The sequence below is a fragment of the Salvelinus sp. IW2-2015 genome, linkage group LG33, assembly GCF_002910315.2.
Source record: "Salvelinus sp. IW2-2015 linkage group LG33, ASM291031v2, whole genome shotgun sequence".
NCBI lineage: Eukaryota > Metazoa > Chordata > Actinopteri > Salmoniformes > Salmonidae > Salvelinus > Salvelinus sp. IW2-2015.
Genome location: NC_036872.1, coordinates 16,688,388 through 16,832,566, shown reverse-complemented (window position 1 = coordinate 16,832,566; position 144,179 = coordinate 16,688,388). Strand labels below are relative to the sequence as shown.

Here is a 144,179-nt window from a genome sequence, read left to right as displayed (position 1 = left end):
GGTGTTTAGCTAACGCCTATACCAGAGAATATAGCATTGTTTAGATACAACTACATATGTTCTGTCCTGAAACACTCAGTTCACAATAAGTATGTACCAGCAGTGTAACTTATGAGTAGGTGACCCCCTGAGATTGATAGAGGTCACCCCCTTGGACTGATGAACAACATTCTCCCTGGTGAATATGACACGGAGGGGTTGGATCATACACACTGACTTCCAGTGTTGATAATGACTATTTAAAAGCCTTGTTGGTATAATATTGATATTTATTTTCCTACTATATTATTTAAGTTGTTATTTTATGATGTTGCTGTAGTTTTAGTTACAGATATACAATTTTAAAGTGCAGTTTGGTCATGGCTCCTATTTCAATGGGGGCTCATGATCAAATACTATAGTATCTGCCACTCTCCACACTTTCCGCTCTGTTGACTGAATAGGACCCATGGTATGACTCTGTGCTGGACATAGGGGAACAACATTGTCACTTATGTACTGTTGCAAGGGGACTTTGTGTTTATTTTCCAAACCCAGTTAATAATGTTATAAAGGTAGAGAGAAATTGTGGTCAAGCCATTCATTGTACAGTTAACAAACAGATAAACTTGAAGACGGAACTGCAAAGCATTTGCTGAATCTATTCTTAACATCATGCAAAAGAATGTATCTCTCAGAAAGGTTACCCTAGTGACATAACTTCATAAGTGCTTCAATAGAGGGAGATTAATTCATCATGACTTTGAGCAGTGTATTCTCACAGTGCACATACCTGGCTGAGGGAGATGTACAATAGGGGAAAAGAACGTTAAAGAGATGTGATGGTTTTACAATACAAAATCATGTGAAATGTTAAGAACTCACAAACCTATGCAATAATCTCTCATYTGGAGGATTCACAYTYACACACAAKCWTGCCCTTTGTCACAAACAYWGCCAGCTGATGCTGAATYWATGTGGCAGCAGCTTATTTGCTCCCATACTTATAGTGAAGTAGCAGGCAATGCAATGTGCCCCTGGACTCCCCCTTTCTGTTGCTGAGTTTGTTGCTGTGGTCTCTGTTGTATTGTTTTTTGTTTAGTATTTTTCTTGGGATATAATATCTTGCTTTTAGTAGCAATATAGTGTATATTCAAAATAAAAAGTAAGGGAAAAAATCCCTCAGAAATGTTAAGACTGTATTACTTATGTTACATGCACACTTTGCATCTCTTATGACCACTAAAGGGCCACAGAATCGTTCAACACTTGTGATGGGTTGGGGCTACGTCCTTTCTGTACTGTTAATATCTCTGTGTCTGTAATAGCTGGACAAATCCAGAACAGTTGCTGCTAAAGAATAGCTTGCTCCCTTGTATGATGGATTATAATTTTCCCCTAAAACATTTACTTGGATATCTTTGGTAAAAACCCATTCACAGAACCTGGCATCAATCTGTATAATTGCATTTGACCATTTACATTCAGTTTGGCACTTCTTCTGGAATTTGTACATTTCTTTGAATGTTGCTTGCAGTGAATATATGCCAATGGTATTCTGTTTATTTCCTCTCCCTTGAGACTATGCTTATACATCCAAGTTCTGGGTAACTTCAGAGAATGTATCTTATATTGAATGTCTGTTCTGATGAGGATGTGCCCAAACCTAGATGGTTCATTATCGTATTTTAGAATGTGTGTTTCGTTTAAAGGTGGTGTATGAAAGTCTGAGAATTAAATTAAATTAACAGACTTACAAGACATGTTTTGTTCATTAGCCTTTTACTGCAGTGGGCTAAATCAGGGTCACACAATGTTTCTTGGTAGTCTTAAACAAATCTATTTTAGGTGTGTTCATAAATTCACTCTGAAGTACCAGTGCGCTCTGGGCGTTCGTAAATTCATAGCTTTTTCAGAGCACACACTGCACGCTCTGGACGCTCTGGCCGAGGAGTAGGGTTGATCCAAGCTTTCTGACCTCACAACTGCACTTAAGCACCCAAGCTAACTGGCTGAAGTTTGCTTGCTTTCTAGCTACTTCCAGACACAAATGACAGAACCCCTCACTCTGACCATTTTACTCGCCCTAGCAGAGGTGGTTTTCATGTTATGTAGAGCGTTGTTGACTAACTGTGCTGCTGGCAACAATTTAATTGTGTTTTTTGCCAACATTTACTGACACCGGTCATAAATTGCTCAGTTATTCTGTGCTCTTGCACACTCAGACGAGAGTGCCCGGAAATCGGCGTAGATAGCCAGAGTGGATTTACAAACGCACCCTTTGAAACTAAAGTATACACCTCACACACATGGTTATGGGCTTGATAAATGAAGACACCTGTACCGTGTCAGATATAGAGTTGAAATGTATTCCATTTTGAGTTGGCATCCCAATATTACACTTTGTATACATCACAGAATACTGAAATATAACAAAACCGTTTGCAAAGAAACACTGGATTTTATGCGTTAAAAAAATACATGTTTATGATTTATACAGTTATGAAAAATATGAATAATTCCACCCATGAGGCCACTAGAGGGCGATTTGGTCATTTGACTGCAGGAAAGAGCTACGCTATTTGTTGCAAATCAAGATTAGGGTGAATTTTGGTGATAGGCCTACTGGATTATTAGCTAGATCTATAGCTAAATCTATCCATAGTGAAATCAGCAGCAGCAGTTTCTTTTGATACACTATACGTTTAGGGCAGGCTGGGGACTGTACTCTGAAACTTCGTGGTACTCGTTCTTCTCAAGACTTGAAATCAATATAAATACAGTATACATGTTTTGCCAGAATTAAAACTACTGGGTTGATTAATAAGAATGACATCTTAATCGTAGTGACAGTTACTTTACTTTCAAATTCGTAGATAAAATTAATCAGTAAGATATTTGAGGAGATTGCTTGCTGAAGTTCCTAATACAATAGCTACTGTATGTTAAGCATGATTGATCCTTGTAAATCACTTGCACTTTAATACATACTCATCTACATATATACCCATACTGTAGATATGTATGGGGTTTTTCTCTGTGCTGAAACTTATGAAAGATACAAATGTATCATCTGTGTGTCTTTGCTGATTAGAAATAAACTATTATCATATCTGGCATATGGTATCAAATGTGTTGACTGCGTTCATTTTACTAACATGTAAACTTTGTTCTGCTAACACATACTGTACATCTAAACTTCAAATCTGAAAAAGAAGTGCAATTATTAGCAAGTGAATATCTATAAATAATTGTACTGTAATGAGTTGTTATTTGTCTGATGATATTACAAGCAGTTCCATCACTTGAGAGTAGATGTGCATATCACAATGGCCAATATTGATCTCCAGTCTGATTCAGAATAGGGAAGCTTGCTACCAATACCATAGAATATTACACAAGCAAGCCATATCTCCTCAGTGCTTTCTGGCTGTGACAAATCTGCTAGGACCCATGAAGTAGGAAACAAGGACAAATAGAGCATGTCCTTATGAAAATGAACTTTCTTAAACTTGAGCACAAACGAGCTGAAACTGCAAAGTGCCTGTACCATTGGAGTGCCCCAGGAAAAGAGAGAGCGGTACGCAAGTGGCTGCATGACCGCTATCTCAGTCAGAGACAGATATAATTTCATGCCAATTTGGAAGAGTCCTGTAGGGCTTTCTCATCAGCAGCACTCCAGTCCCAGGGATAGGTGATGCAGCTTCTCTGCACAGAGTGATTCCAACATGTTCTGCTTTTAAAGAGGCACTCACATGGAAGTCATCAGCCCATTCTCTTGCACAGTGCAGTGCACTAGCCTCTTTTACTACAAGTATAGATGTAAAGACCCAATTCAGCCATGTTTATATCAATATGAAAACAATTCTGGGCAACAATTAAGTACCTTACTGTAATAGATTTCCATTAAAATGGACAAAAAATTGCTTTTAGGAAAAAAATATTTCTCAAGCAAGAATTTTGCTAGGTGAATCTGACTGTCGATACAGACTGCCGGTAGGTACTTTTCAGAGTAGGAGGCCGTTTCTTCTATTGCTAGAGCAAAAGACTCACCTGCTGCGTACCGACCTGGTACCAATGAACCTGACGTTTCTACTTGTAGAATCGCAATGCTCCTCGTGGCCAACAACTTGACTTTGAGCCAATCAGAGAGCATTCATCTCCACATGGGGGAGCCAACAGAAGTGACAAGAAAAAGGAAAAAATAGTGGCACTTTTTACAGTCTAATCCACACCCTTTTATCAGAATTGTTCTAACTAAAGCAATACATATTTTTTTCTAGAGCAAGTCTACATCTTTCACGTCTAACTACAGAGTTTTGTGCATGAAGAATGATTTTTTTGTTAGCTTGCTAACCGAGCAAAGCAGTCACGCACACTTCATATGACACAAATGGGGTGGCAAGTGCAGCACGATACACACAACACTAAATTATCCTTAAGAGGTTAAATTAAAAAAATTAGCACAGCTAGATAGCATTGACTATACCATAAAGCAACACAGACATACATGCATTGCCAAACAACGCAACTGCCGCAACTGCCCCCGCAACTGCCGTTTTGAAACGGCAGTAAAAGTGTAGTAAATGCCGTCGACTGTGGTATTTTGAATGCAGTAATTGCAGAATCTGCAGATATACTGCACTCTAACTGCAAACTTCTGGTTTGGAGAATTTTAACAAGGCTGAGTGTCTGATGATTTCAAGGTCTTTGCTGTGTGAACAGAAAAGAGATGGACCTCCGACACTCTGTTCAGAGGTGCAGGCAAAAGTTTGACAATCCTACCGGTGTGTTTGAGCTATTATTGGCAGAGAGATTTGGAACTTTCTTTGTTATTGGTCTATTAACCAATGTACCACATGGTGATGTCACCATTGAAAGCCGAAACTACCACCCATGCAAACCTGCTGATTAGAAGGTACTGTGTAGATTGTATTTTCAACAAGCAACTATCAGAACATTTTTTCACATTTTTACAGTGTTAGTTACATCAGCTATTCTACAATATGATATAAAACTCAGGAAAATCTAGTTTTTGACTGCATTGGGCCTTTTAATATCATTAAAGGAATCCAAGTGCAAGGCAGGACCACTCCCTGGAACAAAAATGTACTTCTCTATTAGTCCTTTATGATAACACGACATGCGTTTGCGAGGAGACAATCAAAGCAGAGATTTACTAGTGGGGTTGCATCTGGCCACAGGGGGGCATTCTCTTCACTGGAGAAAATACATAGTGGACATAAAGCACATGTATTTTGTCTAGAGGTGCTCTGCACACCTTACTCAACATGTGAGATGAGTGGGCATTCTGCACTTGCTTGATAAAGCCATAAACAGAAAAGCAAGTCTTCTTAGAGGCCTATTGTACCATGCCTTTAAACAGATGATGGATGAAGGTCACAGATCATCTAGCTCAACCCTCTTGCAACCCCTCCAATTTATTCTCACGGATTTGATGTTATGAAATGTGGCAGATTAAATATAATCTATCTTGGAAGAACTACATGTAATTACTCTTCATTAACATCATTAGGCTGGCCACCATGCCTCCAGAAAATCTGTACACCGTCTGTCAACAATGTGATAAGATCATTGCACTATTATCAATGCGGTAAGCAGATCCTGCTTCTCCCTCTGTGTTAGATATTCATTATGTCTTTCTCTTCCCATAAAACTTGACATATTCATCGGCAGCGTGACAAATCAGATGTGCAGTGAAATGGAGTGTGACTGAGAAGACCAGTGGAGGATTATATCCAACAGGCAATCTCTCCACAATCCCTTCATTTGACTGGGGAAATACCCAGGGACGAGAATGAGATTGAATTTAACTAAAGATAGATGAAGAAAAAGCGGTTGGAGGACAGTGTGCTATAGTTAAGTAATCATATATGCCATACAACAAACTTGGATCCTAATTAATTCAACCACGTAATGCAACAAAATAGGAAAAATGCCAAGGGGGTGAATACTTTTGCAAGGCACTGTATATATAAAGGGTTTGAATGAATTGTGCCCTTGGCCTCTCTCTCAAAGGAATGAGGATGACGATGTAATCGAACACATCGATAAATTCCAATCAGTTTCCCTTCAAACATTGAAGTGTAATTTCACTGTCTTCATGATCTGCACAATATAGTAATTCTTATTACAATACATATTGCACATGCTAATCTATCAAACAATTTCACCCATATACCTTTTAGTTTGAAAATTAAGGTTTCAATATAATATATTAACAATAGCCTATTTTTGTACCCTCTCTGTACCTTTAACACACCAGCTGGCTCTTGAATATTCTGGGTTTCAGTAAAGCACAACCTACCTTGGTTAACAACAATGGAGTGAACTAACACTGTCTGTTACCATGGATCCATCTACATTACTATCAGCATTCCCAAGGTTATATTCAGACATAGCCCTTATCAAAATCAGCTGGCTTAGTAACTACAATATCCAGTTGATTTAAGTTGGGAAAGATCAGTTGGGAAAGATCAGGTCTTTTAGGTCTACATTCACACAAAACTTTAGAACCTGCCAGATGTCTCACCACTACCACCAGATGGGGATGTTTTCCAAGCCTTGCTTGAGACCTTGTACCAGGGCACTACCAGTGGAATAACATACTGTAAAAGGTGCTAGTATAAGTACATGCTAGAGGAGGGTGGTGGGAGGAGCTATACGAGCACGGGCTCATTGTAATGGCTTGAATGGAATACATGGAAAGGTATCAAGCACATCAAACATATGGAAACCACATGTTTGACTCTGTTCCATTACATCCATTCCAGCCATTACATTGAGCCCGCTCTCCTATAGCTCCTTTCACCAGCCTCCTCTGGTACATGCAGTTATGGAAAATCACTTTTGTGCTTACTTTAAGTATTTTCTGATATCAAATACTACCAAATACTTTAAAACTTCTTAGGGCTAGGCCCCTTTTTTCTCCACTTCCTGTCTGAATGACGTGCCCAAAGTAAACTACCTATAGCTCAGGCCCTAAAGCCAGGATATGCATATAATTGGTACCATTGGAAAGAAAACACTTTGAAGTTTGTAGAAATGTTAAAATAATGTAGGAGAATATAACACAATAGATATGGTAGGATAAAATCCAAAGAAAAACCAACCCAGAATTTTTTTGAGAGAGAGACCATCCTCTTAGAAATGCAAGGGAAAGGTCACGTTGAAAATTATCTTGCTGGATGCAATTCCTATGGCTTCCACAGGGTGTCAGCAGTTGTTGTTCAAGGTTTCAGGATTGTAACTTCAAAAACTAATAAGAAATATCAGTTTTAGTAGAGGGACTAAGTCTTGGATATTCGTTTTTGCATGCGCCATGAAGACATTATGCACCTGCTAAAATTGGTTTCCTATTGAACATACTTCTTTCCGAAATAAATATTATAGTTTGATTACATTTTAGGGTATCTGAGGAGTAAATAGAAACGTATTATGACTTGTTGAAATAAAGTTTAGGGGTAGATTTTCAGATTCCTTTCTCTGCAAGTTGAACGAGTGGATTACTCAAATCGATGGCGCAACTAAACTGACTTTTTGGGATATAAAGAAGGATTTGATCTAACAAAACGACACTACATGTTATAGCTGGGACCCTTTCGATGACAAATCAGAGGAAGATTTTCAAAAAGTAAGTGAATATTTAATCGTTATATGTGAATGTATGAAACCTGTGCCGGTGGGAAAATATTTTGATGTGGGGCGCTGTCCTCAAACAATCGCATGGCATGTTTTCGCTGTAATAGCTACTGTAAATTGGACAGTGCCGTTAGATTAACAAGAATTTAAGCTTTCAGACGATATAAGACACTTATTAGTACATAAATGTTTAAAATCCATAATATTTATGATTGTTTATTTGAATTGCTCGCCCTCCAGTTTCACCGGAAGTTGTCCTCCTAGCGGGACACCTAGCCCTAAGAAGTTTTAAGGTGTGCTTGATTTAGCTTGCCTGTACACAATTAACCATCGAATCATGTTGAAGTCCCAAATTGCAAATTGTGCCCACTCTGCACATCAGTCAAGCTAAATCAAAAAGATATTTGACATGCAGCTAACTGCCAAGATAAAGGAAGCACCAACATAAAGTGTCTTAATAGGCCGATGGGCCACCACCAGCTTCCAGAACGGATTCAATGCTCCTCTGCATAGATTATACTGGTGTCTGTAACTCAATTGGAGAGATGAGACACCATTCTTCCACGAGAAATTCCATCACATGGTGTTTTGTTGCTGGTGGTGGAAAACGCTGTCTCAGTCGCCACTCAATAATCTCCCATAAGTGTTCAATTGGGTTGAGATCTGGTGACCGAAACACACACACACACACACACGCACGCACGCACGCACGCACGCACACACACACACACACACACACACACACACACACACACACACACACACACGCACACACACACAATTTTAAACCCACTATGCTCCTTTGAGTCGCCACTTTCAAAGTCACTGAGATCTCTTCTTCTAGCCATGGTAGCCCAAATAATGGGCAACTGAACATTTTTATACACACTGCATGACTCTAAGCATGACGGGATGTTAATTGCTTAATTAACTCAGGAACCACACCTGTATCCCTCACTTTGTATCCCTCATTTACTCAAGTGTTTCCTTTATTTTGGCAGTTACCTGTAGGTACAGGACTGCTGTACTCTCAAGAGAATTTGGAGACATAGTTCATATTAGGCCAGTCTTGCAGAGACATCTAGTGGTTGCACAATTAATAATGTATCCAACTTTTTCCATTAGTGTCTAAAAGGAAATGGTTTGATAACAAATACTTTCTGTTATACTTCAAATAAATCTCCACAGCTGGTAACTACCTGGTACCAAATGGTGCCATGTGGTGCTACTATTGGGTTATTAACGTGTAATTACCATTTCACCATGTACATTCTCAATAACTACCTCGTAATTGATGTACCATAAAGATATGTTTCATAAAGTTAGTATGGAGGTTAATCAAATGAACACAACATTCTTAACACATCAATATCAAAAGAAGTACCATTGAGACACATTGAGAAGATCTGATTTTGGAGCACAGAGAAGCATGGCCATATAAATTGCACCCATTTAAGCTTCTATGGCTGCGTTTACACATGCAGCCCAATTCTGATATTTTTTCCGCTAATTGGTATTTTGACCAACCACATCAGATCTTTTTCAGAGATGATCTGATTGGTCAAAATACCAACTAGTGAAAAGAATATCAGAATTGGACTGCCTGTGTGAATGCAGCCTATGTTTGCAGACCAGATACAGATATAAATCTCCATAAGGGCTGGCTGCCAGTATAGGGGGCCAGTGACAGACGCATCTCAGGTGCAGAGCGTGTGGTATATATACAGTGCACTGAGTGCAGGAGGAACCCTACAAGGGAAAGGGATCCACGGTGAGTGACAGCACTAAAGGAGGTTTGGGGCTGGCGCCTGTTGAGACCTCTGCCTAGCAGCAATGGAGAAGAGTGGCTGTTTCCTTGACGAGAAGCAGATCCCTGTATCCTCTGTCCCCTCCCCCATCTCCCAATGCTACAATGAGATTCCTCTCCAGGGAAGTCTCAAAGCGGTCTGTGAGACACCCACACTAAAGATATACCATTTATACATATTCCAACAAATGAATCTAATCCAAACCTTCTAACTTCTTTATGAAGAAGTTGTAAAAATAATGCAGGTTAGCGTTTTCATCATGATTCTTGTTCTGGAGGCAGCTCTGCAGAGTGGTCACTAGCTCACACAGCCACAGAGTCATACAATCTGATTTTAAACCTAACCCTATCCTTAACCCTAACCTTAACCCTAACCTTAACCACACTGCTAACCCTAATGCCTAACCCTAACCATAACATTAAGACCAAAAAGCAAAACAAAATGCATGTATTTTTACAATATAGACAACTTTGCAGCTGGCCCATCTAGTGGAAATCGCTAATTCCTGCCTCCGGTACAAGACTCAACCTGAGAAAATATGGGGGGAACACAAGCGTTGTATGTAACATAACACCAGTGAGGAGCAAGAAGAGTATAGCTTGGTCTGCTACTGGCAAATTAATAATTTCCACCTCCACACCAAAAGTAGACCTTTGCACCATCTCACAGAGCAGAGGTCCATCCAGCACACCCAGACTAACCAGCCCTAAACTATCAGTCTGAGAGTCACAGCCTGTCATAGTACACGTCAGAAGCCCTACTGTAAGCTGTGCCAATAGTAATTCTTCTCACTCTCATGGATGTGAATCTCACATAACATTTTGATGAAGATCTTTGGTGACAAATTGGTCATGAGAGAGGGGATTCTGCTTAAGTCAATGGATGATGAGTCGAGCTCTCCTTTCAGCTGCTATCATCTCCCTATTTTGGAGTATGATTAATTAGGGTATTTTGTGGTAAACGTTACTTAACTGGCTTCTTATGTTACAGTGATGGGACAATTGATGGGATTAAGAGGGAAGGCTGTGCTGTAAGAGAAGAGGAGCTGCAGAGACTCAGAGAGCACTGCCTTCTGTAGGCTAATCAGCTCCAAGCGTTCACAGAACACAGGTGGGGTGTCATTAAGTCATTTAGTCATCAAACTGGACACCTTGAAATCCCCAAGGTAGCCTACTGTCTGCCTTCGAAACATTCCAAACAATTCCCAGCTGAAATGTATGCCTATAGAGTTGCTACATGAATTGCAGTATAGGAGCTTTGAAGTTTTTGCTTGCTTGTGACTAGTTACAGTGTATTATGTGAAATGTGCCAAAATGATCCAAATAAACAACTTTTGTCAAACAAACCTTTTTACCTAATGGTATTGGTTAAATAGAAAAGGGGATTTTGTTATTTGATTTATGAATGCCTCATTTTGAATTCAGCTATTTTAAATTTAAAAGGACAGTCTATAGTTCAAACAATAACAAAGCGAACACCCCACCACTGTGTTTGGTAAGCAGATGAGGGAGGGATGGGGTTGGAGAAATGTACCACTCTCAAACTCATAGACTGAACTATGGATGCAAGGACTGACAGACCATCATATCAAAATAATACTTTTGGTTACAATTACATTGTTTATAAACAATGGAGTAAAACAGGCTTATATTTTGGGTTCTGATGCGGTATGATAGTAGAACTAAGCTCATGCAGCATTTATAAGTTATCTTCTACAAGAATCAATGGGTATATATCATTAATTTAAAATGATCCACCCCCGAAAATGTGTCATCACAATAATGCCCCAGCCCTGTGCCTCATAATAAAGTTGGTTATATTTTTCATATTGTATTCTTGTTACAGAAAAATTATCCTAAAATCTGAGTGAATGACAGGTGAATTTTTTAAGTTCCCTTAAAACACATGTTGCTTCGATCACGCAGACATTTATTTCAAACATACATTGACAGGTTTATATGCCTCTTAGAAAAGACACTGACGCGTGAAACGAGGAGACAATCCTGCAAGTAAACAGGAATTGAGAGTTTTGATAAACTGGTGCAGCTGGTCAATAAATCTGATTTAAAACAGTTAAATTAATATTTTCTGACACCAAATTGTCTAAAAATATTGACTAACAAAAAAGCATTGGTCAAATATATTTCACTAAATTGACTTGGGTCGAATTCTATATTGTATTAATAAAATCGTGTTCTTATTTATTTAACCTGTATTTAACTAGGCAAGTCAGTTAAGAAAAAAATTGGATTTACAATGACGGCCTAGGAACAGAGGGTTAACTGCCTTGTTCAGGTGCACAACGACAGATTTTTACCTTGTCAGCTCGGGGATTCGATCTAGCAACCTTTCAGTTACTGGCCCAGCGCTCTAACCATTAGACTACGTGCCGCACCAGCAGGCATCACGAGTGGTTAAAACAGTAAGCCTATACATACACATAAAATATGAAGTAGTATTTTCGATTATTTGTACTAGTCATTTCCAACTTGTTTTGATAAAGGTCAGGAAGGACTACATGGAACAATTTATTACGTTTGATAAATTGTGGAGAAATAGATCGGGTATGGATTGGGGGAAAGTATGCACAAATTATAAGTAATTGTTTAGTCTGAATATACTGTAAGCATTTCGATTTTATTACTGACGATTTCGATTGTCATGACTGATAAATAAATGAAAGAAACATGTGCAGCTGTTGGCTATGCATCTTTGCTACTGCTGGTACCCTATTTGAATTCCTCTTGTTGGACTTAAACGGAAAGTTTGGTTTAAAATCATAAGATCTCATATGTGCAAGCTCTTCCTAATTTAGGAAAATTGTAGGAGGCATTACAAAGCTTCTGGACGTTGGGGTCAACTAATTTATATCCCATTCACGAATTCGGATAAAATATGTGAATGTCTTTATTATGTACTTTCCCCTTCCCTGCATTAGATGAGATGGAAATTGAATTGAGACCCTAACCTGTCTATTTCGTTGGGGCAGTGGAAGAGCTCATTAATGGTAAACCCTGGTCTCTCTTTTCTCTTCCGGCGCGTCTCAGCATTAGCCAAGCATTGCAGGCTGGCGCCGCGGCCTCTCCACTTCCACAACATTAGGTGTAATGTTACTGTTTGTTGTGGCCTAAGCATACTAATAGGTCGTTGGAAGTCAGCATCAGTGTAAACCTGAGCGACATCCACCTTGCCGGGCAAGATCACTCAACCATGAAGACCTGAACAACAATTGAGTAACCTACCCTGTCTCAACAGAAGCTCATGAATAGAGAACCACTGGTTTGGCATCATGCAGTCCATCAGGTTATGGATAGTTATCGCAGCTGCGAGTTGAATTTAGTTTGCTGCGGCTGCTATTAGAAGCACATCTGCTTCAAATTCTAAAATCCTCTTAAAACGCAATCAGCCTAAACTCCTCTGCAATAATCTCAGTTATGATGTCTATATCATACACTATTAGAAAACAATTGTTATATGCTTGTCTTGCTTCATATATGGTACCCATAAAGGCTTCATTCCGCATGCTTCCCATCCGAAACAGTTCGGGTCAGTTAATGCATATATTATGACGCCATTTTGTGACGTTTTTGTTCGTTTTGGTCTTCGGCAAGGTTTTTTTTCAGCTGTTCCTGAACAATAAATGTTTTCTCAAGGCAAGCAGAAGTTCTGGAGCTTAAGTCTACGCCCTTCGTCGGTTATTGGTCAACAGTAGAGGTTCTTCAATAAAGAGCTTGTTGTCATTCAACAATAAACCATTCCTGTTTTTTCGCTTAAAAAATACTGCACCAAACAGTTTGATGTAAAATTACGCATCTCCTTGGCAAAAGCGTCAAAATCAATGACAGATTTCTTGAGTTATCTTAGATTAATTCTGACTATTTTGAGGAAGTGCATACTGGCTATGGTGTCTTAAGATGGGACAAACAGTAGTCTACTATTGCCACTTTTTCTAATTTTTCTAGCGAAGGTCTTTTAAGGGAGTATGCAACCACACTCGTTCGGTTCGCCTAGCCAAGACACCAGCCGATCCAAAGCATGCGGAAGCCTTATAGGTTCTATATAGAGTCGACATTGCATATAGAACCGGATATGGAACCAATGTTAGTTCAGTGAAGAATCCCTAGGGTTCTGATAAAAGAACCCTACAAAAGGGTTATATATAGAACCTTTAGGGGTGCCATATATGAAGAAAGCAATTTTGATTCTATCCAGAACCATTTTATCTAAGACTGTCCAACAGCCAAACGTTCTTCTTCGTTATCATCATCATCCTCAATAGCTAGGAGAAAATGTAGGTCTAATAACTTCCCATCCTTGCACCCCACCCCCATTCTGTCCATCCTTACCCAGATAAAGTGAGATGTCTCGTGTCACCGTGTAAGATGAGATAAAGGAGTGGTTAAAGTGCATGAGACAGGCGCATCACACACTTGGCTATTGGCAGTTTGGAGACGGTTTCTTGGAGTGCTGAAAGGTATGCCCTGATGATACGACACACGATAGTGAGACCAGGTTGACTTTCAGACAGTGCTTATCAACTCACCTAGATCTAAGGAATTAATTCATCCCTATTGAAGAACATTTGGAGAGCATCGCTAATATCTGTTGTATGATTGATTTCACTTGACCACGCTGAAACTGTGCAGTTACACATTTGTCTGTCTTTAAAATAATCCTCTGTATAAACTAGTGATGCTTCCCAGTCCAGTGACTTCAACGCCATTCTCGGTAAAGGATATTCTAAAGATGGAGCAGCAACATCACCCCCACCAAGGATTCTTCTATCCAGATCAAGACGCACAGATGTCTCTGCAGCGCATGCACAGTGCACTTCGGAGCCTCGACTTACTTGACAGTCAGGATAAATCGTGCTTCTCGGGAGCAACACAGATGAAATGCACCCTGAGTTCGGAGGACATTGACATCCTGAGGGGCAGTTGTAGTTCAGCGGCTGAGGAGGAGACAAATGGGGACCAAGGTAAATTAAAACGATGTCGTTAAAACACGCAGCGCTGACATCAAATGACAGATATTTAAGAAACAAAATATTCGATTGGGCTCTGTCAATTCAAGAACTGAATTAAAATGTTTAAAAAATAATAATTAATCATTTTGAAACAGACTGAAGTACACCCTGAATTAAGCTTTATGGAATTGGTCCCAAATCCTGCCTCTTGATGCTGCATGACAGCCTCATGCCCCAACAAAATCTATTTTCATTAACAATATTATCATCATTTTTAAAGGGGCAATGAGCAGTTGCTACATTCATTTGTGTACTTATAAATTAATGATATGTACCCATTGATTATTGAAGAATATAACATATTGGTGCCTCATGAGTTTGGTTCAACTGTCGTACCCTATCAGAACCAAAAATATAAGCTTGTTTTACTCCAATGTATCTAAACAAGGTAAATGTAAGCAAACACCATATAGCCTCAAAACATTGTTAAAACTGTAATGTGTATTTCATGGATTGTCAGTCCTTACATCCATAGCTCTGTCTATGAAGTTGAGAATGTTTACATTTCTACAGCCTCATCCCGCAGCTTGTTAACCAAACAGGTGCGGGTACGATGCTTTGCTATTGTTTCTACTGCTGAATGCCATTTTAATAGGCATGCACAAAATGATTAAAAAATATATATAAACAAGCTAAACCTCCTATTTTAAAAATGTTTTCCAAATATAAGTTAATGGCAATGGCGAGGCCTACCTATAGGAGAAAATAAAGGCTAGTAAAGGGTAATGAATTGACCTTCTCACCACATTTAAATGCATCTCCGTGTGAGCTTCATATTGTGACATTGCTGATATGCATAATGCGTAATGAAGTTAATCCTACGGAGTGCATGTGACGCAGCAATTTCAATTGAAGTAGGCCTAACCCACTGTGCAAAAACTGGGTGAATCAACGTTGTTTCCACGTCATTTTAACCCCCAAAAAACAATGGGATGACGTTGAATCAACGTGGAAAACTGATTGGATTTGCAAGAAGTCATCAATGTAAGGTAATTTCCAATTTTTTTACCCAACTTTTAACCTAAATCCAATGACATGGTGAATATGTTTGTTAATTTCACGTTAGTTGACCACTCCACCAAATGTAAATCTGAACTAGAAGGTGAACTGACGTCTGTGCCCAGTGGGAAGTTTTTCACAGGACAGTTTTCCAATGAAGGAATGTGTCTAACATTGCTATTTCTAATTATTGCAGGTATGCTTCTTGACGATTCGATGGGTTGTGATGGGAAAAATGACAATACCTATTCAGGCAAGCCAAAGCAAAGATTGCGCAGAAAACCACGCGTGCTATTTTCCCAAACGCAGGTTTTTGAGCTGGAACGGCGCTTCAAACAGCAGAGGTACCTTTCTGCACCAGAGAGGGACCACCTCGCCAATATTCTAAAGCTGACTTCTACTCAAGTCAAAATCTGGTTTCAAAACAGGAGGTACAAGTGCAAGCGGCAAAGACAAGACAAGTCTCTGGAATTGGCTGGATACCCGCCTCTACCACGAAGGGTGGCAGTGCCCGTGTTGGTTCGAGATGGCAAACCGTGCATGGGAGGACCTAATTTAGCGCCATACAACATGACAATTGGCTCTTACAACACCTTATATGGATATGGTAATAACTCACATGGTTGCAGTTATCCGAGTATGCCATCCATACCAAGTGCCACGCAAATGTCCAACAACCATATAGTTGACATGAACCTCATGGAAAATGTAGAGGGGCCATTCCAACAAGGACACTTTCAGGCAACTTTACCGGGGATAAGAGCGTGGTGAGAAACTATTCCAAAACAACCACCCAACTCTCATCAAGTTTTTTTCGTTTAGGTTTTTGTTTAGGTTTGGCTATGCAGCTGCAAGGTTACTTGTTGAAAACATCAACGAATAGGCCAATAGGCAAATCCAAGTGTAGGCATATACTGTTTAACACGTTTATATTAGACTATAGGTGTTTTATTCTAACTATGTGTATTGGTCTACTATAATTTCTTGTTTAACTATTTAGTTTTGTTTAGCTTATTTAACTAAGTTGATAATATTGCTCTAACGGACTTTGTTCAAGACATGGTATTTTTGTACATGACAATAAACCTTGATTTAATATTTTATTGTGCTGTGAGATCACGCCATCCTCTCTCTGCAACACAATCATATTATATTTAGACTTGTATTAGACCTACAAGTACATCTACAACAAATAACACAAACGATTAAAACGATTAAAAACAACAATATCAACAGTCAAGGCCTAATGGGAATACTAATTGTATTATACGTGGTATTCTAAATTGCATTATAATTGTATTATTTGTCTTATAATACAATTATAGTTTTATTATTATTATTATTATACGGCCAAATTGATAATAAATGTTTAGGGTTGCTCTATGCAGGGGATAAATGGTCCAAAACAAATAGGCTATAACGTTGCTTCATCTCTATTAGAAGCATATAGTTCGTTGATCTCTTTATGAAGCCATTATAGGGTTTTCATCCTTGAGCCTGAATTTAGCTTACGAATTTGAGTATGACTTGAGTTGACGTTGACAATTAATAGCCTAAATCTATACTCGCCACAAATTGAGATTGGGCTTCTTCAAATAGCCTATTTGTAATGAGGTAGGACTAATTGCTCATCCAATTAACGACAATTGCAATCAACACGCTACTGCTGTATTTTTTCCACTTAACGAATTAAGTTATGTTTTCTTTACCCTGAAAACGAGAAGGGAAAAAAAGCTAACTTTTCCTCGCTGATTGTAGTGTAAAATAGCATTTTCATGTTTTTCAAATATTCGTTTTATATTGTTAGACCATATAAATTGTTGCTAAAGATATCTCTATATTGACATATGACCTGGCATAAGCCCAACGATTTAAATGGTTCCACAATCTTAATGCTATCAACCCAAAAGGTCATTATTGTTCCGTCGACAAAGCCGCTGAACAATGCCACACGCGATAAGGCCGAGGAGCCTGTCCTGTCATGGACCTTGGGTAAAGGTAAACAAACTCGTAGACACAGTGGCTCTTTACCTCTTAACTTTCAATCAAATAGGGAAACAGCTTCCAATCTAACCTGTCAGCCATCGATAGGAGGGAGATACTAACACCACTTGTGCTAACTGGATTGCACATTTTAGATAACTATCAGTGAATGTAGCCTAAAGTGCACCAAATTTGCACATTCACGTCAAGACTTGAAAAAAAAGATTCATGATAAAATGATATATAGCCTACTGCATTGTATCTTATGTATTCATATTCTGCTGACCTAAAATCTAATTATAGCTCTATAATTATATTTTTATCAAATTTAAAATAATTTGTTGGTCGATTTATGTGTCATCAATTTAATCATTCAGGGATCCTGAGTGGCACAGCGTCTAAGGCACTGCATCGCAGTGCCAGTGGCGTCACTACAGTCCCGGGTTTGATCCCAGGCTGTATCACAACCGGCCGAGATCGGGAGTCCCATAGGGCGGTGCACAATTGGCCCAGCGTCGTCCGGATTAGGGGAGGGTTTGGCTTGGGTTGGCCGTCATTGTAAATAAGAATTTGTTCTTAACTGACTTGCAAAGTTAAATAAATTAAAATTGTTCTTTTATTTGGTAGCCAACCTGTGAATATGGATTCCCTGTGTGGCTGCCTGCCTTAGCCCCGTGGGGCAGATATAGTGCTGAGCTGAGGCACGTCAGAGCTGAGATACGGGAGAGAGTGTCTCAGAGCAGAATTTAGCAGCAGACAGAGTGGAGACCAAGACCTCTTGAGAAGATCAGATAAGATGTGTGTGTCGGAAGCTCAGTGTGAGGAGGAGATGGAATAAGGTTGGCACTTTGTTAAGGGCGAGATGAGTCTCAGAGAATGGGGATGCATTACATACCCTTTTCAAAGACCAGGGCTCATCAGCCGGCTTAGGGCTTACATCACGGACAGAATAGAGCAGACTATAAATGGTAGATGCTGTAACCATCTCTGATCTGTAGTCATCACAGAGAAGTCCACCCTTTTGAGGATTGAAATGAATGGATTTTTTTCACAATGTTGATTACAAATCAGATACCCAATTTGCACTGAAGTAATGTTATTTATATTGAGGTGCTTGTTTTGGAATTGAAGACTAGTTACCGGTATGCTGTAATCTAAATGATTCAAACTCCATGAAAATAACTTGTTCTAACTGAATGGACACAAAACACAGTTACTTTGATAAGGTGAGGGCATTACACACTGATCCAAATGTGAGCCATGCTGTCACAGAGATCCTTTTGTACTGGACTGGAGCAAAACGGTTCAGCCAGGGAAACACACTGATCCAAATGTGAGCCATGCTGTCACAGAGATCCTTTTGTACTGGACTGGAGCAAAACGGTTCAGCCAGGGAAAACATCATACAGTGGTGTAGTCATTGGGACTTACAGATTCACCTCTGCCACCCAGTATTTACATCAAAGATATCAGACAGTGAAATGTATGTGTCATCAACCTGAAGTAATCTCAAAGAACACATGATCAGTCAGTTCAAGAATGTAAATACCACATAGGACATAATGTATATGTGTCTAAGAAAGGCACAAAATAGAATGTGTGTAGTGACCGGAAGATGTACTTACAATCTAGAATGTTGACAATTTAGTAGTACAAAAAAAATAAGTACAAATCAGCAAGAATTGATCAACCATTTTTAATACATTACCTATTAATACATAATGCATCCACACACCAATAAGAATTTGAGTTTAAAGCCAGACATATTTTTTAAGCTGTTCAATGCGTTAACATGGTTTTCAGCCAGAATAGAAGTCTATGGACAAGGTAAAACAGCAATCCATGGTTTGGTTTAATTTCCCTTGCACCGTTTCTACATGCTAACGTTTTAGCATTTGCGGCACAAATCCCATTCAAGTCATGGGACCGATATTAGCATCTTTCGCGCATCACGTTCCAAACATCTATAAGAGATTTTGTTGAGCTTCACAATACATTTTACATACTTTCGGATTATCTGGACATGATGCGTGAAAAATGCTAATATCGGTCTCATGCCTTGAATGAAATTTGTGCCGCAAATGCTAAAACACTAGCATGTGGAAACAGTGACAGGGAAATTTCACCAAAGCATGGACTGTAATTTGCGTGAACTACCCCTTTAAATCTGGATCCCCCAACTGGCAGTCTGCCCGCAGATGGTTTTATTTCCCCCAGAAGTTTTCTGAGCAAAAAAATTATAGTTATATATACAATACCAGTCAAAAGTTTGGACAAACCTACTCATTCAAGGGTTTTTCTTTATTCGTACTATTTTTTACATTGTAGAATAATAGTGAAGACATCAAAACTAGGAAATAACACAGATGGAATATTGTAGTAACCTAAAAAGTGTTAAACAAATCAAAAAATATTTTAGATTTTAGATTCTTCAAAGTTGCCACCCTTGCCTTGATGACAACTTTGCACACGCTTGGCATTCTCTCAACCAGCTTCATGAGGTAGTCACCTGGAATGCTTTTCCAACCGATTTGAAGGAGTTCCCACATATGCTGAGCACTTGTTGGCTGCTTTTCCTTCACTCTGCGGACCAACTCATCCCAAACCATCTCAATTGGGTTGAGGTTGGGTGATTGTGGAGGCCAGGTTATCTGATGCAACACTCCATCACTCTCCTTTTTGGTCAAATAGCCCTTACACAGCCTGGAGTTGTGTTGGGTCATTGTCCTGTTGAAAAACGAATTATAGTCCCACTGAGCGCAAACCAGATGGGATGTTGTATCACTGCAGAATGCAGACACAGCGGCTGGAAGCAAAAATCTCAAATTTGGACTCATCAGACCAAAGGACAGATTTCCACCGGTCGAATGTCCATTGCTCATATTTCTTGGTTTAAGCAAGTCTCTTCCTCTTATTGCTGTCCTTTAGTAGTTGTTTCTTTGCAGAAATTCTATCATGAAGGCCTGATTCACGCAGTCTCCTCTAAACAGTGGATTTTGAGAAGTCTGTTGAAGCCTGTTGAGCATTTATTTGGGCTGCAATCGGAGGTGCATTTAATTGCCGATTTCTTAGGCTGGTAACTCTAATGAACGTATCCTCTGCAGCAGAGGCAACTCTGGGTCTTTCTTTCCTGTGGCGGTCTTCACGAGAGCCAGTTTAATCATTGTTCTTCATGGTTTTTGCGACTGCACTTGAAGAAACTTTCAAAGTTCTTGAAATTTTCCGGATTGACTGACCTTCATGTCTTAAAGCAATGATGGACTGTTGTTTCTCTTTGCTTATTTGAGCTGTTCTTGCAATAATATGGACTTGGGCAAATAGGGCTTTCTTCTCTTTACCACCCCTACCTTATCACAACACAACTGATTGGCTCAAACACATTAAGAAAGAAAGAAATTACACAAATTAACTTTTAACAAGGCACACCTGTTAATTGAAATGCATTCCTGGTGACTACCTCATGAAGCTGGTTGAGAGAATGCCAAGAGTGTGCAAAGCTGTCATCAAGGCAAAGGGTGGCTACTTCGAAGAATCTCAAATCTAAAATATATTTTGATTTGTTTAACACTTTTTTGGTTACTACATGATTCCATATGTGTTATTTCATAGTTTTGTCTTCACTATTATTCTACAATGTAGAAAATAGTAAAAATGAACAAAAACCCTTGAATGAGTATGCCCAAAACTTTTGACTGAAACTGCATCTCTTCCCCATTGCAAAATGAGTAGAATTGCTTTAAAAGGTGTTATAAAATTGCTAAATGTTTTCTCTGCCCCATGACAAAATGTATAGAATTGCAGAAAAATTGCTTTAAAACTGCAACATTTTCTCTATGCCCCATTGCAAAATGTGTATAATTGCAGGAATATATATTGTATATATATATATGTGTGTGTGTTTGTTAAATAAGAAAAACTGTATAGTTGGAGATAAAAGACTGTAAAAACACTAGGAAATCAGCTTCAAGTGATTTTAACTTTGGAAACCATTTCCCAAGTATTCCCACGCATAATAGAGAGACATATGATCGTATTCAAATGAAAGCAAAGTTTGAAATTATTATGTTTTAGTCAAATATTATATTTGTTTGTGCTTCTTGCAGTCAATTTGCAGGCTACAATCCATCCGCTCAAGAAAAAATGATCTCGCAACTGAATCTAGTTGATGATCCCTGCTTTAAATGATCTTCATCTGTGATATCAAGCGATGTTCAGAACAGTTTGTCAAGCGATGTTTAGAACAGTTTGTCAAGCGATGTTTAGAACAGTTTGTCAAGCGATGTTTAGAACAGTTTGTCAAGCGATGTTTAGAACAGTTGGTCAAGCGATGTTTAGAACAGTTTGTCCAAATCAAACCAGGACATAAGCACTTCCCCCTCATGGCCTAGATCTAAACATCTGCAGATGGACATACTTTTACTCAAGAAGCATCACTCAACTGTCTACCATTCATAAACACTCTTTTGTCCCCTGGCTAGGATGTGCTGCAACTTACTGAAATACTGGAAAGACAACATTCTCAACAACTTTAAACAACTCATTCGTGTGCTGTTTGTATTGACAAGTTGTTTGATGCTGTTGTGAAAACAGTTAGAAAATAACTTGGAGTTCTCTCTATTTAATCAAAACTCTTCCATCTATTCCACCAATGACTGAAATCTGCGTCGCAGGATTAAAATGATGTTGAATAGAATAACAGTTGTAAAACTATGTCAACAGTGTCCGTGACCAGAGATGTAATTGAAACAGAGGCATGCCATCTCAATGTTATCTGTTATTGGGATAAAAGTATGAAAGATATACACAGAACAATGCAATGCTATGGAATGTGGACATTGGAAATGGCTTGATACTGACACCATTGTTCATTCATGAGGATGACTACATTCACACCATGAGGATGTGATACAGGCAGCCCACCAAAGGCTTTTGACTTACTTACTTACTATGGGCCTAAGTAAGTCAGTAAGTAAGTCAGCAAATAACCAAAGTCTATTTAGTTAGGGATAAAAAAAACCAGGAGAGATATTACATTTCAGTCCTATTACTTTACTTATATTGCCCAAACTTTAACCAAACAGTAGCCGTAGTACATTTCAGATTTCCTGTCCATCTAGCTACAATAAGAAAACAGTAAAAGATACCAAGAAAATTGCATGTGAAAGATAATTCAGGTTGGAACGTTTAGTGCAGAGGAGACTGGTGGGAGGAGCTATAGGAGGACAGGCTCATTGTAATGGCTGGAATGGAATAAATGGTACGGTATCAAACACATCAATCATATGGAAACAGGATGTTTGACGTCATTCCATTAATTCCATTCCAGCCATTACAATGAGCCCTCCTCCTATAGCTCCTCCCACCAGCCTCCTTTGGTTTAGTGTGCAAATCAACCTAATATATTTGCAATGGAGCCTTCTGCCATAACACTGCAACTAATTTCAAGATGACAACCAACCAGGCGTAATCCATATCCATCCCCATGTTCACTCTCGTCTACAGTATATACTGTACATGCAGTGACTGATTACCTTTTTGCCTGGGGAGTTGAACGTTTTAAAAACATAATATGGCCTTGGAGCCCCCTCTGCTGGCGAGACCACCATACTGTATCTCTACAGACACACACACACACAATATATAAACAGGCAGAACCAAGAGCCTGACTGGCTGAAGACAATGTTCAAAGCGGCTTTCCTCCTAAAATCATAACTGTCAACTATATCAGACTCTGAGCCAACACAAATTAGCCGTTGACACACAAAATATCACTGACAGACAGGCAGGAGAGCAGGAGTATTCATTCTCTATCTACTAAATAAACAACATCTGAAATAATATTTTCTCAACTACTTAAATACAGCAGTAATCATAACATTTATCCTAAATAGAGATAACCAACTTCCTCAGAATAGCATGACCCCACTTTTATGACACAATTGCAAGGAAAACAGCAACAAAATGCTACTGCACAACAAAAATGCCACAAGACTTGTAAGTGTGAAAATCCTTTTAAGCCTGGCTGTCTTACTACAACTATCATTAAATGTTTCCTTTTTTACATTTCTCACTGAAACAAGACTCATAACATATTACGGTACATAAATTATGACAACAGTGCAGTGATGATCGGTTTCAATTGACCTTTTGCTATGTGTAGATTATTACTGGATTGATTCTTAAAAACAAAGAACAGATGCATATATTTGGTAGGCCTAAATAACCCTACACAGTATACATAGATTCTATCTACCTTTAGTGCCTATTGACGATAGTATGTATCTTCTGGCCAGAGGAATTTTGTTAAGAGCCACTGTGCTTGCTCTTACACGCATCGGTGCGGTTTTGTAATGCGCCTGTGTGTAGCTGGTGTAGATGAGTCAGGCGCAGGACAGCAGATATGAGTAATGTACGCAATTTTACTCAACAATAAACACAATACACATCAAATAAATCCAAGGCCACAATAATGGACCGCAATACAATAAACAATCACTCACAAATACACATGGGGGAACAGAGGGTTAAATAATGAACAAGTAATTGGGGGATTGAAACCAGATGTGTAAGACAAGGACAAAACAAATGGAAAATGAAAAGTGGATCGGCGATGGCGATGGCTAGAAGGCCGGTGACGTCGACCGCCGAACGCCGCCTGAACAAGGAGAGGGACCGACTTCGGCGGAAGTCGTGACAGTAACCCCCCCGTGACACACGGCTCCAGCAGCGCACCGACACCGACCTCGGGGCCGACCCGGAGGACGAGGCACAGGGTCGATCCGGATGGAGACGGTGGAACTCCCGCAGCAATGAAGGGTCCAAGACGTCCTCCACCGGCACCCAGCATCTCTCCTCCGGGCCGTACCCCTCCCATTCCACGAGGTACTGAAGGCCCCTCGCTCGACGCCTCGAGTCCAGGATGGCTCAAACAGCATACCCTGGGGCCCCCTCGATGTCCAGAGGCGGTGGAGGAACCTCCCGCACCTCAGACTCCTGGAGTGGACCAGCCACCACCGGCCTGAGGAGAGACACATGGAACGAGGGATTAATACGGTAATCTGGGGGAAGCTGTAACCTAAAGCATACCTCGTTCAGTCTCCTCAGGACTTTGAATGGCCCCACAAACCGCGGGCCCAGCTTCCAGCAGGGCAGGTGGAGGGGCAGGTTTCGGGTCGAGAGCCAGACCCGGTCCCACGGTATGAACACCAGGGCCTCACTGCGGTGACGGTCGGCGCTCGCCTTCTGCCGCCTCACGGCCCGTTGCAGGTGCACATGGGCGGCGTCCCAGGTCTCCTCCGAGCGCTTAAACCATCCGTCCACCGCAGGAGCCTCGATCTGGCTCTGATGCCAAGGTGCCAGAACCGGCTGATACCCCAGTACGCACTGGAAGGGGGAGAAGTTAGTGGAGGAGTGGCAGAGTGAGTTTCGGGCCATCTCTGCCCAGGGGATGAACGCTGCCCACTCCCCCGGCCGGTCCTGGCAATATGACCGCAGAAACCTACCCACATCCTGGTTTACTCTCTCCACCTGCCCATTACTCTCAGAGTGAAAACCTGAGGTGAGGCTGACCGAGACCCCCAGACGTTCCATGAATGCCCTCCAGACCCTGGACGTGAATTGGGGACCCCGATCAGAGACTATGTCCTCAGGCACCCCGTAGTGCCGGAAGACGTGAGTGAACAGGGCCTCCATAGTCTGTAGGGCCGTAGGGAGACTGGGCAAAGGGAGGAGACGGCAGAAAACCGATCCACAACGACCAGGATCGTGGTATTGCCCTGTGAGGGAGGAATATCCGTTAGGAAGTCCACCGACAGGTGCGACAATAGCCGTTGTGGAACGGGCAGGAGTTGTAACTTCCCTCTGGGCAGGTGCCTGGGAGCCTTGCACTGGGCGCACACCGAGCAGGAGGAAACATAAATCCTCACGTCCTTGGCCAAGGTGGACCAAAAGTACTTCCCACTAAGACAGCGCACTGTCCGACCGATGCCAGGATGACCAGAGGAGGGTGACGTGTGGGCCCAATAGATCAACCGGTCGCGGACAGCAGACGGAACGTACAGACGCCCAGCTGGACACTGGAAAGGAGTGGGCTCTGTACGTAACGCCCGCTCAATGTCCACGTCCAGCTCCCACACTACCGGTGCCACCAGGCAAGAGGCCGGGAGTATGGGAGTGTGATCCATGGACCGCTCCTCTGTGTCATACATCCGGGACAGTTCATCTGCCTTAGCGTTCTGGGAACCTGGTCGGTAGGACAGGGTGAACACAAAACGGGTAAAAAACATGGCCCACCTTGCCTGGCGAGGGTTCAGTCTCCTCGCCGCCCGGATGTACTCCAGATTGCGGTGGTCAGTCCAGATGAGAAAAGGGTGTCTAGCCCTCTCAAGTCAATGTCTCCATGCCTTCAGAGCCTTGACGACAGCCAACAGCTCCCGGTCCCCCACATCATAGTTTTGCACCGCCGGGCTGAGCTTCTTCGAAAAGAAGGCACAGGGGCGGAGCTTCGGTACCGTACCCGAGCGCTGAGAGAGCACGGCTCCTATCCCAGCCTCGGACGCGTCCACCTCCACTATGAGCGCCAAAGAGGGATCCGGATGAGCCAGCACGGGAGCCGAGGTAAACAGAGCCCTCAGGTGACCAAAAGCCCTGTCTGCCTCAGCCGACCACTGCAGTCGCACCGGTCCCCCCTTCAGCAGGGAGGTAATGGGAGCCGCTACCTGACCAAAGCCCCGGATAAACCTCCGGTAGTAGTTGGCAAACCCTAGGAACCACTGCACTTCCTTTACCGTGGTGGGAGTCGGCCAATTACACACGGCTGAAATGAAGTCACTCTCCATCTCCACCCCTGACGTGGAAATGCGGTACCCTAGGAAGGAGATGGACTTTTGGAAGAACAGACATTTCTCAGCCTTGACGTACAGGTCATGTTCCAACAGTCGACCAAGCCCCCTGCGCACCAGGGACACATGCTCGGTGCGTGTCGCGGAGTATATCAGAATGTCATCGATATACACCACTACACCCTGCCCATGCAGGTCCCAGAAAATCTCGTCAACAAAGGCCTAGAAGACTGATGGAGCATTCATCAAACCGTACGGCATGACGAGGTACTCATAGTGCCCTGAGGTGGTACTAAATGCCGTCTTCCACTCGTCCCCCTCCCGGATACGCACCAGGTTGTAAGTGCTCCTGAGATCCAATTTTGTGAAGAAACGCACCCCGTGCATTGACTCGATCGCACTGGCGATGAGAGGCAGCGGGTAGCTATACCTCACAGTGATCTTCTTCACAAAAAATAAACTCGAGGAGGCAGGTGAAGTGGAGTTTCGAATGTATCCCTGCCCCAGGGATTCGGAGACATATGTTTCCATAGCCGCCGTCTCCTCCTGTGACAGAGGATACACGTGAATCTCTTGGAAGTGCTGCGTCTACCAGGAGATTTTTCGCACAATCCCCCCATCGATGGGATGGTAATTGAGTCGTCCTATTCTTACAGAAGGCGAGAGCCAAATCGGCATATTCTGAGGGGATGCGCACGGTGGAGACCTGGTCTGGACTTTCCACCGTAGTCGCACGATGGAAACCCCTACACACCTCCCTGAGCACTTTCATGACCACCCCTTGAGAGCCCTCTGTTGCCACGAAATAGTGGGGTCATGACAGGCCAACCAGGGTAGGCCCAGCACCACGGGAAACGCAGGAGAATCAATAAGGAAGAGACTGATTCTCTCCGTGTGACCCTCCTGCGTAACCATGTCTAGTGGAGCGGTGGCCTCCCTAAACAGCCCTGACCCTAATGGTCGACTATCTAGGGCGTGCACAGGGAAGTGCATATCCACCGGAACAAGGGGGATCCCTAAACTATGGGCAAAGGAACGGTCAATAAAATTCCCAGCTGCGCCTGAATCTACGAGCACCTTATGCTGGGAATGCGGGGAAAACTCAGGAAATTTAATAAACACATACATGTGAGCAACAGGGGGCTCTGGGTGAGCCTGGTGCCGACTCACCTGGGGTGACACGATAGTGCCCTGCCTGCCGCCTCGACTCCCTGAGGATCCCCTCAGCACCGACCAGCAGTGTGCCCTCTGCGGTCACAGATGGTGCAGGGAATGACCCCTCCTCCGGTCGCCCTAATCACACCACCTCCCAGCTCCATGGGCGTCGGAGCGGAGTTGCTGGGGGATGGAACTGACAGGCCCTGATCCGGACGTCCGCGGGTAGCCAGCAGGTTGTCCAGCCGGATGGACAGGTCCACCAGCTGGTCCAAAGTGAGGGTGGTGTCTCGGCAGGCCAACTCCCGACGGACGTCCTCGCGCAGACCGCACCGGTAGTGATCGATCAGGGACCTGTCGTTCCATCCCGCGCTGGCGGCCAGGGTCCGGAAGTCCAAAGCGAAATCCTGCGCGCTCCTCATCCCCTGCCTCAGGTGGAACAGACGTTCACCCGCCGCTCGACCCTCAGGCGGGTGGTCGAAAACTGCCCGAAAGCGGCGGGTGAACTCTGCGTAATGGTCCAACGCCGCGCCTCCCTCACTCCATACGGCGTTGGCCCACTTCAGGGCTTTGCCTGAGAGGCAGAGGGCGAGGGCGGACACGCTCTCACGTCCCGAAGGAGCCGGGTGGACGGTCGCCAGGTAGAGTTCCAGCTGGAGTAGGAACCCCTGGCATCTGGCAGCCGTCCCATCATACTCCCTCGGGAGCGCGAGCCGAATCCCGCTGGGACCGGGTGAAGGAGGGGTGGACAGTGGGGCCTGCTGTAGTGGGGCTGGTGGAGGCGTTGGAAGACCTCCTTCTCTCTCCCATTTATCCATCGTCTGCAGCACGCGATTCATGGCGGTCCGCAGACGTTGCAACATGGTCGTGTGCTGCTGGACACACTCCTATATTCACAATACACGTAAAATAAATCCAAGGCCACAATAACGGACCACAATACAATAAACAATCACTCACAAACACACATGGGGGAACAGAGGGTTAAATAATGAACAAGTAATTGGGGGATTGAAACCAGGTGTGTAAGACAAGGATAAAACAAATGGAAAATGAAAAGTGGATCGGTGATGGCTAGAAGGCCGGTGAAGTCGACCGCCGAATGCCGCCTGAACAAGGAGAGGGACCGACTTTGGCGGAAGTCGTGACAGGTTTTGGAAACATGAGGAACGTATCTTTCATATCAGCCAGCTATAAATAACGCATTTTTAAAAAAGTTTAAAATACTACACACCTTTAGAGGGTTAGGGTTTGTGTTCCCACATGGCCATATCTCCATGTTACAGCTCTTGTTTATGGAAAACAGAAGGAAGACAGGCGACCACCTGTGCTAATTAGCTATATAACATGCTCCGAACACCCGTGTTTAAGCGTAACTCGGGAAGTGTAGCTGAAGTGTAGTTTCGTCAGATGGGGGCATCCATAGCTGTATGGATCTGTGCAAAACTGCTACAGAAAGATAAGGGCCATATGCTTTGAGAACTGTGTCGCAAGCGATGATTATTGGCATTTCTAAATGTTAAAATGCAGTTTAGGATTGTAGATCACATGAGCCAGTTGTGGATGAAGCTAATGGCTGAAAACTTTAGGGAGAAGGCAGAATGCGGTCTAGAGTTTTCGAAAGCTATATCATACCAAAATGTAACAAATGTATAAAATGTTGCAATAAACGGTAAGGGAATGGTGTAACACTAATTGTTGTCAGATAATATGCCATATAGATTTAACAAATCTAGTTTAACTTGTGAAAACATCATGCATTTTCAATGCTCTAAATTGGTGGGAGTTTGGAGAGGGCACTAGTGGAGAGACATGCTTGCCTCGTGCTTCTTCAACACAGTCCAATAACCTTACATGTTCTGTATAGAGACGAATTGGCTCTGGCAGGCAAAACAGCCAATTACTCCATCTAAACGTAAATCTATTCTCAAGTGTTATGGTTCTAGAAACATAAAGCCCTCTACACATCACATTAAAATAATTTTACTAATGCCAAATATAAACCTACTGTACACTATTTTAACCGGTTTTAACACAGTTGCAGCGACAATATTTCTCAGTGACAACACGTGTATGGCGTCCGTCTTCAGTTTACACACAAGTATTCAGAAACACAGATAGCTAATTAGCACAGGTAGTCGACTGTCTTACGAAAACCACCACTGTAACATGGAAATATGGCTGTGTGGGAACCCTAACCCTAAAATTGTTATCAATTTAACCTTTTTTATTATTATTTCTTGCTGATATGAAAGATGAGGTCCTTATGCTTCCAATACCCGTACCGCAAGCCATGCCTGTTAATGTTCGGTCCAAGCGTCAGGCTGTTAACAAAACCCCCCAATACAGAAGACGCCTTCGTCCAATGACGTATGTGTAATGTCATGGAACTGAGAGTGATGATCAACGGCTAGGTATGATATGCTATTGGTGCATTTCATTTACCTACCATTTCGTCCCATCTGAGTAGACACAATGTTTATAGTGCACATGAACATTCTCAAGACTCACGAGGAAGAAGTTTATTTTATTTTATTTCCATCCTCTTCTGTTAAATGCCTGGTCCTGTAGCTGGCGCGTTCCAATCTTTATACGTGGTCTTCCCGCCAGGATGCCAATATTGTGAATGAGTGGTCTGTAAATTGGTAATTAAATGTCTGCTTTGGACTATTATTATAGGCTTACAATGGAGCCTAATGTAAATATGACATTTGATTACTTTGTAAATTGAACATCTGGATCCCTATTGTCATCTGTAAATACAATCACAACTTCTGCACCTGATCCTGCCTGCCTCCTGCAACATTTATGTTGTACATAGCCCTTTTTTTACACACCCCTTTAGACCATAGGCTATGTGCCAAGTGAGAGATAAGTATTGGATCCTTTGCTGTGCTGCATTTGCACCAATAGAGGGCATCTCCACTTCATGATACAGTAGGTGTTTTGAGAACTTTTGACAGTATTGTATTGAGGCAAAAAGTAGAGAAAAGTGATTTGTACATTAAATGTGTAATGTGTAATTACAAACAGTATGAATTACACAAAATACAATTGATAGTGTAGGCCTACTAATAACACAGATAGAACAATGAGCCAGACACAGTATTTCACCGGATGTATAAATGTGAAGCATCCGGTTGTAGTTTCCACTCACTACCAAATATGGTGATGAGAAGAAGCCCAGTGGCCGGCATTGGGAGAAAATGGAGCAATGTCTTTGGCTGACATTCTGCTCATTTTCTCATCAATGAAACATTTGCTCTACATAAAGTTTTCTGTTTCCAAAACTAGAATCTGTAACAAACAGAGTGGACTGCATTTTGTAGACTTTACCCTTTGCCAAAGTTGTCAAAAATTGCATTGTTTAGAAGAATTCAAGGGCGAATTGAGTTATTGCACACACACACTTCACAGTGCCCTAACGGAAATATGATAATAAATGCTAGAACACGCTAATAGGATCTCACTAGCTCATGCTTGGCTCTGCTCACCTCCTTGCTTGTTCGGCCCACTATGATTAATTTGCTCCCATTGGAAACAACAGGCTTTGGTCTATCTTGGATTAATTATAAAAATCTTTGATAATAAGGCAAAATGTGCAAAATATCCACATCCATTTTGTTTCATATTCAACTATTCACTCATCTCAGTCAGGAACATAGCACTGAGGTACTGAATAAAAACAGAAGTCTGATAGTCCAAACCAAGACTTCCTGACTGGGTGGAAACAAAACAACAGACTGTAACACATTATTATGTAGGGTGGAAGACTAATGCCTTCCTAGGCTAAAGGGTCAGATTCTAAAAAGCCAACATCTGGTGTGGCCGTGTGGGGCCAGCCAAGTGAAAGCTACTACATATCTGCACCATCCTATGAACTTTAGGCACACAATGGTGGTCTACAGGAGAGACAGAGACCAGTGTCCACATGATATGAGAAATGCTATCTTAATTACACAGCTTGTTTAATAGTCAGGGTAGAGGATGACATAGCCAGGATAATGGATAAACAGGGTTTGTGCATTTACAATTAAGATAGGCATCGGGGGAAAACATTAAACAGGAAAGAGACTCAAAGACGTACACACGGGATAAAGACACTGTGAGAAGATACATCTTACAGTGAAACTTACTCACAGAGGGAGCTGGGGGAGAGAGGCAGACAGAGAAAGAATTCAAGGTGAACCTTATCAAACAAAACATCTTAATACAATGTTTACATGAAAGCAACTCATGTTTGAAATGAAGTTGGACACTAAAATATCCATGCACTGGTAAAGTTTTTCTACTTAAAGTACTAGGCTACATGATCTACTTAGAAAGTTAACTCAAATCAACCTGACCTCCGTTGAGATCCAATCTGTCATATAAAATAAGGGGAATAAACAAAACTGGGGGTATAATGAATTGACAATAAATTCAAGTACATCTCTAAAGCAAACGTGTTATTTACATTTGACCTGCAGTGTAATAAAAAAAAGGGAAAGTAAAATTGAACGTAGAATGAGTAGCTTTCCATGGTGTGGTGTGGTAGGGAAGAGAGATGTCAAGGGAAGCTGATGGAGGTAATAGGCGAGGGCAGAGGGCATGTGGAGGAAAACGGATCTGTTTGTCATCCCTAGATTATTGTTATTACAAACAGAGTCTCAATTCTCAGAGGACTAGTGCCACTGCAACACCCCCCTTTCCCAGGCAGAGGTCAGGCTGAAAATGGTAGAGCACAACAAACAAACAGCCGTTGAACAATGTATTTGTTGGTTAAGGAGCCGGCCTAAATCTGCTGAACACATTACCCACTCCAAGACGGCTGGCCACCCACCCTGACCCCTCCCTGGCACTAGCAGCCCACAGCAGGCGAAGACACAAGGGTCACTTACTCCCCTAGACCTGAGGTAACAGGGGCCTTAAACCCAGGCCATGGCTGTAATGAATATGACTATCCTGTTACAAACACTATAATAAATCTCTCAATAATACATCTCACAGCTGCAATAACGAGCACAAGACAAAGGGCCACATCCCCAGATCTTCCTAGTTCTATCTGATCACATCACAATAGTATTTCCACTATTGAACAGTAATATTTTATTAATTAATCCTGGCATTTCTAAAGATTTCTAAAGATCAGGGAGACACTGGTAAATGCAGTTGTGCATTGAATTTCTTATACTAACAAATAAATATAAATAATTTCATCCATGCAATAATATTTATAGAATGGTTAATTTTAGTCACACATATGTCACACTTATGAACTGCCATGACATAAAGAGATTTTAAAATAATAAAACAATGTAAACTGAGCACAGCAGGTCTGTCCCTATCATTAGTCATCTAGGTCATATGGATGGCAGGTAGCCTAGCAGTTAAGAGTGCTGGGCCAGTAAGCAAAAAGTCGAATCCCCGAGCTGACTAGGTGAAAAATCTGTCTGTGCCCTTGAGCAAGGCACTTAACCCTAACTGTTCCGGATAAGATTGTCTGCTAAATGACTAAAATAAAATCTAATGACATCAACACAGGGCCGGCTCAAGCGGGTCGAATCTTTTAGTGGCCCCCCTCTGGTCTGAGGAGAGAAAAATGTACTTTTTAAAGATAATTTCCTGCAATTATACACATTTTGCAATGGGGCATAGAGAAAATGTTGCAGTTTTAAAGCAATTTTTCTGCAATTCTACTAATTTTGCAATGGGGCAGAGATGCAGTTTCTGTCAAAAGTTTGGACATACTCATTCAAGGGTTTTTGTTCATTTTTACTATTTTCTACATTGTAGAATAATAGTGAAGACATCAAAACTATGACATAACACATATTGAATCATGTAGTAACCAAAAAAGTGTTAAACAAATCAAAATTATTTTATATTTGAGATTCTTCAAAGTAGACACCCTTAGCCTTGATGACAGCTTTGCACACTCTTGGCATTCTCTCAACTAGCTTCATGATGTAGTCACCTGGAATGCTTTTCCAACCGTTTTGAAGGAGTTCCCACATATGCTGAGCACTTGTTGGCTGCTTTTCCTTCACTCTTCATGGTCGAATTGCTGCAAAGAAATCACTACTAAAGAACACCAATAATAAGAAGAGACTTGCTTGGGCCAAGAAACACGAGCAATTGACATTTGACATTTGCTTTGCTGGTGACACTGTCTGTGATTTATTTAGAATTCAAAGCACAGTTAACCAGCATGGCTACCACAGCATTCTGCAGTGATACGCCATCCCATCTGGTTTGCACTTAGTGGGACTATCATTTTTTTCTAACAGGATAATGACCCAATACACATCCAGGCTGTGTAAGGGCTATTTGACCAAAAAGGAGAGTGATGGAGTGCTGCATCAGATGACCTGGCTTCCACAATCACCCGACCTCAACCCAATTGAGATGGTTTGGGATGAGTTGGACTGCAGAGTGAAGGAAAAGCATCCAATAAGTGCTCAGCATAAGTGGGAACTCCTTCAAGACTGTTGGAAAAACTTTCCAGGTGAAGCTTGTTGAGAGAATGCCAAGAGTGTGCAAAGCTGTCATTAAGGCAAAGGGTGGCTACTTTGAAGAATCTCAAATATAACATATATTTTGACTTGTTTAACACTTTTTTGGTTACTACATTATTCCATCTGTGTTATTTCATAGTTTTCACTATTATTCTACAATGGAGAAAATAGTAAAAATAAAGAAAAACTCTTGAATGAGAAGGTGTGTCCAAACTTTTGACTGGTAGTGTACATTTGTGAACTTTTCTGCAGTTCTACACATTTGACATTGAGGCTAGAGAAAATTGTGCAACTTAATTCAACTAATTCATGCAATTCTAATCATTTGCCATATGGCAGATATACATTTGCGTCGACGAGGAGACCCGCCTCGCCAGTCGCTGCTGCTGTCATGACCACTACAGTATTAGTATAAATTGAGGCGCCAGTAAGATATGAGTTAGCCCAGTGTCCGGGACAACATTCCGTACTTGGCTTGCGCGCTTCTTTCAAGCCTTAGTCTACATTCGTTGGCCAATAAAGTGGATTACTAACTGCAGAAATGTCGGAGACTGTCAAGCCACTAACTTCATTTTTCATCGAGGACATCTTGTCCATTAAAGAAAAGACACGGCTAAACGTAAGGTGCTCTTCTTCACACAAGTCCAAGGAGGGATACGCTCAATGGAATAACCAACAGCACGATCAGGTATCACAGTCAGCGGAACTTTGCGCAAAGCATACCGCATTTGGAGCGCGGAAAGGTGAGCACATTGGATCTTATTTAGGCTACTTAAAGAAAGTGTAGGCCTATAGGAACATTTATATTTTGACGGTGGTGTCCCAGATTCCCTGGAATCACACAAATTTATAAAAGATCATATTCGATATATGAACCTGTGGAGTAGGCAGCCTGCCTGTCAATTGCCAACTTTTGACGCAAAGCCACCACACCACAAACGGGCTAATCACTACTTTCTTTTACAGATTCCATTGCCAGCTCTAGTTCCAGTATCCCAGATGCTATGAAAAGTTTTACATCAGCGGGCAAACAGAAACGCTCGCGCGCTGCCTTTTCGCATCTGCAAGTGCTAGAACTGGAGACTAAATTTAACCACCAGAAGTACCTGTCCGCTCCTGAAAGAGCCAATCTTGCTAACACGTTGAGATTGACGGAGACGCAAATTAAAATCTGGTTTCAGAACAGAAGATACAAAACCAAACGCAAGCAGCAAGCTACGGAGTACTGTAAGAATTTATTTCAAAAGTCAGAAGGACTAAATACAGAGGACGATTTAGTCAGAGCATCACTTCTCACCACGTTGTACAAAACATATCAATTCCGACCATATGTGTATGACTTTAATCGCACATGGACACCAACACTGTGGTGAACATTAAATCTACTGGATAATATTAATGTCAATATGGTCACTATTCCTTATGAGGGAGCATGTTAAGCTAATTATGTAACATAGGTATTTGATCTACTTTTCTATGGCTATACACTGTAACCTACCTATGTCATAAACTGTCAGCTGTCATTTTCTTATTTGTAGCCTATACCTCTATAAGTATGTTATCACGGCAAAAATAATTATTTATTAGTTTTTTTCCTGAAAATGTATGTTGCAAGAAAATAAAGAGTGACTGATTTGAAGTTGAGACTAAGTAATTCAAATGATATTGCAGTGTCAAGGTCTATGAAAAGTTTTGCCAGCTGTAGTAATAGAAATCGTGCTAAATTTGTCAGTACCCATGCAGCTCACCATTTCATTTAGAGAGTAACCTAGTTATGGTTATTAAAAATGAAACAGTGTTTACTCAAGTTGACTCTTTCCATGTTGCTGAGTTACAGCTAAGCAAGCATAAATGGCACTATTCTGAGCTCTGAGATGATTCAGATAAAGAACACTATGTACTGGGCCATGGCTAGTTGTGGAAATAAGGTATGACTCAACAGTTATTTTGCCATTTCTTGACAAACACCTCTCCCGGTGCGAGCCATGAGTGTCGCTTTAAACTGAATGTATATACTTACATGCAGGAATGAATGCTTGAAATAGGGTCTACAGAAACTGTTGCTCGAGGCAAACAATGGTTGTACCTGTAGTTAAACTCTGATAATACTAGCAAATTGCATGAGCAGATAAGGGTTTGGCTGGAAAACCTGAGTGATGAGGGCCTTCTCTAAACAACTATGCTTGTCTTCTTTAACAGATAAATAGCCCCTATCCATCAATTTAAACTGAGACTCGATTCGACATCAACTTGTCTTTAAAAAAAAACTAGAGTCTAAACCCTGTCTAAGCCGGGGAGGGGTTCTACTAAACCAGTGGTTTCCAAACTTTTTAAAGTCCCGTACCCATTCAAACATTCAACCTCCAGCTGCTTACCAGGTTCAGCACCAGGGTCAGCACACTCTCAAATGTTGTTTTTTGCCATCATTGTAAGCCTGCCACACACACACTATACGATACATTTATTAAACATAAGAATGAGTGAGTTTTTGTCACAACCCGGGTCGTGGGAGGTGACAAAGAGCTCTTATAGGACCAGGGCACAAATAATAATAATCAATAATTTTGCTCTTTATTTAACCATCTTACATATAAAACCTTATTTGTTCTTCAAAAATTGTGAATAACTCAACACAGGTTAATGAGAAGGGTATGCTTGAAAGGATGCACATAACTCTGTAATGTTGGGTTGTATTGGAGAGTCTCAGTCTTAAATCATTTTCCACACAGTCTGTGCCTGTATTTACTTTTCATGCTAGAGAGGGCCGAGAATCCACTCTCACATAGACACGTAGTTGCAAAGGGCATCAGTGTCTTAACAGCGCAATTTGCCAAGGCAGGATACTCTGAGCAGAGCCCAATCCAGAAATCTGGCAGTGGCTTCTGATTAAATTCAATTTTCACAGAACCGCTTGTTGCAATTTCGATGAAGCTCTCTTGTTCCGATATCGGTAAGTGGACTGGAGGCAGGGCATGAAAGGGATAACAAATCCAGTTGTTTGTGTTATCCATTTCGGGAAAGTACCTGCGTAATTGCGCACCCAACTCACTCAGGTGCTTCGATATACTACATTTGACATTGTCCGTAAGCTTGAGTTCATTTGCACACAAAAAAATCATACAATGATGGAAAGACCTGTGTGTTGTCCTTGTTAATGCAGACAGAGAAGAGCTCCAACTTCTTAATAATAGCCTCAATTTTGTCCCGCACATTGAATATAGTCGCGGAGAGTCCTTGTAATCCTAGATTCAGATCATTCAGGCGAGAAAAGACATCACCCAGATAGGCCAGTTGTGTGAGAAACTCGTCATCATGCAAGCGGTCAAGTTTTTATATATTTTTTAATGTGAATCACATTTTTATTTGGCGTACCCCCGACGGCATTGCGCGTACCCCAGTTTGGGAATACCTGTATTAAGCTATATGGGGTTGTTTTAAGAAGGTCATACCAAGGATCATTTAGCTGTTTGATTTTTAATTAAGACCCCTTGAAGTATCAAAAAAATATTCAAAACATGTATTTGATGAAAAAATATTTTTGTCCTAACTGCTATTAGCCCATACAAACGCATTGAATAACAGATTCACTACATGGAACAACTGATAGTCCCCCCCCAAAAAATCTAAAGGAAGTTTGTTATGAAGTGTCTGTCCTATATCTGAGAGATATAAGAAAGATCAGGAAACATTACTATACATTTTTTTTTACATGTATTTAACCCTTTTTATTTGGCACTAAACCTTGTCTATATATACACTTCCATTCATTTTTTCAACTGGTACTGGGGGACCTTCTGAGGAGTGGGCTTCCTAGAGCAAAACAACAGACATGTATGTGTTCGTGAGAGTCTCATCTTTCCATAGAGGGATCATAATAGTTCGGACACTACAGACGATTTTGTAAGAAGACCAATTTTCCGGATGTCTCACCGTCGGACAAATACCGCTCTAGCTCTGTCACCTTTCACCGCAAATGTGGAAGTGTTACATAAGAGGATGCGGTTGATTGAGACACATCCCATGCAACAAAAACATATCTCTAGTTTAAACTGACAGATTTTTATGGGGATGTTTGTATTATGCTAATTAGATCTCCACGGTGGCTCGGAAATCGACCTTAGTTAATTGACCTATACTGAAGGCAGTTCCTCAATGTGGTGACTACGTGAAATGTGAAATGGTTTCCCCCACAATCACACTTGAGACAGGCAAGGGATGTGAGACAGGCAAGGGATGGACACATGGAGCTATGGGGGAAATCAAAGTTAGTGTATCCTTCAGGATCAAATATGGGGTAAAACTGCCCACAATTAAATGGTTGTTGAGTTAAGCATGTGACTCTCGCATGGCAGCCAGGCAATCTTACACATAATTGTGGTGATACTTTGGTAACATTTTAATTAAGGTGCATTTTTATAATGGTTTATGAAGGTTTTGCAAATGCTTTATAAGTAGGCTACTATAGTTAGTTTTTGTTTATATTTTATAAATCAGTAATAAACACTTATAACATATTTGATGATGGAACAGGACCAGGAAATACAGGTACTGTAGGTAGCCACACCTTCAGCATAAAAAACAACAACATCTATCTAGGAAATGTCTTGTCTAGATCTGTCTCTCTCAGACATTATTGTTGTCCTGTCCTGACGTCAAATTGATACACAAGATAGCACTATTGTCCTTGCCACTAGCATGTGGTTATGTGTAAAACAGAGCCACCCAAACTGTATTTCTCAGCAATGTCAAGCCAGTTAATAATAGCAATCTCTGTACTGACAATGTTTTCATTGAGATAGGCAGGGTAGCGTAAGGGTAGCCTAGAGTAAGATATCATGGTGAAAAATGGAATGCCACCCACTCACCTCTGTGGCAGCCATGGAATGTACTCTCTCCAGTTGACTGTTTCAAGCAAACTCTGAAATCCATGGCTTGTATTTGGTGCCTCCTCACCCCACTCAATCACATAGCCTCCTGTAGGCATGTTGCCAAAGGGCAAGGGGCTCGCTTTTATCAGCAGAGACAGAGACACTGCTTTCCCAAGCCTGAGGTCTCAGTGTCTGGAGGGGCTGTCTACTACTCCATCTCAATTTAGCTCAATGTACCTTGATTGTCATTGGCCTGTTCTTGTGACTCATTGTACATGACTCAGACGTGTTTTGAGTTGGTGGTTGTGTCCTCCAGAAGCCCCTCTCCTGGTGCTCTCCTGGACAGATGAGTTCTCATCCATGACACTCAGAGTGAGGGCAGGAACAATGGGCCATGACGCTGAGTCAGACCAGGCAGCATTCACCTGCAGCACAGGCCCACTCTGATCCCCTCCCCTGATAACCACTGGTTCCCCTTGCTCTAGCAGAGCCTGTCTTGATTTGATCTCAGATACAAAGAGGGTAGTGGGTGCAATGCATTTTTATCATCCCAGTGTAGTCAAAATTCTGTTTTCCTGTGTGAATCGTATCATATGTACAACAGCTGATGAAACTAACTGTAAAAGTATGAAAAAAAGTGATCAGTGTCATTTCCTATTAGTTGCTGGTTGAAAAAACAATTTACACAGGACCTTCTAGTCAGCAGGTTTTTCTTGGTTAGAGTTTTGGCCTGCCTGGTGACATCACCAGGCGTAATAAGTTAATAGACCAATAACAAAGAGCTATCCAAACGTCTCTGCCAATTACAGCTAGTTTTCAGGTTACATATCCCTTCCATTAGGCTCCTCCAATTAGGGCCATCAGTTAAACCACTCTCAGACAATCCTAGCAAAATTCATGCTTGAAATGTCTTTTTGTGCTAAAAAGCTATTTTTGTTTCTTAATTTCGAAGGAAAGATATTTTTATTTTTTTATTTTTAATTGATCCATTATTTTACCAGGTAAGTTGACTGAGAACACGTTCTCATTTACAGCAACAACCTGGGGAATAGTTACAGGGGAGAGGAGGGGAATGAATGAGCCAATTGTAAACTGGGGATTATTAGGTGACCATGATGGTTTGAGGGCCAGATTGGGTTATTACAGTAAGGTACTTAATTATTACCCAGAAATGATTTGATATTGAGATAAACGACTGCATTGGGCCTTTAAACAAACATGCAGAGAACAACATTTCAAAGAACAATACAAGGTAATTGTCGTTCACAATATTTACAGCATAACTCAAATGGAACTGCAAGAGCCACTCAGCCAGACTGAAATTAAATAGTTTATGGATAAACAGGATTAACTTTAACTCTAATGAAGAGTTTGACTTATTTCACAATGTTTTTAAAGGTCAGGCAGAGTTTAAGAATGAGTGTCTCAAAACTCAATCGACTTTCATTACGTTTTGATAGAGCCATCGAATGACTACCGACATGCTCTTTAAGTAATTACCCAGTGGCGACCCGTCATTCAGGGCAGAGCCTCACCTGTTTTGAGCCCCACATTTTTAGATAAAAAAAAAAGTAATAATATATATATACATTTAAAAGAAATTGGGCTTGCCTGTTTTGCATGTTATTTTGCCATTAATACGTGTCACATATCAGTTTGCAAACAATGTACAAAAATATATCTCTCATTGAGTTAATAAAGCCGCATACAAACATGGTCTCTTTTTTGTTTTCTTGAGTGAGGCAGCTCAAAAATGCAGGTGTTTCAGCCTAGCTCAGTGCTTTCTGTGGCGGTGCGGCGAGCCAGGAGAAAATAAGAGCATTGTGCCGTGATTGGCTCAGTGTTCTGTCACTCATGGGGACATTACATCATTGCCAAGTTTAAGTCCTTAGTAAGGGTAAACATCCAAAATGTCAACCCTTTGGGTTAGCTAGCAGTCATCATCATGAATCAAGTCGACATCGGCCATTGGACATAAAGATTACACAACAAGTTGGAAATCGCATATTCAACAATAAGTGGTTTGTAAGGAATCAGTGGCTAAATGCAAGCATTGCAAAGCAACCATTAACGTTAGCCTGCTATTCAATGGAGTGGAGTGGAGTGGCTGTGTGTTTTTTTATTTCAGAGTTCCCACCATAAATCCAGAGAATGCCAGACTTTGATGACAAAGTTTGATGACAAAATTAGCCCACAAAGTACCGCCGCGCCAACTTCACAAGGTGAGTCCAAAAATATATTGTATGCTGCTGCATAAATGATGTGATATGCAAGGGAGATATGCATACTATAGCTAAGAAAGTAATACTAAGTTTATGTTGTATAGTAAGCTGTTAATAGCCCATGTGCCTCACTCTAATAATTTTGTCTATTTTCACCAACGCGGTATTGTAAACACATCGTTCGTGGCCGGTGTGTGCTTGTTTGCAAACTTTTTTTGTAACTTACAGCTTTGACAGTGCTACTGATAATAGTGGTGGCGCTTGGCTTGCACGTGCAAATTCACCACACACAACATTCTATAATAGAATTGTGCTATTTGATGTGTCAAATTAAAAGCTTATTTAACGCGTCAAATAGTGTTATATGACATGTATCTTTTTTGACACGGAAAGACCCAAATGCCGTTCAATGTGCCTCACCCTAATAATCTATTTCACTTCTTAATTTCCCCTACTGTTCAACTTGGTGGTGTACATGTAATCATCGAATATTGAAAGAGCTTTCATTGTCTGCTTATATGCCCCCTTTATTTATCCTACGGTTCTGACTTGGTGTAGAGGGAGAACACTGTAAGAACAGCCAATGTTCTGAATTCTGTCGCTGTACATTTCAAAAGTGCTAAACAAATAGTTATATTGACTACGTCCGTCGTCGCTCGCTCATTAATGTCTTAATCGAAATTACGGATTGCATCTTATCCGCTTGTCGTCCCCTTATGCCATAGTTTGTACATCTCAATTGTCAGTAGAAACCACATTAGTTGAACAAGTCAGCCATATCGGCTATGTTTTTTTAAAGGCGGTAAATGAGGCTGAATGAACTGTTTCGCTCCCAGACAAGGCTCCGCTGATAGCCAGGTGTAGCAGTGGTCAGGTGTTGGGACTGCTGTTGGGACAGATTTATGTAAGCCCTAACAATTTGTGGGCACCGTTTGTCACCGTTATAGTGCAATTAATGTATTGCTTCGTGTTGTGTAGTGTAGTGGCTTTTCTGGCATGCATCCCAATATGTTGTTGTTGTTTGCCCCACCAAGATTTACATGCTAAAATCATCACTGGAAGCACCCTTCATCCATCATTGAAGAGGTAATAAAGATTTTTCCATTTGGATATTGGAGAGATTGCATTAAAAAATATATATGAAATCGACATCACTTTACTTACAGCGCATTTGGAAAGTATTCAACCCCATGATTTTTTCCACATTTTGTTACGTTACAGTCTTATTCTAAAATTGATTAAATTGTGTTCTCCCCCTCATCAATCTACACACAATACCTCATAATGACAAAGCAAAAACATTTTGGGGACATTTTTGCAAATGTATAAATAAATAAAAAGAAATATCACATTTACATACTGTAAGTGTTCAGTCCCTTTACTCAGAACTTTGTTGAAGCACCTTTGGCAGCGATTACAGCCTTGAGTCTTCTTGGGTATGACGCTACAAGCTTGGCACATCTGTATTATGGGTAGTTTCTGACATTCTTCTCTGCAGATCTTCTCAAGTTCTGTCAGGTTGGATGGGGAGCGTTGCTGCACAGCTATTTTCAGGTCTCTCCAGAGATGTTCAATCAGGTTCAAGTCTGGGCTCTGGCTTGGTCACTCAAGGACATTCAGAGACTTGTCCCGAAGCCACTCCTGCGTTGTCTTGGCTGTGTGCTTCGGGTCGTTGTCCTGTTGGAAGGTGAAACTTCGCCCCAGTCTGAGGTCCTGAGCGCTCTGGAGCAGGTTTTCATCAAGGATCTCTCTGCACTTTGCTCCGTTAATCTTTTCCTTGATCCTGACTAGTCTCCCAGTCCCTGCTGCTGAAAAACATCCCCACAGCATGATGCTGCCACCACCATGCTTCACCGTAGGGATGGTGCCAGGTTTCTTCCAGACGTGACGCTTGGTATTCAGGTCAAATAGTTCAATCTTGGTTTCATCAGACCAGAGAATTTTGTTTCTCATGGTCTGAGAGTCCTTTAGGTGCCTTTCGGCAAACTCCAAGCGGGCTGTCATCTGCCTTTTACTGAGGAGTTTATGCCACTCTAGCATTAAGGCCTGATTGGTGGAGTGCTGCAGAGATGGTTGTCCTTCTGGAAGGTTCTCCCATCTCCACAGAGGAACTCTGGAGCTCTGTCAGAGTGATCATCGGGTTCTTGGTCACCTCCCTGACCAAGGCCCTTCTCTCCCGATTGCTCAGTTTGGCCGGGTGGCCAGCTCTAGGAAGAGTCTTGGTTGTTCCAAAATTATTCCATTGAAGAATAATGGCGGACACTGTGTTCTTGAGGACCTTCAACGCTGAATACATTTTTGGGGTACGCTTACCTAGATCAGTGCATCGACAGAATCCTGTCTCAGAGCTCTAGACAATTCCTTTGACCTCATGGCTTGGTTTTTGCTCTGACATGCACTGTCAACTGTGGGACCTTATATAGACAGGTGTGGGCCTTTCCAAATCATGTCTAATCAATTGAATTTACCACAGGTGGACTCCAATCAAGTTGGGGAAACATCTCAAGGATGATCAATGGAAACAGGATGCACCCGAGCTTAATTTCGAGTCTCATAGCAAAGAGACTGAATACTTATGTAAATATTTAGCAAATATTTCTAAAAACCTATTTTCGCTTTGTCATTATGGGGTATTGTGTCTAGATTGATGAGGACTTTTATTTATTTACCAATTTTTGAATATGTGGAAAAAGTAAAGGGGTCTGAATACTTTCCGAATGCCCTGTAATATCTGGTAGATTTAAATAATTATTTGAAAAATAATCCCACACTAAAACAAAACATTTGTGAGGAACACAGCAACAAAGTGAAGTTTTAGCTATAAGAGTAGCCAGACAAACAGAAAAAGAAATGAGGACAACATCCTCCAAACAGTGCTGATAAGATGACATGGTCTGGGGCTGTATGAGGAAGGGGTATGTTTACAGTTGCACAACTCCAGTGTCGACAGAGGTCTGATCCAGTTCAGATAACCAAAGCCTTTATCTGGAGGTTTGAAGAGGCCATGCCAATAACCTGTTTGAGACCGATAACTAACTCACTGAGCTTAGGTTCCTCCTCAGGCAACGTACCCAACATGTTACATACAGTGGTATTTAACTGGTAACCCCAATATCAAATATAGGGATCATATCCCCATCTCAATGACATGCTGTGAAATCAGCTTCTTGATATGCCACACCTGTCAGGTGAATGGACTCAATGACATGCTGTGAAATCAGCTTCTTGATATACCACACCTGTCAGGTGGATGGATTATCTTGGCAAAGGAGAAATGCTCACTAACATGGATGTAAACAAATTTGTGCACAACACGGAATAAGCTTGCAGTAACCTGTTTACAAATAATGTGTAACTGTACGGTTATAAAAAGTGTAATACTTACATGGTTACATTGAATAAAAATATAAACGCAACATGTAAGGTGATGTTTCATGAGTTGAAATAAAAGAAAGCAAACATTTTCCATACGCACATACGCAAGCTTATTCCATACGCCAGCTTATTCCGTGTTGTGCACAAAATTTGTTTACATCCATGTTAGTGAGCATTTCTCCTTTGCCAAGATAAATCCATCCACCTGACAGGTTGGTATATCAAGAAGCTGATTTCACAGCATGTCATTGAGTTGGGGACAAATAAAGGCCACTCTAAAAATGTGCAGTTTTGTCACACAACACAATGCCACAGATGTCTCAAGTTTTGAGGGAGTGTGCAATTGGCATGATGATTGCTGTACTGTCCACCAGAGCTGTTGCCGGATAATTGAATGTTAATTTCTCTACCATAAGCCGCCTCCAACGTTGTTTTAGAGAATTTGGCAGAACGTCCAGCCGGCTCACAACCACAGACCATGTGTAATCACGCCAGCCCAGGACCTCCACATTGAATATGTGGAAAAAGTAAAGGGGTCTGAATACTTTCCGAATGCACTGTAATATCTGGTAGATTTAAATAATTATTTGAAAAATAATCAACGTTGTTTTAGAGAATTTGCAGAACGTCCAGCCGGCCTCACAACCACAGACCATGTGTAATCACGCCAGCCCAGGACCTCCACATCCGGCTTCTTCACCTGCGGGATCGTCTGAGACCAGCCACCTGGACAGCTGATGAAACTGTGGGGTTTGCACAACCGAAGTCAGAAACTGTGTCAGGGAACATCTTCTGCCTCATCTCGTCGTCCTGTCCAGGGTCTTTTTTTTCAACAATTGTTTACAGACAGATTGTTTCACTTATAATTCACTGTATCACAATTCCAGTGGGTCAGAAGTTTACATACACTAAGTTGACTGTGCCTTTAACAGCTGGAAAATTCCAGAAAATTATGTCATGGCTTTGGAAGCTTCTGATAGGCTAATTGACATAATTTGAGTCATTGGAGGTGTACCTGTGGATGTCTTTCAAGGCCTACTTTCAAACTCAGTGCCTCTTTGCTTGACATCATGGGAAAATCAAAAGAAATCAGCAAAGACCTCAGAAATAAATTCTGGTTCATCCTTGGGAGCAATTTCCAAACGCCTGAAGGTACCACGTTCATCTGTACAAACAATAGTACGCAAGTATACACACCATGGGACCATGCAGCCGTCATACCACTCAGGAAGGAGACGCGTTCTGTCTCCTAGAGATGAATGTACTTTGGTGTGAAAAGTGCAAATCAATCCCAGAACAACAGCAAAGGACCTTGTGAAGATGCTGGAGGAAACAGGTACAAAAGTATCTACAGTGGGGAGAACAAGATTTGATACACTGCCATTTTGCAGGTTTTCCTACTTACAAAAGCATGTAGAGGTCTGTAATCTTATCATAGTACACTTCAACTGTGAGAGACGGAATCTTAAAAAAATCCAGAAAATCACATTGTATGATTTTAAGTAATTCATTTGCATTTTATTGCGTGACATAAGTATTTGATCACCTACCAACCAGTAAGAATTCCGGCTCTCACAGACCTGTTAGTTATTCTTTAAGAAGCCCTCCTGTTCTCCACTCATTACCTGTATTAACTGCACCTGTTTGAACTCTGTTACCTGTATAAAAGACTGTCCACACACTCAATCAAACAGACTCCAACCTCTCCCACATGGCCAAGACCAGAGAGCTGTTAAGGACATCAGGGATAAAATTGTAGACCTGCACAAGGCTGGGATGGGCTACAGGACAATAGGCAAGCAGCTTGTGAGAAGGGCAACAAACTGTTGGGCAATTATTAGAAAATGGAAGAAGTTCAAGATGCCGGTCAATCACCCTCGGTCTGGGGCTCCATGCAAGATCTCACCTCGTGGGCATCATATGATCATGAGGAAGGTGAGGGATCAGCCCAGAACTACACGGCAGGACTGGTCAATGACCTGAAGAGAGCTGGGACCACGTCTCAAAGAAAACCATTAGTAACACACTACGCCATCATGGATTAAAATCCTGCAGCGCACGCAAGGTCCCCCTGCTCAAGCCAGCGCATGTCCAGGCCCGTCTGAAGTTTGCCAATGACCATCTGGATGATCCAGAGGAGGAATGGGAGAAGGTCAGTGGTCTGATGAGACAAAAATAGAGCTTTTTGGTCTAAACTCCACTCGCCGTGTTTGGAGGAAGAAGAAGGATGAGTACAACCCCAAGAATACCATCCCAACCGTGAAGCATGGAGGTGGAAACATCATCTTGGGATGCTTTCTGCAAAGGGGACAGGACGACTGCACCGTATTGAGGGGAGGATGGATGGGGCCATGTATCGCGAATCTTGGCCAACAACCTCCTTCCCTCAGTAAGAGCATTGAAGATGGGTCGTGGCTGGGTCTTCCAGCATGACAACGACCCGAAACACACAGCCAGGGCAACTAAGGAGTGCTCCGTAAGAAGCATCTCAAGGTCCTGGAGTGGCTAGCCAGTCTCCAGACCTGAACCCAATAGAAAATCTTTGGAGGGAGCTGAAAGTCCGTATTGCCCAGCGACAGCCCCGAAACCTGAAGGATCTGGAGAAGGTCTGGATGGAGGAGTGGGCCAAAATCCCTGCTGCAGTGTGTGCAAACCTGGTCAAGAACTACAGGAAACGTATGATCTCTGTAATTGCAAACAAAGGTTTCTGTACCAAATATTAAGTTCTGCTTTTCTGATGTATCAATACTTATGTCATGCAATAAAATGCAAATTAATTACTTAAAAATCATACAATGTGATTTTCTGGATTTTTGTTTTAGATTCCGTCTCTCACAATTGAAGTGTACCTATGATAAAAATGACAGACCTCTACATGCGTTGTAAGTAGTAAAACCTGCAAAATCGGCAGTGTATCAAATACTTGTTCTCCCCACTGTATATCCACAGTAAAACAAGTCCTATATTGACATAACCTGAAAGGCCGCTCAGCAAGGAAGAAGCCATGGTCGCAAATGGGTCTTCCAAATGGACAATGACCCAAAGCATACTTCCAAAGTTGTGGCAAAATGGTTTAAGGACAACAAAGTCAAGTTATTGGAGTGGCCATCACAAAGCCCTGACCTCAATCCCATAGAACATTTGTGGGCAGAACTGAAAAAGCATGTGCGAGCAAGGTCTACAAACCTGACTCAGTTACACCAGCTCTGTCAGGAGGAATGGGTCAATATTCACCCAACTTATTGTGGGAAGCTTGTGTGAGGCTACCCAAAACATTTGACCCAAGTTAAACAATTTAAAGCCAATGCTACCAAATACTAATTAAGTGTATGTAAACTTCTGACCCACTGGGAATGTGATGAAACTATACTATTATTCTGACATTTTACATACATTTTTTACTAGTATTAAATGTCAGGAATTGTTGAAAAACTGAGTTTAAATGTATTTGGCTAAGGTGTACATACACTTCCGACTTCAACTGTATCTGTGACCAACAGATGCATATCCGTATTCCCAGTTGTGAAATCCTTAGATTAGGGCCTAATGAATTTATTTCAATTGACAAATTTCCTTATATGAACTGTCACTCAGTAAAATCTTAGAAATTATTGAATGTTGCGTTTATATTTTTGTTCAGTGTAGTTTCACTATGCATGTTTCATAGTCTAACAATAAGTTGTACTGTACAGGTGCTGCTCGCTTATGGTTTCTCATTATTATGTCAATGTGAAGTCAAATCTAAACAGATGTTCTAAATGAAAGAATAACTGTAAAAATTATGACTACATCCCCATTCAAGTGCTCAAAAAGTGGTCTCCCATCATCTCTAGTAAGCTATATTTTGTGAACAAGGCCCTTGGAGGACACAGGTAGTGAAGAGGAGATAGCATCTGTTTTGACGAATTAGAAATCTGACAGTATCTCTCAGTGTGTCTCTGGCAACATGGTGTAAAAGAACATGCCCATCAAGATAAAAGAGCTTGTTGACAGCCATAGCTGAAGGTTAGAACTATAATAACCCCACGTGCTATTGTGTAGCCTGCACTTCCAGGAGCTGTGAGGGACATGGTACATTGATTTACAAACACAGTAGAGTAAAACAACCTCCTCCCTGTCTGTCTCTTCCTCCACATCGTATTTCTTTATGCTCAGACAGAGGGAGTGTCTCTCCGCCACCGGTAGTCTTTTCCAAAGTCAAAGATGAGGGGTTGAAAAGGGGGAGGTCCCAATGCACCTTCCCAAACAGAGGCTCATAAGCCCCCATCGTAACATGGAGCCATCAAAGCATACCATGAGTACCATGAGTACATAGTTGCCATACTGTAGAAAGAGGATCTGCATGGAAACAGAGGGACACCACATAATTTTAATACTCATGCCTGTGATATCAATAACGAGGAAATAAATGTTGCTTTGAAGTATATCTATGACTATAAAGTGAAGTGAGAGTTCATGGAAATGTGCCCCTAATGTCTGAACAGAAACAAATAGACAGAATGAAAATTTTTACAAAAAATACCTGCACTTTTCCTCTGTGCTTTAACGGTCTGTCCTATCTCCCCGTGAATATGATTGGCCCTTAAGATTCAGCACATAGTGTGGTCGTGACGCCATCATGCTGCTCTTCATGGTACCCACTCATACTTTGGAAAACAAAGAGATTACTTCCTTTACTGAACTCCACCACAAAGACAGGCATTGTCAGTGCTCCAATATGCCGTGACTGGCTAACAAATTTGCTGGAGCTGATAGTGGTTTAAATCAGCCCTGATCGTTGCACAAAGGAAGATTCATAAACTTCCCTGGACAGCAGTGAAACTGGATCCCTAATGTACGTACCATGGCACCAGCACAGCTCCTTTTTTTCTCCCATCAGCAGATATACTCTTGCATCCGACTCGTCAGATGGTTGTCATTGATTTTATGCCCTGTCCTTATATTATGTGTGAGTGGTTAGTGATTACATTCATAGCATTGTGGTTCATGTATAACAGCATACATTTATAACAATGATACAACACAATACGCTATAAAAGTGATACTGCATTTTCCAGGAAGTAGCCTTGTCAAACTGTCATAGGCTTTTTGAAAGGTCTTCAACGGGCAAAAATGTAGCGCATTGGTCTTCAGCACAAAAACTTCATAAAAGGCATCTGGCATTTGTAAATTCACCCACAAACACCTAATTTTATATACATCTTAAGTGACCACATCTTCACGAATTTGATGACATAATCGACAAGCCCATTCAAAAGATTAGGGGACTGACCCCTAAAGTGCTGTAATGTCGCATCGCTTTCATAGCCTATACAAATAAAGTTATTTTAGATGTTATTCAAGTCACAACAGCTTTAAAAAAAAAGGTCAAAGCATAGGTGAGACAAAATTAGGTGATTTCAAAATTATTTCACAAGGCATATAAGTCAATATTATACCTTATCAAATGCAACAATTAAACATAGGGAATTTTTTACAAACTCTCACCATAGAATATTAACCTCACAATTTTTTGAAATAGACACCTGGCTACAACTAACAACACATGTGAGCAGTGTGCTTTGAGGTGACTATCCATTATGAACTATAGTGCCCTCTATTGGTTCTAAAGCAATAAAGTTAAGGTACAGACTGGTCTTTCCACATACTTTAAGATTGAGAGCCCTCAGTGACACTCCATTAAATCACATTGTTTAACAATAATAATAGAATCCAGTACATAATCATTTATCACCTGCATTTTATTTCAGCTCCAGTGTTATATACACTGTAGCAGCATTACCACTATCATTTAACATTCTTGTGCTGTAGATGGCACTCTAGTCATAAATCTTCCCAGTTTCCCCCGGTGTTTTGTGCGCAAAAAAAGCAGCAAAGATGTAACATGATGAACATCCCTAGATAAGATATAAATTCACCAAATCTCCATTAACACAATCACTCTTATTCATGGGGCATACATAATAATTAAAAGTACATTATATTGAAATGATCTCACAGACAAGTTATACAAGCTAGACAATAAGCATGGGTTTAAGACTTATTTTTCCTTAGATCTCTAGGGCTAATGTAATGTGTCTGAACAAAACAAGACCTGTGTTCTGTGGATACTTTATCAAAAATGATTCAGAAGCTAAAGTAAGACTAAATACCTGAACAAGATTAGTCTAATGACCATTTGAAACATTTGATTATCATCCATTCCATGTAACTATCCATTTCTATCTCCAAGTTTCTTAAAAAGGTCAGTTCTGCTCAACATTAATGCATAGGAGCAGTATTGTTTGAAGGGGTTGAAATATCTGGCTAGTGGTTTTTAATGGAATTAATTATAATCAACTGTATGACCAGCATTTCTTAAAACATAAGATTCATTAAAATTGAATGAAATGCATAGAACAGAAATGGCATGTTGGCATTTGTATAGTAAGTAACATACATTACATTTGTCTGGAGTTCCCCTTTTCAGAAATAGTATTAAACGATATGCCAAAAAAAATCAAATGAATGAACTGTACAGTATTGTTGTCAATAAGATTGACTTTAATCAACCTAAATGTGTTACTGTGTTGCATATTCATTTACATAAACAATAGCTGTGATATTTAGCAAAAACATTTGTGTAACTCCATAAAAACACCCACCCACAGGGCTCAAAAGGACTTAAAATTGAAATGAAGAGAAATGGTCATGCAGTGGGCCAACTTCTCTCCATAATGAATACTGCAACATTGTAGGTTTGACCACTGCTCCCCTGCTAGTCTCAGTTCAGACTAAATGTCCCCTTTAACCAAACACTTCAGCCTTCACAGAAACATTTGAAGAAATTCTCATCTCTAACTCTTATGAAAATGCTGAGGCACAAAGTGACTTTTTAAACATCATAAGGCAATACGCCTCAAGACAGCTAAATGACCTGCTCAACTAAAGTAGTCCAAAGAATAAGAAGCTACAGCTTTTTTGGTTGCAGATTATGCTTGTAATGAGAGGACTGCCAATAAGTACGAGCACAAGAATGAGTGCTTCATTTTACAGGTATGTTCACCACTACAGGTTTGCAAATAGGAATCCTACAATACAATGCATATCTTTGGGATCTTTAACAAGGAATAAACCTATATTTGAGGGACTGTGACCTTTGGAGATCTCATAGAACCATCCGTACTTCACTGGTGAAAAAACCCAACAACATTTAATTAAAAACCCAACAACATTTAATTAAAAGCAAACAAACAAATCTTCCAGCTTTGTGGATTACAGCAATATGTGGAGGAATGTCTGCCTTCTGAGTGGAAAACTCAGAGCCAAGAGGCTGGGAAGAGAGCAGGGAGAGCACAGGAAGTGACTAAAATGGGCCCAAAATTTTTTCTAATAAATAGAGCGTGCCAACCAGCTGATCTGGTAACCCATTAGTAATGGGCCCATTGTCACAGGCTGTACCCAATGCTTAAAGGAGTCGCCCGATTAACTGCCCTGGGCTGCAGTGCTACTCATTCCAAATTCTGCTGTCTGGAACATTGAATGTTTTATTTATTTAAGTAGTTTTTTGAGAATCTGTAAAATTTGCTCATCTCACATTAAATCTCTATTAAAAGGATTTTAACTAAGTACATTATTACAAGCATGATATTTTACTCAAAAGCTAAATATGAACATCACAGATGTGTCTGAATGCAGAGATGAGGCGGTCCATGCCACCAGCCTCTTACAGGTTTGGTGCTGAGGTTTGGTTCACCTGAGGACCTGCATAATGAAATGCCTCCTGGGAAACAATCACTCACTAAAATATACAAACGCTACCTCTTCTCTGCAACATAGATTGTTATATAATATACTCTAATACTCACATTGGTGAGAGTCCAGAGCATACTACTGCGCTCAAACAAGGCTAATATTTGGCCCGTTATGGCCTATACACCTTTATTATTGAGAGGGATTCCGGTAACCTCTCAGGAAAGGGAGGCAATACTCACTTCACTGTGTGGTCAAATTAAACTACTGAAACGGAACTACTAAACTACTGCAGACTTTGACTGGCGCAGAGGTTTGAATGAAGACCCATCTAAAGTGGAAAAACCCAGCACAACATTTAGGGGTTCAGCCAAAAGGAAATGTAACTCTCAGAACGGCATTTCCAACACAGAATAGAAAAAAAGCCCTCATCTTGAAAGGTTTAGGCTAGCTCAGATTATAGGCACATTGTATGATGCCAACCTTCTGGCCAAGGAAAAATAACATGGTCCTATTTCAGTACATTTGGTTTTGACGAGTGGTTTCTTGCTATGATTGATGAAAAGGTAACATACAAATCATATGATTTAATCAACATTTCAATGGCAAACACTGATTATGTTAATAGTGACTGATCCAATCCATTTCTATTAAGGACCTAGACAACACAAAGCTTTGAAGTTGTGGCTGCCTTCAATGCTAAAGAGGCACTTAAAAAGCGCAATTGTGTCTACTGTGCAGCGAAACTCAGGAATGTGTTCAATAAAACAGTCCTTTATAAATACACAAAGAAATAAAACAAGCAAACAGCTATGTGTCTCTTCCAAATCCATAAAATGCAAGCCCTGGTAAGCAAATCAAATAAATAAAAAGTTCCCATATCAGATCTACAAACATACTGTATGAATGTAACCCAACATAATCATGAAAATACTGTCACCAGATAGTGATAGACGAAGTTGGTAGTGTTGTGTGCTTAGTGAACGGGTGATTTGGGAAAAGGGCCTGTTGCCATATGAAGACGACCTCTTTTCTCTGTATACATCTCTGTACAGTTCCTGTAACAGCCTCCACTCCTCTAATGAATGACTGTGCACAATGGAAGGGCTTGCTGGGTAGGAAAGTGAAGGGTAAGGAGTGCCACGGTCTACCACAGCAAGTCTTTCAAAGTTCCTCCATTGCAGTGACTTCCCTTTGAGTTATTATACAAAAGCACACACAGATATAAATTATGAACACGATGTCACGATGAGGCTTTTTGCGTTGATTCCACAGGAGAACCAGGAGCCTCTAGTACAGGTGTGGTCACATTGCGGTCTCCACAGCCCTTCCTCAGACTGGGCCAGCTGGCCCAGCCTCTCGCTCCATCTGCTGCTTGGTCAGGACGTACTTAAAGAACTCATAGACTGACCAGGCGATGGCAGTGGAGGGCATCTGGTATATGACCCGGGCTTGGATCCCTTTGAAGAAGGCAGCCGTGCCACCGAGGCGATACACTGTTCTGAAGGCGTTGGCCATGCCTGTGAGGTGACCACTGATGTGTATGGAGCTGAGCGCTACGTTCTCCTGTGTGTTGAGCAGGGTCTTACACACGTCCAGCGGGGTGGTTATGGCTGCAGACACGGCCCCCGCCGCAGCCCCAGACAGCACGTGGCTGCCGGGGTGGTACTGTCTGTGGGGGTTGAGCCGCTCCTGCATCAGCTCATAGGTCATGAAGTGGACAGCCTGGAAGGGAATGTTCATGGCCAGCTGTGTGCTGTAGCTGCGATAGAAGGCTGTGAGCCCCTCAGTGCGCTGTATAGTCCCAACGCAGTCTAACAGGTTCCGGTAGGGAGAGTTGTACATCTGCATCCTCTGTTTCACCACTAAGACACCATGAAGGACAGCACCACCACACAAACAGGGGAACAAAGAGAAGGGGGTTAATATACTGTACAACCCCCCCCCCCCCCCTCTCTCCCCTCCAGCTAGAACGGTTTGTTACCATCTTGATTTCTAATTGAAAAAGTCACAAAAAACCCAAAGCCCCCTTTGAAAGCCTTACCTTCAGCTGGGTTCATGACTGCGTCATGCAGCACAGTGGCCACACAGCCTGCCAGTCCTAGTTGGAACAAAGACAGTCAGTCAGGCCTCCGCATGCTACCACCCATCAACATACAATACCTCACGTAATAATACATCAGTTCTCACCAAGCCAATTGTTTATAATGTTAGTTTATCAAAACTGCCAGCACAACTACCAAAACAATTAACTTCTTCCTGTGCCATGTTCCCTGACCTTCCAGTGGTCAGTATGTAATGCGAGTTAGAATTCCAAGGGAAACAGAACTGTACTGCACCATTGGCTATGTGGCTGTTTCCTCCATTCTGAATGACCTCGCTGAGTGTGCGCTTGACATGTTCGTAGCAGGCAAAGTAGAGGGCGTGGGCAGGGCCGGCCCCCAGCATTGTGATGTTGAGGCCCCTCAGGGGTCTGAGGAGACCCTCCGTCCGGACGATCCTTCTTAGGGCCTCATACACGCTGCTGTACTGAGCCTTAGGGTCTGGCTGCAAACTTTGCATCCTGGTCTAGAGAAATAAGAGGGATATTTTAAGTGAGAGACCCTAGCTTCTCATGAAGTAGTCTATACAACCTGCTAAACTACAGACTGTAGTCAAACCTACACACTCACCTGGGCTGTCTGTTTCTGTGGTAATTGTTTCTCCTGTGATGTGATGTCTCACCATGTTCTTGATAATATCTGTTCTTGGCAGAACTTATGTACTTTCTGAGTGATGCATGTCTGTCCCAGGCCTAGGGTGGGGGGCCGGGGCAGTTCTTTGTTATACCCTGACACGCCAATTTATTTGGACAGCACAAACAATGTTTTTTATTTAGCCCAAAATGTAGTGCAGCCCAAAAGACATGCCATTTTTATCTTTCTTAGCATATTGCCTTTATTTCCTTCCACCCCCCCAACAATAAAATATCAATTACATTTGCTTCAGATACATCTGGAGGCTTGAGGGATTCATAAAACTTTGAGTTTAAGTTTGTCAAACTGAACTAAAACTCTACACAAAACACAGACATTGATGAGCTCTACCTCAAGAAGACAATGATTTCTGCATGTGCCTTCAAGACTGCTTCTGTAGTCATCTTTACTTATAGGTGACATTACTCATTTCTCTCAACGCATCTTTGAAAGGGTGAATCCAATGTCTTATCTGTAGTCTATACAAAACATTAACACCTGCTCCTTCCATGAAAGACTGACCAGGTGAATCCAGATGAAAGCTATGATCCCTTATTGATGTCACTTGTTAAATCCACTTCATTCTTTTAAGCATTGAAAAAAAAAATTCACCTTTATTTAACCAGGTCGGCTAGTTGAGAACAAGTTCTCATTTGCAACTGCGACCTGGCCAAGACAAAGCATAGCAATTTGACACATACAACAACACAGAGTTACACATGGAATAAACAAAATATACAGTCAATAATACAGTAGAAAAATAAGTCTATATACAATGTGAGCAAATGAGGTGAGATAAGGTAGGGAAAGTTTAAAAAAAAAAAAGGCCATGGTGGCGAGGTAAATACAATATAGCAAGTAAAACACTGGAATGGTAGATTTGCAGTGGAAGAATGTGCAAAGTAGAAATGGAGTGCAAAGGAGCAAAATAAATACAGTAGGGGAAAAGGCAGTTGTTTGGGCTAAATTATAGATGGGCTATGTACAGGTGCAGTYATCTGTGAGCTGCTCTGACAGCTGGTGCTTAAAGCTAGTGAGGGAGATAAGTGTTTCCAGCTTCAGAGATTTTTGCAGTTCGTTCCAGTCATTGGCAGCAAAGAACTGGAAGGAAAGACGACCAAAGGAGAAATTGGCTTGTGTATGTTTGCCATTCAGAGGGTGAATGGGCAAGACAAAATATTTAAGTGCCTTTGAACAGAGTATGGTAGTAGGTGCCAAGCGCACCAGTTTGTCAAGAACTGCAATGCCGCTGGGGTTTTCATGCTCAACAGTTTCCCATGTGAATCAAGAATGGTCCATCACCCAAAGGACATCCAGCTAACTTGACACAACTGTGGGAAGCATTGGAGTCAACATGGGCCAGCATCCATGTGGAACGCTTTCGACACCTTGTAGAGTCATGGTCAGACGAATTGAGGCTATTCAGAGGGCAAAAGGGGGTGCAACTCAATATTAGGAAGGTGTTCCTAATGTTTGAGATATATATATATATATATAGTACTGTTATTACTTAGGCAAAATGTATGGAATAAGCTAGCCTACCCACCATAACAAGGCACACCAACTAGCCAGAGACAAGATTAGACAATTGAACTGGAAACAACTACCTTCATTCATTTATCAAACACGTGTACGTGCAGATTTGCTCAAACAATTCCGTACAAGGACTTTGATCCTACTCCAATATGTGGGCAGCTTTGGTCCTCAACTGTTAAGGTTTTTGTGTTAACCTTTTTTCCGCATCTGATCGACGCCTGGGAGAACAGAGAGATATTGTCACAAGGGGACAAATGAGTTAGCCTAGTGAGCGTACTTTTGTAAACAAAAAAGGCTCTACTCAGGAAAACCTGGCTCACTAAAGTGGCTCACTATTTAACAACGTAGGCCTAATCCTTGAGTGAGTTAGGATTCAGCCCTTAGTTACCAGCAGCAAGCCTACTGCATGTCTGTAGCTTACCTCCCCATTATGTTATTATCTCAGCCTCCACATCCAAGTAATTCCATCTACTTAGCAGCTTTGCTCTAGAGAAACCACCACACAGGACAGCTTCACAGTATTATCTCTGCATGATATCAGTTAGGGTGCATGATGTACTGTATTACAGACAAATATACKATTTTGAAGGTTTATATTTAATACTATTTACTTTAATAATATAATCAGATTCCTGCAGGAGTGCTACAGTAGTTGAGTTCTAAAGGGAAAAAACAACAACACACAAGCAGTTGATATGTGTGGAGGATGAGATACACCTGCAGACGGTAGGTGGGAAGGGGGCTCAAAGCTGTAATACTGATACATGTTGGACCTCTGCCCAGGTTCTGGCCACCCCCTGGCAGATCCTACTTTAAGTGATAAGAGTCTCTCTTAAGCACAACTGAAGCAAAATGTTTAAAAAAAAAAGAAATTGAGCAAAGAGGTGAAGAAAGAGTACAGAATGAGACTGCTGTCAAACATCTTACTATTGTGTGATACTCTATGCTCATTAAGTACGCCTGGGCTGAGAGAGAGAGAGAGAGAGAGAGAGAGAGAGAGAGAGAGAGAGAGAGCGAGAGAGAGAGAGACTTTTCCTGCCTCTGTCTGTAATCATTAGGCAACTTGACAAAACAGAGCTAGCTTTATCCCAGTTGGCGTTTATCACAGTGACGGTACAATGCCTCTGGCCATTAAAATGGCTACTCTTTCTGGCTGTGCCGTGCCAAAGAACCAGGAAACTAAACTATTGATTGAATATTAGACAAACTTGGTGACTTTACTTCATTTGGTTTATTTCCTCACCTTGTCCGACAATTAAGTAAATGTAAAATCTCCAACAATGTTATAATTAGGAGAAATAAATCTGTTGCATGGCACACAATGAGTCATTTGTTTGCGTTGTTCTACTGCCACTGATCTTAGTTTACTACCAGGAAATGCATTCCTGATGGGCTTAAAGGCACAGAGCAGTCAAAGATGTGATTTTCCTGTGTTTTATATATTTTTCCACACTACGATGTTGGAATAATACTGAAATTGTGAAAATGATAACACCCTTTTAGTGTAAGAGCGGTTTGAAAAGGCCGGAAATGTCAGCCTGCTTTGGTGGGATGGTGTTTTGGCCTGCCTGACAATATAAGTTAATAGACCAATAACAAAGTGGGTTCCAAACCTCTCTGCCAATAACAGCTACTTCAGGTTACATATCCCTCCCATTAGTCTCATCCAATGAGGCACCTCACCCACAGTCCTAGATAAATTCTTGCTTGAGAAATTGCTCTTCACCAAGAAGCGATGTTGTTTTAACATTTTAATTGAAAACAAAATCGCAGTAAGGTACTTATTTTTTTACTACAAATGATTTGATATTGAGATAAAGGTCAAATGCAGCTGTTTTATTTTATTTTAAGAACTACTTCATAAGAGGAAGCAGTAGATTACTCAAAATAAGACATTTTGGTGATGACACAGTAATAAAACTATTAGTAAATATATGCTACCAGGATCTAGGGCTAGGCTAACCCTGTGAAGCCATTATAACACAAGTATACCCCAACTCCCATCTCCAATACAGCCACCTGATCAACTCAAATAGTTTCAGTAACTGTATTTCTTACAGAAGATTTTGGTTCAAAAACTCTTTCAGTTTTAACATTAATGGCACCCTTCCAACTGGCGAGGAGGAAGGGGACCCATTGGGTGCTGGAGTGGAAAAATCGCACCAGCTCATCCTGCTTGTTTTGGGCTGGAGAGAAAAGCAGGGCTGGCGACAGCAAAATTCATTAAGGTTCTATGGCCAGCATAAGAAGTACTGTTTTTCCCCCCCACTCTTCCATGACAATGAATGGAGGTTATAGTGTAGACATGGGGCAGGGAATCTCTGTTTCTGTGTGCCACCACTGCTTTAACTCTTCAGCAGGGAGTGACTCATCAGTAGCAAGCTAACTTCCGATTTTGATAAACCTCACACACTGTAGGGGTTAAAGTCTGTGATAGAACTGGGAGACCAGAACCTACTGGTGGCTGTGGACGTCAGTGTATTCTGTGTTTCTTTTAAACGAAAAGTAATGATTAAATGTGTGTGCATGGCATGAGTGTAAATGCATTTCAGGAGTTAATCCCATGGCTTGCAGAGGCTGTATGACAGTTTGCTAATCAGCTGTATAAGAGAAAGACAGTGCACACACCCTTTTTCTGACTGATTCCAAATGCTTACACCCATTAGGACATGAAGATAACACTTCTAGTAGTAGCACAGAGGGACGTATAGTTACTAGAAGCAGGTCTATAGTATATCTACTTAACTCTAAACCATTCCTTCATAAAAAAAATAAGTTCATAGCAGGGTCGTCCACAAAATGAGTGCCTTTTGCATCCATTTCATACGTTAAGTAGAAATTGTACACCAATATTTAATTTTAAGAGGAATAAGACTTGCTAAAGTGCCAAAATGCAGCATTTTGACATGTTCCTCTGTGCATCCCTCTGTGCACTTCAACATTATTGTAAAGCCCTCGTTAATTTTGTTGCTTTGACAGTGATTTCTGAATATTACTTAGTTCATTTGATTAGTGATTCATTTTAAGGTTAAAAAACCTGTCCTCTATTTTAAGGTCAATCCTGTTACGTGAACACATTTTAATATGGTGAAACTATTCCTTTTGAAAAATGAAATTCTAAAAGAAACATTGAATAGCCAAATCAAAGTGTAAAAGCTGGTGAGCTGCTTCTACTCTTTTACTACATTTTCTGGTGGAACACTGAGCGGGTCAAGCATAACACATCAACCCTATTACCCATAGACAGGCTAGAAATGTTTTAACAATGTAAAATGTTTTGTGAAGCTTGCATTCAATTGCCCCTCCCTGTTTCACACAACAAGCTTCCATTCCCCCGTCACAAGGGGATTTTCAACCCTGTCACTTTATTTTGCACTCAAGTCATTTATTATTTTGTCTCAAGGGGAAAACATATATTTTTTTAATTGAACAAGTTGAACATGTGCTCTTTATGACAGAATGTTAAAATTAGGTGAAATACAACTTTTTCTCACCAAGTTACAGTGCTCAAAAAAGCACCTAATTGGTGGAACAACCCAGCAGCTGAGTTAATGAAGCACTGTGGCTAGGTTTGGCTGTGTTGACTAGACGTGTAAAGGCTGGCTCTAAAACCTTCAGTTGTAAGATAGGCAGCATGAAAGGTCCAACTACAGATTTGTGCAGTTACAGAGGAGGAAGTGGCGACAATGGCTTGCGTAACCCTGTTGAAGACACACAGGCTAATTTGGCTCCATATCCGATCATCTCATTCTGATGGTCTGACTGATTAAAATTGTTGGACCATGTAGCCTATGCCTTTTTTGCCACAAGCTTTATTCTCTGTAGGTAGTCAGTGTTCTCGATTTGTCAAGTCAAACATGTTTCAAATGTACATGCAATGTACTTAAATAAAAATGTATGAATGAACTTCACTAAATGATCTGGGAAATAACTACTGGTATGCAATGAGGGGGCATAGCGGGGTACAGAGTTCAAAGCCAATTACTCATTACTTGTATGTCCTCTTACACTATAGGTTACCTAGAAGCCTATAAACTTTGACCACTCCAAAAATAAATTATTTGGTTTAGTATATTTTACAATAACCACTTGCTACATTTCGCCACAATGTCACCTAAATTTGAGCTTCTTTGACAGCTTTAACCTGGCACACAGCCATGTGACCTTCACCTGTTTGCCTCAATTGTCTGACAACCAGTTTAATAAGTTCAGATGTGGGTAAGATAAAGAATTGTATAGAACAAATGGGCACTGAGTGGGTAATGACAGATAGCTATGTCTACATGTCCATGCTTCACTCTGAACTTGAAGGTTGTTGGATTTTAAAGTTTTAGCAAACAAGCTAGCTAACTTAGCTAGTTAGCAGCTGTAGCTAAGTGTGCGGCAAAATACTGGAAACGTTCAATTGCATGATGTTTCATTAACAGGGTGAGTACTTTCAGGGAGACAGGGAGGATTTCACATATGCGAGCGAGTGTCTTGCTATGCTAAGGCATGTCTCATAACGCGTAAGTTGGCTGGCTAGTAGCTGGCTAATTAGCGCTAGCGTCTAGCTAGCTAGCCAACTAACGTTACCTAGCGTTCACACATTTAAACTGGTAAGGTTATTTCCTCCCCTGCGTACTGATGAGTTTGAAAGCAGAAATGCATAATGATACGAATGAAAAGTGTTATTGAGCCCATCACTTGGTTGATGGGCTAGCAAGCCTACCTTGACAGAGTCCACGGGGTACATCACCGTGTGCTCCAGGATTCCAGCCACGGCTCCTGCTGTCATGTGGATTGTCAATGAGGCATGAGCTGGCAAACTCTCGTAGTCACCGTCGCCTTCCGAAGGCTCCTCATCTTTACCTTTAATCTCCGACATGTCCAAGGTTGCCACCACCGGGTCAGCGCGCAACTCCATGCGGGGGAGACTGATCAGAAGGAGATCTTTACAAACAAGCACTGAATCGGCGGCATGGACAACCACAACATTATCAACGAGTTCCAGCGCCTAGATGACGTCAGAAGAATACACGATAGCTGTCTAGTTTGAGCAATGAACATCCAGAAAATCAAAAATGAGGCGGAACCAACAGCCAGAATTGTCCAATGAAAAGTAGCCCACTAGTGCTAGCTGTTTACAGAATTGACAGCGCTTTTCAATGAGGGGGTTCGATTAATCTCGTCCGGGCGCTCGTGTTGCACCGGCGGGAATTTGTTCGCATTCGATTTGGAACCGGGCTACCTCCCAGACGTGAGCCAGGTACCCCGCTCTGTCAAACGGCGAAGACTGCTCAAACAATAATGACGTAGTTGAACACGTGGGATTAGTAGGATTCTGTGTTTTCCCATGCAAAGGTGATTGCTTTACAAAAAAACGCTTTATCTGCCTTCCTAGTGAAACTTATAATATAAATGGAAAAGTTGTATGTTTCTGGAAGATGCATCATGCTGCAGCTTTATTGACAACATGACCGAGCCCTGCAGATTACTGTTCATTTTGAGAAAGGTGCTCCTCCCTCCTTTCACCCAATGAAGTGATGGGCCATTGACCGGTTCAACCCTCGGCAGCTTAAATAAATCCCTCAATGACCATTATATCAACAAAGGGGTCACAAAGGTCATTGATTCCTGTCTATTTCAAAAGTAATACATGTTTACCCTTATTAAAACAATCTACATTGCCAATATAATACAGCATGTGGCATGAGGAATCACTCAAAATATCATCAACATGAGCTGAGTGCTGCTAGCATGGAGAAGCCTACAAGGAGTGGAAACAGGCTAGGCTGGTGCACATTAAAACTCCTACTGATGTATGTCATGATGATAGTGATGTAGCACTTTCTTTTCCAAGCCTTTTTTTCCCTATGAGCTTTATTTGTCAATGATAGTCCTACTTATGATGTTAAATGCATATGGCACTGCATACTGTATTCCGTATTGCATAAGGTAAACTGAATTAAGAAAGTTAACAGATTTACCCCGCTCTGGTTTGTTCGATTAAAAAAAAAAAATGTTTTGGTGGTATGTGGTGCTATTCAATACCAGTGTTTGGTAGTAAATGTATATTATGACTGGGCTGGGCCATAGTGCTGTAATCCCATCAAATAGTAAAGTAGGGTGTATTCTTCACAGAGGGTGGGTGCCTAGGGGTGGGTGTGTAGATTAGCAGGGTTGTGGTCCCCTTATCACACACCATCTGTTCAGTACATGGTAATAGAGCAATCTGAAACAGACAATGTTCAACCTCACCCTTTTTAGTAGAAGCGTGTCTACCCCAAATGTGGTTTCCTATGTGGTTTTCCCAGACCAACAAGCCTGTATGATTGAGACTTGAGACTTGTTGCTTTGAAGTTACAGATATAGGAATTTATTTTAAGCCAGTTTGCTACAGTAGGAAAATAATCCTGCAGGCTACAGCAACAGAAAATATGAATTATTATGTGGATTATAATTTATGGACATTTTGGTAGGGGTTAGATACATTTTTCGAAAGGGAAAATCAAGCCTTTTTAAACCTCAAAATAAAATAAAATAAATGTGCATTTGTCACGTGCCGAATACAACAAGTGTAGACTTTTACGTTAAATGCTTACTTACAAGCCCTTAACTAACAATGCAGAGTTTTTTTTTAAGTTAGTAAGAAAAATTTGCTAAACTAACAGAGAAATAGTATCACATTAAAATAACAATAATTAGGCTATATACAAGGGGTACCAGTACCGAGTCAATGTGCAGTGGTACGGGTTAGTCAAGGTAATTTAGGTAATATGTACATGTAGGTAGGGGTAAAGTGACTATGCATAGATAATAAACAGAAAGTAGCAGCTGCATATGTGAAGAGTGTGAAGGAATGGGAATGGGTGTGTGTGGCATCAATATGCATGTGTGTGTGTTGGGGGAGTTGTAAGTTTGTGGTTTGAGACTTTATTTTTACTATTTTCTACATTGTAGAATAATAGTGTAGAAATCAAAACTATGAAATAACACATATGGAATCACATAGTAACCAAAAAAGTGTTAAACAAATCCAAATATATTTGAGATTTTAGATTCTTCAAATAGCCACCCTTTGCCTTGATGACAGCTTTGCACACTTTTGGCATTCTCTGAACCAGCTTCACGAGGAATACTTTTCCAACAGTCTTGAAGGAGTTCCCACACATGCTGAGCACTTGTTGGCTGCTTTTCCTTCACTCTACAGTCCAACTCCTCCCAAACCATCTCAATTGGGTTGAGGTCGGGTGATTGTGGAGGCCAGGTCATCTGATGCAGTACTCCATCACTCTCCGTCTTGGTCAAATAGCCCTTACACAGCCAAGAGGTGTGTTTTGGGTCACTGTCCTGTTGAAAACAAATGATAGTCCCTCTAAGCGCAAACCAGATGGGATGGCACATCGCTGCAGAATGCTGTGGTAGCCATGCTGGTAAAGTGTGCCTTGAATTCTAAATAAATCACAGACAGTGTCACCAGCAAAACACCCCCCACACCATCACACCTCCTCCTCCGTGCTTTACGGTGGGATCCTCACATGCGGAGATCATCCGTTCACCTACTCTGTGTCTCACAAAGACGCAGCGGTTGGAATTAAATATCTTCAATTTGGACTCAGACCAAAGGACAGATTTCCACTGGTCTAATGTCACTTGCTCGTGTTTCATGGCCCAAGCAAGTCTCTTCTTCTTATTGGTGACCTTCAGTAGTGAATCCTTTGGAGCAATTCAACTATGAAGGCCTGATTCACACAGTCTCCTCTGAACAGTTGATGTCGAGATGTGTCTGTTACTTGAACTCTGTGAAGCATTTATTTGGGCTGCAATCTGAGGTGCAGTTAACTCTAATTCATTTATCCTCTGCAGCAGAGGTAACTCTGGGTCTTCCTTTCCTGTGGCGGTCCTCATGAGAGCCAGTTTCATCATAGTGCTTGATGGTTTTTGCGACTGCACTTGAAGAAACTTTCAAAGTTCTTGAAATGTTCTGTATTGACTGACCTTCATGTCTGAATGTAATGATGGACTGGCGTTTCTCTTTGCTTATTTGAGCTGTTCTTGCCATAATATGGACTTGGTCTTTTACCAAATAGGGCTATCTTCTGTATACCACCCTACCTTGTCACAACACAACTGATTGGCTCAAATGCATGAAGAAGGGGGAAAAAATCCACAAATTAACATTTAACAAGGCACACCTGTTAATTGGAATGCATTCCAGGTGACTACCTCATGAAGCTGGTTGAGCGAATAAAAAGAGTGTGTAAAGCTGTCATCAAGGCAAAGGTTGACTAATTTGAACAATCTCAAATATAAAATAAATGTTGATATGTTTAACACTTTTTTGGTTACTACATGATTCCATATGTGTTATTTCATAGTTTGGATATCTTCACTATTATTCTACAATGTAGAAAATAGTAAAAATAAAGAAAAACCCTTTAATGAGTAGGTGTGTCCAAACTTTTGACTGGTACTGTACATCAAGCCTGTGCAAGAGTCAGTTAAAAAAATAAGAAACATGAGGGTCAATGCAAAGCAGTCTTACGGCTTGGGTATAGAAACCACTAAGGAGCCTTTTGGTCCCAGACCTGTTGCTCTAGTACTGTTTGCCGTGTGGTAGCAGAGAGAATGGTCTATGATTTGGGTGGCTGGAGTCTTTGAGAATTTTAGGTGCCTGGTGTAGAGGTCCTGGATTGCAGGAAGCTCGGCCCCAGTTATGTACTGGGCCATGCGCACTACCCTCTGTAGCTCCTTGCTGTCGGATGCCGGGCAGTTGCCATACCAGGCGATGATGCAACCAGTCAGGATGCTCTCAATGGTGCAGCTGTATAATTTTTTAAGGACCTGAGGTCCCATGCCAAATCTTTTCAGCCTCCTGAGGGGGAATAGGTGTTGTCATGCCCTCTTCACGACTGTTGGTGTGTTTGGACAATGATAGGTCCTTAGTCGACACCAAGTAACTTGAAGCTCTCAACCCGCTCCACTACAACCCTGTTGATGTGAATGGGGGCGTGCTCGGCCCTCCTTTTCTTATAGCCCACGATCAGCTCTTTTGTCTTGCTCAAGTTGAGGGAGAGGTTGTTGTCCTGGCACCACACTGCCAGGTCTCTGACCTCCTCCCTATAGGCTGTCTCATTGTTGTAGGTGATCAGGAATACCACTGTTGTGTCGTCGGCAAACTTAATGATGGTGTTGGAGTCGTGCATGGCCACGCAGTCATGGGTGAGCAGGGAGCACAGGAGGGGACTAAGCATGCACCCCTGATGGGCCCGTGTTGAGGATCAGCGAGGAGGATGCATTGTTGCCTACCCTCACCACTTGGCCCGTCAGGATGTCCAGGATCAAATTCACTACAAGTTTTAAATGTCCTGCATTGCAAGAAAGTTCTCCTGCAACAAGGCGATCAAATTAAAATCCTACAGTTTTACTTAACTATAAGTAAATGCACAGTTATGGCAGACATGAAGGCCATGAAGAATACATGTAGATTAGTAGCAAGCAACATAATCAGTCATGCTTACTATAGTGGAAGTATTTTTTTCAACATTTAAAATGATATACAAATTATTTTTATTTATTCAAGTGAGCAGATTGTTTCAAGTTTCAACGTTTATTTGCCACGGGCACAGCATACAATAGGTGTAAAAGAGTACAGTAAAATTGTTTCCTTGAGAGCTCTTTCCCAACAATCCAGTGATAATAATAGTGTAGATAATAATAGAAAATAGAATAAAAAAATAAACGTATGAATAGAAACAACACAAGAACTACGATGAGAGTTAAAGAACACAAGAATGCAAGTATATACAGGTCAGTGCCAGTACCTTATTCAATGTGCAGGGGTACTGGAGTGGTTGAGGTGTGTTTATATGGGGGCGGTAGGTAGCCTAGTGGCATTGGGCCAGTAACCGAAAGGTTGCTAGATCAAGTACCCGAGCTGACAAGGTTAACATCTGTTGTTCTGCCCCTGAACAAGGCAGTTAATCCACTGTTCCTAGGCCATCATTGTAAATAAGAATTTGTTCTTAACTGACTTGCCTAGTTAAAATAAATAAATACTTAAAAAGTGACTGGAAGTAGGATGTGCATGTAAACAGAGCTGAAAAGTGGCAGGTAACCAGAATATATAAATAGTTATGATAATATAGTAATAAACTCAGCAAAAAAAGAAATGTCCCTTTTTCAGGACCCTGTCTTTCAAAGATAATTTGTAAAAATCCAAATAACTTCACAGATCTTCATTGTAAAGGGTTTAAACACTGGTTCCCATGCTTGTTCAATGAACCATTAATGATCATGCACCTGTGAAACAGTCATTAAGACACTAACAGCTCACAGACAGTAGGCAATTAAGGTCACAGTTATGAAAACTTAGGACACTAAAAGAGGTCTTCTACTGACTGAAAATTACCAAAAGAAAGATGCCCAGGGTCCCTGCTCATCTGCGTGAACGTGCCTTAGGCATGCTGCAAGGAGGCATGGGGACTGCAGATGTGGCCAGGGCAATAAATTGCAATGTCCGTACTGTGAGACACCTAAGACAGCGAGACAGGATGTACAGCTGATCGTCCTTGCAGTGGCAGACCACGTGTAACAACACATGCACAGGATCGGTACATCCGAACATCACACCTGCGGAACAGGTACAGGATGGCAACAACAACTGCCCAAGTTACACCAGGAACGCACAATCCCTCCATCAGTGCTCAGACTGTCCGCATTAGGCTGAGAGAGGCTAGACTGAGGGCTTGTAGGCCTGTTGTAAGGCAGGTCCTCACCAGACATCACCGGCAACAACGTTGCGTATGGGCACAAACCCATCGTCGCTGGACCAGACAGGACTGGCAAAAAGTGCTCTTCATTGACGAGTCGCGGTTTTATCTCACCAGGGGTGATGGTCGGATTTGCATTTATCGTCGAAGGAATGAGCGTTACACCGAGGCCTGTACTCTGGAGCGGGATCGATTTGGAGGTAGAGGGTCCATCAGGTCCATTATGGTCTGGGGCGGTGTGTCACAGCATCATCGGACTGAGCTTGTTGTCATTGCAGGCAATCTCAATGCTGTGCGTTACAGGGAAGACATCCTCCTCCCTTATGTGGTACCCTTCCTGCAGACTCATCCTGACATGACCCTCCAGCAAGACAATTCCACCAGCCATACTGCTTGTTCTGTGCGTGATTTCCTGCAAGATAGGAATGTCAGTGTTTTTCCATGGCCAGCGAAGAGCCCGGATCTCAATCCCACTGAGCACGTCTGGGACCTGTTGGATCGGAGAGTGAGGGCTAGGGCCATTCCCCCCAGAAATGTCTGGGAACTTGCAGGTGCCTTGGCGGAAGAGTGGGGTAACATCTCACAGCAGGAACGGGCAAAATCTGGTGCAGTCCATGAGGAGGAGATGCACTGCAGTACTTAATGCAGCTGGTGGCCACACCAGATACTGACTGTTACTTTTGATTTTGACCCCCCCCTTTGTTCAGGGACACATTATTCAATTTCTCTTAGTCACATGTCTGTGGAACTTGTTCAGTTTATGTCTCAGTTGTTGAATCTTGTTATTTTCATACAAATATTTACACGTTAAGTTTGCTGAATATAAACGCAGTTGACAGTGAAAGGACGATTCTTTTTTTGCTGAGTTTAGATACATGTAAACAGGAGCAATAGTGACTAGTAGCAGGATAAATAGATAAATATTAATGGTAACCAATAATCAATGAACAGCAGTGTAATGGAGTAATACATCTAATCAATAATAATTTTAGCAGCAGCTTAGGTTGTATCTGAGTGGGTAGAGACCTATGGATAGGCATAGAGTCAGTGTGGATAGTCTGTGGGAGAGCAGTGGTTGTTAGCCATTTAACAGTCTTATTGAAGCTGTTTAGGATTCTGTGTGTCTGAGCCTTGATGCACAGGTACCGCCTGTCGGATGGGAGCATGGAGAACAGTCCATGTGGCTGGAGTTTTTGGAAATGTTTTGGTCCTTTCTCAGTTGCCATACCAGACTATGATACAACCTGTCAGGATGCTCTCAATGGTGCCACTGTAAAAGTTCCTGAGTATAATCAACCCCATCTCACTCTCCTGACCGACAGACGTTCAGCCCCACTGCTGGCCATGTGAGTGGTAGTAATATGAATTAGCCTCGGGTGAATACAAGCCCTTAACAATGTACAGCATTTTTACAAGGAGGAGCAGCATATCAATCCTTTAGTTTCAGATACTCTAAAATACCATAATAGGAAATTATCAGTCACAGTTGGTCTGGGAACTTTCAATGGGAGGTTTATTGCTCCCAAACTGTAACTTTGGAAATAGTCCATTTGTGATGTGTGTTCAAGAACCATTCTCAATTTCTTTACGTTACATCTCTCAACAATTCATAATCTGGCATTCTGCTATCCACTGACTCTTGTTGCAGACCATCAGACCATGTACTGTGTATATACAGTACATATATACAGTGCCTTCAGAAAGCATTCATAGCTAATGACTTATTCCACATTTTGTTGTGTCACAGCCTGAATAAAAAAATAAAAATAAAAAAAGAAGAAATATCAACCATCTACACACAATACCCCATAATGAAAAAGTGAAAAGATGTTTTAAATCTTTGCAAATTTATTGAAAATTAAATACAGAAATATATCATTCATACCCCTGAGTAAATACGTGTTAGAATCACCTTTGTCAGCGATTACAGCTGTGAGTCTTTCTGGGTAAGTCTCTAAGAGCTTTGCAGACCTGGATTGTTAAATATTTGCACATTATTAGTTGAATAATTATTCAAGCTCTGTGAAGTTGGTTGTTGATCATTGCTAGATAGTAGAGGTCGACCGATTAATCGGATTTGCCGATTAATTAGGGCCGATTTCAAGTTTTCATAACAATCGGAAATCGGTAATTTTGACGCCGTTTTTTTTTTACACCTTTATTTAACTAGGCAAGTCAGTTAAGAACATATTCTTATTTTCAATGACGGCCTAGGAACGGTGTGTTAACTGCCTTGTTCAGGGGCAGAACGACAGATTTTTACCATGTCAGCTCAGGGATTCAATCTTGCAACCTTACGGTTAACTAGTCCAACGCTCTAACCACCTGCCTCACGAGGAGCCCGTCTGTTACGTGAATGCAGTAAGAAGCCAAGGTAAGTTGCTAGCTAGCATTAAACTTATCTTATAAAAAACAATCAATCAATCATAATCACTAGTTATAACTACACATGGTTGATGATATTACTAGTTTATCTAGCGTGTCCTGCGTTGCATATAATCGATGCAGTGGGCATTCGCGAAAAAGGACTGTCGTTGCTCCAACGTGTACCTAACCATAAACATCAATGCCTTTCTTAAAATCAATACACAGAAGTATATATTTTTAAACCTGCATATTTAGCTAATAGAAATCCAGGTTAGCAGGCAATATTAACCAGGTGAAATTGTGTCACTTCTCTTGCGTTCATTGCACGCAGAGTCGGGGTATATGCAACAGTTTGGGCCGCCTGGCTCATTGCGAACTAATTTGCCAGAATTTTACGTAATTATGACATAACATTGAAGGTTGTGCAATGTAACAGGAATATTTAGACTGATGGATGCCACCCGTTAGATAAAATACGGAACGGTTCCGTATTTCACTGAAAGAATAAATGTTTTGTTTTCGAGATGATAGTTTCCGGATTCGACCATATTAATGACCTAAGTCTCGTATCTCTGTGTGTTATTATGTTATATTTAAATCTATGATTTGATAGAGCAGTCTGACTGAGCGATGGTGGGCACCAGCAGGCTCGTAAGCATTCATTCAAACAGCACTTTCGTGTGTTTTATCAGCAGCTCTGCTGTTTATGAATTCAAGCCTATCAACTCCCGAGATTAGGCTGGTGTAACCGATGTGAAATGGCTAGCTAGTTAGCGGGTTGCGCGCTAAAAGCGTTTCAAACGTCACTCGCTCTGAGACTTGGAGTAGTTGTTCCACTTGCTCTGCATGGGTAACGCTGCTTCGAGGGTGGCTGTTGTCGATGTGTTCCTGGTTTGAGCCCAGGTAGCGGCGAGGAGAGGGATGGAAGCTATACTGTTACACTGGCAATAATAAAGTGCCTATAAGAACATCTAATAGTCAAAGGTATATGAAATACAAATCGTATAGAGAGAAATAGTCCTATAATTCCTATAATAACTACAGCCTAAAACTTCTTACCTGGGAATATTGAAGACTCATGTTAAAAGGAACCACCAGCTTTCATATGTTCTCATGTTCTGAGCAAGGAACTTAAACGTTAGCTTTCTTACATGGCACATATTGCACTTTGACTTTCTTCTCCAACACTTTGTTTTTGCATTATTTAAACCAAATTGAACATGTTTCATTATTTATTTGAGGCTAAATTGATTTATTTATGTATTATATTAAGTTAAAATAAGTGTTCATTCAGTATTATTGTAATTGTCATTATTACAAATAAAATAAAAAATAATTATAATTTTTATTTATTTTTTAAATCGGCTGATTAATCGGTATCTGCTTTTTTTGGTCCTCCAATAATTGGTATCGGTATCGGCGTTGAAAAATCATAAATCGGTCGACCTCTACTAGATAGGCATTTTCAAGTCTTGGCATTGATTTTTATGCCGATTTAAGTCAAAACTGTAACTAGGCCCTCCAAAAAATACAAAATTAAAAAGCAACTCCAGTGTATATTTAGCCTTGGGTTTTAGGTTATTGTACTGCTGAAAGGTGAATTTGTCTCCCAGTGTCTGTTGGAAAGCAGATTGAACCAGGTTTTCCCTCTAAGATTTTGCCCTGTGCTTAGCTAATATGTTTCTTTTAATCTCCCCCAAACACTCCCTAGTCCTTGCCGATGACAAGCATACCCATAACATGATGCAGCCATCACCATGCTTGAAAATATGAAGAGTGGTACTCAGTGATGTGTTGGATTTGCCCCAAACATAAAGTTTGTATTCAGGACATGAAGTGAATTTCTTTGCCACATTTTTTGCAGTTTTACTTTAGTGCCTTATTGTAAACATGTTTTGGAATAGTTTTATTCTGTACAGCCTTACTTCTCTTCACTCTGTCATTTAAGTTAGTATTGTGGAGTAACTACAATGCTGTTGATCCATCCTCAGTTTTCTTATTACAACCATTAAACGCTGTAACTGTTTTAATGTCGCCATTGGCCTCATGGTGAAATCCCTGAGCGGTTTCCTTTCTCTCCGGCAACTGAGTTAGGAAGGACGCTTTTATCTTTGTAGTGACTGGGTGTATTGCTACAACATCCAAAGTGTAATAAATAACTTCACCATGTTCAAAGGGATATTCAATGTCTGCTTTTTTTATTTTTACCCATCTACCAATAATACTGTAGGTGCCCTTCTTTGCGAGGCATTGGAAAACCTCCCTGGTCTTTGTGGTTGAGTCTGTGTTTGAAATTCCCTGCTTGACTGAGGGACCTTACAGATTATTGTATGTGTGGGGTACAGAGATTAAGTAATCATTCAACAGTCATGTTAAACACAATTTGTTAAGCACATTTTAGTCCTGAATTTATTTAGGCTTGCCATAATTGACTGAAGCTTTTCATTTTTTATTAATTTGTAAAACTCTCTAAAAACAATTCCACGTTGACATTAAATTCAGGCTGTAACACAACAAAATGTTGAAAAAGTCAAAAGGTGTGAATACTTCCTGAAGGCACTTGAAAAGAACGCCAGTCTCAAAAAAAAGAGTAATAATCCACTCATTATTAATCAAAAAACACTTAAGATTAGGTTACGTAAATGATCAGCAGTTCACCCTAGTCTAGTCACCTGTCCAAATACAAGATACTTGTAACTGTATGTCTCATATGTAAATTAAAATGTAATATTCTGTCACTACAAATGTTTCCCAATCTAATCCAAGTGGTAAAGCTGTGGAAATAATGAATTACCTCATTAGTTTATGGTTTATTAGGCATACTCTTGTTTTCAAAACAGTGAATGAAGAGAAGCAGAGGCAGAATCAGATGGGGATCCCCCCTCACACTACTACCATCACCACCTTACAGTTTGTAACATAAGGTCCTCAAACATCCCCTTGCAACTTCATCACTTTTAACGGACTGCAGTTCCACTCAGAGGCAAGCGCGGAAGCTGAAGTGTTATGACAAATGTGTAGATGGAGGATGACTCAGCAGATGGAGAGCAGTCTCTGAAAGTATGCCTACTTTCAACATTGATCAGATAGGGAATTTTTTAGCAAAGATTGGACTATATTCCATCTCATTCACAAACACTTTGGCTATTACATGACTATTACTGATTTGTACAATTTCTACTTGTTTTTATACATACATCTGAATTATATATGACATACAGTAATTTATGAATGGTAACTGTAATAGGCATCCAAAATTTTTATATAATATGAGACAAAAATTGTGTGAGCATTTGGGCAGTAACACAATGCCACCTACTGGAATTAACATATTTGGCTGCTGAGAACTTGCTGTTTTCAGGGGTTTAAAATGCTCTATGGGGTTACACTATATTTAAACTGTACATAATAAACCATTTATAAAGGCATTTACAAAAACATTGCACACCATTTAGGGTTAGGGTGAGGTAAGCGTTAGGATCAGGGGGGAAAGTAGATTTAATTTCTTATTGTATTTTTGTCCCCTATGATGAAATCGGGGAGGAGACTGGATCTGTCTCCGTTATTATGTTCATTTGTATGTTTGTTCGGTGGTCACATGCAATATCTCAGACAGCACTTGTGTCTTGCCATAGAGATAAGGGATTTACAAAATTATACTGGTTAGCCAGATGGTGGCACCATAACAACAGATTGAAAATGCTAACTTTAAAAGATCACACCCATCACCCCGTTTGACCTAGTCATGAAATTTAGTACATAGGTCCCTCTCCTCACAAGGAACAAATTTGCCCCAGGGACCCATAACGTCTGCTTAAATACTTAAAACGCTACTCTTCTGGCACCGAATTACCGATCTGCATGAAACTTGATATGCGGCATCTATGGACAAAACTCTCAACACAATACTTTCCAGACTAGTACCTAAAACAACATGGCCTCTATTGTCCAAAAAACATTCACATGAACGTGGTCTGGCACATAAATGCAAATAAATCAGTCAAGGATATTCATATTGGAACACAATTTGGTACACATGTTGCAAACACAGTCAAGACTCAACATATGCAAGAACATACATATCGCCCATACGGTGGGCACATGTTTATATCTCTTGATCTGTTTGACTTGGAGTGATGAAATGTGGCACACATGCTCAAGGATATGAGTCTCGCTAACCCACGTGATATCGCAGACACCACCGGCCCGATTTTGACTACTGGCGTCTTGCCATAGAGATCCAGTATTTACTTAATTATACTGATTAGCACAAGCAATAGCGAATTTCCATGGAGGCTGCTAGCTAAATATGCTGACGAGCACAAATGAAAATAAACAAATTGCAATCACAGGCAATCCAGCTCATAAGGTTTATATATACACTGCTCCAAAAAATAAAGGGAACACTTAAACAACACAATGTAACTTAGGAACACTTAGGAAGCAACACTGATTGACAATAAATTTCACATGCTGTTGTGCAAATGGAATAGACAAAAGGTGGAAATTATTGGCAATTAGCAAGACACCCCCAATAAAGGAGTGGTTCTGCAGGTGGTGACCACAGACCACTTCTCAGTTCCTATGCTTCCTGGCTGATGTTTTGGTCACTTTTGAATGCTGGCGGTGCTTTCACTCTAGTGGTAGCATGAGACGGAGTCTACAACCCACACAAGTGGCTCAGGTTGTGCAGCTCATCCAGGATGGCACATCAACGCGAGCTGTGGCAAGAAGGTTTGCTGTGTCTGTCAGCGTAGTGTCCAGAGCATGGAGGCGCTACCAGGAGACAGGCCAGTACATCAGATGTGGAGGAGGCCGTAGGAGGGCAACAACCCAGCAGCAGGACCGCTACCTCCGCCTTTGTGCAAATGGGAGCACTGCCAGAGCCCTGTAAAATGACCTCCAGCAGGCCACAAATGTGCCTGCTGGAGGTTTGTATTATCTCTTACCAGATCCAATATGTTATATTCTCTGCCAGGAGTTTGCCCAAATGTGCTGAATTTGTCAATTTATTCATTTTCAAGTACATAACCACAGAGAACATACAAAAATGCTATGGTAATTAAACATTTAAGTTTACACACTCCCAGGAATGTCATACATGATGAATCATTAGCTTCCCTACAGAAAATACACTAACTTTCACACATCTAGATGGCCGGGCGAGGTGGTTGTGGAGCCAGAGACAGTAGTGGGGTCAAATTGTAGACCCCATTTTTATTATGACATTTTTTATTTAACCTTTATTTAACTGGGCAAGTCAGTTGATAACAAATTCTTATTTACAATGACGGCCTACCCCGGCCAAATCTGGACGACGCTGGGCCAATTGTACGCCACTCTATGGGACTCCCAATCACGGCCGGATGTGATACAGCCTGGAATCGAACTAGGGACTGTAGTGACGCCTCTTGCACTGACATGCAGTGCCTTAGACCGCTGCACCACTCGGGAGCCCCAGTTCCTACATTTGAATATAAAAATTGATTTGATCAAATAAAAGTATGCTACATTTTAAATCAGAGCAAGACTAGTGAATTTAAGTGCATTACTTACCTTCAGAGGTGAATGTATCAAACCAGTTGCTGTGAGAAAAGTGTTTTGTTGTTGTGCACCATCCTCAAACAATAGCATGGTATTTTTTTCTGTAATAACTACTGTAAATTGGACACTGCAGTTAGATTAACAAGAATTTAAGCTCTCTGCCCATATAAGACATGTCCAGGAAAGTTGGCTGTTGTATACAACGGTTTCTAGTCACATTATCGCATATTGAGCAACAACCGTCCCAGTTTAGGGACACCGATCCCGTAGAGATTTTAATCTTGCACTTTACCAGAGAAAAGTAGACTGGCTACACAGAGAAAAGTATAGGCGAAAAGTAGCTAACACATCAGTCAGAGCGCTGTCTGCTGATAGAATGTGCCCATTCAAGAATTTTCATCCAAGTGGAAAAGTGCAACTGAAGCACAAAATTAGTCTGATGCCGAGCAGAAATTACAATAAGGATTTTAGATCTGCATTTACAAAACGCAAGATATTTTAGGCGTTTAATATATATTTTTCCTGTGTAAAAAAACAAAGAATTCTGAGTTAATGCAATCCCTAAATTTAACTTCCTAGTTTTCTAAGTGACTGAATTAATAAGGTGACGGGGCATCATAGTGTGTTAGCTTTCTGCCGTGTTTGAGAAGTCAAAGTCCTTTGGATGAGTTATCTGTACAACTGCCACTGCTATCTTTTGATTTCCTTGCATTTTTTCTCCCTGCTTCTCCCCCATCTTCTCCGAGCAGAGCAGGCAGGCCCGTTCCCATCCAGACACAGCGTGTACACATAGTGCTTCAGAGCCAGTACTGATCTTCCTTCAAACAAGCATGCTTCAATAATTTGTGCATTTCCACAATGTCTCTTGTTCCCATTCGTTTGTAATGTCCAAACTCACCAAAAATTACATTCGGTAGCTCCTACCTTATAACCTGATCGTTTATTTCTTTCTTATTTAAATTTTCACAGTGGAGGGCTAAAACGTTATTGTTCCCCACAATGAAATTGGAGGGGGGCTATGTATCTTTTTCAGACACCACTGGACTGATTTTGACTAAACTTGAGTGAATAATGCATGGGAGACAACATGTAATGTGCTGCATTCATGGGGGACAACATGTTTACTGTTGCCTTGATTTTTACATTCTAGGTATTAGAGATTTACATATAGGGTGAATTCAGATAAAGTGGGACATCATATAAATGGGGACAGCTTAATCCTGAGATGTTTATTTCATGGTCTGACAAGAGAAAATCAAAACTAAGCCCTTGCAGAGAAACCACATGATAAAAATCACATCACTTCATTGGTGTGACATTATAGAGGGGGGCATAGCAAGCTTCAAACAGGAAGCTCATCCCGCGAAACACACGGTAAGATCAGTGACATAGGTTTTTTTCCTGTTTTGATGTTAAGGTTATAAAACTGTCAAATCAAATCAAATCAAATTTTATTAGTCACATACACATGGTTAGCAGATGTTAATGCGAGTGTAGCGAAATGCTTGTGCTTCTAGTTCCGACAATGCAGTAATAACCAACAGTAATCTAACCTAACAATTCCACACTACTACCTTACACACACACACAAGTGTAAAGGGATAAAGAATATGTACATAAAGATATATGAATGAGTGGTGGTACAGAACGCCATGCAGATGCCAGCTAGATTGTATTAGAGACGTATATACGTATGAGATGAGTACTGTGTAGTGTATGTAAACATAAAGTGGCATAGTTTAAAGTGGCTAGTGGTACATGTATTGCATAAAAGATGGCAAAGATGCAGTAGATGATATAGAGTACAGTATATATACATATGAGATGGAATGTAGGGTATGTAAACATAGTATTAAGTGGCATTGCTTAAAGTGGCTAGTGGTACATTTTTACATAATTTCCATCAATTCCCATTTTAAAGTGGCTGGAGTTAAGTCAGTATGTTGGCAGCCCGCTAAATGTTAGGGTGGCTGTTTAACAGTCTGATGGCCTTGAGATAGAAGCTGTTTTTCAGTCTCTCGGTCCCTGCTTTGATGCACCTGTACTGACCTCGCCTTCTGGATGATAAGCGGGTGAACAGGCAGTGCTTGGTGTATGTTGTCCTATGATGACTTCTGGCCTTCCGTGACATCGTGTGTAGTGTCCTGAGGGCATAAGTTTGCCCCTGTGATGCGTTCTGCAGACCTCATACCCTCTGGAGATGCCTTACGTTGTGGGCGGACGGAGTTCCGTACCAGGCGGTGATACATGCACCGACAGGATGCTCTCGATATGTGGCATCTGAGAAGTTGTGAGTGCTTTTGGTGACAAGCCGAATTTCTTCAACCTCCTGAGGTTGAAAAGCGTTGCTGCGCCTTCTTCACAAACGCTGTCTTGTGTGGTGGACCAATTCAGTTTGTCCGTGATGTGTTACACCGAGAAACTTAAAACTTTCCACCTCTCCCACTGACCCGTCGAGTGGATAGGGGGGTGCTCCCTCTGCTGTTCCTGAAAGTCACCAATCATCTCCTTGTTTTGTTACGTTGAGTATAGGTTATTTTCTGAGACCACACATCCGAGGCCCTCACCTCCTCCCTGTAGGCCGTCTCGTCTGTTGTGTGATCAACCTACCACTGTAGTGTCAATCCGCAAACTTGATGATTGAGTGGAGGCGTGCATTGCCACGCAGTCGTGGGTGAAACAGAGTACAGGAGAGGGCTCAGAACGCACCCTTGGGCCCCCAGTGTGAGGATCAGCGGTGGAGATGTTGTTACCTACCCTCACCACCTGGGGGCGGCCCCGTCAGGAAGTCCAGGACCCAGTTGCACAGGGCGGGTCGAGACCCAGGTCTCGAGCTGATGACGAGTTTGGGAGGTACTATGGTGTTAATGCTGAGCTGTAATCGATGAACAGCATTCTCACATGGTATTCTCTTGTCAGATGGGTAGGGCAGTGTGCAGTGTGTTGCGATTGCGTCGTCTGTGACCTATTGGGTCGGTAAGCAAATTGAGTGGCGTAGGGTGTCCGGTAGGCGTATGATATGGTCCTGACTAGTCTCTCAAGCACTTCATGATGACGGAAGTGAGTGCTACGGCGGTAGTCGTAGCCAGTTACCTTAGCTCTTCTTGGAACAGGAACAATGGGCCCTCTGAAGCATGTGGACAACAGCAGACGTGATAAGGATTGATTGAATATGTCCGTAAACACACCAGCCAGCTGGTCTGCGGCATGCTCTGAGCGACGCGCTGGCGAATGCCTCTGGGCCTCAGCCTTGCGAGGGTTAACACGTTTTAAATGTTTTTACTCACCCTGCCTGCAGTGAAGGAGAGCCCGCAGGTTTTGGTAGGGGCCGTGTCAGTGGCACTGTATTGTCCTCAAAGCGGGGCAAAAAAGTTGTTTAGCCTGTCTGGGAGCAAGACATCCTGGTCCTCGACGGGGCTGGTTTTCTTTTTTAATCCGTGATTGACTGTAGACCCTGCACATACCTCTTGTGTCTGAGCCTTTGAATTTCGACTCGATTTTTCTCTGTACTGGAGACTTAGCCTGTTTGATTGCCTTCGCGAGAGAATAGCTTACCAAACTGTTGTATTCGGTCATGCTTCCGTCACCCTTGCCCTGGTAAAAGCAGTGGTTCGCGGCTTTCAGTTCACTGCGAATGCGCCGTCAATCCACGGTTCTGGTTTGGAATGTTTTTATCCGTCACAGCCGATAATTGACATAAGAATGAAGGAGCCGGCGGCGCACGGAGCAATGGCCATGGGGGAGAGGCTGGCACAGCGTGTGCAGCTCGAGGATGGCCACATCCTGGGATGCTGTGGGTACGACATCGTCAATGCACTTCCTAATGAACTCGCTCACCGAATCAGCATATTCGTCAATATTGTTGTTGGACGCGATGCGGAACATATTCCAATCCGCGTGATCGAAGCAGTCTTGAAGCGTGGATTCAGATTGGTCGGACCAGCGTTGAACAGACCTGAGCGCGGGAGCTTGTTGTTTGAGTTTTTGTTTGTAGGCTGGAATCAACAAAATGGAGTCGTGGTCAGCTTTTCCGAAAGGGGGGCGGGGGAGGGTCCATGTCCAGTCCATGTCATAAATAATGGACTGTGAATTTTGTAGTCAGTTTTTTATTGTGATGTAAATCTACATACTATGTACTGGTGCATAAAAATACACAATATTATGTTTGCATTTTGGAGTTCAGTCATTTTTTTTACTGACCATACTGTAGCTAGCTAAAATAGGACAGCATGGAGTAGAAAAAGTGTGACAGTCTTATAGCCTTTTCCAATGGAGGAAAGAGACCCAGTTTACAAAAGGGACCACATGTATTTAGGTTAGGCAGGGCTCTGTTTCTTGTAGTACTATACTGTTCATTTTTTCTTGTAGTTTTGTACTGTTAATTGACTGAATTCAGAAAAAGTTTCCTAAATCAGATGTTTCCTAATCACACAATTGAATAGAATTGTCATTGGGGTACAATTACGACTATAATAATGGTTTATTTATCCTGCTGTCGCAGTCTACCAAATGCGAACTGAAAGTGTTACTCTATGGTGCTGACGGAATATTTTAATTTAGACGTTTCTGAAGTGATATTTGTCTGTAAAGGCTAGAATGGGGGACAAGAAGTACCTAGCTAGCTAGCCACTACGAGGTTAGTTGAGAAAAGTCAGCTAACATCGTAAGCTACCTAGGTATAACTAACTAGCTAGCTACTAGCTCGTTCAATTTCTCTCACAATTATAAATACAACAAAATGCTAATAAAACAGCATATTATTGACCTAAAAGGTTATCTGTGATAGCCCAGTGTCTAGCTTATCAAGGGTCAGGGATACATAGAGCTACCGTGTGCTGTCCATCTATGGGAACAAATAAAATAAAATAGTATTTGTCACATGCACCGAATACAACAGATGCAGACCTTACAGTGAAATGCTTACTTACAAGCCCTTACATGCTGACCAGACCGGACACGTCGCGTGGGCGAGCATTGCAAAATACATTTAGAAATCCATGTTATTCAATTATTGCGCCAACGAGCGTCTGCGTTGCCAAGGGCTAAAATAGAAGTCATTCCTTTTTCTGACGCAGATCACGCTGCAAGTCCTGCCTCTCCCATCTCATTGGTTTATAGAAGCAGGTACCCACGTGCCATCTCCTCATTGGTTATACTCACGTGGGTGATTGAAAGAAAAACTGATTTGCCGGTTGCCGTGGTAATACTATGAAAGTGTAGATGCCAATCACCATATAAGTTCAAAAATGAAAAAGCCTGGAAGGAGGAGAGACGACTAGAATCGATTGACCGTTTTATGTGTGGATTAATTGTCGGAGTAGAGGACCTTGTGCATTTCAGGTAAAATAACAACTCAATCTTTATATTCCAGGACAAATTAGCTAGTAACAGCAAGCTAGCTAAATAGGACAAATTATCTAGCAAGTGCAAGCTAACTAGCCATACATGTTTAATGCTTTTCAACCTGTCCCCAAATTAATGTAATTGGTTCAGAGTTTGTTTTGATATTTTAACCTGCGTGTCGTGATTGCGTTTGTAGGGGGACAAAATAAAAGTATGCACGATAGCGCACAATGGCGCATGCGCACAGCCGGTTTGGGTTCCGTGTTAACCAACAATGCAGTTAAGAAATCCCTAAAAGAAAGTAAGAGATAAGAATAACAAATCATTGAAGAGCAACAGTAAATAACAATAGCGGGGCTATATACAGGGGGTACCGGTACAGAGTCAATGTGCGGGGGGCACCGGTGTCGAGGTAATTATGTACATGTAGGTAGAGTTATTAAAGTGACTATGCATAGATAATAACAGAGAGTAGCAGCAATGTGGGGTGGGGGGGGTAATGCAAGTAGTCTGGGTAGCTATTTGATTAGCTGTTCAGGAGTCTTATGGCTTGGGGTTAGAAGCTGTTTAGAAGCCTCTTGGACCTAGACTTGGCGCTCCGATACCACTTGCCGTGTGGTAGCAGAGAGAACAGTCTATGACTAGGGAGGCTGGAGTCTGACAATTTTTAGTACCTTCCCCTGACACCACCTGGTATAGAGGTCCTGGATGGCAGGAAGCTTGACCCCGGTGATGTACTGGGACGTACGCACTACCCTCTGTAGTGCCTTGCGGTCGGAGGCCGAGCAGTTGCCATTCCAGGCAGTGATGCAACCCGTCAGGATGCTCTCAATGGTGCAGCTGTAAAACCTTTTGAGGATCTGAGGACCCATGCCAAATCTTTTCAGTCTCCTGAGGGGCAATCGGTTTTGTCGTGCCCTTTTCACGACTGTCTTGGTGTGCTTGGACCATGTTAGTTTGTTGGTGATGTGAACGCCAAGGAACTTGAAGCTCTCAACCTGCTCCACTACAGCCCCGTCGATGAGGGGGCGTGCTCGGTCCTCCTTTTCCTGTAGTCCACAATCATCTCCTTTGTCTTGATCATGTTGAGGGAGAGCTTGTTGTCCTGGCACCACACGGTCAGGTCTCTGACCTCATCCCTATATGCTGTCTCATCGTTGTTGGTGATCAGGCCTACCACTGTTGTGTCATCAGCAAACATAATGATGGTGTTGGAGTCGTGCCTGGCTGTGCAGTCATGAGTGAACAGGGAGTACAGGAGGGGACTGAGCACGCACCCAAGGGGCCCGTGTTGAGGATCAGCGTGGCGGATGTACCTACAACTGCAATCATTGCTAAAATAACTGAACTAAAATAAAATTTACCTCATAAAATGTAACCTGTAATTGTCATCTCATTATTTTCATACTGTACTTAAATTACAAGGGTTGGATTTGCACTAAATGTTTTAAATCACCACTTCAAAGGCATGTACACAATCTGGTATATGGTTTACCTGAAATACAGTATCTACTGGTATCATTTTAAATTAAGAACATATAGCTCAACATGTAAACAATGTGAGGTTAGCTATTATCTGCTTCAGATGACAGATGCCCATAAGGCCAGTAGCATCATTGTACTGTTATCCTATGGCAGCATTGGCCATGAATGCCATATAAGCTGCAAAATAGATTCACATAGCTGATATACTGAGAGAGAGAGTGACAATAAAATAAAACAGATTGGAGATAGACAAAAAGGAAATGTTCATTTGAGAATACAACATTGACACTAGTTCATTTTGAATAACAATTAAACACTTAACTTCAGAGAATCAACACTTCACAAGGTACAAATAACCTAACTCGTAAGTAAAGATTAGACATTTTAGTCTAAACAACATAATCTGGGTGGTTCGAGTCCTGAATGCTGATTGGCTGACAGCAGACTGTATACCACAGGTATGACAAAACGTTTATTTTTACTGCTCTAATTACGTTGGTAAGCAGTTTATAATAGAAATTGGGGGTTTGTATATATATACCACGGCTAAGGGCTGTATTCAGGCCCTCTGCATTGTGTCGTGCATAAGAACAGCCCTTAGCCGTGGTATACTAGCCATATACCACACCCCCTCGTGCCTTATTGCTTTAATAGATAATTGAGTAGTAACAAGTAGGTTATTATTACTAAAGTATAATTTCAGGCAAACAAAAAAACTCAACCTTGCTCCACTGATCCCTGGTCTATCTACTGGGTGAGCAGATATCTATTCCAGCCCAGCAATCGCACACTTGATTGCAATCACAAGACAATACAAAAAAAATCAAGTGACCAAAGAGATACAAGGACAATTCAATGGTAAAATCTGTCAAATGTATTGCATATAATCTGTTCAATCCAGTGTTTACATTACCCATCCTAAATGGCCAACCTGGCTTAACCTAACTCCTCTTCAGACTCATCCATCACCAGCTGGGTCAGACCTGAAATGTAACACAGGGGAGAGGAGTGAAAACAAACCCCCACAGTGCAGTGTCTCAAACCAGGCCACCCAGACACTCAGACAGGCCGGCTACAACAACATGGCCTCTAATGGGCAACTTGTGCTTGGGTGAGGGGGTCATTAGTAGCTGTCTGCAGTTTAGTAGTCTTGATTGATATCCTTGTGCTACACTCCTGCTCATCCCATGCAGATTGCATTTGATTGTATATTTTTATTATTCAACAAATGGATTGTTGATAACATTTGTTTCCTGCGCAAACCGTACATTGATCTCTGTACACCTACATATATATTATATATATATATATATATACATACATACACATACATACTGTACCAGTCAAAAGTTGACACACCTACTCATTCAAAGGTCTTTCTTAATGTTTTACTATTTTCTACATTGAAAATAACACAACTATGAAATAACACACATGGAATCATGTAGTCATCAAAAAAGTGTTAAACAAATCAAAATAAATGGTATATTTGAGATCCTTCAAAGTAGCCACCCCTTGCCTTGATGACAGCTTTGCACACTCTTGGTATTCTCTACCAGCTTCATGAGGTAGTCACCTGGAATGCATTTCAATTAACAGGTGTGCCTTAACAGTTAATGTGTGGAATTTCTTTCCTTCTTCATGCATTTGAGCCAATCAGTTGTGTTGTGAAAAGGTAGGGGTGGTAATACAGAAGATTACCATATTTGGTAAAAGACCAAGTCCATATTATGACAAGAACAGCTCAAATAAGCAAAGAGAAACACCAGTCCATCATTACTTTAAGACATGGTCAGTCAATACAGAACATTTCAAGAACTTTGAAAGTTTCTTCAAGTGCAGTCGCAAAAACCATCAAGTGCTACGATGAAACTGGCTCTCAGAACTGCCACAGGAAAGGAAGACCCAGAGTTATCTCTGCCGCAGAGGATACATTCATTAGTTACCAGCCTCAGAAATTGCAGCCCAAATAAATGCTTCACAGAGTTCAAGTAACAGACATCTCAACATCAACTGTTCAGAGGAGACTGCTAGAATCAGGCCTTCATATTCGAATTGCTGCAAATAAATCACTACTGAAGGATACCAATAAGAAGAGACTTGCTTGGGCCAAGAAACACGAGCAAGTAACATTAGATCGGTGGAAACCTGTCCTTTGGTCTGATGAGTCCAAATGTTAGATTTCTGGTTCCAACCGCTGTGTCTTTATGAGACGCAGAGTAGGTGAATGGATGATCTCTGCATGTGTGGTTCCCACCTTGAAGCATGGAGGTGTGATGGTGCTTTGCTGGTGACAATGTCAGTGATTTATTTAGAATTCAAGGCACACTTAAGCAGCATGGCTACCACAGCTTTCTGCAGCGATACGCCATCCCATGTGGTTTGCGCTTAGTGGGACTATCATTTGTTTTTCAACAGGACAATGACCCAACACACCTCCACGCTGTGTAAGGGCTATTTGACCAAGACGGAGAGTGATGGAGTGGTGCATCAGATGACCTGGCCTCCACAAATCACCCAACCTCAACCCAATTGAGTTGGTTTGGGATAAGTTGGACAGCAGAGTGAAGGAAAAACAGCCAACAAGTGCTCAGCATGTGGGAACTTCTTCAAGAATGTTGGAAAAGCATTCCAGTTGAAGCTGGTTGAGAGAATGCAGAGTGTGCAAAGCTGTCATTAAGGCAAAGGGTGGCTATTTGAAGAATTTGTTTATCACTTTTTGGGTTATAACATGATTCCATGTGTTATTTCATACAAATGTAGAAAATAGTAAAATAAAGAAACCCTGGAATGAGTAGTTGTGTCCAAACTTTGGGGTCACTTAGCTTATTTTTTTTTTAAATAACATCAAATTGATCAGAAATACAGTGTAGACAGTCATTTACAACATTGACAATTGTAGCTGGAAGCAGCAGATTTTTTATGGAATATCTACATAGGCGTAGAGGCCCATTATCAGCAACCATCACTCCTGTGTTCTAGTGGCACATTGTGTTAGCTAATCCAAGTTTATAATTTTAAAAAGGCTAACTGATCATTAGAAAACACTTTTGCAATTATGTTAGCACAGCTGAAAACTGTCCTGATTAAAGCAGCAATAAAACTGGCCTTCTTTAGACTAATTGAGTATCTGGAGCATCAGCATTTGTGGGTTCGATTACAGGCTCAAAATGGCCAGAAACAAAGCACTTTCTTCTGAAACTCGTCAGTCTATTCTTGTTCTGAGAAATTAAGGCTATTCCATGCGAGAAATTGTCAAGAAACTGAAGATTTCGTACAACGCTGTGTACTACTCTCTTCACAGAACAGCGCAAACTGGCTGTAACCAGAATAGAAAGAGGAGTGGGAGGCCCCGGTGCACAACTGAGCAAGAGGACAAGTACATTAGTGAGTCTAGTTTGAGAAGCAGACGCCTCACAAGTCCTCAACTGGCAGCTTCATTAAATAGTACCCACAAAACACCAATTTCAACGTCAACAATGAAGAGGCGACTCCGGGATGCTGGCCTTCTAAGCAGAGTTGCAAAGAAAATATTAAGATGGTCAAAAGAACACACACTGGACAGAGGAAGATTGGGAAAAAAGTGTTATGGACAGACAAATCTAAATTTGAGGTGTTCGGATCACAAAGAACATTCGTGAGATGCAGAAAAAATGAATTGATGCCATCTGTCAAGCATGGTGGAGGCAATGTGATGGTCTGGGGGTGCATTGGTGGTAAATTGGGAGATTTGTACAGAGTAAAAGGGATCATGAAGAAAGGCTATCACTCCATTTTGCAACACGATGCCATACCCTGTGGACGGCGCTTAATTGGAGCCAATTTCCTCCTACAACAGGACAATGACCCAAAGCACAGCTCCAAACTATGCAAGAACCATTTAGGGAAGAAGCAATCAGCTGGTATTCTGTCTATAATGGAGTGGCCAGCAGTCACCGGATCTCAACCCTATTAATCCGTTGTGGGAGCAGCTTGACCGTATGGTACGTAAGAAGTGCTCCTCAACCCAATCCAACTTGTGGGAGATGCTTCAGGAAGCATGGGGTGAAATGTTATGTGCTTTGATAAACTATCCCCTTTACAGCAGTGAAATAACAGCTTCTAAAAACAAAGCCCAGTGAGTTTGACAGTATATGAAGGGATTCCTAAATTAAATTATCTTCACCCTGTCACTTCATTGAACTGAGGAGACAGCAAAGTTTTCCTCTACTGTAGCTCTGAGCCCTCGATGTGAATTCAGCTGATGTGGACTGGAGCATCTCTCCAGTGATAATACATGAATAAATATTGCGCCATTGCAGCTTCGATAAACACTACCTGTTCTGCAATAGGGTTGGAGGAAAGTGAGGGAAAAAAGGACCTAGTGTAACAAAAGTCTACTACAATAGATCAAAACAAACTTAGAACAGTGGTTTCTGAAGAGCTGTAAGTAGTTAGCCTGAATTCGAACAAGGTACTATTGTGACGCCTCTTGCACTGAGATGTATAGCCTTAGTTTTCTTCTGTGGCGCAGCAGTCTAAGTAAAAAATAAGCTGTAAATCAAAGTATGACAGGTGCCCGTCAGAGCAATAAACTTTGAGGGTGAACAGAGGTGCCCACAACCAATAAACATTCACTGATCATGCACCCAAAATGCAAACAGAGACGCTAGAAACAATGACACTGAAATTAAATTGCATCAGGATAATGTGACAGATTATCAAGAACCGTGAATCTATAAATATGTACTGTAAAACAGTAACTGTTTCATCATCGTCCTCATACCCCTACTATTGTCTTGTCACATTCATTCAATGATGTGCTCCTATATTGGAAAAAACAGCAGTTTAGGGGCGTTCTTTCACAATATGCCGTTTTAGGAATGACTAATTAGGGTAAGTTGTAAGGCAGCTGCCATTGGAACCTTACAGGAAGCTTGAACAAGCCTGCCTAACTGGACCAAGTACGGATGGGACCTCACAAACTTCAGGCAAGGATAGTTACGCTCTTTGTACCTCGTTCACATTTCCAGAAACATAAAAAAGGCTGATATTTTGATATCATAAAAAACACATTCACAAAGAATTTCATGGATGGTGCAAACTCAACATGCAATATCTCCCACACCAGTTCATCCCAATGCTGTCTGATGTCTGTTCATTGGACTCATTCAAAATCGATCTAAGTTCTAGTCTTGTTCATTTCCAGCTAAGAAATTAAGACCTTAACATAAAGGTGCAGGCAAATGGATTCCAGCTGGGAAAGAAAAGGCTGATTTTGGAGTGACAGATGTGAAGTCTACAGGGTGATAGGGAGCGGGTGGGATCGGAGACCCTCCTCTAGCCACTCAACAGTAGAGTGGGTGCAGCGTTGCGTGGTACAGCTGTGGATACGTCGGAGGCGCAGCAAGTAGAGCAGGATGGATAGGAGGACAACCAGGAAGCAGGCCAAGAACAAGTAGTAGTTGTTGACAAAGGAGAACCTGTGACGCCAGTGGGAGTAGACTCCTTTCAGGCTCTCCTGCTGAATATCCCTTGGAGAGGAAGGTAAAAGTGTGAGTGAAGGACATTAACTATTTTTCAACGTCTCCATAACCTAATCAGCTAAAATATATTGGCTATCACAACGTACAAGCATAATAAAGTGTGACAGAGCAAGAGTTTTCTTACCTCAAAGGCAAAAAACGGGTTCTGTAAAGGATGGCTCCAAGAGTCCATTGTACCTCTTTATCGTAGACCAAAAGGGCAGTCCTCAGGTTTTTGTAGTCCGTAGGGAAGGAGAAGCCTGTGTGGAATACCTCATACATCCAGGCTGATTTAAAACACTGGTACCTGCACACAATACATACATTTTAACATGAACTCTCCTTGACAACCATTTACCATTACTGGACTCAAGTCTTACTAAAATAGCCAGAGCCAGTGGTGGGACTTACTTGAGCCTGTGAACATCAGCGTGAGAGGCATACAAGCCCGAGTCAAATCGCTCTTTCAGAGTTCTCCACTGAGTGGCGCAGTAACTCTGCAGATGAAGCGCAAAGTAATTGGTAAACACAGCCACACTAACTGCAATTGTCCTAATCTTTGGTGAAATATATGCATTTTACATGCAGTTAGAGGACTGCCATCTACATTGAAGAGATGCTGCTTTGCTGTGGTATGGGCACACCTTGGCAGCACTGGCATACTTTGAGGAGTTAAAATCCCCGCCCATGCGCAACACATCCTCTGTGCAGTAGTAGAACTCAGAGAACCCATAGAACTGGCTGTTGGGGTAGTCAATGGGAGGCTGGTAGATGCCATTGAGGGAGGAGTGAGTCTCATTGGTGTGGTTGAGGAAGGGCTGAAGCAGCTGTCTACAGTGATCAAAATCCCCCGTGCCAAGCAGGTGGAGTTTCTGTGTGACTGGCCCCACCTCATCCTGCAGGTCTGAGGGTAGACATGGGTCCAGGAGGGGGGACTCTCCTGTCTCACCTACATGCTGACCCAGGAGCCTGGACAAACCAACTCAAATGAGCTCTCCATAAAGACAAGCAACAGCAGCACTGAACAATGTCAAAACTAGTACACTCTTTATCAGTCTCATAATAAAGTGTTGAAGGTTCTTACTTGTTTTTAGTGAGAGTGTTCATGACAATGCTCTCCTCGTATCTTTGTCGAGCAGCATTTCCTCCAAAGCCCAGGAAGGTGGACACATAGACCCGGTAGACATGCTCTGTCCGGTGGGCATCGCAACCCAGGTTGAACTCTGCAAGCAAATTTTTGGCCACTTCCTCCTACAAAATATAATAACATTCAATATCAGACAGGAAATGGTTCTCTATTATCTAAGACTAAGTCTACACTAATATCAAACATTGAATAATGTTACATATATACAGTGCATTCGAAAACTATTCAGACCCCTTGACTTTTCCACATTTTGTTCCGTTACAGCCTTATTCTAAAATGGTTAAGTAAAATGTTGTCCTCAATCTACACACAATCCTCCCTAAATGACAAAGCAAAAACATATCAAAATTTTAGCAAATTTATACAAAAAGAAAATAAGGTATTTTTTTTATAAAGTATTCAGACCCTTTGCTATGAGACTTGAAACTTAGCTCAGGTGCATCCTGTTTCCATTGATCACCCTTGATGATTCTACAACTTGGAGTCCACCTCTGGTAAACTCAATTGATTGGACATGATTTGGAAAGGCACACACACTTGTCCCACAGTTGACAGTGCATATCAGAGCAAAACCAATCCATGAGGTTGAAAGAATTGTCCATTGAGCTCCGAGACAGGATTGTAACGAGGCACAGGTCTGGGTAAGGGTCACAAAACATTTCTACAGCATTGAAGGTCCCCAAGAAGACAGTGGCCTCCACTATTCTTAAAATGGAAGTTGAGAAGCACCAAGACGCTTCCTAGAGCTGGCAGCCCAGGCCAAACTGAGCAATCAGGAGCAATCAGTAACCAATGGTTACTCTGACAGAGCTCCAGAGTTCCTCTGTGTAGATGGGAGAAACTTCCAGAAGGACAACCATCTCTGCAGCACTCCACCAATCAGGCCTTTATGGTAGAGTGGACAGAATTAATCAACTATTCAGTAAAAGGCAGATGACAAGCCACTTGGAGTTTGCCAAAAGGCACCTAAAGGACGCTCAGACCATGAGAAACAAGATTCTCTGGTCTGATGAAACCAAGATTGAACTTTTTGGCCTGAATGCCAAGCGTCATGTCTGGAGGAAACCTGGCACCATCCCCTACGGTGAAGAAAGGTGGTGGCAGCATCATGCTTGGGGATATTTTCAGCGGCAGGGACTGGGAGCTTAGTCAGGATCAAGTGAATGATGAACAGAGTAAAGTACAAAGAGATCCTGGATAAAAACCTGTTCCAGATCACTCAGGACCTCAGACTGGGATGAAGGTTCACCTTCCAACAGGACAACAATCCTAAGCACACAGCCAAGACAATGCAGGAGTGGCTTTAGGACAAGTCTCTGACTGTCCTTGAATGCCCTAGCGAGAGCCAGGACTTGAAGCCGATCGAACATCTCTGGAGAGACCTGAAAATAGCTGTGCAGCAACGCTCCCCATCCAACCTGACTGAGCTTGAGAGAATCTGCAGAGAAGAATGGGAGAAACTCCCCAAATACAGGTGTGCAAAGCCTGTAGCGTCATACCCATGAAGACTCGAGGCTGTAGTCGCTCCTAAATGTGCTTCAACAAAGTACTGAGTAAAGTGTGAATTACTTAGGTAAATGTGGTATCAGTTTATTTAAAACATTTGCTAAAATGTCTAAACCTGTTTTTGCTTTGTCATTATGGGGTATTGTGTGTAGATTGATGAGGGAAAAAAACAATTTAATCCATTTTAGAATAAGACTAACAATAAATGTGGGAAAATTTAAGGGGTCTGAACACTTTCAGAATGCACTTTAAAAACCATTTACTTAAAGAAACTTGGACCAAGACAGTTCCGCATATAGCAAAAGCTCCAGGTGAATTACGTTCAGTGGAGAGCAAAAACAATGAGAAGAGAAGGTAAGCATGCAAATTGTCAGAGTAAATTAAAAACCATAGACATAAACCGGTCATAGATGTTTTGCATGCTGGCTCTCATGCATTATCTTTGATCTTCATTCCAGTTTCAAAGTAACACATTGTGGCTAGTATTCTAATGCTAAAGCACAAATCCGGTTATGAAGCCCTGCAGCAGGCTTATCTTTACAGCAGACCTCCAATAGTCCACTCGGAATGGAGAGGACTTCATCTCCAGAGGACAAACATGATGTTTACAGGTTTAACCAGGGAATGAGTGGTGGGGCTGAAGAGAAAATGGGTGAGTGACAAAACCCCAAAAAGAGAGCACAAAAAGGCTAAATTGTTGTTTATAATAACCTGTTGTGGAGAAGCAAAGCTTACAGTTTTGGGCACTTCGTACGCTATCTGTGTGGAGACGCCACCCATGTCCAGAACACCGGCGGTCCGTGTCCTCACCAGCGCCTCCTGCTGGTCACCTCCTGGGACCTGCACCTCTACTACTGCATCCCTTTCTATAGGAAGGATAGAAGAGCAGAAGGTCCCATTGAAGAAGGGAAAGGGAGACACAGGAGTGTCAGAGGTAAGTAAAACAAGGGAAAGAGGAAATTACAGTCTTCAACGTGAATATATGCAGGTCTCTTAAGGAAAGTTCTTTAGATACTTACCACTATCCACATGATTAAACTTTCCAAGGACAAAGTTGATTCCAATCCATGCATACACACCTGTCCAAACACAAGAAAGGACAATTCATACAGGGCTCTACGCTGACTTGAAAAAAATATATCATATTTACAAGGAGCATGTGTACCCCTCAGTTGAAAAATGTAGGTGTACAAACAATGAAAAATATTTGAGCTAATAAAGCTAGAATTCTTACATTTTTCTAGACGCACTGGTGCTCCTAAATTACAATTCTAGGTCACACAGCAAAATATTTAGCCGCATATGAGAGTAAAATGGTCACACTGTAGAGCCCGGTCACATATATTCCAGAATTTTTACTGTTATGTTACAAATTTTCAACACTGAGCATGATGATATTCTCCATCAGAATGGTCAGTGTTTAGCTTGCCAGCTTCTATAAAACAGGTTAGCTCACCTTCCTGCTTGCCAGAAATGACCTCCACATGGGAATCAGAGAAGAAGAAGTTGAAACGGACAGGGACGTCAGTCCTTAGATCCTCAAGAAGTGCCTCCTGTTGACTGAAAAAAAGTATACAAGCCAATTTCAGCATGGTCATAGTGGTGTAAAAAAAAAAAAACTTTACAACTTCCATCTCAAGATGAGAAATACTCTCAGGTGTGGTGGGTAACTGTACCCGTCAGGCAGCACCCTCATTCCAGCTGTGCAAAATATGTACAGAGGGGTCTCCTGGTGCTTGTGTTTCGGAATGTGCCGGGCAGCAAAGCTCAGCAGGGGGTGGATGTAATCACTGGCCTTCTCTGGTGTTTTTGCTAGAGCCGAGATACCTTAAAAAAAACACCAGAAAGTCATGACCATGGCTCAGTCTTTCTTGGATGGAATGGATGAGTTCTTTAAACTATTTTTAAAAACATGTTTTTTTTATTGAATTTAACTAGGCAAGTCAGTTAAGAACAAATTCTTATTTACAATGACAGCCTACCCGGCCAAACCCGGATGACGCTGGGCTAATTGTGCGCCGCCCTATAGGACTCCCAATCATGTCCAAATGCGATTCAGCCTGGATTCAAAACAGGGACTGAAGTGTCGCCTTTTGCACTGAGATGCACTGCCTTAGACCGCTGCTCCACTCAGGAGCCCAATGTCAACTAGAAGCCAATGTCTTCTACATTATGAAAGAACAGTGAGAATGTGTGCATGTGGCTATTCCCAGCAGCACACCAGTCATCAGCAACCAGGTATGCCTCACCTGGTATGATCTTCATGACCACTGGCTTCCTGTGCTGATCTCTCATCTGTCGGATGTCAAGCAGGTCATGGGGATTACCATTGTGCCTGGGCCAACAGTACACAAACACCCTGGAGCCACTGCTGCCGCAGTCCACCACCAGACCATAGTTAAGGTTGTGATTGCTAGTGTCTGTGGCCTCCACATCTGTGACCCTCGCCAAGTGTCTTAGTGAAAAGTTGAACATTTTAGGCCAAATTCGGGCAAAAATGTACTTTAAGTTTTTACAGGAATACATAAAGATAAATAAAAGGCATACACTGCATGTGTCCTCTACAAACAACTGGGGGACAAATGTATATCTTCTAATGTGATACAAGTGTCTCACCTGTGGAAATAGTTGTCCTTTCTGTTCCAGCTGTCCTGGCCCTTTCCTGTTACCAGCAACAGGTAAATCAGTCCTAGCAGTCCCACCAGCAGACCAAAGAAGAACAGCTGCCTGAATGAAGGTAGTGGGACACTGGGTAGAACCAGGGACGACAGGCTGAAGTGCCAGGAGGCTGGGAGGCATGATAAGTTGATCCTGTAAGAAGAGAAACCTCAGTATGGTTAAATACACTGACTAGTCTATATAATAGCGATATAGTAATTAAAAGGTTGAACAAGATGTGAGTTGCTAAACTTTGCCAAAACATGTATTGGTCTTCTAATCAGTCGGCAGAGCCTACCTTTCCATGACGTGAACTGTCTTACTAGTTCACTGGATGGAAATCCAATGGGCCACTGAAGACCGGAAGTGTTGGCTTCGGACCCTCACCAACATTGTCCCACCTGCACATGGTCTTGGTAAAAGAAAATAAACACTTGAGCTACAAGATATGCGGTCATTATTACTGAAACCAACCAATACAACATGGTGACATTTGGCCACCAACGCATGTACCACTTTTGCCACGTAGCTATCAACGTTAGCGTTTTGCATAGGATGTAACCGGGCTAATGTTTGTTTTGTTGTTAGCGAAAAACAGAACACCAAATTAGCCTAGGCAAGTAACGTTAACGTTACAGTACGCAATTGTACCCACCTACGGTGCATCTAAAACCATTGAGTTTCGAACGACTTCGTTACATAAAACATTAGCTACGGACTATCATTACTAATACTAACTTAGCTAGTAGGAGGAATTGCTGAAAGCACAGTGGCTAGGCTAGATAGCTAACGTTACCTATCCAATACGCAGGTCAGGCAGATGTGAGTGACGTCATTTTTTCACTGGTGTAGCCCGCTTGCAGTAAGTAGCCAGTAAGTAGCCAGTCAGTCAGTATGTCATTCTTCAAGCACGTGTGCTTTTCTCCATGCATTTTTGGGGTTTGAGTAAATTATTTTCTTGCTCATTTCAATGTCTCAAGAGGCTAATTGGTTCCTGAGTATTCTGATAGCTTTCACGGGTCCAAGGCAAGGCAACTGTGATAGTACAACTCCCAAATTGCCACAATTGAAGAAACATTTGCAAGTTCATTGGAAACAGAAACAAAACTGAACAGTGTGGGATATGACTGCAATACATTTAATACATATTTGGTATATAAACTGATATTGTTATCATAACACCCAACCCATTAGTGGATCTGAAAGTGGCTTTATATCATCTATAAATGCACTTGTCAAATTTATTCTGCCGAGTGTCTGCGGGTTTTCGCTCCTCCTTTGTACTTGATTGAATTAAGGTCACTAATTAGTATGGAACGCCCCTCACCTGGTTGTCTAGGTCTTAATTGAAAGGAAATTAACAAAACCAGCTGACACTAGGCCCTCCATGGAATAAATTTGACGCCCCTGTATAAATGCATTTAAAAAGGAAGTCCCTTTTAATCCAGGGTTTTAAAACAAAGGTGTCATTGTACGCTGATGATTCATGTTTTCTTTTAAATCCACAGCCTCATAGAGGATCTAGATTACAGCTCTGGATAAGAGCGTCTGCTAAATGACTTAAATGTAAATGTAAATTACAACCAAATTATGATAAATGTATTATATTACGTATTGGATCACAAAAAAATACAACTTTCACATTACCGTGTAGTTTACCAATAAAATGGTCTGCTGGTGAAGTGGATATACCCCGTATACATATCCCGAAATAAATAAATGATCTCACTCCAATGAATTTGAATAGAAAGTCAGCAAAAATAGATAAAAGATCTTGCTACCATGGAAAGGTAAATACCTGTTAATTTGTGGAAAAATCACCCTGATTAACTCTTTAGTCACATCGCAGTTTACCCATTTGCTTATGGTCTTGCCTACACCTAGCGAACAGTTTTTAAATTATGAGAAAAAAAGATAACATTTTATTTGGAACAGCAAGCCAGACAAAATTAAACAGGCCTATCTATATAATTAATATGAATTCGGGGGGCAGAAATGATTAAATATTAAGGCATTAGACCTCTCACTAAAGGCTTCAGTCATACAAAAGTTATACTTAAATCCGAACTGGTTCTCTAGAAAATTTGTAAGAATGTCTCACCCCATGTTCAATAATGGCCCTTTTCCTTTTATTCAGATTACAACCCCACACTTCCGTTATTTGAAAAGGAAATCATCTCCCAAATATCGCTATTTTTAAAACAAGCCATAGAAAGTTGGTTGCAATTTCAATTTAATCCACCAGAAAAGAGAGAACAAATAATACAACAAATATTGTGGTTAAACTCAAATATACCAATTGATAAAAATTTATTATTTTTAGAATAAAAAAATAAAAAAATAAAAAGGTATAATCTTCATTAACGATATCATAAATAGGACTGGTGGAGTTGTCACACATGCAACTAACAAAAACATTAGGAATGTTCAGCTCCACCCAAAATTACAACCAACTAATTGCAGATTTACCGCAAAAATGGAAGGGGGGAAAGTAAGGAACTTCTCTGTCGGCCCTGCATTAAAATACCATAATTGGTTAAAGAAAATTGTGATAAATAAAAAGTACACCAGTTTCATTTAAGGACCAACAAAAATGACAGCCGTGACATCAGGGTTGGATAGGTTACTTTCTAAATGTAATCAGTAACGTGATTTTGGGATTACCACAAACTCAGTAACGTAATCCGATTACATTTATTTACTTTTAGATTACTTTCCCCTTAAAAGGCATTAGAATAAGAGAAAAATGTATGTTTCCAATTAAAATACATCTATTGCAGGATAAATCAATGTTAAAGTTTACATAGCTGGCCATATACAGATGTTAAATTTTACTTTCTGGGTTGGTTATGTAGGCTTCTTCTAACCCATCACTTTCTACTACATATAATAATAATATATATACAATAAAAATCAAAGACTCAGAATTCCAGTCATCCAATAAATGTTAAACCCCTTGAATAGGACTTTGAAATATGGAAATATAGATTAGCCAAATTGTTTTACCTGAGCATAACCCCAAAACTAAGGACTTATTAGCCAGCCCTACTCTGTTGTTTATGATTGTTGTCATGGAGGACTGATTGGGCCCATTGATTCGAGTTGAAAAATAAATGCTGCGCTCATGGAATGGCATGCTTAGAGCACTAATGAAAAGTGTATTTACATGTGAAAAATGAATGCCATATGCTGCATTTGCTATATGCCTATTGTTTACCTTTTTGTTGGTGACACTTTGATATCTTGTTAAAGGGCAAATGTTAAAGGGCAAATCCACAGATGAAACAATAACAAAATGCCACCTCGCCTGTTTTGGTAAAAAACTGAGGGATGGGCCTGGAGAAATGTCACCACTCTCAGATTACTAGACAGAGCTATGGATGCAAGGACTGACAATCCATGATATCAAAATGATTGTTTTAACCATGTTATAAGGCTAGTGTGTGTTTACATTTACAATGTTTACAGAGAAAAACAAGCGTATATTTTGGGTTCTCATGGAGTGTGACAGTTGAACTAAGCTCACGAGACATTTATAAGTTATATTCTTCAAGAATCAATGGATATATATATATATAAAATGTATAAATACAATAATGGATGTAGCAAGTACAGATTGGCCCTTTAAGTCAATCAAAAGTGTGCGAGTTTGAGCATGTGTCCATTAGGCCTATAGATTTATTTTATCAACATGAATTAGATTGAGCAATAAAAGCCCCACTTTTATTGAAACTGTTGCAAGAGAGCATTTTTCGCTGGCTGTCCACTGGTTTCAAAAACAATGATTGATAGGCAGTTGAAACTTCTTGAATTTAATCATTATGGTTTCAAATACATAGATTTGTGAACAGTCATACACAATCCGTAAGGCTCAAATAGCTACATGAGAGAGCAGCAATATGATTCACATCAATGCGCTATGTAGATAGCAATAATAGTGATATCCGTATCGCCGTAGACTACACCACTGCGGTCATCCTTACCTCCAAGCGTTTATTAAAATTGTACAATATTTGGATGCCGACAGCAGTCGCACTATTGGAAGACATAGCTTGGACTGTAGCCTACAAAAGCCCATTCTTGCTCTTTTCCCGCGATTGATCAAACACATTTTGTGTCATCATAGTGGTCTTTGACTTGTGATCAGACTCGCTCAGGTGGAACAATCGTAAAAACGTACGCATTTTTTCAATGCTGATTTGAATGTCATTGGGAAAACAGAAGTGTCAAATAATTTTTTTCGCAAACATGCTTTCTGAATTTACAAGTAATCCTCGAAGTAATTTAGTTTTTCAAATGTATCTGTAATCTGAGTACAATATTTTTTGCTTGTAATGTAACGGATTATTTACCGGGATTTGTAATCCGTTACCCCAACCCTGAGTGCCATATAGATTGCAAAATAGTTGGGAAGATATTTTTGACGTACCGATTCCATGGCACATGGTTTATGAACTGATACGCAAAACTCATTTTTCAATTTAAATTATTATACAAAATTCTTGCAACAAATAGAATGTATTTATATGGGCGATACAACCTTCCCAGCTCTGCAGATTTAGCTGTGAATGGACAATCATTAGATCATATGTTTTGGTACTGTCCATATGTTTATTTTCAATCTAGAAACAATGAGAATAAAAGGTTCTGAACTTTTGTGAAACAGTTCAGTTGAAAAATGCATGGCAAATAGAAATCCAATATGGTGGTGTTAAGAGATAGACGGGAGAGGTTGAATGGAGATAACTAATGTAAAACATACTTTGTCCGTAAAACTTACATAGGTTCAGAACCTTTGTGAAAGAGCACAGTTTGAAAGACATGGCAAGTAGAAATCACACCGGATGGACATCAGAAATAGATGGGTTAGGTTGAGGAAGGCCATGAGTAAAAAAAAATATATATAACTATTGTAAAATAGACTGTGTCCATAAAATGTATATTGTATGTATAAGCTGGAAGTAAGCGTTGTTGTTCACTAGTTTACGCCAATTAGGGGAGGGGTGATAGGGTTAGAAAGCAATAAAGGAAAATATTTTTTTATAAGATATATACACATACATACACACACACACACTACCGTTCAACAGTTTGGGGTCACTTAGAAATGTCCTTGTCTTTGAAAGAAAAGCACATTTTTTTGTCCATTAAAATAACTAAATTGATCAGGAATACAGTGTAGACATTGTTAATGTTGTAAATGACTATCGTAGCTGGAAACGGCAGATTTTTCAGCTGTGCTAACATAATTGCAAAAGGGTTTTCTAATGATCAATTATCCTTTTAAAATTATAAACTTGGATTAGCTAACGCCATTGGAACACAGGAGTGATGGTTGCTGATAATGGGACTAGATATTCCATAAAAAAATAAGCCGTTTCCAGCTACAAGTCATTTAGAACATTAACAATGTCTACACTATATTTCTGATCAATTTGATGTTATTTTAAAATGGACAATTTTATTTTTTTTGCTTTCAAAAACAAAACAAAAAATATATGGCGGATTGGAAGTGATGCTGACAATTACGTTGATGGAAGCTACAATATTAAAGCTGATCTACCCCCTTTAAAAAAAAGTGATCACAGACCTATGTTACAAAAGACATATCATGCAATTATTTTTGATCACCATGCCCAGACACACGTTGAGGGTCAGGGATCGTTAGTGCAGTTTACTTATTTTATTACTGTTGTCACTGTGCAGGCTCAGCCCTCTTCACTGGAGAGGTACGATATTTTTGTTGAAGACCTATAGGGAGTGATGAGTAAACAAAGGTTACTTCAGTAGCCTCTTTTGTGGTAGCATTTGAAAGATAAAGGAACAAGATAGAGGCATACCTGTATCTGCAAGCGTTATGCGACTACGCTCTTTATCCAGTTCATCATCTGTGATATTGAAGTGGCTTTGAGGGACTGAGGGCAAAGCGCTCAGCAGATCATCACAAAAGGAACCAGATTCCCTGACAGGTGTAAGAGGGTGTGACGGTACTTCAGGTAGCGTAGAAGGCTCATCCAGACTAGAGTTCTCCAATAAAAATCTTAGCTCATCCTCCAGCCCGTCTGTGTCTGCATCCGCTAAACACATAGGAATAGGATCATTGATCATTTGCCAGACTCTCTGGACATTGGCCATTTGATTATGAAATTGTTTCAACACTACAACTAAATAGCTGTATAATATGGAATAGGACATACTTGAGTTGAGTGCTCCACCAGCCAGAATTTGGTTCACTTCATCCTGAGTGTCACACAACTGTAATATCAAACAGTGAGAAAATTAATTTAGACTGGTGTGGACATGCAACAGTTCAACAATAGAATCTACACGCAGTCCCGGTGAAGAGTCTGACCTCTTGGATTTGATCCACAAGGCTCTCAGCTCCTTCTACTGTCACATCCTTCAAAGAGAGTCGCAGGGCTGACACTCCAGCCTGATACGCCTGTATCACCTAGAGGCATGCAGAAAGATGTATATAAAGAGATCACAATACCTTAGTTCCTGTATGTGGGACATTGGCCACAAATTACCCACATAAGCTTCCTCTATTTTGGTTAGATTTTTTAATGTTAATGTATCAAGTGCATATTCACCAGTTTGTCAGTCTGTGAGTTTGCTATCTTGTCTAAGATTCCCTTCACATTTTCCAGCTGGGCATATAAGTGGTCTGCTTTCTTCTCGACTCTCTTTCGGCTTCTCAAACACCTTAGAGCCTGGGGGAGAGAAATTAATTGAGGTTTCCCCGACAGGATTTGAGTTGGTGAAAGACAAAGTCAACACAGGATCTGAGGATTGTAAATCGACCTGAGATTTCTTCCCTTCCCGCAGCAACACCCTAGCTTCTTCTTTGTACCTACAGACATAACACAGCACAAATCACACACAATCTTGTAACATCACATATTTGACAACATTAAATGATGGGTCACACTGCACGAGACAATGCTTAATGGTGTGTCAGGGACGCACTTCTCTGCCTCTAGTCCCAATGCCTCCACCCTCTCTTCAAGCAGTCTCTCACTGCGCTGGAGCTGGTAGATGCCTAGGTCTACGTCACTGACAGGAGACACATGATTCTGTCCTGGCTGAGAAAACTTCACAATCTGTACAGACAAAAAAATATACATTGGCTCAATGCTACACTGAGACAGTGACATTATCCTCAAAGAAATCTGTGAAGGCTCAGATAATGGTATGAGTTAACGTACATGTAATAATATGCTCACTTAAATGAATGATTCTATTATCCTCACCTTCTCGCCTCCATGCAGTGATACTGTCACCTGCTTCTCCCTCTGCAGCTGTAGCAGAGCCATACACAAGGTACTCTCGTCAACACAGACATCGGACGACAGTGTACGGAGCTCCTGGAAGGACAGGAGAGAGTGGTTGGCCACTGGGGAGCTTCGGTAGACACCAAGCAATTCTGCTGCCTTCTCCTGGAGGAAACATACAGAACATAAGTAAGAGGTTAGTGTTAAATGCTAGTTGCCCCTTACATGTTTTAAAATTAACTAATTATAATACACACCTTTACCAGTTCAATGACCACAAACAACTCCTTCAAAGTAACCCCACTGCTACCAAGAAGAGTTGAAAAGGTCCATTTTAAAGGCTTCACCAGCAACAGGCCAACACCCCAAGACACCCACCCACAGTCTACATTTGCGGCAAACTCTGACTCCCTTTGTATCTTGCCACACCTGCCAGAAATACAAACAAGTACAGTCAGGTAAGGAAAGTGGAACTATGGCACTTTTAGGTAGGCAAAATTTTGCTCACACTTTAGCAGATTGAATTTCATTGACATTATACCTGGCCATGCACTGAATGACAGTAGCCAAACCCAAAGGCATAATTCCTTTTCTCTGAAAAATCTTGTTCAGCTCCTGCAAATTAACACAGACGGTTCCACGACTCCTGCAGATTTTAAGAATGAGTGATGTCCAGAAATCCATTTTACTGTCCCAATCTGTTGTGCTGACATCTCGGCTTTCTTTAAAGTCAGAGAACAGGAAATTCATCCGTTCATCGTCCTCCCACTCAAGTGGTAACGCTACTTCAGTAGACATTTCTGTACAGCAAAAGGCAGACAATGAGAGTGAAATGCTAACGTTAGCTAAGCTAGCAGGTAGAATAACAAACATTAAGTGACCAAGGCTATATCAAACTGAGCTGTTTCACTAGAATATTCTATGATAACATTTCACCCAGATGATCAGCAAGCAACCATCTAACCAATACCTTACTGACTGTGTGCTCCACAACGTATTGTTTTGAAGTTAGCTTCTTCTTCTTCTTCTGCTGCTGCTGCTGCTTCTTCTACTTCTTCTTCAATGAGGTTTAACGGCAGTTGGCATCCGATAAATGTTGCATTACCGCCACCTACTAGACTGGAGTATAACTCCCTTATACTTTGCTTGAAAATAAAACATAAAATCTAAAAATACCCTACACTCACTAAAAACCCACTACCCTACTCCACTATTTCAATCTACCTAGTTCTACCTCAGGCCAACAGCATGAAAGGACGAGACACCACCACTCAACACACCCTGAAACTATTCTGACGTCAAGTCTCATACACCAAAATACCCCTCTGCAGCTGCCACCACAACCTCAATTTTCTGTGACTTATGTTCCATCCCTGCAGTACAGTTGATAACCATTGCATACATTTCTAAAAATGCAATCTTACTGAAACATATATCACTTGTTGGCCTATCCCTCTGTACTGGTACAGATCTACTACTCACACCACTTCTCTCAGGATCCCTCCCGCTTGACCCATCTTCCTCTACTTTCTTCACTGCCTCGGCATATGACAACTTCTGCTCTACTCTAACCCTGGAAACCTCAACCTGCCTCTCTCGCACTGGACATTTCTGAACCCCAGGCCCATGGGCACCCCTGCAATTGACACATACCCCTAGTTTCCCCAATGCTACACATTCCTTTGTCTCATGCCCTTCTCCACACCTCTCAGACCTAGTAACCTCCCTCCTACATACTGCTGCCACATGCCCAGAAGCTTGACACCTGTAACAATGTAATGTATTCAGCACAAATGCTTGTATGGGATAATTTATATATCCTAACATCACTTTGTCAGGCAAAGACTCAACATCAAAACTAAAAAAGAACAGACAACTGGTACGGCAATTGCTCGGCCTCTGACCGCAAGGCACTACAGAGGGTAGTGCGTATGGCCCAGTACATCACTGGGGTTAAGCTGCCTGCCATCCAGGACCTCCACACCAGGCGGTGTCAGAGGAAGGCCCTAAAAATTGTCAAAGACCCCAGCCACCCCAGTCATAGACTGTTCTCTCTACTACCGCATGGCAAGCGGTACCGGAGTGCCAAGTCTAGGACAAAAAGGCTTCTCAACAGCTTTTACCCCCAAGCCATAAGACTCCTGAACAGGTAATCAAATGGCTACCCGGACTATTTGCATTGTTGCCCCCCCACCCCCACCCCAAACCCTCTTTTTACGCTGCTGCTACTCTCTGTTTATCATATATGCATAGTCACTTTAACTATACCTTCATGTACATACTACCTCAATTGGGCCGACCAACCTGTGCTCCCGCACATTGGCTAACCGGGCTATCGGTATTGTGTCCCGCCACCCACCACCCGCCAACCCCTCTTTTACGCTACTGCTACTCTCTGTTCATCATATATGCATAGTCACTTTAACCATATCTACATGTACATACTACCTCAATCAGCCTGACTAACCGGTGTCTGTATGTAGCCTCGCTACTTTCATAGCCTCGCTACTGTATATAGCCTGTCTTTTTACTGTTGTTTTATTTCTTTACTTACCTATTGCTCACCTAACACCTTTTTTGCACTATTGGTTAGAGCCTGTAAGTAAGCATTTCACTGTAAGGTCTAAACCTGTTGTATTCGGCTCACGTGACAAATAAACTTTGATTTGATTTGATTTGACAACTCTTGTTCCACCAGTCACGCCACCCTGTCTGCGTTTCACCAAACGACGAGCATTACAAACACCGGGAATCTTCCCCTTCAGTTGGTCAACTTTTCCATTTACCACTACCCCAGTAATCACTCCTTTGAATGCCGCCATTTTCTTGAGAGCAAAACAATTCGCATCTCTTGTCCTTGAAGTTAGCTTGCTAGCAGCTTCTTCTTGTTATTCTTCTTCTTCGGTATATTGGCAATCACAGAATTTAATCTGCGTCTTATGTGGGATGGAAACAGGATTCCCCCCAAAAACTGAACAAACTACCAAATATAACAAAAAATATTTAAAAAAAGAAATAAGATAAAACTAAATCAAACAACTTTCCTGTAAAAAAAATAAAACAGATCTGATACCTACACAGGCTCAAGGGAAACCGGGAAGGGTGGGTCTTTCGGCGCCAGTACCCCTTGCAAGTCTTCAGATGTAAAATCCTTAAATCCCAAAAACTTTTCTGCTGCAGCCACAATTATGTCCAATCTCTTAGAGATTTGCACTGTACAGTTTATAACGGTGGCAATGAATGCAACAAAATCCACCTTTTTAACATACAGGGTATCTTTGGTCTGGCAGAAAACATTTACTACAGGCTGTGGTGTATCCACTACTATACAGTATCTTCACTAGCATCACGTGTTTTCTCAATGCTTTTAAATCGCCTCTGCATAGGAGATTCGATTGACCGTTCTAACTTTTGCCACCTCAATCTCCTTCACCCTTACAGGGCACTCCAGGAACTCAGGGTCATGATCCCCACCACAATTGCAATACCTCGTCGTCCTTCTACACACCGTTCCTCAGTATACACTGTTCGTCTGCACACAATTGAAACATGGTCAAATCCTTTACAATCCTTACACTGCAGTGGTTTGGGGATGAAAGCTTTTATGGCGTATCTTACATAACCAAGTTTCACATGTGTAGGTATTTGCTCTTTATCATAAAAACAATAGGACCGACTTTCTTCTTTTTCCCCATTCACCCAGCAGGTCAGACGCCGGGCACTAACCACACCAGGAATTCTCTTCAGGTGTTCAACCTGAGATTACTCCTTTGACAGGTGTTCTACTCCGAAGTTCAAAACACAAAACTTATGTTGTCCGGATTCTTTTGAGGCCCACTGCAATCTTCCTCTGCTCTTCAGAAATACAATTAATCAAAATAAGACTTCTCCTGGTCACTCTGACAGACTCCACTTTTCGAAGCGCATACTTCCCCATTTCCGACACGTCAAACGGGTTTCCCACATATGCATCCTTACTCAACAAACGCATCCCAACAAGAAGCGATTCATTATCATTCATACATGTATCCTCCACTCCAATTTTAGACCATTCCCTTTATGTTCCAGTTTTCGATACTACTGTTGTCTATTCAGAGCATTCATCTTCACTAAATTAGCTTGATGCGCTGCTTGATTTGAACTCAGCATCCACTTCCGCCATCTTCCCACTTACAATCACCTTGCGGGATGCTACCAACCCTCGCTAGCAGCTGCCAGCTCACTTCCTCAATGTCAGATTTGTGCTGTTTCTGTGCATGTTCACGATGGTTGGAATCAGAGGGCGTGTTCGAGCGGATCACTTTTGTCAAGTCGGTGACCAAAAAGGTGGGTTGCATTATCATTATGGTTATAAAAATTGTCCGACTTCAGACTCATGTGATCAAAGGTCATGCAGTTTTTGATTTAGTCGCCTTCAAGTCACTGCAGTTGCTTCTCACCAACTGCACCATACAACCATCACCTGCCTTATAAAAAAAGATTGCGGTTTTGAAACTGCAGTAAAAGTGCAGTAACTGCAGTCGACAGTGGAATTTTGGATGCAGTAATTGCAGAATAACTGCAGTGTACTGCAGTTATACTGCACTCTAACTGCAGTTACATTGCAAAATTACTGCAGTAAAAAAACAAACGTATTTTGGACGCAGTATTTGCAGCATACTGCAGTTATACTGCACTCTGACTGCAATCTTTTTTTTCGAAAAGGCTGCATTGTGGAAGGCACTATTTGTCAACCTATCATTAGGGTGTTTTTGTTTGACCCATACTAACCTTGTCCCCAGGCTAGTATTGCTGGCGTATATGCCACAATCACGTCCTATCGGAGTTATCAAAAGCTCCTAGTTCTGAAATTTCACTTGAACAATGCTTCCCATTCAAGAATCACATTGAAGTTCAATTCTGAAACAGGAACCAACTTTGCCTTGATTCTAAAGCTACAGAGCAATGCCGGCATTATGGGCGGGGCTTATGGGGCCTGGCCCGCCCTACTATACCTCCTTGCCCATCCAAATCAAATATTGAAATGTTGATCATTTATTTCACCGAGACACGGCTGACAGAAAGACGCATCAATCTAAGATAAAGCATCCGAGCGAGCAAAACAGCGCCCCTCTGTTTCCGTTTGTGTAGACCATGTATCTGATTCTGTCTGGACCAATAGAGTATGGCATGTCATACTATTTCTGACCATACAGCATCAGATACATGGGCTCCATTTAGTAAGACAGAGGGGCGCTGGTTCGCTCACTCATTGGCCTCTGCAGGCTCCAGTGAGAGAGTTTCAGCAGAGAGGAAGAGGTGAAGCGAGCTGTGGCGTGTATTTATTTACCTAGAAAAAAAGAGTATGACATTGTACAATTGTAAAATGTACACACATATGACTTCAGTTTGTGAGTCAGTGATATGGGAGTTGGAGCCATGTTCATTTTGACATTATAAAGAAAAACTTTTATAAACAATTGCAACACTGCCATGTTGATCCTATTAAGTAAGCCTTGCTGTTGGAAAACAACTACAGTGTCCAACTTTTTGCTGTTGCAAATGCACCTCTCCGACTTCACCCACCGATTTTCATCTATAGTCGGCTTCATTACTGACCAGACCGCTCGCACGTGTTGATTTTGTCCTCCCACACCAGACGTGAACAGGATACACAGGTTGAAATATCAAAACAAACTCTGAACCAACTGTATTCATTTGGGGATAGGTCGAAAAGCATTAAACATTTATGGCAATTTAGCTAGTTAGCTTGCTGTGGCTAGCTAATTTGTCCTGGGATATAAACATTGGGTTGTTATAGTCCAACAATTTATCCAGGGCTCCTGTGGCGCAGCGGTCTAAGGCACTGCATCTCAGTGCTAGAGCTGTCACTACAGACCTGGTTTGATTCCAGACTGTATCACAACCGGCCGTGATTGGGAGTCCCATAGGGGGGCTCACAATTGGCCCAGCATCGTCTGGGTTAGGGGTTGGCCGCGGAAGGCCGTCATTGTAAATAAAAATGAGTTTTTAACTGACTTCCCTAGTTAAACAAAGGAAAAATAAAAGGGTAACAGTTTGTTTCCTAGTAATCTCTCCCCCTTCAGGCTTCTTCTTCTTCTTTGGACTTCATATGGCGGTTGGCAACCAACTTTAAGGTGCATTACCACTACCGACTGGAGTGTGGACTTCAGTTCATCTTTCAATCACCCACGTGGGTATATGCTCCTAAAAACCAATGAGGAGATGGCACATGGGTATATGCTCCTATAAACAAATGAGGAGATGGGAGAGGCGGGACTTGCTGCACGTTAAGCACCACAAATAGAACCAAGTTCTATTTTAGCACCTGGCTACGCAGACGCTTGTTGACGCGCGCGAGCAATAATCGAATAACATGTATGTGTCAATTTATTTTGCATCGCTCAAGCACACAACGCAAGCGCTGACCATACCATACCGTTTGAGTGGTAAGGCGAAAGCAACCAACTGTAGATGAAAGTCAAGGAGTGAAGTAGGAGGGAGAAGTGCATCTGTGACAGCCGAAAGTCGGACACTAATGTGGTTTTCCAACAGCAAGGCTCAATAAGATCAACATGGCAGTGTTGCCATTGTTTATAAAAGTTTTCTTTATAATGTCGAAATGAACATGGCTCCAACTCCCATATCACTGGCTCACAAACTGAAATCATACTTGTGTACACTCAATCAGTGAGAGTGAGCATCAAATATCACATTCCTTTGTACATATCCACTGTATACGTGAATTATGGCAAAGTTGGTTCCTGATTTAGTCATACCTTTGGACACATTCGTGTCTGTCAAACAAAAACACCCTAATGATTGGTTGGCAATAGAGCCTACCACAATGCAGGTGATGGCTGCAGGATGAAATTGGTAAAGAGCAACTGCAGAAACTTGCTGTCGACTGCAGTCAAAACTTCATGACTTTTGATCACATGATTGTTGTAAAGTTCATGCAGTCGACATGTAGGTGCAAGTCAAAAAAAAAATTACCCCATAATGCAACAAACTTTGAAAGGTGGTAACCAATGATGGTCACTGACTTGACAATGGTCACTGACTCACAAAACTGAGTCTTATTTCAATGTGGGCCTTGCTATCCGGGATCCTTGGGATGTCCAAACTCTGACGTTACCCCATTGAAGTTAAACATTTTAAAAGGTTAAGGTTAGGGTAGGGGTAGGGGTTAAGATTTAGGGTTTAGGGTAGGGACGTCCCAAGGATACCAAATAGGAATAACAATTTCACTGGTCGTCTTAGAAGAGAAATTATGTTTGAAAACTGATTATTATTTATTTTTTATAAAAAGTACTAATGATGGTTGTACTGTTGCTTCATTAGTTGTATGCATGTGCTTACTGTGACTGTCACCCATATTGACTAGATAGCTGCAGTAGGAAGCACCCATGGAAAATGACAGAGGCCTCTAGTGGCCAAAAGCTCGTATTAGCATGGGTAGCGCCATTGAGAGCTTCCAACATTTTAATGTAGTCAACTGGGTGGGACTTCCAACTTCATTGGCTGATCAAGGAAAACTAAAGTCCAGAATAATGAAGTTCAGAATAGTAAAGCTTAGATGCAGCATTTTTAATAGGACATTTATTACTTCAGATACATACAAGTGGCAACAATTTTCAGGGCAAATATTTTGCTCTCACACTATATCCAATTCCATGGTGGTAAGGGTGAATTAGGCTACACTTTAGTGCACCATACAAACACTATATTAATAATAACCCACATACAATGTGTAGACATGGTAGACAATATAAAGAATAATGTTGAACCTAGTTATTTTATATTTGACATAAAGAGTAACTTTTCTCCATACAAATGCAGTAAAGGCTAATCACAGAATAATGTGTAAATGTCAACTGTGTAAATGAGGATGTTTAAAGTGAGTATTTATTGCAAGTTTTTTTGTTAATTTGGGGGCACTATTACAGTAGATGCATGGATACCTTACATTACGTACAGTGTAAAGCTACATAAAATGCACAGAGGAGAATAACATAAAATGTCTGGAGACAAGCTATAAGTTATGTAGAATCAAAGTGCACAGGGATTTGGCCAGAATTTGGATGTTGACACATTCTCTAGGCAAAATTTTGAACGTTTAGCAAATACAGACATGAGGAGTCAAGCCTGGATTTGAACTGATTCTCAATTGTTAGGCATTCAAACTGGGAATAAAAATGTTTGGGGAATTGACTGCCCGTGTAGTTTAGCCACAACATACAAAGTGTACATATTCATGCATTTTTTCACATATATGACATGAGCTTGACATAACCTTCCAGTACTATTCAGTTAACATTCATTTATGGAAATCTGTGTAGCCTAGCTACATTCTAGTTTAATGAAAATATATTGGTATCAATCATGATCAACAACATAGAGAGTTCCATGTTATTTATGACAAAACCATTGATAGCTCTTATTACCTGTGAAACATTATAAAACTTATTCAGAATAATCATTATTTTATAAAATATAATTTACTGTAAAGAGACCATTATGGCATGCAGATTACAGTTTATATTGCTTTGAACAAAATATATTAACTAGCATTTCATAGAATGTCCATATCAAACTCTATTTGATGTGAACAGTTATTTTCCTATTGCATGAATGAGATGAGGGCAGGCCCCTAATGGCAGGTAATTCAAGAAAGAAGATGAGTAGGGAGCCAGTAAATTGCAATAAACTTTAGTGAACTATTAACAGAATATATTCTGTTAACTATTCTGTTAATAGTTCACTAAAGTTTATTGCAACGTACTAGCTGTCTTCTCCCTATTGCATGAATAAAATGATTTTATAACAGTCAATAGAAAACCGTTCAGTAGATGCACATGCTTTTCACATAATCTGATGTTACTTATATGTTTTTATTTGTACTATATCTGCACCTCCCATTATATTTCCCATGTAGCATAAATTCATGTTAAATAGAGTAAGTAGTGATGTTGCAAAGTGATTTGACACATACTAATCATGGTGATATGTTTTGTCATTACACATTAATTGATTCAATCAGAGACATCAGAAGATATCATGCATTTCCTGTTTGTTAGTACTCACTCTTCAAAAGTGGTTAGCTAACCTAACAGGCATTTAGTCACATGGCTTAGATGATTTGCTTTTCTCCATGGGCCCGATTCCGACCCGAGTTAACCTTGCTTAAATTGAACATAATTCCCTTTTTATGCACTTTTCCCTCTATGCATATTCTGACCTTAAACTTAACCATGAGAATAGCATGCTATTCACCTGCAATTCGTTGGGGGTGGAGATCTAAGAAATTAAGGTGTGGCAGAGGTGTGTCTACAGATATGCCATATTCTGATTTTGACTTAATTCCTTCATAATTCCATCACCTTTACGCACGAGGACACCATGAATGGTCGAGCGAACCTTTCGGTTCCAAGAGGAAAAAGCATCTACTTTATTTTTTTCTGATAGAAATAACAGCATTCGCCATGCACTGTAATTTACAACTTGATAAGAGCTATTGATAACAGCTAGGTAAATGAGTAATCCAATTTTGATAAGGGAATTGTAAATATAAATGACACTTGTGTTAGGTCTATTTTACCTTATAATTGCTGGAGACGTGAAACCAGTCATATGGCAGCAAACTGAAGCATATGAACATTTCCCACAGTAAAGTTGATGAAATACTGTGCCATTATGCAGAATTTAAATTGTACAGTCTTTTTTAACTTGCAGGGATGGGCACTCTCGAATGTCTTGACTACCATGACTTTCTCTGTTTCCTATTTCTATCATGTTAAATATTAGCCACTATCAGTATCGACCGTCAGTAGGCCTAATAACAACACATATTCAATGAACAATTTACTTTTAGTTCCCTTTAGTTGGTATAGCCTTCATTATCATTCCATTTACTTACATTGTTTTGTTTACCTTCATTTGTTTCCTCTGTAAATGCCGTCACGGCTGTGTGGTTGTTGCTGAGGATCATTAGTAACAGTTGATGATATAAAAGACACAATTCAATCATTACGGAGTGAAGCGCAGACCAAGCTGTAATAGTTTGAACCCCATGCATGGCGCAATACTTGGTCGTGTCATCACACAGTTCCATGGTTAGTGCAGGCAATAGATGAGAGGATAGAACACTGTTGTACACTATTCTCCCTGTTATAATTCTATGTACACTAATCTTCCAACATTACCATGGGTTGAAGAACTGAATGTGGCAATTTTCAGAATGAATTAAATCACCATTTTCTTTCGTGCGTAAAGTTTCTCTAAACCTGTTTTTTATGATTCATAAATACTTTCCTAAACCCAAATAATCTGCAAGATCAGAGTATTTTTATATCTAACATCTACCAATTGCTGTTTTCTTTCATTGATCCCTAATATTTTGAACCCGTTCTCTCGAGTCTGTTGACAAAATTAAAACTAAAAGGTGCACCGTATTTAAAGGGATGGCTTAAGATAAGTGTACTGAAAACAATATTGAATGAAGATTCCATGAGAAAATCTGTTGGCTAGCAAGTGGGAGGGTTTTCAGAGGTTGAATTAAATTTATTCAGAGTGTGCAGGGTAGCCACACCTGCAGAGCGCGTTATGCGACTAAATAAGGTAAGTCTGAATACAAAATACTAAGAAATGCGTTGGAAAGACGTGTGTAGGAAAGGCGTAAATTCCTAAGTTGGAATCGGGGCCCCATAAGAACAGAACAGACTCATGAATGGTCTCAGAGATTCTGACTGGATTAGTCTATTTGGCACTGAGATCCACTATTAGGTGCTGGTAGGCCAGGGTGTTGCCTTTGAAGCTGGCTGCCAGCAGGATGTCTTTGTTGTCCACTGACACCAAACTGAAGGCCCGGGGTGCTCTCATGTTGAGCTCCTGGAAGGGCTGGAAGCGCTGGGTAAGGTCGTCCCACAAGTAAACTCGAGAGAAGGAGAAATCACTCCCTAAGAGGAGATACTGGCGTGGGCCCACGGTGAATGGATACACAGCCATAGAGCCACGTGAGGGCAGGGTCTGAATCTCAACATAGCGCTGCCCCTCCCAGCGGAGAATCTTGGAGTCGCCAATGAAGCGTGTGAGGCAGAGGTAGAGAACTTTGCGCACCCAGAAATGCTTGACCATCTGCACATCAGCAGTCTCAGTGATTTGGGAATGAAAGGCAAACTGGCGCAGGCTGCGGTTCCACTGGTAAACCACTGGGGGCTGGGAGGCACTGGAGAGAATGAGACGCTGCTTCCCCTCCACATCTAGGAACTCCACATGGGTGTCACGATGCCAGGGATGAAGGGATTGGTGGGAGTAGAAACCGTTGCTGCTCCAGCGGTATATGCTCGTAGAGCCTGCCTTGGAACTGTCTGCCACTGCAAAGTACCACTCATCATCCAGCTGGAAGGTCTCAACAAAGTTGGGTTTCCTCACACGTGTGGTGTCAATGTCCTGGATCTTCACAAATCGCTGTGGGTCCTCTTCCCACCTGAAAAGAAGGTGTCAATCAGGTCAGCCATCCCTAAATCATCATTGCAAACATCTAACCTTAAGTAGATATCCACAGACTTCCAGTCATTGAGCTAACGCTAGTTAGCATTGGCTCGCGAAACTACCTCTAACTTCCGTACTGGACATAGAAACATAAAAATGGTATCCACGAGTTCATCTGACTCTGAGAAAGTAGATAAAGGGCCTCATTGCCAAAATCTCGAAGTATCCGTTTAACACAATTTGTGGCTAAGAAAAGGAACAAGTCAATGACACTGTATTGCTTATAGGAATTTGAATAAGTCTCACTTGTAGATGTGGGATCCTCCAAAAAGTTGAGCCACAACCATGTAAAGAGTGTTGTTTATTACCACAGGCTTGCAGTAGACAGCGGAGCGAGCTAGGAGAAACACAGAAGCAGAAAGTAGCAGGTTTAGCTGACTTCAGTATCATCTGTGTACTTAAAGAAGTAGTTTTCTCCAAGATACAATGTAAATTCCCTTGGTCTATAATTAAGTGATAATAGTTGAATGCATTGACTGTCTTCTGGCATGAATACTTATTTTTAGAAGGCATGAGTCTTGTAAGAAACGTACATGTTATATTATGGTACATCCGGAAGACCATTTCCACATGATCCCATACAAACAGTGTGCAGAACCCAGTATCAGGCTGGGCGAAGGCCACAAACTGATCGTCGTTGAATTCATAGGACTCCACTGACACAGACTGGAAGGGGAAAGTTTCATAAACTGCAAAGTCTACAGGGGAAAAGAGAGATGAAGATTATCAACCTGTAAAATAAGTGCCCTGATGTCCTGTGAAATTAATTATTTTTTAAATAATTGGGGACAAACCTGCGCTGATACAGTTGAAGTCTCGTGGGGTGAGATCATGGATTCTGCGGCCTTGGAACTCAAATGGGCTGGCACAGTAGATTGCAGGGACAGAGGTGTTGGTCTTCTCCATCCAGTCCACAAGCCACTTGATTTTACAGTCACAGCGGAAAGAGTTACCCCGCAGGTCTCTGGGTAACACATAGATAAATATAATTATTGTCCACCCATGACACAGTTCTTAGAAAACTATCTGTAGTCAGGATTCTCAGTAGCACTTTAAATTACAGCACTTCATAACGTGGGTAATAACATGGTAATAGTATGTTAATACTAATAAGTTATAGTTACTTGTTTTAAAAACATAAAATCACAAGATGAAACCAATGATGATAAGGATACCATGTTCCCTTTTGAAAATATATGTACTTACAAGTCTGTCAGAATGTCAAAATATTTGAAGAGTTCTCGTGGAAGGAGCTGCAGGTTATTATTTGACAGAGAACTACAAAAAACAGATATTAATTTTAAAGAACGTTAATAATGTCATAACATGTCCATGCAATTCATAACTAGTATTCTTCCATTGATATTTACAGAGAAATTGTCATGTTTTGTCTTTGATCATCATGTCTTGTCCCTGTGCTTCCCTCTGCTGGTCTTATTAGGTTCTTTCCCTCTTTCTATCCCTCTCTCTCCTCCTCCCTCTCTCCCTCTCCCGCTCTCTCTCTCTATCGTTCCGTTCCTGCTCCCAGCTGTTTCTCATTCTCCTAACGACCTCATTTACTCTTTCACACCTGTCCCCTATTTTGCCCTCTGATTAGAGTCCCTATTTCTCCCTCTGTTTCCGCTTCTGTCCTTGTCGATATTTTGTTTGATGTTTTGCTGTCCTGTGTCCTTGTTCGCCCTGTCGTGTTTTGCCTTCTTCAGATGCTGCGTGTGAGCAGGTGTCTATGTCAGCTACGGCCTGTGCCTTCCTGAAGCGACCTGCAGTCTGTGGTCGCGTCTCCAGTCGTTCCTCTCTACTGACGAGAGGATTTCAGTTTCCTGTTTTGGATTTCCTTTGATATATCCAGGAGAATCATTGTTTGTTTGATACTGGAATAAAGACTCTGTTTCTATTACGTCGCTTTTGGGTCCTCATTCACCAGCATAACAAGAAGAATCCGCCCAGATGGACCCAGCGACTATGGATTCTCTCAACACTGCCGTCGAGTTCCAGGGAGCAATGCTCGGCAAGACACGAGCAGGAATTGTTTGCTGCTCGTCATGCCGTTGAGACCCTGGCCGCTCAGGTCTCCGATCTCTCTGGACAGTTTCAGAGTCTTCGTCTCGTGCCCAGCTACTTCTGGTCTTCCGAGTCTCCGGACCCTAGGGTTAATAACCCACCATGTTACTCTGGGCAGCCCACTGAGTGTCGCTCCTTTCTCACCCAGTGTGATATTGTGTTCTCTCTCCAGCCCAACACGTACTCAAGAGAGAGAGCTCGGATCGCTTACGTCATATCACTCCTTACTGTCGGGCTCGGGAGTGGGGCACAGCTATCTGGGAGGCAAGGGCTGAGTGTCTAACGATTATCAGAACTTTAAAGAGGAGATGATACGGTTTTTGATCGTCAGTTTTTGGGAAGGAGGCTTCCAGGCCCCTGCTTCCCTATGTCAAGGTGATCGATCCTAACGGATTACTCTATAGAGTTTCGCACTCTTGCTGCCTCCAGTGACTGGAACGAGCCGGCGTTGCTCGCTCGTTTTCTGGAGGGACTTCACGCTGAGGTTAAGGATGAGATTCTCTCCCGGGAGTTCCTTCCAGCGTGGACTCTTGATTGCACTCGCCATCCGCATAGAACGACGGATAGATCTTCGTCATCGAGCTCGTGGAAGAGAGCTCGCGTTAACGGTGCTTCCCCTCTCCGCATCTCAACCATCTCCTCCACCGGCTCAGAGACTGAGCCCATGCAGCTGGGAGGTATTCACATCTCGACTAAGGAGAGGGAACGGAGAGTCACCAACCGCCTTTGCCTCTATTGCGGTTCTGCTGGACATTTTGTTCATGTCATGTCCAGTAAAAAAGCCAGAGCTCATCAGTAAGCGGAGGGCTACTGGTGAGCGCTACTACTCAAGTCTCTCCATCAAGATCCTGTACTACCTTGTCGGTCCATCTACGCTGGACCGGTTCGGCTGCTTCCTGCAGTGCTTTGATAGACTCTGGGCTGAGGGTTGTTTATGGACGAAGCATGGGCTCGGAAACATGACATTCCTCTCAGACAGTTAGGGAAGCCCACGCCCATGTTCGCCTTAGATGGTAGTCTTCTCCCCAGTATCAGATGTGAGACACTACCTTTAACCCTCACAGTATCTGGTAACCACAGTGAGACCATTTCCTTTTTGATTTTTCGTTCACCTTTTACACCTGTTGTTTGGGTCATCCCTGGCTAGTATGTCATAATCCTTCTATTAATTGGTCTAGTAATCTATCCTATCCTGGAACGTTTTGTCATGTGAAGTGTTTAATGTTGCTATCCCTCCTGTGTCTTCTGTCCCCTCTACTCAGGAGGAACCTGGTGATTTGACAGGAGTGCCGGAGGAATATCATGATCTGCGCACGGTCTTCAGTCGGTCCAGAGCCAGCTCCCTCCCCTCACCGGTCGTATGATTGTTGTATTGATCTCCTTCCGGGGACCACTCCCCCTCGGGGTAGACTATACTCTCTGTCGGCATCCCGAACGTAAGGCTCTCGAGGATTATCTGTCTGTTTCTCTCGACGCCGGTACCGTGGTGCCTTCTCCTCTCCCGCCGGAGCGGGGTTTTCTTTGTTAAGAAGAAGGACGGTACTCTGCGCCCCTGCGTGGATTATCGAGGGCTGAATGACATAACGGTTTAAGAATCGTTATCCGCTTCCCCTTATGTCGTCAGCCTTCGAGATTTTGCAGGGAGCCAGGTTCTTTACTAAGTTGGACCTTCGTAACGCTTACCATCTCGTACGCATCAGAGAGGGGGACGAGTGGAAAACGGCGTTTACACTCGTTAGGGCATTTTGAATACCGGGTTCTGCCGTTCGGTCTCGCTAATGCTCCAGCTGTCTTTCAGGCATTAGTTAATGATGTGCTGAGAGACATGCTGAACATTTTTGTTTCGTTTACCTTGACGATATGCCTGATTTTTTCACCGTCACTCGAGATTCATGTTCAGCACGTTCGACGTGTACTCCAGCGCCTTTTAGAGAATTGTCTCTACGTGAAGGCTGAGAAGTGCGCCTTTCATGTCTCCTCTGTCACATTTTCTCGGTTCTGTTATTTCCGCTGAAGGCATTCAGATGGATCCCGCTAAGGTCCAGGCTGTCAGCGATTGGCCCGTTCCTAAAGTCACGTGTCGAGTTGCAGCGCTTTCTCGGTTTCGCTAATTTCTATCGGCGTTCATTCGTAATTTCGGTCAAGTGGCTGCCCCTTCTCACAGCTCTGACTTCTGTCAAGACTGCTTTAAGTGGTCGGTTCCGCCCAGGGGCTTTTGATCTCCTCAAGAAAGCGTTTTACATCCGCCCCTATCCTTGTTACTCCTGACGTACCTAGACAATCATTGTCGAGGGTTGACGCTTCAGAGGTGGGCGTGGAGCCATTCTGTCTCAGCGCTTCCATTCTGACGATAAGGTCCAATCCTTGCGCTTACTTTTCTCATCGCCTGTCGCCATCGGAACGCAACTATGATGTGGGTACCGCGAACTGCTCGCCATCCGCTTAGCCATGGGCGAATGCGGACAGTGGTTGGAGGGGGCGACCGTCCCTTTTGTCGTTTGGACTGACCATAAGAACCTTGAGTACATCCGTTCTGCCAAACGACTTAATGCACGTCAAGCTCGTTGGCGTTGTTTTTCGCTCGTTTCGAGTACGTGATTTCCTATCGTCCGGAAATAAACACCAAGCCTGATGCCTTATCCCGTCTCTTTAGTTCTTCTGTGGCTTCCTACCGACCCGAGGGGCATTCTCCCTGAAGGGCGTGTTGTCGGTTGACTGTCTGGGGAATTGAGAGACAGGTAAAGCAAGCACTCACTCACACTGCGTCGCCGCGCGCTTGTCCTAGTAACCTTCTGTTCGTTCCTGTTCTACTCGTCCGGCTGTTCTTCAGTGGGCTCACTCTGCCAAGTTAGCTGGCCACCCCGGCGTTCGGGTCACGCTTGCTTCTATTCGCCAGCGGTTTTGGTGGCCTACTCAGGAGCGGGACACGCGCCGTTTCGTGGCTGCTTGTTCGGACTGCGCGCGACTAAGTCAGGTAACTCTCCTCCTGCGGTCTCTCAGACCGCTTCCCATTCCTTCTCGACCATGGTCTCACATCGCCTTAGACTTTATTACCGGTCTGCCTTCGTCTGGCGGGAAGACTGTGATTCTTACGGTTATCGATAGGTTCTCAAGGGGCACATTTCATTCCCCTCGCTAAGCTTCCTTCCGCTAAGGAGACGGCACAAAATATCATTGAGAATGTGTTCAGAATTCATGGCCTCCCGTTAGACGCCGTTTCAGACAGAGGTCCGCAATTCACGTCACAGTTTTGGAGGAGTTCTGTCGTTTGATTGTGCTTCGTCAGTCTTCTTCGCGGTTTCATCCCCAGTCTAACGGTCAAGCAGAAAGGGCCAATCAGTCGATGTCGATATTACGCAGCCTTTCGTTTCGAAACCCTGCGTCTTGGGCAGAACAGCTCCCCTGGGCTGAGTACGCTCACAACTCGCTTCCTTCGTCTGCTCCGGGCTATTCTCCGTTTCAGAGTAGTCTTGGGTACAGCCTCCCCTCGTTCTCGCCCAGCTCGCCGAGTCCAGCGTTCCTCCGCTCAGGTTTTTGTCCAACGTTGTGAGCGCACCTGGAGGAGGGTCAGGTCTGCACTTTGCCGTTACAGGGCGCAGACTGTGAGAGCCGCCATAAACGTAGGATAAAGAGTCCTAGGTATTGTCGCGGTCAGAAGTGTGGCTTTCCACTCGTAACCTTCCCCTTACGACAGCTTCTCGCAAGTTGACTCCGCGGTTCATTGGTCCGTTCCGTGTCTCAGGTCGTCAATCCTGTCGCTGTGCGACTGCTTCTTCCGCGACATCTTCGTCGCGTCCCCCTGTCTTCCATGTCTCTTGTGTCAAGCTTTTCTTCGCGCCCCCGTTCGTCTTCCCTCCCCCCCCCCCGTCCTTGTCGAGGGCGCTCCTATTTACAAGGTACGGAAGATCATGGACATGCGTTCTCGGGACGTGGTCACCAGTACTTAGTGGATTGGGAGGGTTACGGTCCTGAGGAGAGGAGTTGGGTTCCATCTCGGGACGTGCTGGACCGTTCGTTGATTGATGATTTCCTTCGTTGCCGCCAGGGTTCCTCCTCGAGTGCGCCAGGAGGCGCTCGTGAGTGGGGGGTACTGTCATGTTTTGTCTTTGATCATCATGTCTTGTCCCTGTGCTTCCCTCTGCTGGTTTATTAGGTTTTTCCTCTTTCTATCCCTCTCTCTCCTCCTCCCTCTCTCCCTCTCCCGCTCTCTCTCTCTATCGTTCCGTTCCTGCTCCCAGCTGTTTCTCATTCTCCTAACGACCTCATTTACTCTTTCACACCTGTCCCCTATTTTGCCCTCTGATTAGAGTCCCTATTTCTCCCTCTGTTTTCCGCTTCTGTCCTTGTCGGATTCTTGTTTGATGTTTGCTGTCCTGTGTCCTTGTTCCGCCCTGTCGTGTTTTTGCCTTCTTCCAGATGCTGCGTGTGAGCAGGTGTCTATGTCAGCTACGGCCTGTGCCTTCCTGAAGGAACCTGCAGTCTGTGGTCGCGTCTCCAGTCGTTCCTCTCTACTGACGAGAGGATTTCAGTTTCCTGTTTTGGATTTACCTTTGATATATCCAGGAGAATCATTGTTTGTTTGATACTGGAATAAAGACTCTGTTTCTATTACGTCGCTTTTGGGTCCTCATTCACCAGCATAACAGAAATAGGCAGAAGATATACTCACAGGTGAGTCAAGGATTTAAGCCCTCTGAAGGTGTGCTTTGACAGGGCTTGGATGTCATTGTTCTCTATAAATCTGATGGGCATACAGAGAGAGAGAGGATCACTCAATATACTGTGTCACACATACATGGAGTATACCAAACATTAAGAACACGCCTCCCTTTTGTTCTCAGAACAGCCTCGATTTGTCTGGGCATAGACTCTACAAGGTGTCAAATGCGTTCCACAGGGATGCTGGCCGATGTTGACGCCAATGCTTCCCAAAGTTGTCAAGTTGGTTGGATGTCATTTGGGTGGTGGACCATTTTTGATACACACGGGAAACTGTTGAACGTGGAAAAAACAGCAGCGTTGCAGTTCTTGACAAAGCCGGTGTGCCTGGCACCTTCTACCGGTTCAAAGGCATTTAAATATTGTGTTTTGCTCTCTGAATGGCACACACACACAATTCATGTCTCAATTGTCTCAAGGCTTAAAAATCCTTATTTAACCTATCTCCTCCCCTTCAAATAGTAACATCAATAAGGGATCATAGCTTTCACCTAGATTCACCTGTTCATTCTATGTCATGGAAAGAGCAGGTGTTCTTAATGTTTGTATACTCAGTGTAGATAGTAGACTTCTGAAAAAATGCAAGCAATCATGACAATCAAGATCAACACAGTGAATGAATGATTCAGACAGACAGCTTTTATTAATAGTGGCATCTCAATTAATGTGTATTCTTATGATAAAAACATGCTTTCTGGTAGAACTCAGGGTCATTTGCCAATATAATACCATCAAGGTAATTTGAATACATTGCCATGTCAATCATGCATAATACACAGCCTTCTTTTCCATATTCAGAGTGTAACATTGGTCTTACTGAACCTTTTATCATAATTGTGTCTCTGTCTGTCCCTCATTTATTTATTTAACTAAAAAGATTGTTACCAAGGGGACCATGTCCTGCTTCCTCAATCTTAAGCAGCTATAATGGGAATGGACCTGGGCCTGGCTGTTGGCTAGAATGTCTGCAGTAAGAGCAGCACTGACCTTGAGGATAAGCCAAGTGTTGAAGAAGAGGGGGGAGGGGATCTAGGAACAGCCATTTACTGGCTGCGGTGAAAAGGGTTCAAAACAAACAAGCCATCATGCCCCCACTCACATTTTTCTAATGAAGTTAACGTAGCAGGTGTATGTTTTGGATATACTTAAAATTGAGAATTGACAGTTGGCAAAAGAGCCCCGTCATCAGATACTTAGTAGGGTGCCTCTACATGGGTTCAGTAATGAATATAAATATTGCCTGAGCCCTGTATCAAAGTTCAGGTGACAATTGACTACAAGTGCATTCTCTGTATTCATTCTGGATCTGTGAAGCATCCCAGGGCTACAGAGTGTGAGCTCAGCCAGCCTGCATTCTGTCTCCTATATTGAGCAGCACTGAATATGAAGATATGAGTTCATTAGCATTCACAGTGAGGAGCCACCTTGGGTAGAGCTGGCAGGGCGATGCAGAGCACTGGGGCTGAGCTGCAGCCAGAGCCACACAATCATTTTATGGAGCCTAATGCATTGCTTCCGTGGAAAGCAGCAAATATGATGGTATCAGCAACCTCATATTTCCTGGGGCCCAACTTCTCATCAATTAACAAAATGGTATGCTCAGCTTCATCAGGCCCCACAAAGACAGTAAGGCTCTATGGTAGGAGGAAAATCAATATCCAATGTTATTTAAGCGATCCTTGTCTGGCTGAGAACTGGATCTTTCATTGTAACACCACTACCCCCTCCTCTCAGATAGAACGATTGTTGGGGGTATATCTGTGGTTGAATAAGGGCACAAAGTATGACACTTACAAGTACTGCAGGTGTGACAGACCTGCGAAGGCATCATCAGCCACAACAGTGAAGGTGTTGGAGTTCAGCAGACTGCAGAGAGGGAGAGAAAGAGAGAGAGAGAAGGTTTATAACACACTGGAATGAAATCTGTTTCACTTTCCATTTCAAATGTTTGACTTAATAAAATCTCCAGAAAAATACTGCTGGAGAGGTAAAAAAACATGTTAATCAATACCGGCTACTGTAAATGTGTATTTATTTACACAGGATTACACATGGACACAAGTAGTGTACAAAACATCTAATCCAGTAACAAATAAATCACCTGAATGGTTGTGGAGTGGAAATAGGAAGAGCTATTCAATTTCAAGGAACAGATCAACTGTTCAATATAGTATAGGTCAGCTTTAAAGGCCCAGTGCAGTCAAAAACCGAATTTCCCTGTGTTTTATATATATTTAAACGCTATGTGGTTGGAATAATACTGTGACATTTTTAAAATGATGATAATGCCATTTTACAGTAAGAGCTATTTGAAAATACCTCCTGAAATGTCAGCCTGTTTTGGTGGGATGGAGTTTTGTCCTGCCTGGTGACATCACCAGGTGATTAATTAGTTAATAGACCAATAAGAAAGAGAGTTCCACACCTCTTTGCCAAAAAGCTAGTTTTCAGTTTTCCCCTCCCCACTCAGACCATTCCCAGACAGTCCTAGCGAAATTCTTGCTTTAGAAAATTGCTCTTTGCTAAGAAGCTATTTTTGTTTCCTTATTTACCATTTTAATTGAAAACAATCACAGTAAGGTACTTAATTGTTACCCAGAAATGATTTGATATTGAGATAAAAACAGCTGCATTGGGCCTTTTAATATGAGCTCAAAACCACAAAATGTGAAAACACACACACGCAAACACACAAACACACACACTCCATTGAATCTGCGTAGACAGATAAGCCATTGTTTAAATAGAAGAGAACTGAAGGGAGTCAGTCATTGGCGATGACACTGATACAGAGCCACTTTACTTTCACTACTGCCATGTCACCACTGTTTTCAATAACAGTTTATTTCAAGAGATTTATAGTGCTTGTATTGTCTAACAAATGTTACTTCACGACTTGTGCTTTTTATCTAGTTATCTGTATGTGTATGTTTATCCCTCAAACTTACTACATGTATTATCTTGATTTTGGTCTCCAAAACAACGGGCGAGATTGGTCGAGCTGATGTTTTGTTGTTGTATAGAAGATGATGTCTTGGAGAGAACATGTTTAGCATTTTCATTTGAACCCAAACCACAGAAGTAAAGTTGAGACTGTTTGCTCTAATTCCTCTACCTCAGACAGGAAGGGAGAGAATAGGATGATGGGATATGCATGAATACTCACAGAAACTGCAGAAGGTGCAGGTGGGAGAAGGCTCCCTCTGGGATTGTAGTGAAGGCTGCATTCACCATCGTCCTGAGGAGTACAGACAATCAACGTATCATCATTCAGGCTCCATCAATTAACATTGAGTCTATTTCATAATCCTTAACCAACCCCTGTTGTGCGAAAGGGCTTGTTGCTCCATGCTTAAAGTGGATGTATGCTGCCAGTCAGCCACAGAGGTTTGTGAATTCTGTATGTTTATTAGCATAACTGTTGGTTAAAAGTTGAAAGGGAAATATAAGAATCATTAGGCCCTGATGGATGGTGGTACTGCATCACACCTAATCAATATAAGGGGATGGGGCCTGCATGGGAATGTTCTCCTCGGTCCCCAGGCATAGTCAATCTATTGACAGAACTGAACATGCAGCATGGGATGTTTTACCAAGAGCTCCTGTGGCTCAATCTGCCTTACTATTTGAATTTCAAGAAGGGCAAAATCTTTTAAAACTAGGACACAGTTTCCTTATTCACAGGTTCATGTGTTCATCACTTTAAAATGAGGCCACCTCCACCTTGCAGTGCTTGTGCTCTTCAATTCCCCAAACTCTTTACATACAAGAACATAATGCTCAATTACAGAAAGATAATACATTCAGAGTCAATATAGATAAAAATGTAAGTAAACCCAAGATTCTTGTATAAGTAAAATGTATGCAGATAGAGTATGCTATCTACTACATTATTGGCTTTCCATTTACTGAGTGCGCACTATCTATCTAACCTTCGTAAGGTTACTATTCCTTGGAGGACACGCAGGTCTTTTGCTGTGAGATGTGAATCTATTGTAAGTGTCTCTCCCAGGAGGGCTATGGCACATCCCATTGCTCTACTCCAATCAATGTAGTCTCATTTCTGCCAGCTCCCCCTGACTTCTGTCCAAGAATGAGGAGAGACTGAGGCACAGTGCCCATTTGTTATCTTTTATTAGCATTTGTGAACATTATCTTTTCTTTCTCATAATGTCTCTTTAAAATCTTTCAGACACATGTTCTTGAGGAGCACAAACACTGTCTTTCTCTCTTGAGAAACGTAGTATAATATAAAATAATCTGAAACCGTTTAAAAATGTTGTAGACATGAAGTATAAGCTTTTGGTAACCAGAGTAGACACTGCAGAATATATTGTAAAAGTGTAGCCTATGTTTGCGTGATGTAATGTCACCCATAAAAACCATGCATGACATCACAGTCTTCATGTACATTATCAACAGCTGGTTTTATCATTTTGGAATGAAATGTAAGGAATAGACCAAAAATCTGAAAGAGTATACATGAACAGACACACACAGAGCGATCAGTGTTGTACTCACAGGGAGATGATCCCAGGGGGAAAGCTCTTGGGGATAGTCTTGGTATCCACACAGAAGGCACTGTCTTTGGTGCAGGAGCAGGTGGTAGGACAGCGGGGGATTTTGGGGACCCTCTTGGCCCCGGTCTCCCCCACCAGGCAGAGAAGCAGACATAGGCCGGCCAACAGCTTCAGCCATCCCGGGACCCTTCTCGATCCGGTATTCAGCATATTTCGTCTACGGATGGACAGAGGCAAAGGGACTGGTGACAAAGACTGCTGAGCCTCAAGAAGTTGTATTTCCCCTTCAAAAAAGAACAAGATAAAATCTCTGTTTACCTTGTAGCAGCAGCAGCCGCAGCAGTAGAAGTGATGTTGCTGAGCTATCGAAAGACTGTGAAGAGTTTGGGAGAGAGAGAGACAGAGAGAGAGAGAGAGAGGGCAGTCGGATGGTATCTTCACTGAATGTGTGTGTGCTCTGCAGCTTCCCTGGATGTGTGTGTTCTCCCTAGAGCTGCTGTCAGAGTGCAGAATGCGGGAGCGAGGCTGCAATTCCCCGCACTAGGACCTGTATGCAGCACCACTGACTCTGAATTATTTACTATCGTACACAGAAGACTTAAAAATATGACCAGGGAGGCAGCCAGACAGGGGAGAGGAGGAACAAGGCAGTGTCAGGCCTGGCAGGCTGGGAGGGAATGGAAGGGCGAGGGGGTTCTGGGGTCTTTACACTGCCTCAGACTCTCAGACTCTCTCTCTCTCTCTCTCTCTCTCTCTCTCTCTCTCTCTCTCTCTCTCTCTCTCTCTCTCTCTCTCTCTCTCTCTCTCTCTCTCTGAGCCTGTTATCATCCTGTTATCGGGAGTGGAGTTATGGAGACAATGCGGGAAATACCACTTTTAACATTTAAATGAGTGGAGATAGGCAAGGAAGAAAGCCTCACAAAAAAATAAAGGAAAGAGGAGGCAAAGGAAAGGATAATAGATATTAGGATAGGAGAGAAGAGAACAATCTCTTAGATAACATCCACAAGGACAGCAGAGTACTGAGAATCACTGCAGTAGCTACCGCATATCAGAGCTAAGCTGCTGGCCTCATTTCAAACTTTACAGTATACAGACACCAATGTATCAATATGTTCTGGTACTCAACTAGTAATAGTAATACACTTTTTGAAACAATAATATACCAAGTTATATTTTTATATTAAACATTGTATTTGTATAAGTAATTTACTACATATCCCATGAATCAGTAATTGCCAGTAACAACATATATTACCTCTTCTTTTTTATTTACATTTAGGCCAATGGTGTACACATAGGCAGATCTGGAGGATGATTCAGAGCATGAACAACCCAGATTAGATCCTATAGAATTCCATTGAATCCTATATACAGTGCCTTCACAAAGTATTCAGACCCCTTGACTTTTTCCACATTTTGTTACATTACAGCCTTATTCTAAAATATGTATATTTTTAATCCTCAGCAATCTACACACAATACCCCATAATGACAAAGTGAGAACAGGTATTCAGACATTTTTGCTAAATTATGAAAAAAAAAATTATATATATATATTTATTTACATAAGTATTCAGACCCTTTGCTATGAGAATCTAAATTGAGCTTAGGTGGATCCTGTTTCCATTGATCATCCTTTAGATGTTTCTACAACTTGATTGGAGTCCACCTGTGGTAAATTCAATTGAAAGTATATGATTTAGGAAGGCACAAAACCGTCTATATAAGGTCTCACAGTTGACAGTACATGTCATAGCAAAAACCAAACCATGAGTTCGAAGGAATTGTCAGTAGAGCTCCGAGACATGATTGTGTCGAGGCACAGATCTGGGGAAAGGTACCAAAAAACTTCTGCAACATTGAAGGTCCCCAAGAACACAGTGGCTTCCATCATTCTTAAATGGAAGAAGTTTGGAACCACCAAGACTCTTCCTTTAGCTGGCCGCCCGGGAAAACTGAGCAATCGGGGGAGAAGATGGGAAAACCTTCCAGAAGGACAACCATCTCTGCAGCACTCCACCAATCAGGCCTTTATGATAGAGTGGCCAGACGGAAGCCACTCCTCAGTAAAAGGCACATGACAGCCCGCTTGGAGTTTGCCAAAAGGCACCTAAAGACTCTGAGACCATGAGAAACAATATTCTCTGTTCTGATGAAAGATTGAACTCTTTGGCCTGAATTTCAAATGTCACGTCTGGAGGAAACATGGCACCATCCCTACGGTGAAGCATGGTGGTGGCAGCATCATGCTGTGGGATGTTTTTCAGCGGCAGGGTCTGGGAGATTAGTCAGGATCGAGGCAAAGATTAACAGAGCAAAGTACAAAGAGATTCTTGATGAAAACCTACTCCAGAGCGCTCAGGACCTCAGACTTGGGGCAAAGGTTCACCTTCCTACAGGACAAAGACCCTAAGCACACAGCCAAGACAATGCAGGAGTGGCTTCGGGACAGGTCTCTGAATGTCCTTGAGTGGCCCAGCCAGAGCCCGGACTTGAACCCGATTCGAACATCTCTGGAGAGACCTGAAAATAGCTGTGCAGCAACGCTCCCCACTCAACCTGACAGAGCTTGAGAAGATTTGAATAGAAGAATGGGAGAAACTCCCCAAATAGAGGTGTGGCAATTTAGTAGCGTCATACCCAAGAAGACTCAAGGCTGTAATTGCTGCCAAAGGTGCTTCAACGAAGTACTGAGTAAGGGTCTGAATACTTATGTAAATGGGATATTTCATTTCATATAACATTTCTATAAACCTGTTTTTGCTTTGTCATTATGGGTTATTGCATGAGGGATGAGGGGGAAAAACTATTTGATCCATTTTAGGATAGTAAAACCTAACAAAATGTGAAAAAAGTCAAGGGGTCTGAATACTTTCCAAAGGCACTGTAATCTACAGGATATGGAAATAAAAATATGGAAAACTGAGTCGAATCCCCACAAGGAGGAGCTGTTGGCCATATAGTGGAGCTGTGTGGATCCAGAAGACAGTAGTTTGATGGCAGCCAGAGGAGGGGACATGACAAGAGTAGAGCTGCAGTGTCAGGCACAGACAGCTTTCCCACACAACAACAATGTTGTCATGAGCAGAGAGCAAGCACAGTCTGCTGCCTACTGTCTACCATTATCATGTAGCCTAGGACCCAACACTGTTTTAGTAAAAACAATGGTTTACCTTAATTTAAACAAGGAGTCACCATTGACCTTTCACAAGAGAGCCTCGCATATAAAATTCATGAGACAAAATCTAATCAAAATCATAACAATTGTAAAACTAACTAAAATACAACACAAATATTCAAGAAAAACAGTTACATTCCTCAGTACAAAGGTCCCCAATCAATATTTTAAATTACCAGAGCGGCACCAGAAAATCCAACTCAAATGTATTTTGTAGTTGGTTCCAGCAATGAGGTGCATTAAAACTAAAAGTGGATTTACCTAGTTCAGTGTAGACCCGAGGAACCTCAAGATTTCGCCAACCCTGTGAAAGGGTTTGTATCATGGTTTTATACCTGGAAGCTTGTGTAGTAAAGTTTTGTAAACAAAAAGGGAGTAATGAAGTGATCTACAGGACTTTAATGAGGACCAGCCAACCTTTTGATACAGAATGCAGTGTATTAAAACTGTAACCTGTGATAAAACGAATAGTGCTATGGTAGACGACAACCAAAGATTTATGACTAGTGGCTGCCGCAATCTGGTCAATGGTGTCACCATAGTCAAGAACTGGTAGGAAAGTTGACTGTACAATCTGCTTCCTGCTGTTTAGGGAGAGGCAAGATCTATTTCTAAAAAAGAAGCCCACTTTAAATCTTAGCTTTCTAACTAGCTCATCCGTATATATATTTATTTACATTGAATCCAAATGCCCAGATATTTATAGGCGGGAACCCGATAGATTGGGAGAACCATCCAATGAATAAATATGTAGTCCATCAGAAACATTTTTGCGATAATTAGAGAACAACATGTATTTAGTCTTGCCTACATTAAGTACAAGTTTTAAACCAACCAGGGCTTTCTGTAAGGCAACAAGGTCAGATTGCAGCTCTAAGATAGCTTGGTCAACAGTTGGGCAAGGGCATACATAACAGTGTTGTCTGCATGCAGATTAATATTAAGTACAAATTAGACTACATTGATTGGAGTAGAGCAATGGGACATGCCATAGCCCTCCTGGGAGAAAAGTTTTAACAGATAGACTAATATTATTTATATAAATAGCAAAGAGAACAGGTCCCAAAACTGACCCCTGCGGTACACCTTTTGTAATATACAGGAAACAAGGCTTAACCATGAGAAATCACACATTGTGTCCTGTCTGACAAATAATTCTCAAACTACTTGCAAGAAGCTTGATCCAGGCCTATTTCAGTCAACCTTTGAATGTGATGGCCAACAGTATCGGAGGCCTTGGAAAGGTCTATAAATAAGACAGCACAATGATGTTATGATCTAAGCAATTTAACAAATAATCTAAAACAAGTATAGCAGCTGAAACAGTCCTATGTCCAGGTCTAAAACTGGAGTGATGCACATTAAGAACAGAGTGAGCAATGTTATTTTCTGAAAGTTGGTCAGAGATTCTTAAACTTTGGAAAGGCAAGATCATTTGGAAATTGAACAGTAGTTATCTAAATCAGAGGGGTCTTCTACTTTATGTAGGGGGAAGACGTTCCACTTTCCAGATATTAGGGATAACACCAGAAACGATTGTCAAGTAAAACATATAGGTAAATGATTCTGCAATAAGTGGGGCAGAGAGCTGCAATAAGAAGGGTCAAATGAATCAACCCCTATGGATTTGTTTACATTATTCTTTAGCAAAGCACTTGGTACATCATAGACATCAAATGGTTGAAATGAAAATAAAGTATGTGAGTCTGCTAGTGCATCATTCTCTACAATCTGTTCGGAGGTGACTAAAGGACTCCCTCTAGTGGAATGAGATGAATTTTCAGAGACTATCCTTCGAACAGGTGGCCCACCTGAAGCAAAATAGTTATTATTTAAAAGCACTACAAATGTTAATTTTGTCACGCCCTGATCTGTTTCACCTGTCCTTGTGATTGTCTCCACCCCCTCCAGGTGTCGCTTATTTTTCCTGGTGTATTCATCCCTCTGTTTCCTGTCTCTCTGTGCCAGTTCGTCTTGTATGTTCAAGTCAACCAGCATGTTTTTCCCGTGCTCCTGCTTTTCTATTCTCTTTTACTAGTCCTCCTGGTTTTGACCTTTGCCTGTTTTTCTGGACTCCATTCCCGCCTGCCTGACCATTCTGCCTTCCCTGACCTCGAGCCTGCCTGCCATTCTGTACCTCTGGAACTCTGAACTTGTTTTGACCTTTTGCCTGTCCACGACCATTCTCTTGCCTTCCCCTTTTGGATTGTTAATAAACATCTTGGACTCTAACCATCTGCCTCCTGTGTCTGCATCTGGGTCTCACCTTGTGCCCTTATCAATTTAGTCTAGTATGGAACCAGAGGCTGTGAAAACCTGCATGGGCAACCTGGGGGTGGAGTATTGTTTCAAAGATTTGACCACTTTCCAGAAGTTGGTTGGATTACCACAGACTTCAAGAAATACAGTATGTTGATTTTGCTTTTATAACCAGGGATAAACATCTATTTCTCGAATGTCTGAAGGACTGCTAATCAGACATAGAATCAGTCAGTCTAGCCTTAGCCCAAGCTACATTTATTTCCTGTAATTTCTCAGAATTAATTCCAGGCAATAATAGAGGGAGAGACTCCATGTGGAGCTCAACAGTGCTCCATTCTATCCCCTTCCCACTCCAGGGACAATATAACTAAAGGGCATCAATATTCAGAGTACATATCAGGGAACATTTACATTGGTAGAAAGAAGACGAGAACCACTGCCATGTCAACTAGCTACAACTGCAGCTAAAACGGCAACTGATCTATATACAGTACATAAGATAGTATACTACCTTAGCTTTCAATGGTATTGTTTGTACGTGTGCTCTCAATTATAGATTTACAAAAAATTCCCGTTTATACCTGGCGCTAACATGCATCCTTTGTCCTGATCTTGTCCACATTCTACACTGTGCACACATTTTTAGACAGGACGATTAAAAAATGCATTGTGATCTGATTGTGATCAGATCTTCCTGACCACCTCAGGAGGTAGTCAGGTATGCGGATCTGGAAAGTGAAACTATTTAAATCATAACTATCCCACCTTCTAAAATCATTGACAGCTGGCACTATGGACTTATGGCATCGATATGTGTGTTAAAATAAATAAATAATATTATTTTGAAAGAATATCATATTTTAATACATGTTTCAGACGCATGTCTGAAAAAATGGGCACAATAAGAATGTGGACAAGATCAGGACAAAGGATCCATGTTAGAGCCAGGTATAAACGCTTAAAAGAAAGAACTCTTTGAGAACTTTCTAATAACATTTTGTTGGAGTCTTACTCTATAAGCAGTTATTACTTTTCAACCAAGGACGATGTGCTCTACTCATTTGAGTGTAAATAGTGCAATACTTTAGACAAAACAAGGGGCTGCCTGCTGTAGAGCACAGCAACAGAAGTGAGGCGAAAACTTGGAGATTAGCACAGCAGCTTCCTCTGTCCAGTCAGCACGTCTCCCACAGGTATAGCATAAACAGCTGTGCTTTTGGAATGGACTTGATTCATTTCAACATTTCGGCTTTCCTGCAAATGAGATCCAAGCCAAAAAGTAGCAACCCCCTCCACCCATTTGAAAAACTTTGGATTAGAAGCAGGTGACAATGTAAAGCCCTCTTTTCGCCTCTACCAGCCTGTGCTCCTCCCCCCACCATTCCCTCTCCTGTGTATCACATGTGTATTCTGAATTAAAGCTAAATTAGAGCCTTTTCAGTTACCTCATTGCCCCGGCCTGTTACCTGTGGCGATCCAACATGTTTGGATAACTGCTACTGTGCGTCACCGGCATGACTCTTACAGTGTTCACAACATTTACTTTTTAAATTCTGATTCTAACCCACATCCCATATCCTGAGCCAGGGTCAAGCAGCCTGAAAAGGGAGCTCTCTGTTTGGCCTATGTGTTCTCAGGGCAATTCATATTATTCTTTATGTAAATCTGTCACACTCCATTTAGTATGATATGTTACGTTATGTTAGGTTACATTATGAATGAAATAGAGGTCGTACAAATTCATACAAATTAGAGGACATATAGTATCATACATCTTACCTGGTCGTACAAGAGCATACGAATTGGATGAAGTACTTTCATGCTCGCTTCGTGGCAAGCAACACTGAAGCATGCACGAGAGCACCAGCTGTTCTGGATGACTGTGTGATAACGCTCTCGGTAGCCGATGTGAACAAAACCTTTAAACAGGTCAACATTCACAAAGACGCTGGGCCAGACGGATTACCAGGACGTGTACACAACGCATGTGTGGACCAACTGTCAAGTGTCTTCACTGACATTTTCAACCTCTCCCTGACCGAGTCTGTAATACCTACATGTTTCAAGCAGACCACCATAGTCCCTGTGCCCAAGGAAGCGAAGGTAACCTGCCTAAATTATTACCGCCCTGTGGCACTAATGTCGGTAGCCATGAAGTACTTTGAAAGGCTGGTCATGGCTCATATCAACAGCATCCTCCCGGACACCCTAGACCCACTCCAATTTGCATACCGCCCCAACAGATCCACAGATGACGCAATCTCAATCGCACTCCACACTGCCCTTTGTCACCTGGACAAAAGCAACACCTATGTGAGAATGCTGTTCATTGACTTCAGCTCAGCATTCAACACCATAGTGCCCACGAAGCTCATCACTAAGCCAAGGACTCTGGGACTAAACACCTCCCTCTGCAACTGGATCCTGGACTTCCTGACGGGCCACCCCCAGGTGGGAAGAGTAGTCTGCCACGCTGATCCTTAACACTGGGGCCCCTCAGGGGTGTGTACTTAGTCCCCTCCTGTATTCCCTGTTCACCCACGACTGTGTTGCCAAACACGACTCCAACACCATCATTAAGTTCGCTGACGACACAACAGTGGTAGGCCTGATCACCGACAACGACGAGACGGCCTACAGGGAGGAGGTGGCAGTGTGGTGCCAGGACAACAACCTCTCCCTCCATGTGAGCAAGACAAAGGGACTGATCGTGGACTACAGGAAAAGTCGGGCCGAACAGGCCCCCATTAACATTGACGGGGCTGTAGTGGAGCGGGTCGAGAGCTTCAAGTTCCTTGGTGTCCACATCACCAACAAACTATCATGGTCCAAACATACCAAGACAGTCGTGAAGAGGGCACGACAAAACCTTTTCCCCCCCAGGAGACTGAAACAATTTGGCATGGGTCCCCAGATCCTCAAAAGGTTCTACAGCTGCACCATCGAGAGCATCCTGATCGGTTGTATCACCGCCTGGTATGGCAACTGCTCAGCATCTGACTGTAAGGTGCTATAGAGGATAGTGCGAACAGCCCAATACATAACTGGGGCCAAGCTTCCTGCTTCCTCCCTTTTGTACACTCTCTGTTTGTTTGTTACCTATGCATAGTCACTTCGCCCCTACCTACATGTACAGATTACCTCAACTAGCCTGTACCCCCGCACACTGACTCGCTACCGGTGCCCCCTGTATATAGCCTCGTTATTGTTATTGTGTTACTTTTGTTATTACTTTTTATTTTAGTCTACTTGGTAAACATTTTCTTCTTCTTAAACTGCACTGTTGGTTAAGGGCTTGTAAATAAGCATTTCATGGTAAAGTCTACACTTGTTGTATTTGGCGCATGTGACAAATAAAATTTGATTTGATTTCAATTTGATTTGAAGTAAGTTATCATATGTCTTGAGGACTTATAGCCAGGCCGGTGTTATGGGCGGGCCAATCCTACCAAACCTCCATGCTCGTCCAAATAAAATATTGATAATTTATTTGACAGAGATGCACACCGACAGAAAGATGCAACAATCTCTGATAAAGCATCCGAGCGAGCAAAATTGCGCTCCTTTGTCTCAGTATGCGTATACCATGTATCTGTTTCTGTCTAGACAAAAAGTGTATGGCATGTCATATTCTTTTTGTCCAGACAGCATCAGATACATGGGCTACATTTCGTAAGAGAGAGGGGCACTGTTTCGCTCGCTGAGATGATTTCTCCGGTAGAGTAGAAAAGATCAAACCAGAGTGTTCACTCTCACCAAAATCTGTCCAGAATGAGCCCAATGTGTTTCTATGGGCTTAATAAGCAGACCTTTGTTCTTTTTTTCATTTTTTTCTTTTTTCCTTCAGTTTATTTAGTAAATACTTTTTTAACACTTATTTTTCTTAAAAATGCATTGTTGGTTAAGGGCTTGTAAGTAAGCATTTCAGTGTAAGGTTGTATTCGGCGCATGTGACAGATGCAATTTGACTTGATTTAAGACAACAAATCTCATTGTTACGTTGGAGACATGAGCATCTCGTCATTATATACAGATCTCAAGTATCAGCCAATTCCGAATTGGAAAGAAAAGTTTGTGGGTGCACAGTACACTGTTCGGATGCTGGCTTCACCTAAAATGTATATACACAACCAGTCAAACGTTTTAGAACACCTACTCATTGAAGGGTTTTTCTTATTTTTTTAAACTATTTTCGACATTATAGAATAATAGTGAAGACATCAAAACTATGAAATAACACATATGGAATCATGTAGCAACCAAAAAAGTGTTAAACAAATCAAAATATATTTTATATTTGAGATTCTTCATATAGCAACCCTTTGCCTTGATGACAGCTTTGCACACTCTTGGCATTCTCTCGACCAGCGTCATGAGGTAGTCACCTGGAATGCATTTCAATTAACAGGTGTGCCTTCTTAAAAGTTAATTTATGGAATTTCTTTCTTTCTTAATGCATTTGAGCCAATCAATTGTGTTGTGACAAGGTAGGGTGTGTATACAGAAGAAAGCCCTATTTGGTAAAAGACCAAATCCATATTATGGCAAGAACAGCTCAAATAAACAAAGAGAAACGACAGTCCATCATTACTTCAAGAACTTTGAAAGTTTCTTCAAGTGCATTCGCATAAATCATCAAGCGCTATGATGAAACTGGCTCTCATGAGGACCGCCACAGGAATGGAATTTACCTCTGCTGCAGAGGATAAGTTCATTACAGTTACCAGCCTCAGAAATTGCAGCTCAAGTAAATTCGTCACAGAGTTCAAGTAACAGAAACATCTTGACAACAACAGAGGAGACTGTCTGAATCAGGCCTTCATGGTCGAATTGCTGCAAAGAAACCACTGCTAAAGGACACCAATAATAATAAGAGACTTGCTTGGGCCAAGAAACATGTGCAATGGACATTAGACCAGTGGCAATGTGTCCTTTGGTCTGGAGTCCAAATTGGAGACTTTTGGTTCCAACTTCCGTGTCTTTGTGAGATGTGGTGTGGGTGAACGGATGATCTCTGCATGTGTATTTCCCACCGTAAAGCATGGAGGGGGAGGTTTTATGGTGTGGGGGTGCTTTGCTGGTGACACTGTCTGTGATTTATTAGAATTCAAGGCACACTTAACCACCATGGATACCACAGCATTCTGCAGCGATACGCCATCCCATCTGGTTTGGGTTTAGTGGGACTATCATTCGTTTTTCAACAGGACAATGACCCAACACACTTCCATGCTGTGTAAGGGCTATTTCACCAAGAAGGAGAGTGATGGAGTGCTGCATTAGATGACCTGGGCTCCACAATCCCCCGACCTCAACCAAATTGAGATGGTTTGGGAGGAGTCGGACCGCAGAGCGAAGGAAAAGCAGCCAACAAGTGCTCAGCATATGTGGGAAATCCTTCAAGTCTGTTGGAAAAGCATTTCAGAGGAAGCTGGTTTAGAGAATGCCAAGAGTGTTTGAAGCTGTCATCAAGGCAAAGGGTCGCTATTTGAAGAATCTCAAATACAAAATATATTTATATATAACACTTTTTTGGTTACGAACATGATTCCATATGTATTATTTCATAGTTTTGATGCCTTCACTATTATTCTACAATGTAGAAAATAGTAAAAATAAAAATCCTTGAATGAGTAGGTGGTCTAAAACTTTTGACCGGTAGTGTAATTACTTGTGTCTAAATAAAATGATTCAAAATACTTCACCAGAGAGCATAGGCCTATACGTAGCTGATTATTGAGTTGCAGCTGTCAGTGAAAAGCAACTAAAATAAGTGTGAAGATAATGTGTCTTGAGTATGATTTAAAATGTTGAGACAAGAAGAAGGAGGGATGTGTGGCTAAGACGGCACATCTCCCTCCAGAATGTATGTACTCTGCTCTCCAGAATGGCTCAGCTGTTTCCCGCCAATTCTTGCGCAGTCGTTGTTTCATTTTTCATCAATTCCTCATTACATACAGTTGAAGTCAGAAGTTTACATACACTTTAGCCAAATACATTTAAACTCAGTTTTCACAATTCCTGACATTTTATCCAAGTAAAAATTGCCAGTCTTAGGTCAGTTAGGATCACCACATTATTTAAAGAATGTGAAATGTCAGAATAATAGTAGAGAGAATTATTTATTTCACCTTTTATTTCTTTCATCGCATTCCCAGTGGGTCAGAAGTTTACATACACTCAATTAATATTTGGTAGTATTGCCTTTAAATTGTATAACTTGGGTCAAACGCTTCAGGTAGCCTTCCACACGCTTCCCACAATAAGTTGTGTGAACTTTGGCCCATTCCTCCTGACAGAGCTGGTGTAACTGAGTCAGGTTTGTAGGCCCCCTTGCACATACCTTTTCACAAATGTTCTATAGGATTGAGGTCAGGGCTTTGTGATGGCCACCCCAATACCTTGACTTTGTTGTCCTTAAGCCATTTTACCACAACTTTGGAAGTATGCTTGGGGACATTGTCCATTTGGAAGACCCATTTGCGACCAAGCTTTAACTTCCTGACTGATGTCTTGAGATGTTGCTTCAATATATCAACATAATTTTCCTACCTCATGATGCCATCTATTTTGTGAAGTGCACCAGTCCCTCCAGCAGCAAAGCATCCCCACAGCATGATGCTGCCACCCCCATTCTTCACGGTTGGGATGGTGTTCTTCGGCTTGCAAGCCTCCCCTTTTTCCTCCAAACATAACGATGGTCATTATGGTCATCCAGCATCTTCACAAGGTCCTTTGCTGTTGTTCTGGGATTGATTTGCACTTTTCGCACCTAAGTACGTTCATCTCTAGGAGACAGAACGCGCCTCCTTCCTGAGCGGTATGACAGCTGCGTGGTCCCATGGTGTTTATACTTGCTTGTTTGTACAGATGAACGCGGTACCTTCAGGCGTTTGGAAATTGCTCCCCAGAATGAACCAGACTCTAAAAAAACAATTCTGAGGTCTTGGCTGATTTCTTTTGATTTTCCCATGATGTCAAGCAAAGAGGCTGAGTTTGAAGGTAGGCCTTGAAATACATCCACAGGTACACCTCCAATTGACTCAAATGATGTCAATTAGCCTGTCAGAAGCTTCTAAAGCCATGACATCATTTTCTGCAATTTTCCAAGCTGTTTAAAGGCACAGTCAACTTAGTGTATGTAAACTTCTGACCCACTGGAATTGTGATACAGTGAATTATAAGTGAAATAATCTGTCTGTAAACAATTGTTGGAAAAATTACTTGTGTCATGCACAAAGTAGATGTCCTAACCGACTTGCCAAAACTATAGTTTGTTAACAAGAAGTTTGTGGAATGGTTGAAAAACAAGTTTTAATGACTCCAACGTAAGTGTATGTAAACTTCCAACTTCAACTGTACATTGATGGTTAGGCGAACTAACGACAAAGGTTAGGATAATATTCATATTATTCTGTAGGTAAATCTGTGACACTCCATGTAGCGTATGATATGTTACGTTACATTACAGATTGGATGAATTGGATAATGTAAGTTATCATAAGTCTTGGATGAGTTATAATATTATATGAATGGAATAGCATTTGTACAAAATCATACAAATTAGAGGACGTATAGTGTTATACATCTTAACTGGTAGTACAACAGCATACGAATTGGAATATGTATTTTTTTTTAATGTAATTATTTAACCTTTATTTAACTAGGCAAGTCAGTTAAGAACAAATTCTTATTTACAATGATGGCCTACCAAAAGGCAAAAGGCCGCTTGCGGAGGCCTTTTGCTGGGATTAAAAATAAAAATAATTTAAATAAAAATATAGGACAAAACACACATCATGACAAGAGAGACAACACAACACTACATAAAGAGAGACCTAAGACAACAACATAGCATGGCAGCAACACATGACAACACAGCATGGTAGCAACACAACATGATAGTAACACAACATGGCAGCAGCACAACATGGTAACAGCACAAAACAGGGTACAAACATTATTGGGCACAGACAACAGCACAAAGTGCAAGAATGTAGAGACAACAATACATTACGCAAAGCAGCCACAACTGTCAGTAAGAGTGTCCATGATTGAGTTTTTGAATGTAAGTTATCATAAGTCTTGGAGGACTTATAGTATCATGCTTCTTTCTGAGACCAGTTTGCTTCTTGCTTCATAATAACAAAGGAGAATTCTTGGGTGAATTTATGTTGGTTTTTAGGTGAACTAATGACAAGGGTTAATTTAATATTAATATTATTCTGTAAGTAAATCTGTGACACTGAGTTAGTATGATATGTTACATTACGTTAGTTTATATTATGAATGAAATAGCGGTCATACAATATCATAGGAATTAGAGGACTATAGTATAATTTGTCTTACCTCGTCATACAATAGCATACGAATTGGAAGAAGTAATTTAAAATGTATCTTGTGGACGTATTTCATTATACCTCTTTCTCTGAGACCAGGTTGCTTGTTGCATAGTAACAACAAAGGAGAATTACGGGGAGAATTTATGTTGTTGGTTAGGTGAACTAACGACAAAGGTTGGGATAATTTATGTGAAAGGTTAGGGGAACTAAAACTACAAAGGTTAAGTGAATTTACGAAGTAGGTGAATTGGGTTAAGTTTAGAATAAGGGGAAGGGTTAGCTAAAATGCTAAAGTTAACTTACCCCCGACGCAACTCGAACACTTAGCAACCTTAGACGTCACTAAGAGCCAAAAGAGCTCAACGGGACATGGTGACATCAAAGTCCTGGAGGAGCCAGCAGCATGCCCAGTGATTCAGGCTCAAACACATCCAACTACATCAATAAACCATTTGACCAAAATCCAATAAGGTAAGTGTTTGTCACAACAGGTCCCATCCAACACAATTCTTTGATGACTGTCTTTTACAGGCAATCCAAATGTCACAAACATACCAATAAAGCTTCTGATTATTTCATATTAGTCAATAAAAAACGGAGGATAAGACCTTTTTACCTAGGCTACTTGCTGCAGAGCAGATTACATTTTAGGGGTGTAGCAGGTGGGCTAAAATGCAGTGGTGGGCCGTCAGGGCCTGCAAGGCCTTCTCTGCTGGCCTAAACATCATCAGAATATAATTTTTTTTTAAATATATTTTCCCACAAATATGTATTAAATTATTCCCCAGAGTAAGAGTTATACTCTTCATTTCATAGCTTTCCTCTTGGTTGCACTGCTTCCAGCCCCAGGTTGAGATTTGGAGGGCTGGTCTTTATGTTAGATCTTTTATCCAATCATATTCAGCCATCATGTGTTGCCAGGGGTCTAAAATCTGCTCTTAGGCCTTCAGAATCAACAGTGCAGGCGCTTGTAGCTTAAAGTGAATGGAAATTAAAATTTTGTGTCAACCAATCAGCTTTAGAGTTGGCTATTGTACGCCTGCTGGCTGGCTCCAGTGTTACACAGGAGCCAGCTAGCAGGCGTAGGGCGTCCACGTATTTTGATTGGATTACCAATATTGAGAGGCAGGTCCTATGGGCAGGTCTATGCAGATCTAGGAAACTGAATTTGATAAACGAATTAATTCGCGTACTAGCTAAACTGTTTTTTGAACCCACAATGGCGGAAGGAGGAGAAGATATCGATTTGGTCGAGGATATAATTATAACGCCATTCTCAAGACGAACTTTTCAAGAAAAGTTAGACATTGTAAGGAGAGGTCGCCCGACGCCACAAAGCCTGTCACAGGCGGGAAAGGGGTTCGTTCGTTCGCCACTTTCAAAGTTTCAACTATGAGCGCTGTCAATGGCTCACAGGCTACAAGCAATGGTGCTTTTGAAAACGTTTGGGGACACCAGAGTGGAGCTACAGCTCTCACTCGTCCTGCGTTATGTGACGGACACGGGAGTCAAGGAGCGATTTATCCGGTTTGAAGATGTGACAAGCGGCAAGCGAGCTGATGACATTGCCGCTCTTATTTTCCGTTTCTTGGAGGAAAATGAATGTAGTCTGGATAAAGTTGTGGCACAGTGTTTTGATGGCGCAGCAGTCATGGCATCTGGACCCAATGGGGTGCAGGCTAAAGTTAAGGAGAGGGCACCGATGGCCTTATTCATTCACTGCTATGCACATCGACTAAATTTAGTACTGACTCAAGGAGCCTCAAAGCTTAAAGAATGCAAGGTCTTCTTTGCCAACCTCAATGGCCTTGCAGCATTTTTCTCACGATCCCCTAAGCGCACGCAACTGTCTAATAATCAGTCTTTGGTGAGTAGGCATACAATGCATGTTATTTTTTATTAAATGTGTATGTATTTTTCGCATTTTATTTCGTTAATATTAAATAGCCTATATATTAACAAAATAAAATGGCAAATAGCCTATGTTGCAAATTATTTGTTTCTTTTATTTTCAGTGAATAGTTATGTGTCTTTATCATCACGGTGAAACTGCTTTGGGTGCGACAATGCGCTGTTTAGTGAACACACTGTATTTATTTTTTGGGGGACTTAAAGCTCAAAGTTTGTGGACCAGAAATGGATAGAAGAAGAATATTAATATAACTCTGTTGCACTCGACTATGTTCTTGCCTATTAGTTGAACTGTACTGTATTGTACTCTTCCCCTGCAATTCTCTGAAAAAAATGTCAATTTCAAGGTGARGCAACGCCTGGTTATACTGCGTTTCTGTCTAAATGTATAGTGTCTAGAGCCATGGCATCTAAATGATGGTAATAACAGGTGGATTAATTCGGGTGGGACTGTGTAGGACCTCACTGAAGGCCCAGGCGCCAGGCCCACGGCACGCTACTGCTAAAATGTTATCTGCTGCTCTGCAGAAAGGCGATATGATATGTTACTGTTTGTTTTGTGACCGACATCATCTAAAAAACAAACCATAAAAGCACAAGTATAATATGTTGTATGTGTTCCCCATGTTGTCATGCTGGGGCTCATAGTTACACATAGGATGGTATGTCAGTCAGGTAATCTCATCACAGACTCAATTTAATTAAAGAGAGTATGAAGAGATATGGCTCAGGGCAGGCCAAGTGATATGATTAGACATTAGAGTCCTGAGGACAATGACCCTGCTTTGATTCATTCCCTCCCCTATCTCGTCACTCACTTTGACTAGTATAGGGAACACTCAAAAGGCTCGCTGCAGCCAGCCGGGAAATAGAACCAAGTTGAGAAAAGCTCTGGGGTAGGCTAGAGTATCCTCCGTGGAACATGTGACACTAGCCACACCAATCTGTCACACCATCAATAACTGGTGTCTTCATCCTTTATACATTACTGGGAAAACATATTACTATTTTCATATACCACTGTTCTAAGCAGACAACCTTGATAAGTCTCTTGTCGGTCCAGATATCAATTCCCACCATTTTCCAAGACAGTGTGATGTCTGTTGAGCAGCATTTTGATGTTGATATTTTGAGAATTACCAGGAGAGCTCAGAAATCTACAACAACCAAGCATGTCTTTATCATAGCTCGCTATCATGCAGTACTATGCAGAGAAACCATCTCCCCGTTTGAGCGGAGCAGTCATAAAAGATAGGTGATATGCCTCTTGGGAGTGGGATGTGTTGAGGAATGCATGTGCAGGTATCCTCCTGCCCGTGGGGACAGGGGAGCAATGGCTTGGCACACCAGTTGATCCTGTTTGATAAAGGCCCTAGCAAGACCAGGTTATATGTCTCAGCCTGGAGGAAGTGTCTGACTCTCATTCCAACGCAGAAGAAAGTTGATCCGGTAGGAAAGAGGAGGGGCCATGCCTGCAGGCAACACTTTTGTGAGGAGGAGGGCAACACACCTTGTCAACCAGACACATCCATCCACTGTTAGCTTTACACCTACCTACACAAAACCACTGTCCTCCATCTCCTCTTCCCCAACCACACCCACACTACCAGACAGACACCATTAATGCTTGAATCAAGTAGCTTCTTGCCACAGTGTCCAGTCCTCCTCTTTCACAGTCATAATCACTCATTTATGGAAAGAATTAGTCACCAAATGTTTTTACACAATATAAACGTGTAGTGGAGACTAGGGGCAATTGTAACAATGTTTGTCTTTTACTCTACTGCTCAGAGATCACTTGAACTAAGCTAGTTATTTTTTATATAAGAAAATCGCATTGCGCTTTATTACAGGCGATAGGTTCAGTACACATCATTGCATTTTGTATCAGAATGTAGGCTGGCCCTCATTGAAGTCTCGTAGATCGATGCATTGCACTCTTTGTCAATAAAGCTCTCTTGTATAAACTTACGCCATACCTTACCTCATTGTTAACCTTCAGACGTATAGGTTACCAGACCTGGACTCAGGGATGGCTAACCCTGGAAATCCCTTCAATCTCTACTGAGTTAGGTAAATCTACTTTTTGTTTTTTTGCACCTCATGTGGAATGATCTCAAAGTGAGCAGGGTTGGTGGAGTTGGTGCCTCTAGGGCAATTCTAGGAATGTTAGAGGGCCTTTTAACTGAATAATGTGTTTGTTTCATATAATTGTGTTTCTTTAATGTGTTTTGTGTTTTCTTTTCATGTAATTTGTAAATGATGTGTATGTAGATATGTATAGTGTAATAGTTGTTTATTGATGTGTTCAATCAGGGCTCATCTGTGAAAGAGGCTGTGGTCTCAGCATGATTCCCTGCTTAAATACAGTTTAAATATAATAAAAAATAAATGAAACATCTGTTTCCTAATCAATGAATACCATTTAGGGCTGTACATAAGACGGTCGGATAACAATATAGATTTTAATCCGAAAAGTCCGGACGTTACATTTGCCCTCGTGCCAGGGGCAATTGTAACACCTCAAAAAATAAACCAAATAAACTCAACAATTATAATTTTTTACATTCAAAAACATTTATCATATTATCATAGACATATGTAATGATTTTGCTAAAAAAAATACACTAACCGGACAGTTTATTAGGTACACCACCCCGTTCATGAAAAAAGATTGTTCCTACAGACAGTGAGTCACGCGGCCGTGGCTTGCTATATAAAGCAAGCAGACAGGCATCGAGGCATTCAGTTACTGTTTGATTGAACGTTAGAATGGGCCAAATGAGTGACCTAAGCAACTTTGAGCATGGTATGATCGTCTGTGCCAGGCGCACCGGATCCAGTATCTCAGAAACGGCCACCCTCCTGGTGTTTTCTCGCACGACAGTGTCTAGGGTCTACCGAGAATGGTATGGCAAACAAAAAACATCCAGTCAGCGGCAGTCCTGTGGGCGAAAACAGCTCGTTGATGAGAGAGATTGAAGGAGAATGGCAAGAATCATGCAAGCTAACAGGCGGGCCACAAACAGACAAAAACAGCGCACTATAACAGTGGTGTGCAGAACGGCATTTTGGAACGCACAACTCGTCAATCCTTGTCACGGATGGGCTATTGCAGCAGACGACCATACCGGATTCTACTCTAATCAGCTAAAAACAAGACGAAGTGGCTCCAGTGGGAACGCGATCACCGACACTGGACAATTGGACAATTGAGGAGTGGAAAAACATTGCCTGGTCCAACGAATCCCAGTTGCTGTTGTGTCATGCTGATGGCAGAGTCAGGATTGAGTCCATGGACCCATCCTGCCTGGTGTAAACGGTACAGGCTTGTGGCAGTGGTGTACTGGTGTGGGAAATGTTTCCCTGGCACACATTAGGTACCCTGATACCAAGTGAGCAATGATTGAACGCTACAGCGTATCTGAACATTGTTGCTGACCAAACCCAATAGAGCATCTTTGGGGTGAGATGGAATGGGCTGTTCACAGCATGATTGTACTGCGTAATGCCATCGCGTCAGCATGGACCGACATCCCTGTGGAACGTTTCCGACACCTTGTAAAATCCATGCCCTGAAGAATTCAGGATATTCTGGAGGCAAAGGGGTGTCCGACCCGGTACTAGATGGGTGTACCTAATAAACTGGCCAGTGAATGTAAGTATTTTTATGTATGTAAGCATTTTTATGTATGTAAGCAATATTTACAGTAACAACCCCTGTTTGTGCATGGCCATTCAGTTCCTCTCAAAACATCTTGAATAGTCCGATGGTGCCCAGATCATATCTGTTTACAACTTCTTTGGCACCCTACAGGACCCCAAGGCTGGTAGTATTTGGTTAGTTAGTATTTGTATAATTCACGTATAATTCATACCATCTTAAAGTTAAAATCACTTCCCACTGGGCAAAAACTGATTAAATCAACTTTGTTTCCACGACATTTCAACAAAAAATATCAAACGTGATGACGTTGAATCAATGTGGAAAACTGATTTGGTTTCGCAAAAAGTCAGGGAATTTCTTCTTTTTTTCACCCAACTTTTAACCTAAATCCAATGACATGGTGAATTTTTATTTTATTTTCCATTAGTTGACAACTCAACCAAATGTAAATCAAAACTACACGTTGAAATGACGTCTGTGCCCAGTGGGTTGTTTTCATCATTTGGCTGTTTGGATTAAGCAGCCATAAGAAAACATCATGTGCCTAGCAAGAGACAATATTTAGCCAGCATATAGTGATGAAAATGTTGCCAGTTTGAATTCTTGGACATTAATGCTCAGGACAGTATAAAAAGTCAGATATTTGGCTCAAAATTTCAAGCAGGGAAAGAACCTAAATGGGCATGTACTGAGTGAGTTTCATCACAAGTAACTTGTTTCTGTTTGGAGAAATTCAAAATGTTACAATTGCCCCCTGTTGGAATTGCCCCTGGTCTCCCCCACAAACATTTTAATGTCTCAAAGAGGCTATGTTTTCAGAGTGGCTATTAGTAGTTCAGAGAGGATATGAATGTGGCTGGACGTCACTGCATGCATTAGTTTTCCCTTTCTCTGTGACGTGTGAATGCCAAGTTTATTCTTTCCCTTTGAGTACAAGACCGCTCCCATGATTGGCATGGAGGGAGGAGCAGGGCAGAAACTGAGAGACAATACTGTGATGGCCAGTGAGTGACAGGCCTCGCCCTACGATAACCCCCGACTGTCAGTTCTGTCCCAGTGAGCAGAGGGCACTGGGGACCTGTCACAGACACAGACATCCCATAGACAGGGGCCCAGCCCTCAACAGAGACCCCTGCATCAACAGCCAAAGTGCATGTATACTCCCTGCCAACAGCTGTCATATTTACCTCAGTGTGCTGTTAGAAATTCTTTGCTATACTGCTGAGACTGCTGCTTTCTTTATCCTTTTCTTTTGAAAACATTTACATCATCATAAAAAGATTACGTATTTTGTTCCACTGCAAACTGTGTCAAGAACTGAACTACACCCCAAAAACCACAATGGCCACAGTAGGATGAAAACACAGATGATCATCGACTCCTAACCCTCAATAAAGAAGCTGGCGAAACAACCCACTAGAGAAAGTAAAATATATTGTTTCTGACGTTATTACTGAGTAATTCACAGACCACATTTTCCTTCCTTGTCTGCATTTGTGCTTCAAAATATTTATTTTGGGTTGTAAGTCTTGGTTACAGCTCATTATAGGTGACATGGTTTTAGGGCTCGATTCCATCCGTATCACGGAAGTTCCGAGTTATAGTCTGATTGAAATTTAAAAGCAATGTTCCCGCGTTAGCAGAGACCACATTCACGGTAAATGCCGCATATGTCGTCTGAAACTGAAATGGCCTTTACATTTCTATCACGCAATCTGTAGCGCTTCACAGATACAGACTGAATAGAACCCTTAGTGGCTATTAAAGAGACCAGTATGTTCATCGGCTCTAACAGCACAGTGCCCCCTCACTCTGGGAATGTGCCCACCCTTCACTTTGGGCACTGCCCCCCTCACACTCTGTGCTCAGCATGTGGAGACACTCTGCCTCTAGGACAGGAGACGGGCCTCGGTCTCCTCCACAACTCATAGCAGATGGAAGCTGGCCGAATTGATATTCATGAGC

General features: G+C 41.7%; 7 protein-coding genes across 13 annotated transcripts in view; 3 read left to right on the top strand and 4 right to left on the bottom strand.

Annotated features, from left to right (window-relative positions):
* The window catches only part of stc1 (stanniocalcin 1), a 9,500-nt gene extending 6,410 nt beyond the window's left edge, over positions 1-3,090 (top strand). Inside the window, exon 4 of the mRNA XM_023978326.2 lies at positions 1-3,090. This exon is cut by the window's left edge and continues 1,106 nt beyond it. The gene's annotated coding sequence lies outside the window, so the exon portion shown is untranslated.
* A 10,964-nt stretch (positions 3,091-14,054) lies between these two features.
* Positions 14,055-16,577, top strand: nkx2.7 (NK2 transcription factor related 7). The gene is made up of 2 exons (XM_023979003.2): positions 14,055-14,427; positions 15,671-16,577. The coding sequence occupies exons 1-2, from the start codon at positions 14,142-14,144 to the stop codon at positions 16,243-16,245; spliced, it is 861 nt and encodes a 286-aa protein (XP_023834771.1). The 5' UTR covers positions 14,055-14,141; the 3' UTR covers positions 16,246-16,577.
* A 17,639-nt stretch (positions 16,578-34,216) lies between these two features.
* Positions 34,217-35,894, top strand: LOC111957894 (homeobox protein koza-like). The gene is made up of 2 exons (XM_023978977.2): positions 34,217-34,692; positions 34,916-35,894. Exons 1-2 carry the CDS (start codon positions 34,491-34,493, stop codon positions 35,320-35,322), a joined length of 609 nt encoding a protein of 202 aa, XP_023834745.1. The 5' UTR covers positions 34,217-34,490; the 3' UTR covers positions 35,323-35,894.
* Positions 35,895-53,040: 17,146 nt separating this feature from the next.
* slc25a37 (solute carrier family 25 member 37) lies at positions 53,041-61,416 on the bottom strand. The gene is made up of 4 exons (XM_023978463.2): positions 61,128-61,416; positions 54,485-54,713; positions 54,190-54,246; positions 53,041-54,010 (listed from the first exon to the last, which is right to left on the bottom strand). The coding sequence occupies exons 1-4, from the start codon at positions 61,320-61,322 to the stop codon at positions 53,478-53,480; spliced, it is 1,014 nt and encodes a 337-aa protein (XP_023834231.1). The 5' UTR covers positions 61,323-61,416; the 3' UTR covers positions 53,041-53,477.
* Positions 61,417-82,765: 21,349 nt separating this feature from the next.
* LOC111957398 (ectonucleoside triphosphate diphosphohydrolase 4-like) lies at positions 82,766-93,911 on the bottom strand. Of its 4 annotated transcripts, none has more exons than XM_023978196.2 (13): positions 93,380-93,911; positions 93,023-93,136; positions 92,683-92,877; positions 92,316-92,521; positions 91,743-91,893; positions 91,523-91,626; positions 91,086-91,145; positions 90,778-90,932; positions 88,498-88,664; positions 88,058-88,382; positions 87,825-87,910; positions 87,559-87,720; positions 82,766-87,422 (listed from the first exon to the last, which is right to left on the bottom strand). In XM_023978196.2, exons 2-13 carry the CDS (start codon positions 93,028-93,030, stop codon positions 87,188-87,190), a joined length of 1,854 nt encoding a protein of 617 aa, XP_023833964.1. In that variant the 5' UTR covers positions 93,031-93,136; positions 93,380-93,911; the 3' UTR covers positions 82,766-87,187. The 4 variants fall into 4 exon arrangements, with proteins under 4 accessions (XP_023833964.1, XP_023833967.1, XP_023833965.1 ...); XM_023978199.2 differs by having other exon boundaries at positions 92,316-92,361; positions 93,048-93,136; XM_023978197.2 differs by having other exon boundaries at positions 90,802-90,932; positions 93,380-93,910.
* A 4,065-nt stretch (positions 93,912-97,976) lies between these two features.
* chmp7 (charged multivesicular body protein 7) lies at positions 97,977-101,052 on the bottom strand. Of its 3 annotated transcripts, none has more exons than XM_023979450.2 (11): positions 100,969-101,052; positions 100,540-100,798; positions 100,256-100,427; positions 99,978-100,163; positions 99,694-99,827; positions 99,529-99,577; positions 99,318-99,437; positions 99,077-99,175; positions 98,922-98,979; positions 98,565-98,801; positions 97,977-98,475 (listed from the first exon to the last, which is right to left on the bottom strand). In XM_023979450.2, exons 2-11 carry the CDS (start codon positions 100,794-100,796, stop codon positions 98,420-98,422), a joined length of 1,368 nt encoding a protein of 455 aa, XP_023835218.1. In that variant the 5' UTR covers positions 100,797-100,798; positions 100,969-101,052; the 3' UTR covers positions 97,977-98,419. The 3 variants fall into 3 exon arrangements, with proteins under 3 accessions (XP_023835218.1, XP_023835219.1, XP_023835217.1); XM_023979451.2 differs by having other exon boundaries at positions 100,974-101,045; XM_023979449.2 differs by lacking the exon at positions 100,969-101,052 and having other exon boundaries at positions 100,540-100,962.
* Positions 101,053-107,573: 6,521 nt separating this feature from the next.
* Positions 107,574-123,480, bottom strand: lgi3 (leucine-rich repeat LGI family, member 3). Of its 2 annotated transcripts, XM_023978185.2 has the most exons (10): positions 123,170-123,480; positions 122,853-123,068; positions 121,498-121,569; positions 120,126-120,197; positions 118,282-118,353; positions 112,758-112,829; positions 112,346-112,515; positions 112,085-112,249; positions 111,798-111,888; positions 107,574-111,486 (listed from the first exon to the last, which is right to left on the bottom strand). In XM_023978185.2, exons 2-10 carry the CDS (start codon positions 123,059-123,061, stop codon positions 110,757-110,759), a joined length of 1,653 nt encoding a protein of 550 aa, XP_023833953.1. In that variant the 5' UTR covers positions 123,062-123,068; positions 123,170-123,480; the 3' UTR covers positions 107,574-110,756. The 2 variants fall into 2 exon arrangements, with proteins under 2 accessions (XP_023833953.1, XP_023833954.1); XM_023978186.2 differs by having other exon boundaries at positions 122,853-123,480.
* Positions 123,481-144,179: the final 20,699 nt, after the last annotated feature.

Coding starts and splice junctions, on each gene's coding strand:
- LOC111957894 (XM_023978977.2), top strand. CDS start 34,491: ATGTCGGAGACTGTCAAGCCACTAACTTCATTTTTCATCGAGGACATC. Junction 34,693..34,915: donor CGCATTTGGAGCGCGGAAAG/GTGAGCACATTG, acceptor TTTCTTTTACAG/ATTCCATTGCCAGCTCTAGT.
- LOC111957398 (XM_023978196.2), bottom strand. Junction 91,627..91,742: donor ATGAGGGTGCTGCCTGACGG/GTACAGTTACCC, acceptor ACTTTTTTTCAG/TCAACAGGAGGCACTTCTTG. Junction 88,383..88,497: donor AACACTCTCACTAAAAACAA/GTAAGAACCTTC, acceptor TGGTTTGTCCAG/GCTCCTGGGTCAGCATGTAG.
- nkx2.7 (XM_023979003.2), top strand. CDS start 14,142: ATGCTTCCCAGTCCAGTGACTTCAACGCCATTCTCGGTAAAGGATATT. Junction 14,428..15,670: donor GGAGACAAATGGGGACCAAG/GTAAATTAAAAC, acceptor TAATTATTGCAG/GTATGCTTCTTGACGATTCG.
- slc25a37 (XM_023978463.2), bottom strand. CDS start 61,322: ATGGAGTTGCGCGCTGACCCGGTGGTGGCAACCTTGGACATGTCGGAG. Junction 54,247..54,484: donor AAACAGCCACATAGCCAATG/GTGCAGTACAGT, acceptor TGTTCCAACTAG/GACTGGCAGGCTGTGTGGCC. Junction 54,011..54,189: donor AGTCATGAACCCAGCTGAAG/GTAAGGCTTTCA, acceptor ATGGTGTCTTAG/TGGTGAAACAGAGGATGCAG.
- chmp7 (XM_023979449.2), bottom strand. CDS start 100,871: ATGTTTGTTATTCTACCTGCTAGCTTAGCTAACGTTAGCATTTCACTC. Junction 100,164..100,255: donor TGGTCATTGAACTGGTAAAG/GTGTGTATTATA, acceptor TGTTTCCTCCAG/GAGAAGGCAGCAGAATTGCT. Junction 98,980..99,076: donor TTGTGGATCAAATCCAAGAG/GTCAGACTCTTC, acceptor TTGATATTACAG/TTGTGTGACACTCAGGATGA.
- lgi3 (XM_023978186.2), bottom strand. CDS start 123,061: ATGCTGAATACCGGATCGAGAAGGGTCCCGGGATGGCTGAAGCTGTTG. Junction 121,570..122,852: donor CCCCCTGGGATCATCTCCCT/GTGAGTACAACA, acceptor TGTACTCCTCAG/GACGATGGTGAATGCAGCCT. Junction 120,198..121,497: donor CTGCACCTTCTGCAGTTTCT/GTGAGTATTCAT, acceptor CCCTCTCTGCAG/TCTGCTGAACTCCAACACCT.